Source organism: Staurois parvus, unplaced genomic scaffold (genome assembly GCF_062004578.1).
Source record: "Staurois parvus isolate SC_StPar_1 unplaced genomic scaffold, SC_StPar_1.0 ptg000575l, whole genome shotgun sequence".
Classification (NCBI taxonomy): domain Eukaryota; kingdom Metazoa; phylum Chordata; class Amphibia; order Anura; family Ranidae; genus Staurois; species Staurois parvus.
Genome location: NW_028318371.1, coordinates 7,752,276 through 7,861,345, shown reverse-complemented (window position 1 = coordinate 7,861,345; position 109,070 = coordinate 7,752,276). Strand labels below are relative to the sequence as shown.

Below are 109,070 nucleotides of genomic sequence, written 5' to 3'. Positions count from 1 at the left end.
TGGCGGCATTGGGGTTGTTGGTTCGAATTCCAGCCACAGCACCCCCTCCCTGCCTGGAGTTTGCATGTTCTCCCTGTGCCTGCGTGGGTTTCCTCCGGGTACTCCGGTTGCCTCCCACACTCCAAAGACATGCTGGTAGGTTAATTGGCTCCTGTCTAAATTGTCCCTAGTATTTGTATGTATGGATGTGAGTTAGGGACCTTAGATTGTACTCCCCTTGAGGGTTAGGGACTGATGTGAATGTACAATATATATGTAAAGCGCAGCATAAATTGACAGCGATATAGAAGTACCTGAAATAAATAATAAATCTCCGCTGCAGAGGAGGACTGTTTTGTTTACTAACAGTTCTCCCTGTCAGCTCGGGCACACTGCACAGCACAGCCATCCAAAGCAGTGTGCTTACAGTGAAGCACACAGACACCGCCCCCTAGTAAAACACTCCCTGCACACAGTTAACCCTCTGATCATCCCTCATGTTAACTCCTTCCTGCCCAGCGCCATTAGTACAGTGTTAGTGCTTTGACACCAAGTCAGTTCCCCCCCAGTGTCAGAATGCCAGCCGCAGTCCCGCTATAAGTAGCTGATTGCCGCCATTACTAGTAAAAAATTTAAAAAAACAAAATAAAAACCCAGTATATAAACCGCCATTTGTAAACGCTATAACTTCCACATAAACCAATTAACTTACACGTATTGGGATTTTATTTTAGCAAAGACATGGAGCAAAAAACATTTTGGCCTAAATTTTTGATGAAATTTGTTTTTTTTTAATTTTTTTTACTGGACATGTTTAACCACTTGCCATGAGGCACTTATACCCCCTTCCTGCCCAGGCCAATTTTCAGCTTTCAGCTCTGCCGCACTTTGAATGACAATTGCGCGGTCATGCAACATATGTACTTATGTGAAATGTTTATAATTTTTTTCACACAAATAGAGCTTTCTTTTGATGGTATTTACTCGCCGCTGGGGGTTTTATTTTTTGTGATATGAAGAAAAAAAGAGCAAACATTTTTTAAAAAATAGTTTTTCTTTGTTTCTATTATAAAATTTTGCAAACAGGTTATTTTTCTCGTTCACTGATGTGATCTGAACTGATAGGCGGCACTGATGGTGCTGCACTGATATGCAACAATGATGGGCACTGATAGGCAGCACTGATGGGTGGCACTGACTGGCAGCACTGCTGGGCACTGACGGCGGCACTGCTGAGCATTGACTGGTGGCACTGCTGGGCACTATTGGGTGGCAATACTAGGCACTGATGGGCACAGGTGGGTGGCACTGCTGGGCACTTGTGGATGGCACTGATAGGCACAGGTGGGTGGCACTGCTGGGCACTGATCATTAGGGCACTGATCATCAGTTCCCTGATCATCTGTGCTGATCCGTCCTCTGACAATTTCCGGTTATCGGCAGTACTTTCCTCACGCTGTGACATCATCCAATCATGTGCAAGCGAAAATATCGTTTTTTTTCCCCCTTTCCTTTTCGTTATTAGGAATTCCTTGCAAAGTGAATTTTCACCACATTCACTTTGAAAGTGAAAAGCCTATTTGCCTTTAGTAAATCGACCACTATATATGATCTACTGCCCTCATATCTGTATGTAATCCCCGCTGTTTTCTTCTTCTTTTCTTCTAAAGAATTTACACAAGCAAGCTGCGCTGCTACCTGGCAGTTTGGGAAACATCACCTGTTAGCGGCAGGCTGGCAGGGGACTCATTGAGAATGGTGAGACATATGTCTGTGTTTGATCACAGCTCCTCACCACCAAAACCTGGGGTCACCAGCCAACAAACCTGTATGCTGAGCACAAGATGATGGGGGTGGCCTTTTGCACAATTCCTGTCCGAGAACCCCTGGAAATTGAGACAGGGACTGCAAGAACAATGGAAGGGTGCAGGTGCCAGAAATTGGAACTGCAGACTTGAACAAGGGAGCACTGGTGTCAGGTGGGCAGAAGTGCAGCACTGAGGACACACCGACTTCACCCATACCAGTAGAGAGCACATCCGGGTCACACGGCAAGTTCAGTAACAGGCAGGCAGAAAGGCACCAAATCACCAGCAAGATCAAGGCCATGGTGCAGAGGTTGGCAATGAGGTACAGAATCGATGGTCAAGAATCCAGGCCAAGGTCGGTAACAAAGATAGGCAGCATACCTAAATGGCAGGGGTAATCCAGAGGAAGGTCAGATGGAAACCGGGTCAGTAACAGAGTCAAGTAGGATTCAGGATCAAGGATAATAGAGATACAGGCCGAAAGACCATCCAGCAATGATGCCATGCAGGACCCAGGTTTAAATAGTCCAGTAGGAGCCAGTATCTATGGTGGACGTGTCGGGATACACTGAAGACTACACCGCGGCTGATAAAGCGATACACTTTTTGGCAGTATTCTGTTGGTGTGTCTCCATGTGTTAGGGTATATATACTCTGTATTGTACTTTTGATTGTATGCAATATTACCTACTAACAATGTACATGTGGTTCTGTGGACCTTAGTGGGTACTTTGCTTTTACCAATATAGGTCTACTAATAAAGACGGATATTGCTTTTAAGAAAGTTTGAATTTGTATTCACTTGTCTGCCTGTAAAGTCCCAGGGGGATTCTTTCTACCCACTTTGGGGTCTGTTTTTGCAATTGGTGGACGTGCCTGTGCATCCATGTAACTGAACGGAAACCATTCAGCACTACTAGGTATCAACAAACAGGTATATTATAAAAAGGTATTGTAAAAGACAATAAAGTCCATGAAATTGTAAAGTCTCTAAAGTCCACTATGAGGCAGCTTGTTGTAGGAGCAGGAGATGACTCTGTCAGAAATTCAGCCCTCCAGGCTGTTCTGGAGGGTCCCAAGGCTTCCTTGTCAGCGTGGAACCCAGCCGAAGGCAGAAGTGACATCAATGACCGGAAATGACAACCAAAGATGGCGACGCGTTGCGGAGCATGCGCTCCTTCTTCAGACCAGGAAGCCCTGGGAGCCTCCAGAACAGCCTGCAAGCCAGTTCACAGCCACCACCATTGCGGTCCGGGACCCTTACTGATGGCCATCCTCTTGCTACCCATGCTAAAAGATTACTCTACCGTTGTGAGTGATATTGTTTTTATTCATTAAACAAAATTTGATCCAGGGAATATCCGATTGCCTCTCGGGGGATCAGCAAGAATTTTTTTCCCCTGCAGGAACAAATTGGATCATGCTTTGCTGGGTTTTTTTTTGCCTTCCTCTGGATCAACTGTGGGTGTAGGATTATAACTTTTTTTTTTAATAATTGAACTGGATGGACTTTTGTATTTTTTCAACCAGACTAACTATGTAACGTGTTTTTCACTACTACACCCAGATGGTGCTTGTTTTTCTTTCCTCTTTGAAAATCTCTGCATCCATGTGCATGCTGTCGATTGCACGTGTGCCGCTCAGACCCATTGTCAGGGCTCCAGGTATGACCAGAGATGTGTGGACTGACACAGGGAAACGCAGGCTTCAGGTATAGTATAAAACAATACAATTTATTAAAGACTAAACAATACATAAACGCAGTGCAAGGCTAAACATAAACACAGAGCAAACAAACCAAACCTCCAACAGATAACAAAATGTACAACACAAAACATAGTTGGGCAGGCCAGGGCGGTAACAAACGGGCAGATAAGGTACAAGGAGCAGGCACGAGAGTGGTCAGGAATATCCGAGGTCGGTACAGGCAGAGTTCGTGCAGAGTCAGAATCAAAGCAGGCAGGCTCAGGATACAGGGGCCAAGGGTAACAATACACCAAGGCACTGACTGCAGGTCTGGCCACTCCTTAAATACACCTCCTGCAATCAGCCTCAGGTGATGGCTTGATTGCAGGAGTGAGCTTCTGGCTGCTGAGAGCACCCGCTGGCCAGCCCTGGTACTGCAGCCCACACGGCAGGTGAGTCCCACCACCAGTGGTGAGTCCATTCCTGACATCCATGCAGTGGAGGTCCCTTTTTTATTCCATTGAATACGGCATTGTTGGGATCTGCTCACACAGCCATGTTGGATCGTGTTGGTTGGAGATGCTCATTACTGGACAATTTGTTGGAATATTTTCCTGCAAGCTGGGTCAATTTTCTATAGAGATGAATTAAAGAAGAAAGTATTGCACATGGGCCGCTGTCAGTGCCAGGTGGGAACTTCATCAACTTTGCAAACTGTAGTGACTTCGGTCTTGGAGAATTATCTGCCCATCAATGGTCTGCCTTGGTGCTAGTACAGGAAAGGTCTCTTCATGTTGATTTCAGTTTCAGTGAAGTCTGACTGCCATCCAGAACCTGTGGATAGATAAGGTGATACCTTTACACCAACACAACCAGATGCAGCAATGGGCACAGAGTGTTTACAAGCATTTCAGGTTTAATCATTAGCAGGATCTGCAGAAAGGATTCTCAGTGAGCAGTTCACAAGCTCAGCCAGGAACTCCAGTACCGGAGATAGAGGGGAGCATACTGACTACGATCAGGTAAAAACAAGGAGGACTCTTAATGTACGACAGGATCACAATTTTGAGGAGCACCCTGTTCCATAAAGTAAAGCTCTTTTTTTTTTTTGGAGGGGGGGGAGGTAGTATTTTGGATGGAGTAGGGAAGGTTGAGAGCCCCTGTCAGGTTTGTAGTGCTGTCTGTGTCCTCACCAGGGAGGTTCTTCTTATCTTCATGTCCAGATGAACCTTGCCAGGCGCTGTGAAATTTGCTCAGTGGGTGGCCCTGCGTGACCTACTCCACAAAAATTAGATCATTCGATCAACGTTTGGAGAAGAAGCCTGACGGAAATGTTTGGGCAGATCAGAAACTTCATGTAATCAGATGCAGCCACCGTTGGGGTTTTTTTTTGGACAGTCAGCAGGGTCAGCTGTCAAACTATAATAGCCACTTCAGGAGATTTGTTCATCCGCTCTGTACAGGAATCAGATTTTTTTTTTTCAGAATTTTTTTTCTCTGAAAACTCAGTATATGGTCAGCTGAAAAGTGTTGGGATAATCTGGTTTGTACAGGAATAGAATGGAAATCTTCTGATTGTGACTTTTGTTCCGAAGATGTTGGAGAGATACAGTATGGAAATTAATTATTTGATCCCCTGCAAATTTTGTAAGTTATCCACTTATAAAGAAATAAAGGGTCTATAATTTTTATTATAGGTGTATTTTAAGATTCTAGCTGATGGTCTTGTAGCCCACTCCAGCCTTGTGCAGGTCTACAATCTTGTCCCTGACGTCCTTTGACAGCTCTTTGGTCTTGCCCATGGTGGTGAGGTTTGAATGGAAGAAAGAGATTCTGTGGACAGGTGTCTTTTATACACATAACGAGTTGTCATCAGGAGCACATTCTTACATTGACAGGACTAATCTGCGTACCACACAGGGGCAGACTGACCATTTGAGCACTCGGACACTGCCTGAGGGTCAGTAGGGGGCCCCATGAAATGCCCCTGGTACCTTTTATAGGCTTTTTTTTGAGTGTGGGCGAGGACATGGGGTCCCATGATCCTCTATTGCCCGGGGGCCCCATGAGTTGTCACTCCGCCCCTGGTACCACATGAGCACATAGCCAGTCTGTGGGAGCCAGAATCATTGTTGGTTGGTAGGGGATCAAATACTGATTTTACTCACTGAACTGCAACTCAAATTATAACATTTGTATTGTGTTTTTTCTGGATTGATATTCTGTTTTCTATCATTTAAAGTTATGGAAAGAGCTATATGGACTGGGCTCATTTGATGGGTGGGTTGGGATATTGGGGGGGGGGGGGGGCGAAAGGGAGGGATAATTCAGATGAATTGTTTGTATTTTTGATAAATATGATATAATGTTGATATAAGTATTGAAATAATGTAATAAAAGATGTAAAAACTCAAAACAAAAAATGTAATCTATTGCAGTTTACCAATCGTGGTGGCTGCATTCATTTTCTTTTTTAGGTTATTTCCCCTCTGTTTTCCTCTGGTGATCTGGTCAGTAACACACCTCCTGTATTAGAGAACCCCCACTTTTGGATGAAGGTGCACAGGGGACACCTTTGGACAGCAGTATTGTCAGTCTAGGGGAAAGGCAGTGTTAGGGTCCTTTCACACGGGACGGACCTGTTCAGCGGATCCGCTTGCTCAGCGGAGGACCTCTCTACTGATCCCCGCTGAGCAAGCGGATGACCGTTCTGTGTCCACTCCGCTGTTGCAGAGCAGACACAGAGCTGCTCGCTCTCCTCAATGGGCAGTTGGATGAAAATGGACCGCCTGTCCGTTTTCATCCGACCTAATCTGACGGACGGAAAGGGAATTGGTTCCCCATCCGTGCCTTTTTGGCAGATCGGATGTCGATGGGTGTAAATAGACACGTTTGTTTATACCCGCCGCTCCATAGAGGAGAATGCAGGTTCCTGTCGGGTCCACCTTAAAAACGGGCAGATGGACCCGATCAGAACATTCATGCGAAAGAGCCCTTAGATATACTAACAGATTACATACACTAACAAAATGAAGCCAAACTCCAGCTCACACCTTTTAGGAAATAACAGAAAACAGTTTTGTTCTTTTTCAGATAAAGGTTTTCAATAAAAAAAAATAAAAGCTGATCTTTGTCAGCACCCCGTCAGTGGTAAGTCTCATCCCTGTGTGACCGGGTAATAGATCTGTAAATATCGATTTTTTTTTTTGTTTTTTTACAGGTACTTAGTGCCATCAATTTACACAGCGCTTTACATATATATTGTACATTCACATCAGTCCCTAACACCCAAGGGGTGTACAATCTAAGGTCCCTAACTCACATTTATACATACACATACTAGGGACAATTTAGACAGGATCCAATTAACCTACCAGCATGTCTTTGGAGTGTGGGAGGAAACCAGAGTACCCGGAGGAAACACACACAGGCACAGGGAGAACATGCAAACTCCAGGCAGGTGGTGTCATGGTTGGGAATCGAACCAACGATCCCAGTACTGCCAGGCGGAAGTGCTAACCATTTAGCCACTATATATATACAGTGGGGCAAAAAAGTATTTAGTCAGCCACCAATTGTCCAAGTTCTCCCACTTAAAAAGATGAGAGAGGCCTGTAATTGGCATCATAGGGAGACCTCAACTATGAGAGACAAAATGAGAAAAAAAATCCAGACAATCACATTGGCTGATTTGGAAAGAATTTATTTGCAAATTATGGTGGAAAATAAGTATTTGGTCAATATGAAAAGTTCATGTCAATACTTTGTTATATATCCTTTGTTGGCAATGACAGAGGTCCAACGTTTCCTGTAAGTTTTCACAAGGTTGGCACACACTGTTGCTGGTATGTTGGCCCATCCTCCATGCAGATCTCCTCCTCCATGCAGATCTCCTCTAGAGCAGTGATGTTTTGGGGCTGTCGCTGGGCAACACGGACTTTCAACTCCCTCCAAAGGTTTTCTATTGGGTTGATATCTGGAGACTGGCTAGGCCACTCCAGGACCTTGAAATGCTTCTTAGGAAGCCACTCCTTTGTTGCCCAGGCAGTATGTTTGGGATCATTGTCATGTTGGAAGACCCAGCCACGTTTCATCTTCAATGCCCTTGCTGATGGAAAGAGGTTTGCACTCAAAATCTCACGATACATGGCCCCATTCATTCTGTCCTGTACATGGATCAGTCTTCCTGGTCCCTTTGCGGAAAAACAGCCCCAAAGCATGATGTTGCCACCCCCATGCTTCACAGTAGGTATGGTGTTCTTTGGATGCAACTCAGCATTCTCTCTGCTCCAAACACGATGAGTTGTGTTTCTACCAAACAGTTCTATTTTGGTTTCATCTGACCATATGACATTCTCCCAATCCTCTTCTGGATCATCCAAATGCTCTCTAGCAAACTTCAGACGGGCCCGGACATGTACTGGCCTAAGCAGGGGGACACGTCTGGCACTGCAGGATCTGAGTCCCTGGCGGCGTAGTGTGTTACTGATGGTAGCCTTTGTTACGTTGGTCCCAGCTCTCTACAGGTCATTCACTAGGTCCCCCCGTGTGGTCCTGGGATTTTTGCTCACCGTTCTTGTGATCATTTTGAACCCACGGGGTGAGATCTTGCGTGGAGCCCCAGATCAAGGGAGATTATCAGTGGTCTTGTATGTCTTTCATTTTCTAATTATTGCTCCCACAGTTGATTTGCTCACACCAAGCTGCTTGCCTATTGCAGATTCAGTCTTCCCAGCCTGGTGCAGGTCTACAATTTTGTTTCTGGTGTCCTTCGACAGCTCTTTGGTCTTCACCATAGTGGAGTTTGGAGTGTGACTGTTTGAGGTTGTGGACAGGTGTCTTTTATACTGATAACAAGTTCAAACAGGTGCCATTGATACAGGTAATGAGTGCAGGACAGAGGAGCCTCTTAAAGAAGAAGGTACAGGTCTGTGAGAGCCAGAAATCCTGCTTGTTTGTAGGTGACCAAATACTTATTTTCCACCATAATTTGCAAATAAATTCTTTCCAGATCAGCCAATGTGATTGTCTGGATTTGTTTTTCTCATTTTGTCTCTCATAGTTGAGGTCTACCTATGATGCCAATTACAGGCCTCTCTCATCTCTGTAAGTGGGAGAACTTGCACAATTGGTGGCTGACTAAATACTTTTTTGCCCCACTGTACATATATACATAAGAATTAATTACATAGCACCATCAATTTACACAGCACTTTACATATATATTGTACATTCACATCAGTCCCTAACCCTCAAGGGGTGTACAATCTAAGGTCCCTAACTCACATTCATACATACACATACTAGGGACAATCTAGACAGGAGACAATTCACCTCCCAGCATGTCTTTGGAGTGTATTCCAGGAGGTCTGGAATAGAACACTGCAGTATGTCAGGGATTGCTTATTATCTCCATGTCTGTTAACAATAGATGTCTACAAAGGTTATCAGAGAAATACACAGCAGCATGTTTCCCAAGTAAACCACACACAGCACACAGTTAACACTTTGATTCCCCCAGATGTTAAAACCGAACACGTGTTATTTTTCTTCCGTCAAAAAACCCGGCACGGACAAAAAAACGGATGTAAACAAATGCAAAATGGATGCAAAAAAGATGAAAAATTGATGTAAACGGACAAAAACGCGTGAAAAGACCACTTAATATATTCATGAAAATTCAGTCCTACCTCTGAACATCATTTACAATTCATTAAGGAAAATTGTTTGTTGTGCTCATCTCACTCATCCCCTTTCACCTCTCACATTCCTCACCCTCTCCTCCTCGGTCTTCACTTCTTTTTTTTCTATTTGTTCCTTTTCTTCATGTTGTCTTTCTATGTCTTTCCGAATCCTTCACTCATTGGCTCCTGCATGTCTTGGAGGCCCTTTGTAAGGGAATCTCTATATTCATCTTCAAAACAGGATCATGAATACAGTGCAGATTATGTTCCCACGGTCATCTCTGACCTCTCTACAAGATGTTGTATAGTATCTTTTTTTTATTGCATAATAATGTTTATTGAGCAGAGCCTGTAAATGACTAAAAAACTAAATCCAGCACAGAATAAAGTGCAATGGCTTTCAGAATAACCAAGAAAACAAAAGATAAATGGTATCTTCAAGTACAAAGGAACAGCATGTAGTGGCACATTGGGCACTTTAGAAAGGACAATAAATAGCCTGTAGGGAACCCTGCTTATATACCTAGTGAGGGCTACAGTAGGGTGAGAAAATAGGTTCCCTATGCCCAAAAAGGCTATGACAATGATCAAATTATCATGTACCAATAAAAGTGGGAAGAAGAAAACAGAAAAAGAGAGGAGCAAAGAGAAAGATAAAAGCAAAGAAGAAGAGAGGAAAAATAAATAAAAGAATTTAAAATAAATCAAATGGGGGAGGAGTGGAAATAATGTAGGGAATTGTGCATGTTGAGAAGCCAATTGAGGAAGAGATGAAGGTGGGGGGGGGGGGGGGCAAGACATGGCTGTCCACCTAAACTGACAGGCCGGGCAAGGAGAGTATTCATCAGAGAAGCAACCAAGAGGCCCATTGGAACTCTGGAGGAGCTGCAGAGATCCACAGCTCAGGTGGGAGAATCTGTCCTCAGGACAACTATTAGTCGTGAACTCCCCAAATCTGGCCTTTTTGGAAGAGTGGCAGAAGAAAGCCATTGTTGGAAGAAAGCCATAAGAAGTCCCGTTTGCAGTTTGCGAGAAGCCATGTGGGGGACACAGCAAACATGGGGAAGAAGGGGCTCTGGTCAGATGAGACCAAATTTAAACTTTTTGGCCCAAAAGCAAAACACTATTTGTGGCGGAAAACTTTCACTGCACATCACCCTGAACACACCATCCCCACTGTGAAACATGGTGATGACAGCATCATGTTGTGGGGATTCTTTTCTTCAGGAGGGATAGGGAAGCTGGGCAGAGTTGATGGGAAGATGGATGGAGCCAAATACAGGGCAATCTTAGAAGAAAACCTGTTAGAGTCTACAAAAGACCTGAGATTGGGGTGGAGGTTCACCTTCCAGCAGGACAACGACACGAAACATCCAGCCAGAGCTACAATGGAATGGTTCAGATCAAAGCATATTCATGTGTTAGAATGGCCCAGTCACAGTCCAGACCAAAATCCAATAGAGAATCTGTGGCGAGACTTGAAAATTACTGTTCCCAGACGCTCTCCATCTATTCTGACAGAGATGAGCGATTCTGCAAAGAAGAATGGGCAGAAATGTCCCTCTCTAGATTTGCAAAGCTGGTAGAGACGTCCCCAAAAAGACTTGCAACTGGAATTGCAGCCAAAGGGCGTGTCCTACAAAGTATTGACTCCGGGGGGCTGAATACAAATGCCGCCACACTTTTCACAGATTTATTTGTAAAACTTGTTGAAAACTATTTCTCATTTTCCTTCCACTTCACAATTATGTGCCACTTTGTGTCGGTCTATCACATCAAATTCCAATAAAATACATTGACGGTTTTGGTTGTAACATGAGAAAATGTGGAAAATATCAAGGGGGAGGAAGACTTTTTTCAAGTCACTGTATATTTCCCCAACACAGTAATGCAAAGACACCGGAAAATGACACCAAACTGTTTAACTATATGCAAAGTATATTGTTTCAGATGACTGGTAAGAGAACCGTTCAATGATGGATCAACCAGGAAGAGAACTATTACATAACATTGGTTAGTAGACATTAGGCAATATTAGCCCTCAGTTGGCAGTCATACCACAGCATTGCATCAAATAAAGAATAATGGCAGCAATAAACAGCACCAGATTACCATAGGGCAATAATTGAGCAGTTGGCTTAGCTATTAAATGTTCCTAAGGTTTGCTTCTGTCTTTCATCTGATATCCCTAGTTAGGGAAAAAGCTCTGTAGGTGGTCAATAGTCAGCGTCAGACCGTTAAACGCACTAATTTGGGCATTCTGTGATTTGGGAGTTGGACTTTTATTGTAGTGTGGATTTATCTTGCATGGGATTACTGGAGGATTATTTGATTTCATTAATATGTCTGGGCGGCACAGTGGCTTAGTAGTTAGCACGTCTGCCTTGCAGTAAATGGTTCTTGGGTTCGATTCCCGACCATGGCACCTCCTGCATGGAGTTTGCATGTTCTCCCTGTGCTTGCGTGGGTTTCCTCCCACCCTCCAAAGACATGCTGGTACGTTAATTGGATCCTGTCTAAATTGGCCATAGTATGTGTATCAATGTGAGTTAGGGACCTTAGATTGTATGCCCCTTAAGGGTTAGGGACTGATGTGAATGCTCAATATATATGTGTAAATAAAATATAAAGTGCAGCGCTAAAAATTTAAATGTGACACAAAAAATTATTCATAAAAAAGTCCCAATTAAGGTGACCTAGGGTAACAATGCACACTGACCAGAAGTGCACATAAATAGTGCAGTGTAGTATAGATGGAGTTCAAAAAGAAGTCATCAGCATGGAGAGGGTAGATGGAATCCCTTGATCAATGAAGGTCCCCACGATGAAACAGAGCTAGGCAGAATAAATCCACTGGATGGTAGAAAAGTAATCACGGCTCCACCAAAGAAAGCACCGCTCCTCCACTGCACATCAACGATATCGACCGGTTCTTTCTCTGAAGATGTGCTCGGCACGTAACGCGTAAGGAGGAGCCTATGCACGCCTTGACGTCACGCCGTCGGAGCATTGTGGAGCTCCGGCGGCCACTACATCTGACAGGACGATATCGTTGATGTGCAGTGGAGGAGCGGTGCTTTCTTTGGTGGAGCCGTGATTACTTTTCTACCATCCAGTGGATTTATTCTGCCTAGCTCTGTTTCATCGTGGGGACCTTCATTGATCAAGGGATTACATCTACCCTCTCCATGCTGATGACTTCTTTTTGAACTCCATCTATACTACACTGCACTATTTATGTGCACTTCTGGTCAGTGTGCATTGTTACCCTAGGTCACCTTAATTGGGACTTTTTTATGAATAATTTTTTGTGTCACATTTAAATTTTTAGCGCTGCACTTTATATTTTATTTTCATGTGAGGATTTTTTGGTTATCCTGTGTGCTTTAGCTGCTTGTCTATTGAAAGCGTTCACTTCTTTGCTCTCTGTTTTATACGTTTATATATGTGTAAATCACTGCATAAATTGATGGCGCTATATAAGTACCTGAAATAAATATGTCTGGATGAGGAGTTAGCACCCTACACATTCTTGGCTTTTATAAATTTTAAGTGAGAGTACACTTAGTGAGTGGGTGCAGCAATCTTCCTTTGTTTATTTCTATTTAGGGTGTAGCAGCGCACGAGTGTGAGCCTTTTCACTTATAGGCGGAGGATAACTGGACCCACACAAATCCTTGAGATCCGGACTCATTGCTGGCCAGTTCAGTCCTCTCCAGTGCTTTGTCTGAAACCATTTCTGGGGGCTTTGCGACGTGTGCTTTGGGTCATTGTCCTGCTGGAAGACCCATGACCTCTGACGGAGACACAACTTTCTGACACCGGGCCCTACATTGCACCCCAGAATTCTTTGGTAGTCTTCAGATTTCATAATGCCATGCACATGGCCAAGACATGCAGTGCCTGAAGCAGCAAAGCAACCCCAAAACATCAGTGACCCCCTGACCATGTGTGACTGGAGGGACTGGATTCTTTTCTTTAAAGGCCTCATTGCTTTTTCTGAAAACAGTAGAATGATGGGCTTTATCAAAAAGCTGCCATTTTGTTTTGTCTGTCCACAGCACATTCTCCCGAAAGGATTTTGGCTTCCTCAGGTAAGTTTTGGAAAACTCCAATCTGGCTTTTTTATGTTGCTCTGTCAGCAGTGGGGTCCTACTGGGTCTTGTACTGTAGGGTCTCTTTTAATTCAGATGGCAGCATATAGTGCGAGCGGACACAGGTGTACCCTGTGCCTGAAGGTCAGCTTGAATTTGTCTGGGAGTTGGCTTTAGCCACCATTCCAACAATCCTTCATTGCAATCTTTGATACATTTTTCTCATTCATCCACGTCCAGGGAGATTAGCTACAGTGCCATGGGCTGTAAACTTCTTGACAATGTTGTTCCCAGTGGACACAGGAACATGAAGATCTCTGGAGATGGACTTGTAACCTTGAGATTGTCCATACTTTCTCACAATTTTTGTTCTCCAATCCCCAGACAATTCTTTGTTGCTCTTTCTCTTCTCCATGCTCCATGTGGCACACAGAGACACACAACAGAAAGGTGGAGGCCATTTTTTACCATTGTACCTGGTTGCCGGTGTGATTTCTATATTGTCTATTAGTAAAAAGGTCCGGTCCGAGCATGTAGGCCCTTTACAAAATAATCTAGAGTGGGTGACTGGGGACAAAGAGAAGACACATTTCTTAAGTACCTTCTTCAGCTCTGTATATACAAAGGAGCATGGGGGAGATCTTGTCCATAATGGGGGGTGGTACTGACACAGCTCCAGATGATCCACATTGGCTCACAACTGATATGATCCAAAAATATTTATACAGAATAAAGCCCCTGGACCGGTTGGCATACACCCACGGGTCCTTAAAGAATTGAGCTCTGTCATATCAAAGCCATTGTTTCTCATTTTTAGGGACTCTTTAATGACTGGCATAGTACCACTGAATTGGCGTAAGGCCAATGTGGTGCCAATATTTAAAAAGGGGTCAAAATCTTTACCAGGTAATTACAGACCTGTTAGTGTAACTTCTATAGTTGGAAAGATACTGGAGAGCAGGGGTGGACTGACAACTCATGGGGCCTCCGGGCAATAGGGGATCATGGGGCCCCTGTGTCCTTCCCAAACTCAAAAAAGCCTATGAAAAAGGTACCAGGGGCATCTTATGGGGCCCCCTACTGACCCTGAGCCCTTGGGCAGTGCCCGAGTTTCCAAATGGTCAGTCCGCCCCTGCTGGAGAGTTTAATAAAAGACCCCATAGATGAGTTCTTGGCCATGTCCTAAAGGCAGATCAGTTCAATATTGTTTATAATCAAGGAGGGAAGGTTTTATTATTTTATGTGTATCTTGTTGCTGTAATAATGTGCAATAAATCATGGAACCTAACTGATGAAAGAGTTAAGGGTGGAGGAGGAGGAGACAAAGGGCGTATTGTATACAGAGGGATTCTAGGCTGAGGTCTCATAGGCCACTCCCAAGAAAGTCATAGGGTGATCAAGTTCAATGTGTAGGCGTGGCTTGTGATGTGATTATGTGGGGGGGGGGGGGGAGATCTTGATTATGTAGGGGGGAGATCTGTTTATCGCTTGCAGAAAGTCAGGAGAGAGTGGACATAACCGGCCCCACACAGGCTGATTAGACCGTGCTGCCTGAGCACCAGCCAATGTGAGTTTTAATCCTGCTAAGTGTTGAAGGGTTTTACAAGATGCAGTTTTTCCGTACTGTCATGCCCCCCATGGGACATTTTTACAGCGGCTGTTTTTGGCATTTGTTGTTTTTTTTCTACAGCCAGCAAACCCCCCCCCCCCCCCAGCATGTTATCCTATGTGTCCATACACACATAGACTGGAATCAATGTTTTTTTAGCTGGGATGTTTTATGGCTGGAAAAAAACCCAGAACTAGTGGCTTTCTAGAGGAGTTTGTAAGCTGTAAAAACGGTCTAACGCTGAAAAACACGGCAAACCGGCCTTTTTGGATGTTTTTTTGATTAAAAATAAATTATTTTTTGTTAGGATAAAATAATATTTTTTTTGATAAGAAAAAATATTTTTTTGGTAAAAAAAATGCTAAACACCGCAAACGCCAATGCAAAAACGCTAAAAAAAAGCTGAAAAACTCAGTTTTTTAATGTGACTTTACACTGCTAACGTTACCAGCGTTATCAGAACGTCCCGCGTGCGTGAGGACTGACTGTGAGGAGGATAAAGGGAGTGTTCCCAAAGGAAAACTATTGGATGAATACCTGCACAGGCTTTTTGACCTTTCTCAGAAATAAAAGGTCATTTTTAGTTGGTGAGCGTACCTGGAAGGGGGAGGGTGGCCCAGAGATTGAGCATGGAGGTGGAGGGCAGGAAATTGGCACACATTTATTAACATGAGTCAGAACAGATTCTTGCTGCCTGAACCCTAGAAGAAATAAAAATAGAAAAACAAACAATACATTGAAGGTACAAATAGTATCCAAACAGTTGCACTTTCAATGTAGATTACATTGCAATGGTTTGGATACTGCTTGTACCTTCAACGTATTGTTTTTTTATTTACCTTTTCCACTTTTCTGGCATGTTTTGTTTACTAGGTTAAAGGATAAGTTCACCTTTGGAACATGTTACATGTTGCACCCATTTTTAGGCTGGAACATGTAACATGTTCCTATAGCTGCAGCCGCCGTCCTCAGCCCCCTCCTCCCTCTAACAGATAGTACAGGGAGAAGTTTCTCCATACCATCTGTCAGATTTGAAAACAGCGCGGCTGTGCTGGGCTCCTCCCACATGGATGCGCCATTCACAGAGTTCTGTGAATGAGTGCCTACAAGTCCCAGCAGCATTAGCAGCTGTCGGCTTATGGTTTTCAATGAACTATGACAGTGTACACCCCATACATCCCGTACACCCCGTGCATCCCGTACACCTCATATCCCATACATCCTGTACACCTCGTACATCCTGTACATCCCCGTACATCCCGTACATTCCCGTACACCTCATATCCCATACATCCTGTACACCTCGTACATCCTGTACATCCCCGTACACCCCGTGCATCCCGTACACCTCATATCCCATACATCCTGTACACCTCGTACATCCTGTACATCCCCGTACATCCCGTACATTCCCGTACACCTCGTACATCCCTGTACATCCCGTACATCCCCGTACACCTCGTACATCCCCGTACATCCCGTACACCTCGTACATCCCGTACACCTCGTACATCCCGTACACCTCGTACATCCCGTACATCCCCGTACATCCCGTACATCCCCGTACACCTCGTACATCCCCATACATCCCGTACATCCCCGTACACCTCGTACATCCCCGTACATCCCGTACACCTCGTACATCCCGTACACCTCGTACATCCCGTACACCTCGTACATCCCGTACATCCCCGTACACCTCGTACATCCCCGTACACCCCGTACATCCCGTACATCCCCGTACACCTCGTACATCCCCGTACACCTCGTACATCCCCGTACACCTCGTACATCCCCGTACACCTCGTACATCCCCGTACACCTCGTACATCCTGTACACCTCGTACATCCCCGTACACCTCGTACATCCTATACACCTCGTACATCCCCGTACACCTCGTACATCCCCGTACACCTCGTACATCCCCGTACACCTCGTACATCCTATACACCTCGTACATCCCCGTACACCTCGTACATCCCCGTACACCCCGTACATCCCGTACATCCCCGTACACCTCGTACATCCCCGTACATCCCGTACACCTCGTACATCCCCGTACACCTCGTACATCCCCGTACATCCCATACACCTCGTACATCCCCATACACCTCGTACATCCCGTACACCTCGTACATCCCCATACACCTTGTACATCCTGTACATCCCGTACACCTCGTACATCCCCGTACACCTCGTACATCCCGTACACCTCATACATCCCGTACACCTCGTACATCCCGTACACCTCGTACATCCCGTACACCTCGTACATCCCGTACACCTCATACATCCCGTACACCTCATACATCCCCATACACCTCATACATCCTGTACACCTCGTACATCCCCATACACCTCGTACATCCCCATACACCCCGTACATTCCGTACACCTCGTACACCCCATACATATGTATATCCCGCACATCCCGTACACCCCATACATCCCATAAACCCAGAACACCTCATACACCCAGTATACCTCGTACATCCTGTACTTCCTCGTACATCTCAAACACCCCATACACCGTGTACATCACCGTACATCCCCTACACCCCATACATCCTGTACACCCCGTACACCTCGTACATCCCACACATCCCATACACCCCATAAATCCCGTACATCCCATAAACCCCGTACACCTCATACACCCAGTATACCTCGTACATCTCATACACCCCTTACATCCCCTACATCTCATACACTTCGTACATCCCTGTACACCCCATACATCCCTGCACACCCTGTACATCCCCATACATCTCATACATTCCGTACATCCCCGTACATCCCGGACATCCCATACACCCTGTACATCCCATACATCCCCTACACCTCGTACATCCCCTACACCTCATATATCCCCTACACCTCGTACACCCCGTACACCTCGTACACCCCGCACATCCCGTACACCCCGTAAATCCCGTACATCCCGTAAACCCCGTAAACCTCATACACCCAGTACACCTCGTACTTCCTTGTACATATCATACACCCCGTACATCCCCTACATCTCGTACACCCCATACACTTTGTACATCCTGTACACCCTGTACATCCCCATACATCTCGTACATTCCGTACATCCCTGTACAACCCCATATATCCCCTACACCTCGTACATCCCAGACATCCCGTACACCCCGTACATCCCATACACCCCATACATCCCCTACACCCCATACATCCCTGTACACCGCCTACATCCAGCACATTTCTGTACACCCTGTACATCCCCATACATCTCGTACATTTTGTACATCCCTGTACACCCCGTACAACCCCATACATTCTGTACATCCCCTACACCTCGTACATCCCGTACACCCCGTACATCCCCTACACCTTGTATATCCTGTACATCCCCTACACCCCATACATCCCATACACCTCGTATATCCCGTACATCCCCTACACCCTGTACATCCCTGTACACCGCCTACATCCCGTACATTCCTGTACACCCTGTACATCCCGTACACCCTGTACATCCCCATACATCTCGTACACCCCGTACATCCCATACACCCCATACATTCCTGTACATCCTGTACATCCCCTACACCTTATATATCCCCTACACCTCGTACACCCCGTACGGCAAGCAGATATTCTAACAGGTCCTCAGGAGACCTGCATGGCATTAGCGATCTATTGATCCCCAGTGCAATGCTTTCCAGACTCCAGCAGACAAAAATAATAAATACACGTTTTTTTACCTGCAAAAAATTGTGCATATATTATTTTTGCCAAAAAGGTGACCTTATCCTTTAAGGGCCGGTTCACACCATAGAAACGCAGTCCAGATGCGTTCCCGATGCGCATTTTTCTTTTACCAAAGATTTTATTAAGCATGTTAAAAGAAACATACAAACCATGACAAATCGTATGATACAAAGCGATAACAAACAATAAAGGACAGGGAAACATCACACAACAGACACAAAGATATACATACAAGACCCAGGCTGGGGTCCAGATAACACTATGGAAGGCATAGGCCTGCAATCACTTTCAGAAATATAAAAGCTACATACAAGAAGGCAGCAAAAAGAAAACACACCGAGAGCCACGCCCTCACCAGGGAATCACAGACCTGTGAGGTGACAATAATAAATGAGAGATAATCGGTTTAATATAAACAAACCATACGGAAGAGGAGACCAAGAAGAAAAAAGAATCAAGTAGATCCAGAGAGGGCCAAGAAAACCAAGAGAATCCATAGAAAACAGGAAAACAAAATGAAAAAAAAGCAGAGAGAAGAAAGAGGCAGGCCAGCAAAAAAGAGCAGTTCACCTGGGGGGGGGGGGGGGGGGAGAGTCGGGAGTTACGATCCCCACATAAGGGGAGTGGAGAGGCAAAACCCAACACATCATAGATTAGTAAATTTCGTGGTAAAACGAGAAACTGGCTGGTAATCCACACACGGCTGCCAAACAGAGAGAAACGTATCGTGTTTATCCTCCAACACCGCCGTCAATTTTTTGTTGATAAAGAAACCTGCATCTCCAATGAGGAAAGTGGCAGGGTCTGCATCTCTGAGGAAAGTGGCAGGGTCTGCATTTCTAATGAGGAAAGTGGCAGGGTCTGCTTCTCTAATGAGGAAAGTGGCAGGGTCTGCTTCTCTAATGAGGAAAGTGGCAGGGTCTGCATCTCTAATGAGGAAAGTGGCAGGGTCTGTGAGGAAAGTGGCAGGGTCTGCATCTCTAATGAGGAAAGTGGCAGGGTCTGCATTTCTAATGAGGAAAGTGGCAGGGTTGGCTTCTCTAATAAGAAAAGTGGCAGGGTCTGCATCTCTAATGAGGAAAGTGGCAGGGTCTGCATCTCTATTGAGGAAAGTGGCAGGGTCTGCATCTCTATTGAGGAAAGTGGCAGGGTCTGCATCTCTAATGAGGAAAGAGGCAGGGTCTGCATTTCTATTGAGGAAAGTGGCAGGGTCTGCATCTCTAATGAGGAAAGTGGCAGGGTCTGCTTCTCTAATGAGGAAAGTGGCAGGGTCTGCATCTCTAATGAGGAAAGTGGCAGGGTCTGCTTCTCTAATGAGGAAAGTGGCAGGGTCTGAATCTCTAATGAGGAACGTGGCAGGGTCTGCATCTATAATGAGGAAAGTGGCAGGGTCTGCATCTCTAATGAGGAAAGTGGCAGGGTCTGTGAGGAAAGTGGCAGGGTCTGCATCTCTAATGAGGAAAGTGGCAGGGTCTGAATTTCTAATGAGGAAAGTGGCAGGGTTGGCCTCTCTAATAAGAAAAGTGTCAGGGTCTGCATCTCTAAAGAGGAAAGTGGCAGGGTCTGTATCTCTATTGAGGAAAGTGGCAGGGTCTGCATCTCTAATGAGGAAAGTGGCAGGGTCTGCATCTCTAATGAGGAAAGTGGCAGGGTCTGCATCTCTATTGAGGAAAGTGGCAGGGTCTGCATCTCTATTGAGGAAAGTGGCAGGGTCTGCATCTCTAATGAGGAAAGTGGCAGGGTCTGCATCTCTATTGAGGAAAGTGGAAGGGTCTGCTTCTCTAATGAGGAAAGTGGCAGGGTCTGCATCTCTATTGAGGAAAGTGGCAGGGTCTGCATCTCTATTGAGGAAAGTGGTGGGGTCTGCGTCTCTAATAAGAAAAGTGGCAGGGTCTGCATCTCTAATGAGGAAAGTGGCAGTCTGTAAGGAAAGTGGCAGGGTCTGCATCTATAATGAGGAAAGTGGCGGGGTCTGCATCTCTAATGAGGAAAGTGGCATGGTCTGCATCTCTAATGAGGAAAGTGGCAGGGTCTGCATCTCTATTGAGGAAAGTGGCAGGGTCTGCATCTCTATTGAGGAAAGTGGTGGGGTCTGCGTCTCTAATAAGAAAAGTGGCAGGGTCTGCATCTCTAATGAGGAAAGTGGCAGTCTGTGAGGAAAGTGGCAGGGTCTGCATCTATAATGAGGAAAGTGGCGGGGTCTGCATCTCTAATGAGGAAAGTGGCATGGTCTGCATCTCTAATGAGGAAAGTGGCAGGGTCTGCATCTCTAATGAGGAAAGAGGCAGGGTCTGCATCTCTAATGAGGAAAGTGGCAGAGTCTGCATCTCTTTTGACATGATCTCCTTTTGGGAGTATCTGAACAAAAATTACTTTTTTTGTTTTAGGGGTCCAGAGGGATAAGAGCTGCACAGCCAGCTGCTGATACAGGTGAAGGGATAGGAAGTCCAGGAGTCCAATGTTAAGGAACACCATGATTAAAGGCACTGAAGTTCCTTTTTAACAATTAATAAATTGGTTTTAAAACAAACCTTCACCATCGGGAGAGCAGGGGTATAGACCACTTGGCTCTCTCCCTTGCTCTTGGGATGACTAGAGATGGTCAATACCTAACAACTTTTATCAATGCATTGATGATGGCTCATTATCATATGTTATGGTACCTCTTTTCTTTATGAGACTCTATAGGGTCCCACAAATGGTGTTTTTTCCTTCTATACCTTTGGAACAATTTGATAAACAGATTGACATATAAAACAAACCTTCACTGATCTCTACAGCTGCAGAGAATTCCAGCAGTGACTCAGCTCCTCCTGCTCCTCCTACCAGCAGTGACTCAGCTCCTCCTGCTCCTCCTACCAGCAGTGACTCAGCTCCTCCTGCTCCTCCTACCAGCAGTGACTCAGCTCCTCCTGCTCCCCCTCCAAGCAATGGCTCAGCAGCTCTTCTTACCCCTCTACTGCTCCCAGGAGAAATCCCACAGATCAGCTCCCCCTGCACCTCACTCCCAGCACTGATCTGATTTATCAGCACAACTGCCCCTTCTCTCCCTCTCAGGAGCAGCTCAACTCCCTCTGTTGCCCTCTCCCAGCATAGAACCTCCAAAACCTTCCACCAAGCAGCAACTCAGCAGCTCAGCTACCTCTGGTCCCCTCTCCCAGCATAGAACCTTCTACACTTTCCACCAAGCAGCAACTCAGCAACCTCTGTTCTACTTTCTCAGTATAGAACCTCCTACCCCTTCCACCAAGCAGCAACCCAGGAGCCCTGAGGAAGTCACATGATACTGTGACGCAACGCGTCGGCTCGAGGTGGTGACGTATTTCCGGCGTAGCGGCCATCTTGGTACACCTGTGCATCCAGCTGTACACCCAAACAGATATATCCTCATCTGAAAGCATGAGGTTTTTCTTGGACTGGCTGCTACGTAAGTCTTAATGCTAAAATGTTATCTGTCCCTATGGTATAATTAAATATACTGCACTATGGGAGGATTCCTTTGTCTCATTTGAGAGATTGATACTACAACTTTTCCTGGAGAAGAGCCAGAGTGGGAATACTAAATTCTGAGAAAACTGCCTTTGGAGTGATTTGGTGCTTGGAGGATCCGTGAGGGGGATCCACTGCTGCTCTTTGATCCGCAAGGGTCGAAGGGATGAGGTGAGAGGCTAATCCAGATGGTGGTTGGATTCTCAGATTTGTACACACTCAGAAATCTGCACGAGTTTCACCTATGGTCACTAACAGTATTATTTGGAAGCACCGTTTACTGTTTTGTCACCAATAATATTTTTTGGACTTTGAGATACATTTTCGTTTGTACCATTATTATGGTTATTTCACTTCACAATAGGCACGTGTGATTACATCATATATATGTGTAATTTTGTTTCATGCATATATATATGGATATGGTTTTTTTTATATGTTTTTTCACATTTTTTGAGCTATTTATTATATTTGTGTTGATGGTATTATTGATGAGCACCTATTAATATTTATTGTTAACACCGTCACATTTATTTAATTTAATTTATATGATATTTTGGGATCCCACATTCACATATTTTTATGATTTGAATGTAGCGCTGAATTCCTTATTACTTTTATCTATCATAATCACTGGTATATGATTTAATGTTAGCAGCTCCCTTTGGGATTTATACACATATTTATTTTATTTTTTAGTTTAAAACACTTGGGAGCGCAGGAGGTTCACACCATTACAGCTACCTATGTTCTCCTTTCCCAGCATAGAACCTCCTACCCCTTCCACCAAGCAGCAACTCAGCAGCTCAGCTACCTCTGTTCCCCTCTCCCTGCATAGAACCTCCTACACCTTCCACCAAGCTGCAACTCAGCATCTCCTGCCCCCTCCCTGCATAGAACCTTCAACATCTTCCACCAAGCTGCAACTCCGCATCTCCTCCCCCCTCCCAGCATAGAACCTCCAACACCTTCCACCAAGCAGCAACTCAGCAGCTCAGCTACCTCTGTTCTACTTTCTCAGTATAGAACCTCCTACCCCTTCCACCAAGCAGCAACCCAGTAGCTCAGCTACCTATGTTCTCCTTTCCCAGCATAGAACCTCCTACCCCTTCCACCAAGCAGCAACTCAGCAGCTCAGCTACCTCTGTTCTACTTTCTCAGTATAGAACCTCCTACCCCTTCCACCAAGCAGCAACTCGGCTACCTCTGTTCTCCTCTCCCAGCATAGAACCTCCTACACCTTCCACCAAGCTGCAACTCAGCATCTCCTCCCCCCTCCCAGCATAGAACCTCCAACACCTTCCACCAAGCAGCAACTCAGCAGCTCAGCTACCTCTGTTCTCCTCTCCCAGCATAGAACCTCCTACCCCTTCCACCAAGCAGCAACTCGGCTACCTCTGTTCTCCTCTCCCAGCATAGAACCTCCTACACCTTCCACCAAGCTGCAACTCCGCATCTCCTCCCCCCTCCCAGCATAGAACCTCCAACACCTACCACCAAGCAGCAACTCAGAAGCTCAGCTACCTCTGTTCCACTCTCCCAGCATAGAACCTCCAACACCTTCCACCAAGCAGCAGCTCAGCTACCTCTGTTCCCCCCTCCCAGCAGCTCAGCTTCCCTCTGCTTTACTGTCCCAGCAGTAACTCAGCAGTTCAGCTCCTCTTCCAAGGATTGACTTGTCATTCACTGCATCCTGCTTCCCCCACACACAAATAAATCGGCAGCTCAGCTTCCCACTCCCAGCAATGGCTCAGGTGCTTAGCTTACCCTCGTTCCCCTCCCAGCATAGAGCCCCCTATACCTTCTTCCCAGGGTGACTCAGCAGCTCAGCTCCTCCTGCTTCCCCTCCCAGCAGTGAATTAGCAGCTCAGTTCTCTCTACTTCTCCTTCCAAGCAGTGACTTAGCCTCCCCTGATTGACCTCCCTCCCATCCCCCAGTAGGAACAAAGCAAAGCAAAATATTATCTAATGTATCTGAGCCACAGTCCCAGTTATGTCTTATTTAGATAATGTGAAGAGATGAATGTGGACTGTAAGGTGGGAGGAACATCGGGCCCTGTCATAGTTCATGTCCGCACCTGTATATCTCTTTCAGGAAGATGGAATTCTCTGTGTTCCTCGCTCTGTTGGTCACCTTCCTCATCACTTTCCACATTGTCATGTCGTTGTGGAGACAGCACAGACGGTACAGATCACTGCCCCCGGGACCCACCCCGCTGCCTTTCCTGGGCACCCCGAAGTATATAAATCAGCATACGGCCGTTACAAACTACACCCTGGTAAGTGATCTCTGTTGGGGGCCAGAGCATGCGGGGCAATGAATATCAACTACCTTTTCGGAGGGGAGGGTGCCAAGTGAGGTTCTTTTGTCCAATTCAGACATTTATAGTTGACCTATTCCTAAGGAGTTCCCCTTTTTTCCTGTTTCTTGCAATTGTTGAACCTTCCCCCTAGTTACAGAAGAGAGCAGGCAGTGGAGGTGGTCTGTTGGATTAGAGAGTAGAGGGAGAAAACCTGCTGTGTGAGGGGTTGTCCTCTTTAATTAGATTGTGAATAAAAAAAACTTCCATAGATTTTAGAGAAGTAGGACTTCCTCCTGGAGGTCTTCAAGAGTTTTCAGAAGGAGGTGGAAACAGAGGCGTCAGCAGCCTAAGCGTGAAATACTAATAATGGATATTTCTTATAACATTCCAGATATTGTTTTGTTGAATTCAGGTCCACTAAAATCTTCTGTAATGATCTGCTCTTGGCTATGTTTGGGTCACAGACTGCATATGGATAGAATGTGTAGATTTTGATTTGCTAGAATTCTTCATCACTATGGCTATTGCAAAACTCCCCCACTTTGTAGTCTACACACCTGACCCTCATTAACCACCTATAAATAAAGCCCAGTACTTCTGCCCACTGCCTGATTAACTTCCCTGTGTTGCACATGAGAGCAGCCATTTTTGCTTCTATATAAAATGGGTAAAACGAGCGCTGGATAGAATAGTTATAAATGATAAAAAGCCTCTGGCATAAAAGGCAAAACCTCAAAGACCTCCTTATAAAATGCTTAAACATAAAATATGCAGCGCTAAAAGTTAGATAAAAAATTCTAAAATACAGTAAACATGATATACAGTTGTGTTCAAAATAATAGCAGTCAGACATCACTAACCGGATCAATCTCTGTTTTTGGTAGAAATTATACTTCTACATGGCAAATAATTTCCTAGCAGGTGTAGTAGAGTAATAGAAATCCAACAGACCCAACAGTCATGACATGCATGCTGCTGATTCTGTGTCACTGAATCACTCATTGAAAGGGGCGTGTTCAATATAATAGCAGTGTGGAGTTCTATTAGTGAGGTCATTCATTCTTTGAAAAACAGGTGGCAATTATTGCCCTTATTTAAAGAAGGAAGGCAGCAAATGTTGTACATGCTGGTTACAGTGCATTTCTCTCTGAAATTCTGAGGAAAATGGGTCGTTTCAGACATTGTTCAGAAGAACAGCGTACCTTGACTAAAAAGTTGATTGGAGAGGGGAAAACATATAAAGAAGCGCAGAAAATGATCGGCTGCTCAGCTAAAATGATCGCAAATGCTTTAAAATGGCAACCAAAACCTGAAAGATGTGGAAGAAAGCGAAAAACTACCATTGGAATGGATAGAAGAATAGCCAAAATGGCGCGGACTCAGCCAACAATCAGCTCCAGGAAGATGAAAGAAGGTGTGACGTTCCCTGTGAGGACTGTTACAATTAGAAGACGCCGATGTGAAGCCAAGCTATCTGCAAGAAGTCCCCGCAAAGTCCCACTGTTGGAAAAAAGACATGTGCTGAAGAGGTTACAATCTGCCAAAGAGCACATTGACTGGCCTAAAGAGAAATGGCGCAACATTTTGTGGACTGATGAAAGTAAGATTGTTCTTTTTGGGTCTAGTGGGCGGAGACAGTTTGTCAGACGACCCCCAAACACTGAATTCAAGCCACAGTACACTGTGAAGACAGTGAAGCATGGTGGTGCAAGCATCATGATATGGGGATGTTTCTCATACTACGGTGTTGGGCCTATTTATCGCATACCAGGGATCATGGATCAGTTTGAATACATCAGAATACTTGAAGAGGTCATGCTGCCTTATGCTGAAGAGGAAATGCCCTTGAAATGGGGGTTCCAACAAGACAACGACCCCAAACACACCAGTAAACGTGCAACATCTTGGTTCCAGACCAACAAGATGGACGTTATGGAGTGGCCAGCCCAATCCCCGGATCTTAATCCAATAGAAAACTTGTGGGGTGACATCAAAAATGCCGTTTCTGAGGCAAAACCAAGAAATAGAAGAACTGTGGAATGTCGTCCAATCATCCTGGGCTGGAATACCTGATCACAGGGGCCAGAAGTTGGGTGACTCCATGCAACACAGATGTACAGCAGTTCTCAGAAACAGTGCGACTACAACCAAATATTCATGAAGTCATTCAAAGGAAAGCAAAATCTTCAAACATTTATCAGTTTATATAGTGAATGTTTGAGTTTGTAAAGAAGAATACAAACACTGCGATTTTTTGGAACCGTCTAATATTCACTTTTCTTCAATTTTTTTTAGAGGAACAACACAAATTTGATGTATTTTTCTTCATGTTGTGATTTGGAATAGAATGTGTCATGTTCCCAATGCATTTGTGTGGATGGAAATAAAAGCTATTAGAAGGATTTTCAGCTTTATTCACTTTTTTCAACACACTGCTATTATTTTGAACACAACTGTACATATGCAGATGAGCGATAAGAGGCTTGGTGCGGAAACCAATGATGCTAGATATCCTGAAGACAAAGCAAAGTGTATATGGTGACAATGGTGCCAAAGTCAATCTATCTGTAGGTGTTCCAAAATGATAAGAGAAATCCGTGACATCTGTAAATAAGACCTACTCCTGGTCATAGGATCTGAGACACTGAAATATGAATGGTCATCAGGTCAGCAACCTCCAGGTACTCTGTGTCATCTCCAGGTATTCCGCCATCAGCCACCAGAGGGACGTTACACGCTCTCTTAAATCAGGAACCACCTCCCGTCATCAGCCACCAGGGGGATGTTGCACACTCTCATGTGTCAGGAATCACCTTGGGGGGCTCGTAGAATAAACAAGCCCAGGAGAGAGGTATCTGATAGTGTAGTATTTTTATTTCAGTCAGGAATGGACTCGCCAATGGTGGTGGGACTCACCTGCCTTGTGGGCTGCAGTACCAAGGCTGGCCAGCAGGTGCTCTCAGCAGCCAGAATCTCATTCCTGCAATCAAGCCATCACCTGAGGCTGATTGCAGGAGGTGTATTTAAGCAGGACCAGGCCTGTGATCAGTACGTTGGTGTTTGTTTCCCATGAGCCCCTGTACCTGTATCCTGTTCTTCTGCCTATCTGACTTGTTGCCGACCCTGCCTGATCCTGACCTCTGCTGACTTCTCCTGCTCTGACCCCTGGCTCATTTGACTGCTCTTCTGGACATCCCTATTCTGATCTGAACCCCCGTTACCGAACCCGGCGAGTGACCTGACTACCCTTTGCCTGCTACCTTGCACATATTAGTATTAGTTAAGGTTTGGTTTTGTTTGCACTGCGTTTGTTTATTTTGTGCAGCTAATAATAAATCTTGTTATTATCTCACCATACTTGAAGCCTGCTGTTTCCCTGTGTCAGTCCACACATCTCTGGTCATACCTGGATCCCTGACACAAAGGGTGTAATAAAAACAAGTATTCTACTTACATAAAATTCCAAAGATGGCCGCCGGTCAGACATAGGGACCATGTGGGCTAAGGTCACTGTGTGGGGGGGGCACCCCTCTAACGCGTTTCGCGTGAATACACTTTGTCAAAGGGCTTTGGAATTTTATGTAAGTTGAATACTTGTTTTTATTACACCCTTTGAAATAAAAATGCTACACTATTGGATACCTCTCTCCTGGGCTTGTTTATTCTACGAGCCCCCCAAGGTGATTCCTGACACATGAGAGTGTGCAACATCCCCCTGGTGGCTGATGACGGGAGGTGGTTCCTGATTTAACTACCTGCCGACCGCAGATAGCCGAATGACGGCTTCACTGCGGCCGGCCAGTTCTGGGTGGATGTCATATGACGTCCCCCCAGAACGCGCTCTCCTGCGCGCCCCAGGGGGCGCGCACCCGGCGATCTCCATGATTGCTGTGTCCTACGGACACAGCTGATCACGTGATGTGGTAAAAGGCCAATCACAGCCGCCTTTTACCACCTGATCAGTGGTGTCCAATGACACGCTGATCAGAGGGAAATGCAAGTGCCGGTTCTCGGCTGCACTTTCCTCACGCTGTCAGATCGTGAGGAAAGTACTGCCGAGAACCGGCAGTTGTCAGAGCGGGGATCGGCACCGATCATCAGGGCACTGAGGATCAGTGCCCTGATGATCGGTGCCCAGCAGTGCCACCCGCAAATTACGCCCACCTGTGCCCAGCAGTGCGCCCACTAGCTCCGCCCACCTGTGCCCAGCAGATCACCCACCTGTGCCCAGCAGTGCACCCACCTGTGCCCAGCAGTGCACCCACCTGTGCCACTCTGCAGTGCCACCTACCTGTGCCCAGAAGTGCCACCTACATGTGCCCAGCAGTGCCACCCACCTGTGCCCACCCACCTGTGCCCACCAGTGCCACCCACCTGTGCCACCCACCTGTGCCCACCCACCAGTGCTGCCCATTAGTGCCACCCACCAGTGCAGCCCAGCAGTGCTGCCAGTCAGTGCCACCAGTCAGTGCCCAGGGGTTGTGCCAGTCAGTGCCGCCAGTCAGTGCCCAGCAGTGATGCCAGTCAGTGCCGTCTATCAGTACCCATCATCAGTGTCACCTATCAGTGCTGCATATTAGTGCCGCCTATCCGTGACACCTCATTAGTGCTGTCTATCAGTGCCGCCTATCCGTGCCACCCCATTAGTACTGCCCTTTAGTGCTGCCTATCAGTGCCCATCAGTGCCGCCTATCAGTGCCCATCAGTGCTGCCTCATCAACGCACATCAGTGAAGGAGAAAAAATGCCTGTTTGAAAAATTTTATAATAGAAAGAAAGAAACTTTTTTTTTTTCAAATTTTTTGCACTTTTTTATTTATAGCGCAAAAAGTAAAGTGCCCAGTGGTGATTAAATACCACCAAAAGAAAGCTCTATTTGTGAGAAAAAAATGATCAAAATTTCATATGGGTACAATGTTGCATGACCGCTCAATTGTTAATCAAAGTGCGGCAGCGCTGAAAGCTGAAAATTGGCCTGGTAAGGAAGGGGGTATAAGTGCCTGGTAGGCAAGTGGTTAAGAGAGCGTGTAACATCCCTCTGGTGGCTGATGACAGAATACCTGGAGATGACAGAGTACCTCGAGGTTGCTGACCTGATGATCATTCATGTTGCAGTGTCTTGGATCCTATGACCAGGAGTAGGTCTTATTTACTCCAACCGCTATCTGGTTAGTGCAATCAACATTCATTCTCTATACCACAGATGTCACGGATTTCTCTTATCATTTTGGAACACCTATGGATAGATTGACTTTGGCACCATTGTCACCATATACACTTTGCTTTGTCTTCAGGATATCTAGCATATTTTCACATCATTGGTCTCTGCACCAAGCATCTGCATATGTATATCATGTTTACTGTATTTTAGAATTTATTATCTAACTTTTAGCGCAGCATATTTTATGTTTACAGCATTTTTGCTTCTATACCTTGTGACAGTGTGGTGATCAGTCACCCAGGATTCTCAACAAGGCAGGTTGAGGGGCTCCAGGGTAAATGTTTGATATGGAGGAAAGTAGCTTTTCACTCTCCTTTGTTTGTAAGGTCTGTTTGGGGATCTGGAGCTTGGAGATTTCAAAGAGATCTGGGAGGGATGAAATCTCCAATCCTGGGACCAGGTTTTGGAAATGGCCAGGAGACTGATTGCACAGGTGTGTGCAAGCCTCTTCAGAGAGTCAGGACCAGGGTTCTGGGCTCCACCCCGGCAGCTAGGAGTCAGCAGGGCTCCACCCCGGCAAACGGAGTCAGGAGGGCTCCACCCCGGCAGACGGGAGGTCTCTGCCTTGGAGTCAGGTGGAAGCCAGACTAGCTGTGTGCTAGTGACATATTATGGTGACGAGTCATGCAGGTTTGATATCCAAAGGTACCAGAAATAAGACGGGTGGTCCCGGTACAATTACAGTAGAATTAGGTCATCTACAGTCTTGGGACAATAATATTGAGAGAGGTATTAGGAAACCTTGGAACCTGAAGCAAAGGGGCAGAAAGGTCGATAGATTGGCCAGGGGGACCCCATTAGGATTTCAAGAGAGGAAGTGTTTATGGAAGTGCACCCGGAAAAAGAGTAGGCAAGGTCTGATTAGAGCTCATAGCAGAGTGACAATGGGGCTTGGGGAGAGACACCAAAGGAATCATTGGGTAGAGTTCCCCTTTAGGAAAAGTATGGTTAGACCAGATTGGACCCCTGTAAATGAGAGCTGGCAAAGAAGTGCCAGAAGGTATAAGTTGTGTGTTCTGCCCCCTACGGGATCAAAACAAAGGGGGGGGATATGTGACAGTGTGGTGATCAGTCACCCAGGATTCTCAACAAGGCAGGTTGAGGGGCTCCAGGGTAAATGTTTGATATGGAGGAAAGTGGCTTTTCACTCTCCTTTGTTTGTAAGGTCTGTTTGGGGATCTGGAGCTTGGAGATTTCAAAGAGATCTGGGAGGGATGAAATCTCCAATCCTGGGACCAGGTTTTGGAAATGGCCAGGAGACTGATTGCACAGGTGTGTGCAAGCCTTTTTTAGAGAGTCAGGACCAGGGTTCTGGGCTCCACCCCGGCAGCTAGGAGTCAGCAGGGCTCCACCCCGGCAAACGGAGTCAGGAGGGCTCCACCCCAGCAGACGGGAGGTCTCTGCCTTGGAGTCAGGTGGAAGCCAGACTAGCTGTGTGCTAGTGACATATTTTGGGAAGAGTCTGCAGGAGGCAGACAGTGAACTGTGTACAAGCCAGGAGGCTGAATCTTTGGTTGGTATTGCTTGATGGTGGATACCCCTGCGTGGGAAGCATTTTTGTTGAACTTTCTTGTAAATAAAATTGGGCAAAAAGGCCCTTAAAAAGAAGCGAGTTGCTGTGTGCTTGGAAGAAGCTCTACCATTTGAAGCGAGTTCCCACAACCTATAGAGGTTCTGCTCCCTGCCTATGGCCACACAGGGACTTTTTTGCATTGTTCCTCTGATTCAGTGCATATCTCCCAGTACAGAGTATAGACTAAAGCTGGGTACACATGGGCCGATAATCAGCCTGAAGTGGTTGGATCAGCAGGAACCGTCTGACATTCGGCCTCTCTGTACAGCTCTTTACTGCAGTTGCAGGCATTACCCCAGTATAAGCACCTAAATTCCAGCATCTAGCGACGTATGGGTATGTCGCTGAATGGTAAGTAGATAAACCAATAAACGTTTTTTTCAGCCTCTTGGGGATCCTACACCGCAAATGTTTTACTGAGAAAGAGAAAAATTTCCAGAAATTGATAAAATTCCTGGGTGATTCTTGCCATTTCAAAATGTAGTGAAAACAAGCAAAAAGATCAGCGAGTTTATTTGTGAAGATGTGAGGCTGCCAGCTAGGAACATTGGGCTGAAATATTCAATCTGATCTTTGTATACTGATGTTTACCAAGGTATCTATAGCTCACCCATGTGAGGATGTTTGTATTTAGACATTAAATTCTGAACTTTACAAATTCTTTACATCACGTTGATACCACATCTCACAAGTAGAGTTGATCCTGAATTTTAGGTGATGTTGGATTTGGAGCACATTTCACAGATTTCCAAATCCAAACTCAAATTTCATTGTTAATTTCATCTGTTCAGTTTCCCAAAAGGCTTCTGTTAGAACATGAACAGTGTCTGCTCCAACATCTGTCTTGCGGCTGCTTTCACTGTTGCCGGGGCCCCTGAGCTTGACTGCCGATGCCATCGGGTTCCACTGTTCTAGCTTAGTATTCCTGGTAGAATTTTGAATGGAAGTAACTCATTCTGCCCTTTGGTCCCATCATCTCATCAGACAGGGCTTCCAGGAGCTTCCCAAACCATTCTGCACAACCCCAAAGCATTTGTTGCTCTTTTATTCAAAAAGGACGGACACCACTGTAAGGGACCACCTGACAGCACCTCTAGCAACCCACTGGTCGGGCTTCCCCAGAGCGCGGAGTCTAAGTTCCGGAGCACTTGTTCACCAGAGCCCCTGATGGTGGGGATGGACTTGGAGCGCTCCGAGACCAGGTCGCGACTACTGGATATACCCACCAGTGGTAGAGGAGTCCGCCAGGGGCTCCCGCAGGGTGAGAGTCTGATGTGAGGGGACCAGGGGGTCCTGGAGGGATGGATGGATGGAGGAGCGAAAGCTAAGTCAAACAAGCCGAGTCGGTAGCCCGGGGGTCGGTGCGGTACAAAACAGTAGGCAAAGAATGGTCGGGTCACATGCCAGGTCAATAACAGGAGATCACATCTAAAGGGGAACATCCAGGAGCGAAGTCAGGCAAGCCAGGGGGTCAGGATAGGAGAAGGCAGCAAGGTCAGACAATCCGGATCAATAGTACTCACAACACAGGTATCAGATAACAGGAATCGCAGAAAGACCATTCGGCAACAAGTGTCTGTGCAGGGCTGGTTTAAGTAGCCCGCCCTGCACCTGACAGGCGCAGCCTAGGTCCTAGTGCCTGCCCAGCACTGTCATAGACGACGGGTGCGCCTGGGTCCTAGTGCCCTGCTGCCTGCATGTCTTGACAGACACCTACGCATGTGCAGACCCATGCGTCGCGATGGTCCCTGACAGCCACTCATACCAACCCAAAGAGTCAGATATGTAGAGGATGGCCTCAGCTGCTGCTCCAGCCACACCCTCTGACACATTTTGCCCCACCCACTGGGGCTTGATCACAGAGGGCATAATCAGAGCGGCGGCTGAGGCCATCCTCTACACATCTGACTCTTTGGGTTGGTATGAGCCACGTCCATCCTTTCTGAATACTGTAGTCACTGGTACTCCTTTAAGATGCTTCTCCCTCCTTCCTATGCCGGTGGGGTGACCCTTTCTTTCCCTACCAGCTTGGAATGGTTCCGAAAGCTTCTCTCCATGGTCTCCTCATTCGTTGCTCTGTAATACACACTTTTTGAAACCTGATTTGACTTCCAGTTGACTTACATGGAACTTTGAAGTTCAAAGGTTCTTGAGTTTTTCAAAAGGTTCTTGGTAGAACTACAACTGATCAAATTTTTCATACGTTTGTTTATCTCTGCTTACAAGATCCAAACTTTTGGGTCACCCAAGAAAACCTCGAAGAGCTCTTCTGTTTTGCCTCTCTGGTTTTCAGGTTCCTTCTCTCACAACAGCAGGAAAATTCCTATCAGTGAATTGACTTTCTGCTTCTCTTTACCTACAGCTCAGCAAAAAATATGGCTCAATCTTCACTATCTGGAAATTGACGGAGCCGGTGGTGGTCCTCTGCGGTTATGAGGCGGTGAGGGACGCCCTGCTGAACCATGCTGAGGAATTTAGTGCTCGTCCATTTATCCCCACACTGCACATCCCCAGCAAAGGATATGGTAAGATTGTCGGAACACTTCAGTAACCACTATCTAATAACCACTGATCTTATTAGCTATCTGGGAGGAGATCTTCCTAATGACCACAAATGTAAGGAGAACTCAGTAATGTACTGTGAACGTTTTATATAGAAACTATTAACTTTCTAGGCTCAGGGAACCCCTGCTATTTCAAGGGCCCCCCGTGCTAAAAAGGTTGAGAGAGGCTGCATTATAGGGTTATATACAACTCATGGTCTGCTTGAAACCGGTCGCTCCTGAAAATGGACTGTCCAGTCATTACTTATGGAATTAGTATTTTTATTATTTACATGGCCTGTCATCTCTGATGCTGCTGTAAAAAAGTGTTACAAATAAAATAGAATTAAAGGGGACCTGTCCATAACAGTACAAGTTTGCACAATTAAATTCCTGACATGTTACCATATACAGCCATAGTATCATTTTTCAGGAAAGCTCCACCCTTTATCAATAATAAGTCATCCTTGAGCTCCAGTCTGTTGACTTTGCCTAGGCTGAGATGATGTCATCAGTCTGCTGCAGGTAGGAGGAAGCATTTCCTCAGTTTTCCCTCAGCAAGTCACATGGTGAGAGGTTGTAGCAGTGTATGATCTCTGTTGAACATCTGTGATGAAGAAGCCAAGAAGGATTTACATCTGGGAACTGCTGAGCTTTCAGGATGAGGAGGTAAGAGGAAACAGGAAAAAAACAACAAGCGAACAGGCAGGAGAGCTCTATTTGTGTAGACCAGGGGTCTCCAAACATTTGAAACAAAGGGCCACTTTGCTGCCCTGCAAACTTTAGGGGGCTGAACTGTGTCCAGTGGGATTGGAAAATGCTCCAGCATCAGTAAGACTACACAATGCCATAGGCTTGGTGGTCGAGGGAGGGGGGGTAATAAAATTACATCATGGATGTCAGTGGGAGAATCAGTTCCCCATCTCTAGTGTCAGTGGGAGGAATAGTGTCCCATTGTTGGTATCAGTGGAAGGAATTGTGCTCCATCATTGGTGTCAGTGGAAGGAATAGTCCCTCGTATCAGTGGAAGGAATAGTGCCCAAAGGACCGGATAAAGGTAGGCAAAGGGCCACGTCTGGCCAGTGGGCTGCAGTTTGGAGACCACTGTTGTAGACATTAAGCTGAAACCCAGCGTCTGGTGATGTCTATGCGTTCCAGACTTCAGGCTGTAATTGACTGCAAAGGATTTGCAACCAAGTATTAAAAAGTGAAAGTTTGATTTATGATTATTATTCTGTCCCATTACTTTTGGTCCCTTAACAAGTGGGAGGCACATATGCAAACTGTTGTAATTCCTACACCGTTCACCTGATTTGGATGTAAATACCCTCAAATTAAAGCTGACAGTCTGCAGTTAAAGCACATCTTGTTCGTTTCATTTCAAATCCATTGTGGTGGTGAATAGAGCCAAAAATGTTAGAATTGTGTCCATGTCCTAATATTTATGGACCTGACTGTATGTGTATGTGTATATATATATAATATTTTATTTTTTTTTTTAGCAAAAAAACTATTTTCAGTCTTTTGCTTTTAAAGGTAAAGGGGACATTTGGGGTCTTTTTGTAATAGAAATAAAGGTGATAAATAAAAATAAAGAGATAGTGTAAAATAAAAAAAAACTAATAAAAAGAAATTTGAAAGCCCCATCCCTCTGTGCTCATGTGCAGAAGTGAATGCATACATAAGTTGCACACGCATAAGTAAACAGTGTTTGCACACATATGACATGATGCCATGAACATTAGAGGGAGAGCTATAATTTTAGCACTAGACCTCTTCTGTAACTCTAAACTTTTCAAGGTGTTGCTTATGGAGATTTTTAAGTACCACAATTTGTCACCATTCCATGTGCATGCACAATTTTAAAGCGTGACATGTTAGGTATCTATTTACTCGCTGTAACATCATCTTTCATATGTTACAACAAATTGGGTGTATATATTGTGTATTGTTTTTTTCAATTCATTAAAATTTATTTTTTCCACAAAATTAATTCTGCGCAAATACCATGTGACATAAAAAAATTGCAATGATCGCCATTTCATTCTCAAGGTTCTTTGCTAAAAAAAAAGTTTACCAACAGCAAAATTCATCCACTCATCAAAGCTTAGAGCAGCGACAGGTGGCAAGGCCAGTCGATGCTGAAAAAGACTGGAGAGCTACTGGGGACTGTATGATGTAACATTAAAGCCAACACCCACAAACTACTACCGGGGGGGTATTTACCACAAGGCAAACAAGGCATTTGCCTCGGGCGGAATTTTTCAGGGGGGCAGCACTGCCCCTTGGAAGAAGAGCCAGAAGAAGGGACACATGTGGCATGGGGACCTGGTGGGTTCCTAGAGATGCTGTGGGTTTCATGATGGTGTATGCACAGCCCGACTCTCGTTTCTGGGGATGTCCGGAGCTGTGAAGGTGAGTGTCTTTCTCTCGCCAGGGGGGATGGTGGCTGGTGTATGGGGGGGCAGTGGTAGTGGAAGGTTCGGCTGGAGGGCAGGGGTGTTCTTGGTCAATGTCAGGCTTTTTCTGTGGGAGGGGGCGCCAATTTTTTTGTTGCCCAGGGCAGCACAAAACCTAAATACACCACCGACAACTACTGTTAATGGGCTGCCACAGACATCATATATGCCACATAGGATGGAAAGTATATTTTATTTATAAAAAAACAAACCAAATAATCTCCTTGCGCTAGCAAAAACAGAGAATAAAGACTGCTGCATCCACTACACAATCTTGATACTAGATGTAAAACAGCTACTTGAAAAAATGGGGGTGCGCTGTCTCTATTTTATTTTTTTTTTAATGTATGGTGTTTTGGCACCACCTTATTTGTGATATTGTCTTTATATTTATTTAGGTTATTGCATATATTGAGCTCACATCATCTTTTTTCTCTATAATAATATGGTTTGATATAGTTATAGTGAATGCACAATTGCACTTTAAAATTTTTAAGGGACGGCGCACCCCCTTTTTTTTTTCAAGTATATAACCTTTGGTAAATCAACCACACAATATTCAAGATTAGGGGGCGTGTCACAATGAGATTTTACTATGGCTCCCCACACTCTACTTAGTCATGTAAGGGCCTTATGGTTGGTGTGTTCATTATAGCCAATTCACCAATAATTTTCTTCCTCAGATATTAATGGACCCCGATGGCGTCCTCTTCGCCGCTTCACCATCTCCTCACTGAGGAACTTTGGGATGGGGAAGAAGACCATGGAATCCCGCGTACTGGAGGAAGCAACTTATCTCATCCAGGTGGTGGCTGAGACAGAAGGTGGGAAGGAATTAACTTAATTTTCATCTAGGCCCAGACGCCGTGAGGCCACACATTTGTGTGCAAAGGGGTTAAAAAAAGTCCCTGAAACTTTAAAAAAAATGCAGCACGAGAAAATACAGAGATGTGAACGTGTCCCATAGAAAATCATGTTCAATGGACTGCTGTGCATTTCTGCAAAATGCAACGGAAAACAAATAGGTGTGAACCTAGACTTAATTAAAGTGTTACTAAACCCTGGACTCTGCATTCACTATATCGGCTCTCCCTGGACCCTGCATTCACTATATCCGCTCTCCCTGGACCCTGCATTCACTATATCCGCTCTCCTTGGACCCTGCATTCACTATATCTGGTCTCCCCGTACCCTGCATTCACTATATCCGCACTCCCTGGACCCTGCATTCACTATATCTGGTCTACCTGGACCCCGCATTCACTATATCTGGTCTCCTCGGACCCTGCATTCACTATATCCGGGCTTCCCGGACCCTGCATTCACTCTATCCGCTCTCCCTGAACCCTGAATTCACTATATCCGGTCTCTCCGGGCCCTGCATTCATGATATCTGGTCTCCCCGGACCCTGTATTCACTATATCCGGTCTCCCTGGACCCTGCATTCACTATATCCACTCTCCCCAGACCCCGAATTCACTATATCCGCTCTCCCCGGACCCTGCATTCACTATATCCGCTCTCCCTGGACCCCGCATTCACTATATCCGCTCTCCCCAGACCCTGCATTCACTATTTCCGATCTCCCCGGACCCTGCATTCACTATATCTGGCCTCCCCGGCATTCGCTATATCTGCTCTTTCCGGGTCTGCATTCACTATATCCGCGCTCCCTGGACCCTACATTCACTATATCTGCTCTCCCTGGACCCTGCATTCACTATATCTTCTCTTCCCAGGACCCTGCATTCACTATATCCGCTCTCCCCAGACCCTGCATTCACTATATCCGCTCTCCCTGGACCCTGCAGTCACTATATCTGCTCTCCCCAGACCCTGCATTCACTATATCCGCTCTCTCCAGACCCTGTATTCTCTATATCTGGTCTCCCAGGACCCTGCATTCACTATATCCACTCTCCCCAGACCCTACATTCACAATATCTGGTCTCCCCATGGACCCTGCATTCACTATATCTGCTCCCCCCAGACTCTTCATTCACTATATCTGGTCTCCCAGGACCCTGCATTCACTATATCTGGTCTCCCCTGACCCTGCATTCACAATATCTGGTCTCCCAGGACCCTGCATTCACTATATCCGCTCTCCCCTGACTCTGCATTCACAATATCTGGTCTCCCAGGACCCTGCATTCACTATATCTGGTCTCCCCGGATCTTGCATTCACTATATCTGGTCTCCCGGACTCTGCATTCACTATATCCGCTCTCCCCGGACCCCGCATTCACTATATCTGCTCTCCCCGGACCCTGCATTCACTATATCTGCTCTCCCCGGACCCTGCATTCACTATATCTGGTCTCCCCGGACCCTGCATTCACGATATCCACTCTCCCAGGACCCTGCATTCACTATATCCGCTCTCCCAGGACCCTGCATTCACTATATCCGCTCTCCCCGGACCCTGCATTCACCATATCCGGTCTCCTCGGACCCTGCATTCACCATATCTGGTTTCCTAGGACCTTGCATTCACTATATCTGCTGTCCCCGGACCCTGCATTCACTATATCTGCTGTCCCCGGACCCTGCATTCACTATATCCGGTCTCCCCGGACCCTGCATTCACTATATCCGGTCTCCCCGGACCCTGCACTCACTATATCCGCTCTCCCCGGACCCTGCATTCACTATATCCGCTCTCCCCGGACCCTGCATTCACTATATCTGGTCTCCCCGGACCCTGCATTCACTATATCTGGTCTCCCCGGACCCTGCATTCATTATCATATTATGAAGTGAAAAAAAAATGCTGTGCTACATGAAACAATTGCACAATTCCTATATATCAAAAAGCAATGTGAAAAATTAAATAATGAAATAAAAATTATTGAATAAAAATATTAATTAAATAAAACTATATATATATATAAACAAGGACCACAAAAAAAAATCAAAAAGTATTTTTTAGGTATGAATCAAACAAAAGTCATTCAAAAACTCAAGTTCAATGAATAAAGTGTTCTTCTGTGAACCCTCCTTTGGATAATGAAAAATATGTGCATCTGTCATCAATTTCCGTGCAAAGACATCCTCCTCCTCCTCCTCTTCCTGGTAGTATGTGTGCGTATGCAACTCACATGCGCCACCTACTAAGAAATGCAATATCACGTATATATACGTGATTTTTTGCCTCCCCGTAGCAGTATTTCTGCTATAGGGGTGGCAGGAAAGTGGTTAAAGTGTCACCTATGGATAACTTTGGGTTCTCTAGTTTTTCCTCCAAGTCACAAGTGTACTCAGTCTTAAGACTAAGGCATGTTTGGTATCTATTTACTTGATACAACCTGATCTTTTTATTTCATCAAGCAGTCATGTATTATGTGTGCATTACAAAAGGAACTTGACCCTATTTTTTACTGAAAATAGAGCTTTGATAAACAGCGGTTCGTATATCACATGACATAAAAACATCATTTTGTATTCAATCACTTTTATTGAGTTTATTGAGAAAAATCAACATTGAGTCAACATGAAAATCCAGAGTACTAACATTCGCCAACATTCCATTTATGGTTAGTAGCAAAAAGGGAATTGATGTGCGTTCACCAAAAATTTTGCACATCTGTGCTACTACCACTATTTTATATTACTTTCAGAAAATATACAATTTGGGGGTTTTACGTAATCTTCGGACTTAAAAAAATGTGCATTTTGCTGTGTGCATTTAGAAAAAGGATCTGGCAGTGGCAGGGTTTTGGTCAAGGTTCAATAAGTGGCAGTAACTACTTTTGGGAGTCAAATATATAAACACATACAAAATATTTCACTTCCTGTAAATTTGGGTGCTGGACATTCAGGCAACAAAACTGCATCAGAAGCAACCAAGCCAATTTTCAAATGCCAAAATTTTTGTAAAAAAAATCAGTATTTTTTTGCTAGAAAATTACTTAAAACCCCCAAACATTTATATATTTAGGCACAGAGGCCCTGGAGAATAAAAAGGTGGGTGTTGCAATTTTTTTCGTCACATGGTCACGCGGTTTTTCAAATGCAATTTTTTTCAGAAAATGTATAATTTAATGAATTGTAATGCACAAAAAGACAATATAATACCCAATTGTTTGGTAAAATAAAAAAAGATGATGTTATGCCGAGTAAATAGATACCAAACGTGTCACGCTTTAATATTTATTATTAATTATTATTAATATTCCACATAACAGTGCAATGGTGGCAAATTACATACAGTTTATTATATATATATAGGTGATGCTTTAAATGCCTTTACAGATTACCACTTTGATTTACACAGAAGGTCTGGGGCTAGAATTATTGCTCTCGAACTGATATTCATGGTGGTACCTCACATGTGTGGTGCAATCGACGCAGGATCGATGTGCGCGTTCCCCTTTGCCTGCGAGCATGTGGGGGAGCTTAACATTTTTTTTTTTTTTTTACAATGTCCGTTTACATTTTTTGATCACTTTTGTTGTTATCACATGGAATAAAAATATCCCTTGTGATAATAATAGGAAGTGACAGGTCCTCTTTATTGGGAGATCTCTCCTCTGCCCTTAAAATCTTTGGCTCAAACCAAGATTGGTATGACCCGATGCTTTTTTCAAACCTCCAGTGGTTTGTTGATGTCCAGTGAAACTGGAGGTGATGAAATACTCGTCACTTCTGCTTTCTCAGACCATCAAGATGATCGGGGCCATTCTGGTCACCGATTAACTCTATGGTCAACCAGTAGAACCGCTGGCTGTGCACTAGGGTCTCCCAGTGGGATGGGAGAGCCTGGGACAGCCGTGGAAGGTGGTGGTAGGGAACATCCCCCCCACCCCGGTTAGCCACATGAATTTCACTTACTGAAAGCCAACCGCTGGCTAAAAAACAATACCGGGATGGTGCCTGAAGCTGATCTCTCCTCTGTCCTTAAAAGCTTCGGATCAGACCAATATCGATATGATCCAATGCTTGCTTCAAACCTCCAGTAGTTTTTTGACATCCAGTGAAATCCGGATGTAACAAAATACTCATTGTTTCCAGTTTCTCAGACCATAGAGATAATCGGGGCCATTCCGGTCCCTGATTAGCTCTATGGTCAGCCAATGGAATTGTCAGGTGCGCCCTTGGGTCTCCTGGTGGGACAGGAGAGCATAGGATGACTGTGGAAGGTGGAGGGAGGGGACATCCCCCCACCCCAGTTAGCCGCATGAATTTAATTTACAAGAAAGCCGACCACTGGCTAAAAACAACAATAACGGGATAGTACCTGCAACTGATCTCTCCTCTGCCCTTAAAAGCTTCGGATCAAACCAATATTGGTATGATCCAATGCTTTTTTCAAACCTCCAGTAGTTTGTTGACATCCAGTGAAATCGGATGTAACAAAATACTCATTGTTTACAGTTTCTCAGACCATAGAGATAATCGGGGGCCATTCCGGTCCCCGATTAGCTCTATGGTCAGCCAATGGAACTGCCAGGTGCGCCCTTGGGTCTCCTGGTGGGAGAGCATAGGACAGCTGTGGAAGGTGGCGGGAGGGGACATCCCCTTCAAGTTAGCCACTACGATTGCATTTCCAAGAAATCCGACCACTGCCTGAAAAAAAAAAACAATTCCAGGATGAGGACTGCATCTGCAGGCATCATCCCGGTATAACCACTTAAAGCTGAGTGACGCACCCGTATGTTGTTTAGCGTTTTACAGTATCCTTTTCATCAAGCATCAAAATTATTCCCATGGAATTAAAATTGTTGTTTACTGCTAGTTAAAAATATGTATTTTTGTAAACTCATACTTTTAAAATATATCAAGAATTTATATATTTTGTTTGTTTGCAATATTTTTGTTGACATTTTTTTCCCCACAATAAATGGTGTAAAAAAGGGTTACAAAGAGCATTATAACATAACACTTCACACGCCACATAAAATAGACAGTTGGCATAATGGCAAATAAACTTTTTTGCTTATCTGAGCAAAACAAAGGGCATGTTCCACTGGTTATGTGGATATCAGTAATACTTGTTGGGCATGAAGGGAGCCCCCATAACATGGTCATTACTCATCACTATCATGATCCTGGTAAATACCAGGCTACCTATACCTTAGGGCAGGGGTCTCCCAACTATGGCCCTCCAGCTGTTGAAGTACTACATCATGCCCTTGCCTCTGGGAGTCTTGCCTGTGGCTGTCAGTCTTGCAAGGCCTCATGGGACTTGCAGTTCCTCAACACCATAGTTTGGAGACCCCTGCCTTAGGGCAATTACCCAACAATGAGGTAAATAACTCCATAAAATTTAATATAGATAACCTTATAAACAAAATAGGAATTAACCAAGTAGGTGAAATATAGGCCAAACAGCCCAATCACGTCGGGCTACCTTTCCCCAAATTTAGGGAACATACCATAAATTGTACTGTAGTAAACATTATCCGTGAGTTTGTTGTAATACAGCTTTATGAATGAAGAAAAGGCCAGAGTGCCTAGAAGGAAGAAGTAATGAGAGATAAAGGAGGAGGGGATAGATAAGGGACTCCACGCTCTGGCACAATCCTTCTTCAGGATTTCTTTATCGGGCAAAACCTGAGGGTCTATAAATATATATCCTGCGCCACAGAACAAACCCCTCCCACTAAAAATTATAAGACGCTGCTGTGCACTAGTGTAAACACTAAATAATCAAATTATTCAAACAGCGCAATACCCAACAAATGATACATAAAAGGAAAAATATTAGTATAAAAATTTAAAAGTGTCCAAAATAAATGTGTCCAACAAACAAAAAAAATTATATAATAGATTTCACATAATATCCAAATAAAATAAAAAACTCATAATGTGATTTAAAGTGTCCAAAATTAATGTGTCCATCAAAATATCAAAAATCATTAAAATATATATATATAACATTATGAAACTTTAACCTTTTTCTTCAACTTCAAAGTGCTTCACCAAAAACGAATAAATTTATAATGTGATTATCCTTCTGTAATAAGTGCTTCCACCATCCACCAGTGAGAAACCAACATTAATCGCACTCACCAGATGTTGGCGAATAGTAAGCCTTTTAGGACTTTTAGAGATCCTACACCCCCTCTTAACTTTTCAATTTTTATACTAATATTTTTATGTATCATTTGTTGGGTATTGCGCTGTTTATTTGATTAATTTGAAAACCTGAGGACCGTTCATTAAGTATCTAACCCACGGGTCCCACACCTTTTTGAAGACTTTCATTCTATCATTCAGGATTGTTGACAACCACTCTTTTATCATTATCCAGGAAAGTTTGTGTTTGAGCTGGTCAAAAGGTATGATAGCTGACTTCCAGTTTCTGGCAGTAGTAACGTTTGCTGAGATATAAAGGCAATAAGCCTTCTTTGATGTTTGAAGGCTTCCTCCACCTTGCATCCCAGCAAGGCATGCTTTGGAGACTTGGCCAGGTTTACTTGGGTGAGGGTGTATATGAAGTTATACACTCTAATCCAAAAGCGCCTCAATTTTGGGACATCCCCACCATATGTGGTATGCTGTACCTTCCTGGCCACAACCTCTGAAGCATAAGAGAGACACACCCGGGACATGGGTGGCCAATCTAGCTGGTACCATATACCACCTAAGTAGCACTTTATAATTGGCTTCAATGATGGAAGTATTCACGATAGACCTTGAGGCCCCTTGGGCTAACGAGTGCCATTCGTCCAGCTCAAAAGTTTCCTGGAGACTTTCTTCCCATTTCTGCACGTGGCCTAATTTTACCATAGCATTAGTTAAAATAGCATAAATTGCTGAGGTACCATCACAAATGTGATAAATTATGTGACTTAAATGTTCCATGGAGGACATGGATGCAAGATCAGATCCATAAGACAAAGCTTTTAAAAAAAATTTGATATCTGAGCATATCTATAACATTTGATGCTTCTCTGTTAGAGTTTGTTTCAACAGAATTCCTCTGTGATCACAGAGATCAACTATACGTAAAAGACCATTGTTAGTCCACCAATCAAATGTATTGGGAGCAGGGGCGGACTGACCATTTGATCACTCGGGCACTGCCCAAGGGCCAGAGGTCAGTAGGGGGCCCCCTGAGATGCCCCTGGTACCTTTCATTGGCTTTTTTGGGTGTGGGCGAGGACACAGGGGCCCCATGATCCCCTATTGCCCGGGGGCCCCATGAGTTGTCAGTCCACCCCTGATTGGGAGTTAGACCCGGGGGTGAACTTTATTACAGAGTATAGGGTCTAGTGGGCTGTGGGGGGTATTTTTTTCTTTTATGAATTCTAAACGTTACCCAAATATTTTTTTTTCAGGAAAACCATTTAACCCCTTACAGTTCCTGGCCTGCGCAGTTGGGAATATTATCAGTTCTGTGCTGTTTGGGGAACATTTTGATTACAAAGACCCAAAGTTACATGAGCTGATGGCCTCCACCAGCCGACACATTCGAAGCAGTTTGAGCCCATCTCATATGGTAGGTTATTATTGACAGGATTTATCTTCCTTATCTGGGGAAAATTGTTGGGTGAAATAATGACTGAATTAGGTACTGTCAGGAATGGACCTGCCAGTAATGGTGGGACTCACCTGCCTTGTGGGCTGCAGTACCAGGGCTGGCCAGTGGGTGCTCTCAGCAATCAGAGACTCAACCCTGTAGTCAGCCAAACACCTGAAGCTGATTACGGAGGTGTATTTAAGGGATGGCCAGACCTGCAGTCTGTTCCTTGGTGTGTGTTTTTTCTGGGCCCCTGTATCTTGTTACCTGCATTCCTGTTAATGTTTCTGTTCCTGCCTGACTGACTCGTTGCCAACCCTGCCTGATCCTGACCTCTGCTGACTTCTCCTGTTTGATTCCTGGCTTGTGACCCCAACCATTCTCTGCCTGACCCCCTGTACCTACCTGCCCGTTAGTTGCTGTACCTGGCTCGTGACCTGACTACTCTCTGCCTGCTCCTCCTGTTCCTACCTGCCCGATTGTTATTGACCCGGCCTGCCTGACTACGCTTGCATTGTATGTATTGTTATCTGTGGGTGGTTTGGTTTGGTTCGTTTGCACTGTGTTATGTTTTAGTATTGCACTGCGTTTTGTATTGTTAGTATTAATAAATTATATTGTTTATAACATATCTGAAGCCTGTGTTTCCCTGCGTCAGTTCACATACCTCTGGTCATACCCGGAGCCCTGACAGGTACACTGGTTGCTCACCTCAGGATCTTTAATAATAATAATTAAATATAGGAGTTAGGGTATGTAGACCCTGAGAACTTCTCTTATTTGCTGCCTTTTGATCTGTAAAATATACCAGTTATGAGTATGTTGTTATATCTGTTCAATAAGTGCCAAAAATACCTGTTGATCCTTCCAGAATTCCAGTAACCTGATAACTTCCTGTGCTCCTTGCTTCTGCTGTCTGTTATCTATTAGCACAGATCCCAGTCTTCTCTATAGACTGCCTAAGACTTCCCTCTATAGTATGAAGAGCGGATGAGGTAGATGATCCTTAGTCCTGACACACTACCTGTCCTAGGGTGACAACACTGTTCCCCCATAGATAGGGTCAGGGGCATATTTACCACAAGGCAAACAAAGCATTTGCCTAGGGTGGCCTTTTTCAAGGGAAGAAGGGACGGAAGAGGGGACAAATATGCCTTGGGGACCAGGTGGGATCTGAGAGACGCTGTGGGCTGCTGGACTCTTGTTCCCAGGGGTGTCCAGAGCTGTGAAGGTGAGTGTCTTTCTTTCTCTCGCTGGGAGTGAAGTGGTCGGTGTATGGGGTTGATGGTAGTGGAAGGCTCGCTCTCTCGGATGGAGGGGGGCAGGGGTGTTGTTGGTCAATATCAGGCTCTCTCCTGGGGGGGGGGGCAAATCTTGTGTTGCCTAGGGCAGCACAAAACCTAAATCTACCACTGGATAGGGTGCCGTTTGTGAACAACAGGAAATTTTTAGTGGCTAGGTCACCAGTTGAAAATAGAAGGAAAAAAGATTCACTCTCTTCTTTGCCCTGTGGACACCAGAACAGAAATAGAGGGGGAATCTTGTTGTGGTGACACTGGTCTAGGGATGTTCCTGCTTTGGAGAGATTTCCTTTCACTTCCTATTGTGACTAAAAGACTACAGGAAGGGAAATATCTGCAATGAGAACTTGACATTTTGGCCTCAGATACTATTGTAGTTCATTTTTGGAATTAGACAAAAGTTAAAAATTAGATTTAGGGATTAGCCTGAGGCTACTGGCTAGGTTTAGGGATTAATTTGAGGTTAATGGTTAGATTTAGGGATTACGTGAGGGTAATGGTTAGGTTTAGGGATTAATGTGAGGGTAATGGTTAGATTTAGGGATTTACGTGAGGGTAATGGTTAGGTTTAGGGATTAACGTGAGGGTAATGGTTAGGTTTAGGGATTACGTGAGGGTAATGGTTAGGTTTAGGGTTTAATTTGAGGTTAACGGTTAGATTTAGGGATTACGTGAGGGTAATGGTTAGGTTTAGGGATTACATGAGGGTAATGGTTAGATTTAGGGATTTAAGTGAGGGTAATGATTAGGTTTAAGGATTAATGTGAGGGTAATGGTTAGGTTTAGGGATTACGTGAGGGTAATGGTTAGGTTTAGGGTTTAATTTGAGGTTAACGGTTAGATTTAGGGATTACGTGAGGGTAATGGTTAGGTTTAGGGATTACATGAGGGTAATGGTTAGATTTAGGGATTTAAGTGAGGGTAATGATTAGGTTTAAGGATTAATGTGAGGGTAATGGTTAGATTTAGGGATTTACGTGAGGGTAATGATTAGGTTTAGGGATTAACGTGAGGGTAATGGTTAGATTTAGGGATTTACGTGAGGGTAATGGTTAGGTTTAGGGATTAACGTGAGGGTAATGGTTAGGTTTAGGGATTAACGTGAGGGTAATGGTTAGGTTTAGGGATTACGTGAGGGTAATGGTTAGGTTTAGGGATTACGTGAGGGTAATGGTTAGGTTTAGGGCCTGAAGTGAGATTAAGGGTTACATTTAGGGTCTAAAATTAAGGTAAGGTTTAGATTTTTAAGGTTTGGACTGCAAGTTAGGGATTAGGGTTTGGAATAAGTGTTAGGTTTAGGGTTTGAAGTGAGGCTAAGGGTTAGTTTTAGGGTTTGGAGTGAAGGTAAGGGTTGGGTTTAAAGTAAGGGTAAGGGATCAATTCATGGTGTGAAGTGGTTAAGTGAGGGTGAGGGATAAAGTTAGGTTTAGAGTTTGAAGCGAGGGTAAGGGTTAGCTTTTGTGTTTTGGACTGAAGGTTAGCTTTAGTGTTTGGAGTGAGGGTAAGGGTTAGGTTTAGGGTTTGAAGTGACTTTAATAGTTAGGTTTAGGGTTTGAGGCGAGGGTAATGGTTAGGTTTAGGGTTTGAAGTTTAGGGTTTGAAGTGATGGTAATGGTTAGGTTTAGGGCTTGAATTGACAGTAATGATTAAGTTTAGGGTTTGAGGTGAGGGTAATGGTTAGGTTTAGAGTTTGAAGTGACAGTAAGGGTTAGGTTTAGGGTTTTAGGTCAGGGTAATGGCTAGTTTTAGGGTTTGAAGTGACGGTAGTGGTTAGGTTTAGGGTTTGAACCGATGGTAATGGTTAGATTTAGGGTTTGAAGTGACGGTAATGGTTAGGTTTAGGGCTTGAATTGACAGTAATGATTAGGTTTAGGATTTGAGGTGAGGGTAAGAGTGAGGGTAAGGGTTTGTAGGCAGGTTGGACACTGCTTAGTAAGTTACCAGTTGGCCTAGGCTGGGGGAGGAAGGGGTTAAACTGCCCATTCTTGGTTCTTGGGCTGTTGGGTCTCAGCCAGCCCACCTGTGGTATAAAAAGGGGGAAGACTGAGGTTCAGAGAGCTCTTTCCTGCCTAGATCTGAGTTGGAGGAGGGACTGCTGTGCCTTGCAGTCAGCTACAGACACAGGGAGTTCTGGAGGATCACCAGAAATGGACTTTACCTGCAGGGACTAATCACTTCACAGAGGTATGCCTGGGCAGCCACTCCCTTTTAGTTGTGTGTAGACATGTGCAGTCTGTTTAGTTCCAAATCGAAATTTGAAAGAATTTTCTGTTATTTGGAGATTCGGATGTATCCAAATTCCAAATTACAATAGTAACGAATTTGAACGAATCTGAAATAACGAACTGAAATTTGGCCGAAATTCAGATCGATTCGAATTCTAAAACATTCCAATAAACTAATTAAAATTTGAAAACAAATTTGAAATTTTACATTCGAAAAAACGAAACAAATTCTAAATTAATTCAACCAATTGAACAAAACAAAATTAGTCAAATAACGAATTGAAACAAACAAAACAAATGCCCAGAGCAAAAAAGGTATTTGTTTTATTATTTTTTGAGCTCAGTTGGGTGATTTAAAAACATTTATTTTTTTTGGTGGTGGTTCTAACATAGTGTGGACATTAATTAAAAATCTTTTTTGGACATTATTTATGGACACTTTTTTTGCATAATTTTTTGCATAATTTTTTATTTTTATTTTTAAAAAAAAATTATTTTATATTTTATAGTTTTTCTCATATTCACTTTGTATTATTTACTTAATTAGTGCATTCCTTTTATTTATTTGTTTAAGCAAAAAAGTTTTTTGATTTTTTGAGTTAGGAATTTGCTGCTTTGGAGTTAGAGGGTGTGGCGCCTTTTTTAAAACACTTTAAAACAAATGTTTTCATTTTGCACATGTCTAGTGTGCCAGGGATTTATAATGTTCACATTGCACTGTATGACTGAAGTTTTGGCAGTGAAAGTTACATTAACGGTTTGGAGCTTGGTTTGAAGTTATTCAAAGGGGTGCATGATGGTTCTGGCATATCCAGAGGAACCAGCACAAGGGGGTATGAAGTTACACAATGCAAACAGGGTTAATTCAGCCAGTCAATGAGAGTGATGCAGTTGCAATGTACAAGTTCAAGTCATAAAGCAACCAGTCGTTAGGTGTGGTACCTTGGAGGGTGGAAGGTCCTCCAGTAGCAAGGGGGTGGTTGCCTTGGCTCCCTCCTGAGCAGCCCACCTCCCATAGCAACCGGGAGCAGGCCAGTGTTCTGGAGATCCATGATCTAGCCCCGAAGTATGGAAATTAAGGCGATAACATGGAACATGTACAGTATAAGGTCCGTGCTATGTGCCCAGAGGGACCTGATTCTGTTTCCGGGAGGAGATAATAGAGGTATGCTGTACTGGTGGAGTGGGAACAGGCTCCACGTGTCCCTCTTAATGAAACAACTACTAAAGTTATAGTGGGTAATGTTATGGGACACCGTGTTTCAGAGGAACTCTGTATTTTTACTTCCCACAGTGCTCACCTCTGAGTCGGGGAACTGCCTTGATATTAGACTTTTCATATGACTGCAGTCTCCGCCTTGTCCCAGTCGTTGATGAGAATGCATAACAGTACCCCCACGTGCACAGGCAAAGTGAGGCCCCGCCCATAGGTTAGCTTTTGTGTCTGGAGTAAGGATAAGGGATAGCTTTAGTGTTTGGAGTGAGGGTAAGGGCTAGGTTTAGGGTTTGTATTGATGGTCAGGGATAGGGTTAGGTTTAGGGTTTGGATTGATGGTCAGGGATAGGGTTAGCTTTAGTGTTTGGAGTGAGGGTAAGGACTAGCTTTAGGGTTTGGACTGATGGTTTGGGATAGGGTTACGTTTAGTGTTTGGAGTGAGGGTAAGGGCCAAGTTTAAGGTTTGGAGTGAAGGTCAGGGATAGGGTTAGGTTTAGGGTTTGGATTGATGGTCAGGGATAGGGTTAGGTTTAGGGTTTGGATTGATGGTCAGGGATAGGGTTAGGTTTAGTGTTTGGAGTGATAGTCAGGGATAGGGTTAGGTTTAGGGTTTGGAGTGAGTGTTGGGGGTAGGGTTGGTTTATGGTTTTGAATGATGATTAGATATAGGATTAGGTTTAGTGTTTGAAGTGATCATTAGGGATAGGGTTACGTTTAGTGTTTGGAGTGATGGTTAAGGATAGGGTTAGGTTTAGGGTTTGGAGTGAGGGCTATGGATAGGGTTAGGTTTAGAGTTTGGAGTGATGGTTAAGGATAGGGTTAGGTTTAGGGTTTGGAGTGAGGGCTATGGATAGGGTTAGGTTTAGAGTTTGGAGTGATGGTTAGGGATAGGGTTAGGTTTAGTGTTTGGAGTGAGGGTAAGGGCTAGGTTTAGGGTTTGGAATGATGGTTAGGGATAGGGTTAGATTTAGTATTTGGAGTGAGGGTGACGGCTAGGTTTAGGGTTTGGAGTGATGGTTAGGGATAGGGTTAGCTTTAGTGTTTGGAGTGAGGGTAAGAGCTAGGCAGGGGCGGACTGACCATTTGGAAACTCGGTCACTGCCCAAGGGCCCGGGGTCAGTAGGGGGCCCCATGAGATGCCCCTGGTACCTTTTTCATAGGCTTTTTTGAGTTTGGGCAAGGACACAGGAGCCCCATGATCCCCTATTGCCCGGGGGCCCCATGAGTTGTCAGTCCCCCTGGGGCTAGGTTTAGGGTTTGGAGTGATGGTTAGGGATAGGGTTAGCGTTAGTGTTTGGAGTGAGGGTAAGGGTTAGGTTTAGGGTTTGGATTGATGGTCAGGGATAGGGTCAGGTTTAGGGTTTGGATTGATGGTCAGGGATAGGGTTAGGTTTAGGGTTTGGACTGATGGTTAGGGATAGGGTTAGGCTTAGGGTTTGGAGTGATGGTTAGGGATAGGGTTACGTTTAGTGTTTGGAGTGATGGTTAGGGATAGGGTTAGGCTTAGGGTTTGGAGTGATGGTTAGGGATAGGGTTAGGTTTAATGTTTGGCGTGAGGGTAAGAGCTAGGTTTAGGGCTTGGAGTGATGGTTAGGGATAGGGTTAGGTTTAGTGTTTGGAGTGAGGGTAAGAGCTAGGTTTAGGGCTTGGAGTGATGGTTAGGAATAGGATTAGGTTTAGGGTTTGGAGTGATGATTAGGGATAGGATTAGGTTTAGTGTTTGCAGTGATGGTTAGGGATAGGGTTAGGTTTAATATTTGGAGTGAGGGTAAGAGCTAGGTTTAGGGTTTGGAATGATGGTTAGGGTTATAGTTAAGTTTAGGGTTTAGAGTGATGGTTAGGAATAGGGTTAGGTTTAGGGTTTGGAGTGACGGTTAGGGATAGGGTTAGGTTTAGTGTTTGGAGTGAGGGTAAGGACTAGCTTTAGGGTTTGGACTGATGGTTTGGGATAGGGTTACGTTTAGTGTTTGGAGTGAGGGTAAGGGCCAAGTTTAAGGTTTGGAGTGAAGGTCAGGGATAGGGTTAGGTTTAGGGTTTGGATTGATGGTCAGGGATAGGGTTAGGTTTAGGGTTTGGATTGATGGTCAGGGATAGGGTTAGGTTTAGTGTTTGGAGTGATAGTCAGGGATAGGGTTAGGTTTAGGGTTTGGAGTGAGTGTTGGGGGTAGGGTTGGTTTATGGTTTTGAATGATGATTAGATATAGGATTAGGTTTAGTGTTTGAAGTGATCATTAGGGATAGGGTTACGTTTAGTGTTTGGAGTGATGGTTAAGGATAGGGTTAGGTTTAGGGTTTGGAGTGAGGGCTATGGATAGGGTTAGGTTTAGAGTTTGGAGTGATGGTTAAGGATAGGGTTAGGTTTAGGGTTTGGAGTGAGGGCTATGGATAGGGTTAGGTTTAGAGTTTGGAGTGATGGTTAGGGATAGGGTTAGGTTTAGTGTTTGGAGTGAGGGTAAGGGCTAGGTTTAGGGTTTGGAATGATGGTTAGGGATAGGGTTAGATTTAGTATTTGGAGTGAGGGTGACGGCTAGGTTTAGGGTTTGGAGTGATGGTTAGGGATAGGGTTAGCTTTAGTGTTTGGAGTGAGGGTAAGAGCTAGGCAGGGGCGGACTGACCATTTGGAAACTCGGTCACTGCCCAAGGGCCCGGGGTCAGTAGGGGGCCCCATGAGATGCCCCTGGTACCTTTTTCATAGGCTTTTTTGAGTTTGGGCAAGGACACAGGAGCCCCATGATCCCCTATTGCCCGGGGGCCCCATGAGTTGTCAGTCCCCCTGGGGCTAGGTTTAGGGTTTGGAGTGATGGTTAGGGATAGGGTTAGCGTTAGTGTTTGGAGTGAGGGTAAGGGTTAGGTTTAGGGTTTGGATTGATGGTCAGGGATAGGGTCAGGTTTAGGGTTTGGATTGATGGTCAGGGATAGGGTTAGGTTTAGGGTTTGGACTGATGGTTAGGGATAGGGTTAGGCTTAGGGTTTGGAGTGATGGTTAGGGATAGGGTTACGTTTAGTGTTTGGAGTGATGGTTAGGGATAGGGTTAGGCTTAGGGTTTGGAGTGATGGTTAGGGATAGGGTTAGGTTTAATGTTTGGCGTGAGGGTAAGAGCTAGGTTTAGGGCTTGGAGTGATGGTTAGGGATAGGGTTAGGTTTAGTGTTTGGAGTGAGGGTAAGAGCTAGGTTTAGGGCTTGGAGTGATGGTTAGGAATAGGATTAGGTTTAGGGTTTGGAGTGATGATTAGGGATAGGATTAGGTTTAGTGTTTGCAGTGATGGTTAGGGATAGGGTTAGGTTTAATATTTGGAGTGAGGGTAAGAGCTAGGTTTAGGGTTTGGAATGATGGTTAGGGTTATAGTTAAGTTTAGGGTTTAGAGTGATGGTTAGGAATAGGGTTAGGTTTAGGGTTTGGAGTGACGGTTAGGGATAGGGTTAGGTTTAGTGTTTGGAGTGAGGGTAAGGACTAGCTTTAGGGTTTGGACTGATGGTTTGGGATAGGGTTACGTTTAGTGTTTGGAGTGAGGGTAAGGGCCAAGTTTAAGGTTTGGAGTGAAGGTCAGGGATAGGGTTAGGTTTAGGGTTTGGATTGATGGTCAGGGATAGGGTTAGGTTTAGGGTTTGGATTGATGGTCAGGGATAGGGTTAGGTTTAGTGTTTGGAGTGATAGTCAGGGATAGGGTTAGGTTTAGGGTTTGGAGTGAGTGTTGGGGGTAGGGTTGGTTTATGGTTTTGAATGATGATTAGATATAGGATTAGGTTTAGTGTTTGAAGTGATCATTAGGGATAGGGTTACGTTTAGTGTTTGGAGTGATGGTTAAGGATAGGGTTAGGTTTAGGGTTTGGAGTGAGGGCTATGGATAGGGTTAGGTTTAGAGTTTGGAGTGATGGTTAGGGATAGGGTTAGGTTTAGTGTTTGGAGTGAGGGTAAGGGCTAGGTTTAGGGTTTGGAATGATGGTTAGGGATAGGGTTAGATTTAGTATTTGGAGTGAGGGTGACGGCTAGGTTTAGGGTTTGGAGTGATGGTTAGGGATAGGGTTAGCTTTAGTGTTTGGAGTGAGGGTAAGAGCTAGGCAGGGGCGGACTGACCATTTGGAAACTCGGTCACTGCCCAAGGGCCCGGGGTCAGTAGGGGGCCCCATGAGATGCCCCTGGTACCTTTTTCATAGGCTTTTTTGAGTTTGGGCAAGGACACAGGAGCCCCATGATCCCCTATTGCCCGGGGGCCCCATGAGTTGTCAGTCCCCCTGGGGCTAGGTTTAGGGTTTGGAGTGATGGTTAGGGATAGGGTTAGCGTTAGTGTTTGGAGTGAGGGTAAGGGTTAGGTTTAGGGTTTGGATTGATGGTCAGGGATAGGGTCAGGTTTAGGGTTTGGATTGATGGTCAGGGATAGGGTTAGGTTTAGGGTTTGGACTGATGGTTAGGGATAGGGTTAGGCTTAGGGTTTGGAGTGATGGTTAGGGATAGGGTTACGTTTAGTGTTTGGAGTGATGGTTAGGGATAGGGTTAGGCTTAGGGTTTGGAGTGATGGTTAGGGATAGGGTTAGGTTTAATGTTTGGCGTGAGGGTAAGAGCTAGGTTTAGGGCTTGGAGTGATGGTTAGGGATAGGGTTAGGTTTAGTGTTTGGAGTGAGGGTAAGAGCTAGGTTTAGGGCTTGGAGTGATGGTTAGGAATAGGATTAGGTTTAGGGTTTGGAGTGATGATTAGGGATAGGATTAGGTTTAGTGTTTGCAGTGATGGTTAGGGATAGGGTTAGGTTTAATATTTGGAGTGAGGGTAAGAGCTAGGTTTAGGGTTTGGAATGATGGTTAGGGTTATAGTTAAGTTTAGGGTTTAGAGTGATGGTTAGGAATAGGGTTAGGTTTAGGGTTTGGAGTGACGGTTAGGGATAGGGTTAGGTTTAGTGTTTGGAGTGAGGGTAAGAGCTAGGTTTAGGGTTTGGAGTGATGATTAGGGATAGGGTTAGGTTTAGAGTGATGGTTAGGGATAGGATTAGGTTTAGGGTTTGGAGTGATGATTAGGGATAGGGTTAGGTTTAGGGTTTGGAGTGATGGGTAGGGATAGGGTTAGGTTTAGTGTTTGGAGTGAGGGTAAGAGCTAGGTTTAGGGTTAAGAGTGATGGTTAGGAATAGGATTAGGTTTAGGGTTTGGAGTGATGGGTAGGGATAGGGTTAGGTTTAGTGTTTGGAGTGATGATTAGGGTTATAGTTAAGTTTAGGGTTTAGAGTGATGGTTAGGAATAGGGTTACGTTTAGGGTTTGGAGTGATGATTAGGGATAGGGTTAGGTTTAGGGTTTGGAGTGATGATTAGGGATAGGGTTAGGTTTAGGATTTGGAGTGATGGTTAGGAATAGGGTTACGTTTAGGGTTTGGAGTGATGATTAGGGATAGGGTTACGTTTAGGGTTTGGAGTGATGATTAGGGATAGGGTTAAGTTTAGGGTTTAGAGTGAGGGTAACAGTTTTGGTATAGGGTTTGAAGTGGGGTTATTGGTTAAGTTAAGGGATAGTTGTGAGGTTAAATGTTGGGTAAAGGGTTTACTGTAAGGTAAATGAGCAAACCTTGAAATTAATTTAAGGTTAATGGTTAGCTTTAGGGATTTTTGTGAAACTGATAGTTACAAACCCAACAGTGGGCTGCAAACCCCTCACCCTTCCAGAGTTAGTAACGATTTTACATAAAAAAACAAAAGGAGAAAATACCATTGCTAGACTCAAAGGAACAGTTGTCATATGAAGTAACAGGGTTTGGAAGTAATAATAAATATCAAATAACAACACTACTTGTCTTTTAGCGGGAATATTGGACACAATCTCCCCATCTTAATGCCATTCTAAAAGGAGTTATTTTTCAGATTTGTAGAGCATCAGTGAGAGTATGTGTTTTTCTCTTGTTTCATGGTATTTTTATGCATGTACACTTTTGACTGTATTGGCTCACTTTTCATAGGAATTTATACTTTTATGTCCCCCTTTGTTTAGTATAGTGACTTGAGCTGTGCTGGTAAATTTGAATCACAATATCATCAAAATTGTACGTAGGAGAGCTCTCCTTCAAGCGGAGAATTTTGTGGGTGGGCTTTTAAATGAGAGTTGTTGTGCCTTGTGAAAGGGTTAATAGTTAACTAACTTTTGCTTTGTGCCTACTAACTGGTTTATTTTATTCAAGATTTTACCTTGGGAAAAATGATTTTTATAATTTTGTACAAAAAATGGTTTTAAGATGAACAAGAGTAGTGTTGTTGTTTGACATTTGTTATTTTATATGGCAACTGTCCATTGGACTCTAAGAATGGTGTTTCTCTGTTTGTTTTTTTTGTTTTTTGGGTGGAGTAAGCGTAAGGGTTAATGCTTAGGTATTGGGATTAATATGAGGTCATAGGATATATAAATCTACAACTTTTAAATTTTGTTTTGGATGGAGCCAAGAAGGGTTAAAACACCTGTCAGGTTTATATTTCCATCTGTGTCCCCGCTGGGGAGAATCACAATCTGCATTCCTCAGTGACACTGTCATCAGAACAGAGCGTAATGGGAAGTCTAAAATTTCACAGTTTATGGGAAACAGATGAGAGGAATTCTTTCAGTTTGGGCGCCTGTTCTAGTGACAGTGGAAAACGTCCTCTCCCTTTGGAGAGATTTTCAGTCACATAAGGAAGTGTGGAGAAATCTCACCAATGAGGGTCAGACAACAAAACCTGACAGGAATATTAATCCTTCCCTTCAGCAAAAGCAAAAAAAAAATATTTTTGTCTTTAAATACTGTATACTCTAATGTGTAACTGCACATGTAGTCCAGTACATTCTATTTCACTCTTCACCCTGTCCCAAGATTTACTGCCATTGATTCAGAGAGTTAGGTAGGCCATAGATGGTGCAAATTTCTCTCCTGTAACCACGGGTTCCAAGAAAGAAATTTGCACAAGTCCCCTATCAACACAGACAGTGCTGACAGGGGAATTCCGCCTGCCGAGCTATGTCCTTCTCCCAGCAGGGGGGCAGAGGAAGCCGGCCCTGTCGGGAGAAGACAGTGAATATTGCTAGTGGCTATAGCAGCCACTAGCAATAATCGCAAATGAATCCAGCAGGCTGGTTGTTCCCAAGCTGATTAATCAGTCAACTTTATACATTCAGCCTACCTACACATGGTTCGAATCTCGGCCTATTCCTACTGAACCAGCCAAGATTTGAACTGTCTATGGCAGGCTTTAGGCACTATGCAGGGATTTAATATGTTGTGCTCTTTGTCAGGTTGTTGGATAGCTTTACAGAATTGCCTCAACCATTGATAACACTCCAGAGTTCCACATTCAGACATTAATTGTTTTCTCTCTCTCTTTGTGTCTCCTCCGGTCAGTTCTGCAATGTCTTCCCGTTCCTCCTCAAACTGCCAGTGTTGCCAAAGATCCTCTTTAAAGAAAGGGCCTACCTGCAGAATTTTTTGCTAAAATACATCGAGGAGCACAAGCGCACCTTGAAGCCCGAGGCCCCTCGAGATTTTACCGATCATTTTCTGCTCAAGATAAAGGAGGTGCTTACATGAAACGTAACATTTTAAAGTGTCTTCCCTCTTCTACCATCTCTTTCCTATTCACTTCCTCTCCTCTCCCCTTTATCTCATTTTCCTCTATTCTCCTCTTGCTCTCATTTCCTATCCACCCACTCTACCTTTCTTTTCCTCTGCCTCTCTTCTGCTCCTTTCCTCTCCCTCTTCTCCTCTCCTTTTTCTTCTCCTCTATTCTGTTTCGTTTTTTTTCTTCCTCTCCTCATCTTCTCTTTTCTCCTCTCCCTCTCTCTGTCCTTCTGCTCTCCTCTGCTTCTCCTCTCCCTCTCTCTGGCCTTCTCCTCTCTCTCTCTCCTTCTGCTCTCCTCTCCTTCTCCTCTCTCTCTCTCCTTCTGCTCTCCTCTCCTTCTCCTCTCTCTCTCCTTCTCTCCCTCTCCTTCTCCTCTCCCTTTCTCTGTCCTTCTCCTCTCTCTCTCCCCCCTCTCCTCTCTCTCTCCCTCTCTCTGTCCTTCTTCTCCTCTCCCTCCCTCTCTCTGCCCTTCTCCTCTCCCTCTCTCTGTCCTTCTGCTTCTTCTCTCCCTCTCTCTCCTTCTGCTTCTCCTCTCTCTCTCCTTCTCCTCTCCCTCTACTCTCCCTCTCTGTCCTTCTGCTCTCTCTCTCCTTCTGCTTCTCCTCTCTCTCTTCTTCTCCTCTCCCTCTCTCTCTTCTTCTCCTCTCCCTCTCTCTCTCCTTCTGCTCTCCTCTGCTTCTCATCTCTTTCTCCTTCTCTCCCTCTCCTTCTCCTCTCCCTCTCTCTGTCCTTCTCCTCCCTCTATCCTTCTGCTTCTCCTCTCTCCTTCTCCCTCTCTCTGCTTCTCATTTCTCTCTCCTTCCTCTCCCTCTCGCTATCTTTCTCCTCTCTCTCCTTCTCTGTTTCTCCTCTCTCTCTCTCCTTCCTCTCCTTCTCATTGTCCTTCTCCTCTCTCTCCTTCTGCTCTCCTCTCTCTCTCCTCCTCTCCCTCTTTCTCTTCTCTCTTCCTCTCCTCCTCCTTTTCCTTTTTCTCCTCTGACATCTTCTCCCCTCCTCTTGTTCTCTTGTCATCTTTCCTCCTCTGCTGCTCTTCTACCCTCTCATCTCCTCCCTACAACAAATGAACTAAAAAATTGAACATCCAAAGCACAAAATTATGTGTAAACTTGAAAAAAAGTGCTTAAGCTCATGTGTGTAAAAAAACATGTTACTGCATAGGCATGGTATGAAAGGGCCCTTAATTGCCTTGCAGTAGTAGTATTTAGTTTGTGCATTTTGCTCGCTCCAGTTATCTGACAATGGTTCTCTCTGTGCCTGCTCAGGAGGAGCACGAAGAGGACCCGAATTTCTGTGATTTGAGTCTCCTGAATGTCCTGGTGGGGCTGTTGGCAGCGGGTTCTGAGACCACGGCTTCTACCCTGAAATTCTGCCTGGCCTTCATGGCCCACTATCCTGATGTCCAGGGTAAGATCAATAATAGGCTGTGGAAGAGTGATTATTCTTGTTATTTCCTGAAGCAATAGTGATAAGAAATATACCCAAAATGAACACAAACATAAACAAACACCTGGCAGAACCCATTAAATACTAATTAAGAAATTTTGACAAAAGTAAAAAAAATGACCTGTGCATCATGGACTGGCCTTCCATCTGTGTGCCTCAGCAGGAATTGAGATTCATTAGACCAGGATACATTTCTCCAGTCTTCTTATGTCCAGTTTTGGTGGGCCTGTGCAATGGGCACAGTATTGGATGGATTCTTCTTCTTCACTAACAGGAGTGGAACCCAATGTGATCTTCTGTTGTTGTAGCCCATCGACTTCGAACTTAATGTGTTGACCATTCTGAGATGCTTTTCTGTTCTCCAAAGTTGAAAAAGTCCAAAGATGAAAGTGATTATCTGAGTTACTGTAGCCTTAATCAGCGTTAACCAGTCTGACCGTTCTTCTCCAACCTCTGTCATCGGCAAGGAGTTTCTGTCTGCAGAACTGCCTCTGCTGGATGTTTTTTGCGTTTCATTACATTATGAGTAAACTCTAGTCTAGAGCAACCATTCTCAGCCAAGGTTCTGTGGAACAGTTGGGTTCCTCCAGACGTTGATAGAGGTTCTTTGAGCTGTAGCTGATTAATCCCTCATTTCTTGATCCCTGCATTTTCCCGTAGCCAATGCTACTTGGCAAAACTAGCAACTTGGCATAGTTATCTTGTAACCTGGCTGTAAAGGTGACATTTTAACCATCAATGTAAAGCTGACCATAGACAGTTCAAATCTCGGCCAGTTCAGCAGGAGATTTGAACCATGTATAGGTAGGCGGATGCACCCAATCGATCGATCAACTTGGGTACAACCAGCCTGCCGGATTTTACATTCAAATAGCCATAATCACTGTCTTCTCCTGGCAGGGGCAGCCCAGCCCCCCCCCCCCCCAACCAGAAGAGCACAGGAGGGATATCCACCATCAACACTGACTCTGTTGATGGGGTAATTGAGCGTTTTTTTTTTTCCAGCAACCTGTTGTTGCAGGAAACAATATTTTTGACTTTTTGCTATTAAACATATCCTGTAAAAAAAATGAAAATCAAATTTCATCATAAATTTAGGCCAAAATGTATTCTGCTCCATGTCTTTGCTAAAAAAAAAATTCCAATACGTGTAAATTAATTGGTTTACGTGAAAGTTATAGCGTTTACAAATGGCGATATAGATAATGGATTTCTTTTTTCTACTAGTAATGGCGGCGATCAGTGACTTTTAGCAGGACTGCGGCAGACATTCTGACACTGGGGGGGAATTAACTTGGTGTCACTGACATCCCCAGTGACACCAATACAGTGATCAGTGCTAAACAAAAGCACTGACACTGTACTAATGGCGCTGGGCAGGAAGGGGTTAACATGAGGGGCGATCAAAGGGTTAACTGTGTGCAGGGAGTGTTTTACTTGGGGGCGGTGTCTGTGTGCTTCACTGTAATCACACTGCTGTGGATGGCTGTGCTGTGCAGTGTGCCCGAGCTGACAGGGAGGAGGACTATTGGTAAACAAAACAGTCTTCCTCCCCATCGGTGCTTGTCCGTAATCACTGGGTGCCAGCGAGTAATTACTGAGTGGGACCCGGTGATTGACATCAGCAGCCGCGAATGGCTGCGTGGGTAGGGGGCGCGTGACTCGAGCGCGTGACTCAAGCGCGCCCCCTACCCAAAAATGCAAAATCACGCATACATACGTGATTTTGCACACAGGTGCCGCCCTGTAGCAGTATATCTGCTATAGGGCAGTCCTTAAGCGGTTAATCATTGTTTATATTTTCTCTTTTGTTGGCTTTGCTCACTACTTGGGTGCCCTCCTACAGTCCACAATGTTTTGTTTTATATACTGTATATTGGTGGGATGTGGGCATAACAACATGGAATGTTCTTCCTTTATCCAGTTATTTTGAATAGAGTAGTGGGATTTTATGGCACCCAAAGGCCATTGAATCAGGTAATCAGGTAATGCGACCCCCAAATGCTTCTCTTTTGCATTCCTCGTTTGAAAGTCTTGGGACCATCTCTGGTCAACGACCGCCTGCGCTTTCAGTAAGATTCAGTATTGGTTTTCAGGTCCAGCAGCATTTTTGAAAATAAGGATGTCTTCTTAAAGGTTATGTTTGCTCATTGAACTTCAGCACGTGCAACATTCACACACCTAATTCTATCATTTCCTTTCAGTGAAGGTCCAGCAGGAGATTGATGACTTGTTGCCGTCACAGCGCCTAGTTGGGATCGAAGACAGGCTACAACTGCCATACACTAATGCAGTGATCCATGAAATACAGAGAGTCTTAGACTTGGCCCCAACTGCTCTCTTCCACGCCGTGACCAAAGACATCCAATTCCGTGGATACACCTTCCCAAAGGTGCCTGACTACAGTGACAAAGAAAGGTGGTGGAAAGCAAGCAGACATTACAGTCTGTTAGGAGAGGTCACATAGAGACAATAATACACTGAGCAACCATACCATTATGACCCTCCACCTGATATTGAGTAGGTCCCACTGTTTGCCATTAAAACAGCCCTAACCCATTGAGGCATGAACTCCACACTGCCTCTGCTGGCCATAGTGCATCCTGGGGCCGTCTCTTCCCCAGGTAAGTGATACACACAACCAACCTTCCACAGGATGTAAAAGAAAATGTGATTCATCAGACCAGACCACCTTCTTCCATTGCTCCCTGCTCCAGTTCTGATGCTCATGTGCCCATTGTAGGCACTTTTGGCTATGGACACAAGTCAGAATGGGAAGGGCCATCTTAATGCATGGGGCTCCATGTCCATTGGGGCCCCATGACATAGCTACCAACTGTCCCTTTTTTTTTAACCAGCTGTCCTGCAGTGGCTTTGTCCTGACCTATATCCCAGGGCTGGAGACCTGGGGACAGCTGCAATATTGTATGGTGCCCAACACACAGAGTGGTATTAGGGTGCCATGTTCTGGAACTCCGTGTTCCAGCACCCGGCACAGGAAGGAAGACTGCACTATGGGTGGAGTTATCTCCGCCCCAGTACAAGGAATGTTCTAGCCAGGAGAGAGTGGCGAGGGAACCTGTGATCATGTACTGTAGGTGATTAGAATTGGGGAGAAGGCTACGACTAAGTAAAGGGTTAACATTCATTGCCATTGTAATTGATGCAGGAGCGGTGGGTGGGGGGTTAATTTTCACTGTCACTCCCACTAATGCAGGAGTGGGGGATGGGGGGGGGGTTACATTTCATTGCCAGAACCACTAATGCAGGTGGAGGATGGGGGGGGTTATCTTTCACTTCCATTGTAGATACCCCCCATTCCACCTGCAATGGTAGTCATGGTAGTGAAATTTCAACTCAGCATCCCCCCTTCTGCATTTGTGGTCATGACAGTGAAAGTTAACCTGTAGCACACTTTGCCATATTCCTGGTAGGGTCCCCAGTGCATTACTTTGCTCAGGGGCCCATGATGCTAATAAGACAGCCCTAAGCATGGGCACCCTGACCAGTCTGCAGCTCTGCAGCCCCATACACAACATTCAGAGATGTACTGTGTGTTCTGACACCTTTCTACAGTAGCTTTTCTATTGGATGAGACTACACAGGCCAGCCTTTGGTTCCCATGGGCATCCATGAGCGTTGGTTGGCCATGACCCATTTGTTGGTTCACCAGTTTTCCTGCCTTGGACCCCTTTTGGTTGGTCCTGACCACTGCAGACCAGGAACATCCCAAGAGCTGTAGTTTTGGAGTTGCTCTGACCCAGTCGTCCCGCCATTACAATTTGGCCCGTGTCAAAGTCACACAAATCCTTACGCTTGACCATTTTTTTTTTACTTTCTACACATCAACTTGCTGCTATGTTCACTTGCTGCCTAATGTATCCCACCCACTTTCAGATGTAACAAGATAATCAATGGTATGCACGTTACCTGTCAGTGGTCATAATGTTATGGCTAATCGGTGTGTATTATTATTATACAGTTTACAAGCGCCTGGGCAGACGGGCGGCTGCTGTAGACAAAGCGGTGTACGGGTAGGTTGTTGCCGACTTCCAGGTTTTGGGTGCACACATACGCACTCCCCTGCTGTGATTGTACACAGTGGGAGCCCGTCAGCATACCCCAACTAATGATCCATGGCTGGGGCCTGCTGATCGGCTGTGTCCAATCACAGCCCAGAGCCCTGTGTTGGTAAACAACACAGAGCTTTGTACAGAGGAAGCGATCTGTAAGTTTCTTTAGAATATATTTTAAAACATTTTTTAAAATATATTCTAAAAATATTCTTCCCAAACATAATGACATATATTTGAAATGCTACAATTTTGGCCGTATTCAATATATTTCAAAATACATTTCAATACACATATATACTGTATGTGTGTGTATATTTATATATATATATATATATATATATATATATATATACATACATACACACTGCATGTTGAAATGCATTTTTTATATATTACAAAATATATGAAAAATATTTTGAAAAATATTTTTTTAAATATATTCTTCAGATTTTTTTTAACATATAAAAAAGTCATTTTAACATATATTTTTACATGTATTTGTATATGCATTCTGAAAATGTAGATTAAATGTATAAAGACATACAGTATATTTGAAAATGTATTTTTAAAAATATTTTTCATATATTTTGTACTAAAAATGCATTTCAACATACAGTGTATGTGTGTGTGTGTGTATATATATATATATATATATATATAATCACCCTAGATGTTAACTCCTTTCCAGCCAGTGTCATTAATACAGTGACAGTGTATAGTATTATAAACTGTCCATTGACTAACTGTCTGTGGCAGTCAGTTCTCCCCAGCATCAGTTCTAATGCCTTCTGCATTATCACAGTCCTGTTATAAGCCGCCATTAGTACTATAAAAAATAAAAAACTCCAGTATATATACCATAGTTTGTAGGTGCTATAATGTTCACAGAAATCAATCAATATACTCTTATTGTGTTTTTTTTTATCAAATACATGCAGCAGATTAAATTTTGGCCAAAATGTATGAAGAAATTGTATTTTTAATTTTTTTATTGAATGATTTATAGCAGAATGTAAAAAATATTTTTTTTTCTGAAAATCTTTGGTCTTTTTTCATTTATATTGGAAAAAAAACAGTGATGATCAAATACCACCAAACGAAAGCTCAATCTGTGTGAAAAAATTTTGAATTTAGTTTGTAACATTGTTGCATGACTGTGCAATTACCAGTTAAAATAGCACAGTGCGGTATAGCAAAATATGGCCTGATCATCAAATATGAGGGCAGAAAGTACAAACAAAATCAAATTTCATTTTGGTTGCTCATTCTGAGTTTTCCTCTGTTGATATGCACCAAAATGTAATATACTACTACACTACTAGTATGTAGAAAAGGGAGTTAGAAATAGTTCTCTGTTTCTGCTCAGGCACCTGTTTATTTCCTAGTTACTCTTTACATTATGCTTACATTACTCACTTACACAGCAATATGCAAATGATCTGCGTATTCAACTCATCACAGTCTCTGACATGATGAAAACGATGCTGAGCCTGTATGATGAGATTGTACTCATGTATAACAGTGACCCTGTCTCTCTCCTTTTCCAGGGTACCATCATTACCCCATTCCTGACATCGGTGCTTAATGACCCCTCACAGTGGGAGACGCCAGAAAAATTCAACCCCGGGCACTTCCTAGATCAAGAAGGGCAGTTCCGCAATCGGGCAGCCTTCATGCCATTCTCAGCTGGTGAGATATTCACAACCTTCACGACAACCATTATACCTAAAATCCCCAGAATTCATAGATAGGGTACAAACTTCTTGCCCAGATCTCCTCTTCCTCATCCAGGAGTAATGCGCCACCGACACCAAGAAGTCCCCCTGCCACCAGTAAAGTGTTTTAGGGACACGTCTCCTATTTGAATGCGCAGTAGGATATTCCTACCTCCTCTCATGGTCTTCTGTAATCCATGGGGGTCAGGAGATGGCTCCATGACACCAGCTTCTGAGCTGTTCTCACATCCCAGCCTTGTTCCACTCATCCTTCTCAAAGTGCCCCCCACTACTACTCTCTGCACTTTTCTGAACTCCCCAATCTCCCGTGTATCCTCCTAAGCCCATCAGGAAGTGGAGAGAGATGAGGAGACACCCGTCTTGGTGCTAATCTAATGGACTGACTTTTGCAGTGATTGGTTTTATATCCATAGAGCCAGTTAGGATAAAATTGCAATGTAATCATTCAAATTGTAGAACATATTGGAGGGGATTTACTAAAATTGGAGCATTCAGAGTCTGGTGCAGCTGTGCATGATAGCCAATCAGCTTCTAACTTCAGCTTGTTCAATGAAGCTTTGGCAATGAAACCTGGGAGCTGATTGGTTTCACTGCAGAGCTGCACCAGAATTTGCACTCTCCAGTTTTAGACAATCAACCCCCATTGTATGTTTACTGAATTCTGGGAGACCTGGCAGTACATAGGCTGCTTTAAGTCAAGTACAATTAAATTCCTTGATATTCAAAGCTCTGACATCCACTCCTCCCAAAAAAATATACTACAATATTGTCCCATCATTTTTTTTTACATGTGACTATTGAAAGGATGCCTTTTGTCTTTCTGGAGAGGATGGAACAATCCCTAAACTCCATCTGTTGTAATGCCCATACTGCCATGAAGGGAGAGGATAGGCAAACACCTGTGGCAAGTAATCACCCCCCCAATTCCCATCCCCAGCATCCATCAAAGTGATTTGAAGTGGTATGGATCCTTTGAAGTCCCCTGGAGTATGTTGAATGTTTACCAAACTTCCAATAAAAATCTTCTGTGGACTTTGTACAGCAGGCTTGGCACTTTCCTCCTTGTACATAATGTTGATCTGAGATATGACCTGGTCTATGGCCCTGGTTCTCTAGAGCAGCCTTTCTCAACCAGGGTGTCCAGGCGCCCTGGGGTGCCTTGAGGTTTCTTCAGGGGTGCCCTGGCAAAATGTGTAGAGATTGCCCAAAACATGTATACAAGCCAGCGGATGGAACAAGCCTGCCTTTTAGTTACAGAGTCACGGGTTTTCATTGTGCACCATTACGACCTTCTAGCCATCGGCGACCTGACAACCAATGACATCATCAGTTGATAAGGAGGATGTCATCTGCCTCCACAGCATCCTAGTTTTACCCTCCCCTGCTCCTCTCATTCAATGCTAGGGTTAAATTAGCTCAGTGATGGAGAAAAACTGAAGGAGAAGAGAAACACTGGAATACTAGTCAGTACCAGCATACAAAAGTGTATTTGCTTCGGATAATAAATCACCTCTAATGTTGGGTGTTCTACATGTGTGGATGTTGCTGCATTATATAAAATTATTAGAATAGTTTTTCACATTTTAGAATGGGGCGCCCTTTTAAAATTATGGACAGTCTAGAGCAGGGGTGTCAAACTGTTGGCTCTCCAGCTGTTGCGAAACTACAAGTCCATCATGCCTCTACCTTTGGGAGTCATGCTTGTAACTGTCAATCTTGCAATGCCTCGTGGGACTTGTAGTTTGGCAACAGCTGGAGGGCCGCTAGTTTGACACCTGTGGTCTAGAGGCCCCTATTTTAGAATGGGGTGCCTCAAGACTGTCCATAAATTTAAAGGGTGCCTCGAGACTGTCCATAATTTTAAAGGGTGCCTCGAGACTGTCCATAATTTTAAAGGGTGCCTCGAGACTGTCCATAATGTTAAAGGGTGCCTCGAGACTGTCCATCATTTTAAAGGGTGCCTCGAGACTGTCCATAATTTTAAAGGGTGCCTCGGGACTGTCCATAATTTTAAAGGGTGCCTCGAGACTGTCCATAATTTTAAAGGGTGCCTCAAGACTGTCCATAATTTTAAAGGGTGTCTCGAGACTGTCCATAATTTTAAAGGGTGCCTCGAGACTGTCCATAATTTTAAAGGGTGCCTCGAGACTGTCCATAATTTTAAAGGGTGCCTCGAGACTGTCCATAATTTTAAAGGGTGCCTCGAGACTGTCCATAATTTTAAAGGGTGCCTCGAGAGTGTCCATAATTTTAAAGGGTGCCTCGAGACTGTCCATAATTCTAAAGCGTGCCTCGAGACTGTCCATAATTTTAAAGGGTGTCTCGAGACTGTCCATAATTTTAAAGGGTGCCTCGAGACTGTCCATAATTCTAAAGGGGTGCATTGACTGAAATAAGGATGAGAAACACTGCTGTAGAGAGCCTCCTAAGGGAATATTCTCCTCTACCTTCCTTCCCCACCAATGTAAGGGAGCATTGTTCTGCCCGCTAAATCTCACCTTAAGGCCACTTCTTGGATTGGATGGTAAGCAGGAAAAAAATGCAGAGGCCTAAAAATTATTGGTGTCAATGGCACCCCAGTTATGCCTGCATTCACAGAGCCACCTCTCCCCCTTCCAAGATGAAAGTAGCTTCTCTAACCCTCAGAAATCATTTAAAGCCAACTGCACTCTTTAAATGACTAACTTTAAAAATCATCTTAACATGGCTTTTCACATTGACTCCAGTGGCCAATGGTCCAAATCTTACATCATGTGGGCTTACCAAACCTACTGCCAGCACTGTCTTTGGTTGTGTACACCTAAACACCACATCCTTTCTGTGTTCACGTAGAGCTTGGTATTTTGTAATAATTGTTAATTTACTTGATTGCAAAATTTACCCAATAATAACAGCCATGTTGCTGGAATGTATCTGCCATATCTGGAACTCTTCCTTGTCTTTTCCGCAGGAAAGCGTGTTTGTGCTGGGGAGAATTTAGCTCGAATGGAACTCTTCCTTCTCTTCTCTGCTGTGCTCCAGAAATTTACCATCAAGCTGCCCCCAGGAGCCGAGTGTCAGGATGCCAAATGGCTGCATGCTAATAAAACTTCAGTAGTTGCATGTGACCAGCTGTGTGCTGTCCCCCGAGCATCACCCACCATGTAGTCTGCAACATTCTTAGACAAATGTATGGAGAGCAGACCTATAGAGGAACTCCCCGACATATTTCTAAACCAGGGGTGGTGGAGGTTATCTGTAAAGTTCACCAATCAACGCAGATACACAGAGAGAACAAGGACATTATTGTTAAACATGTTTTTATCTATTAAACTTGGAGAAATACCATTTAAGGAGGATAAACGATGTCAAGTATTTCTGTTTTTGCATAAAAAAAAAAAATGTGTTTAATATACAAAACAAATTATTAGACACATGATATATGCAAGACAAATTCTAAACTAATAATTATGAAATGTTCTTGTGAAAAAGGTTGTGTGTGGATGGGTGGTAGACCTGCTCTCCCTTGTGTTTGGGAACAGAACACAACATTGGTGGTCACAAGGTTTTATTGGGCCTAAAGCTTAAAGTTACAACCACCACAACTCACTTGAACAGAATTCACCAAGCGTTGGATTGTTCACCCACTAATAGTGAGCTGGGTTTAGGCCATCGTGAGATTTTATTTTTAATGGTTGAACTGGATGGACTTTTTCAGCCAGACTAACTATGAACACTGGTTTCAGGCAGTCGAGGTGAGATTCTTCCCTCTAAGCAACCTCTGCAATCCATAAGTTGGTCTTCCAATGGTTCCCTCTACAAATGTTTTTGGGATCCCATGTCCCATATCCTCAGACCTATAAGTGAAGTCTTCCACACTTTGTCCCCTTCTAGATTAGAACGGTTACTAGACCTTCAAGCTGCACAAACAGTTCTCACACCAGTGTTGAAGACCCTTTTGACTCTCTTCTTTTTCCCGGCACAAAGGAAAGAATGTCAAGTTGGGTTCAGATATATATAATATAATATAATATTATAATATATATTTAGTCTTTACATCAACAGATGGCATTGAAAAGACAGATCATTAAAATGGACATACTTCTTCTCTTCCCAGATTAAACATTCCCTTTTAGGGTGGCAAAAGACTTCATTCTTTCAAAGTACTTTGAGAATTAAACTTCACATGACTATTCCAAAAAAGGTGTAGTGCTTACCCCCGAAGGAGCTGCTTGATGTGTCCGGTTCTCTGTTAATGTGCTCAAGAATCTTGCTAACAGCTCTGTACTCTCTGATACACCTGACTGGGATGGGTAGGTGGTTGCAAATACCTGTGTGTGAACATATATATACTGTATTTGAACTACTATGCAAACATTTTTAGGCATGTGTGGAAAAATTCTGTAAATGAAGAATGTTTTCAGAATAGTTTCTTATTATCATTTAACAAAATTAAAGTAAATGAACAGAAGAGAAATCCAAATCAAATCAATATTTGGTGTGACCACCCTTTTCCTTGAAAACAGCATCAATTCTTCTCGGTATGGTTGGTTCAAACATCCTGGAGAACTAAGCACAGATCTTCTGTGGATGTCGGCTGCCTCAAATCCTTCTGTCTCTTCATGTAATCCCAGACAGACTCCATGATGTTGGGATCAGGGCTCTGTGGGGGCCAAAGCATCATTTCCAAGACTCCTTGTTCTTCTTTAGGTTGAAGATAGTTCTTAATGACATTGGCTGTGTGTTTGGGGTTGTTGTCCTCAGGGGCATATTTACCACAAGGCAAACGCCTAGGGCTGCATTTTTTAGGTGGGCAACACTGCCCCCCCAGAAGAAGGGATATACAGTTGCAAGAAAAAGTATGTGAACCCCTTGGGATTCCGTGGAGTTTTGCATGAATTGGGCATAAAATGTGCTCTGAACGTCATCTAAGTCACAACAATAGAAGAACACAGTCTGCTGAACATAATACTACACAAACATTAGATGTTGCCATGGTTTAATTGCACATAACATGTAAACATTCACAGTGCAGGGAGGAAAAAGTATGTGAACCTTTGGACTTAATAACTGGTTGACCCTCCTTTGGCAGCAATAACCTCAACCAAACGTTTCCTGTAGTTGTAGATCAGACCTGCACAACGATCTGGAGTCATTTTGGACCACTCCTCTTCACAAAACTGTTTCAGTGTAGCAATATTCTTGGGATGTCTGGTGTGAATCGCTCTCTTAAGCTCATGCCACAGCATTTCAATGGGGTTGAGGTCAGGACTCTGACTGGGCCACTCCAGAAGGCGTATTCTGTGCTGTTGCAGCCATTGTTTTGTTGAATGACTTGTATGCTTTGGGTCATTGTCCTGTTGCATCACCCATCCTCTGCGGAGCTTCAGTTGGCGGACAGATGGTCGTACGTTTTCCTGCAAAATGTCTTGATAAACTCTGGAATTCATTTTCCCATCAATGACAACAATCCGTCCAGCCCTGAGGCAGCAAAGCAGCCCCAAACCATGATGCTCCCTCCGCCATGTTTCACAGTGGGGATGAGGTTTTGATGTTGGTGTGCTGGGCCTTTTTTTCTCCACACATAGTGTTGTGTGTTCTTCCCAAACAACTCAATCTTGGTGTCATCTGTCCGCAGTATATTCTGCCAGTAGTGCTGTGGAACATCCAGGTGCTCTTTTGCAAACTTCAAACGTGCTGCAATCTTCTTTTTGGACAGCAATGGCTTCCTCCGTGGTGTCCTCCCATGTACTCCATTCTTGTTTCATGTTTTCCTTATTGTAGATGTGTCAACAAAAATGTTAGCATGTGCCAGAGATTTCTGTAGGTCTTTAGCTGACACTCTGGGATTCTTCTTTACCTCATGCAGCATTCTGCGCTGTGCTCTTGCAGTCATTTTTACAGGACGACCATGCCTAGGGAGAGTAGCAACAGTGCTAAACTTTCTCCATTTGTAGACAGTCTGTCTTACCGTGGACACAGGAACATCAAGGCTCAAGGAGATACTTTTGTAACCCTTTCCAGCTTCATGCAAGTCAACAATTCTTGATCGTAGGTCTTCTGAGAGCTCTTTTCTGCGAGGCATGGTTCACATCAGACAGTGCTTCTTGAAACCAGCAAACCCAAAACAGGTGTCAGCAACACATCCAATATCATCACACGGATTGGAGTCAAGGTTGGCTCACTTCTGGCTCCAATCAGCTCTGGGAGAAGTCATTAAGCTAGGGACTCACATACTTTTTCCTCCCTGCGCTGTGAATGTTTACATGTTATGTGCAATTAAACCATGGCAACATCTAATGTTTGTGTAGTATTATGTTCAGCAGACTGTGTTCTTCTATTGTTGTGACTTAGATGACGTTCAGAGCACATTTTATGCCCAATTCATGCAAAACTCCACGGAATCCCAAGGGGTTCACATACTTTTTCTTGCAACTGTATGCAGCAAGGGGACCAGGTGGGATCCAAGAGGGGCTGCTTGATGGTGTATGCAGAGCCCGACTGTTGTTCCCGGGGATGTCCAGAGCTGTGAAGGTGAGTGTCCTTTTCTTTTGAAACACCAGTCTGCTTTGAAATCATTGTCTGGAAGAGACCTTGCTGATGCAATATGATTACCTTGTGTCTTATTGCTGTGCTGAGCCTTGCCATGATGTATGACCTGTGACATGAAACTTCCACAACCTCACCTTAGCAGCACAGTTTGGCTGTTCCTCACCCAGTTTTAAGCCTCCTACACAACTGTTTCTGCTTCAATTAATGGCTGTGTTTCAACCTACATCCCTATTCCTAGTCACACCAAATATTGATGTCATTTAGATTTTTCTTCTGTTTTCTCACTTTGCATTTTGTAAATTGAAAAACAAACAATCTAAATATGCTTACGTTATAGTATTTCTACACACCTGCCTAAAACTTCAGCACAATGCTTTATTTATATATATATATATATATATATATATATATATTGTCAGCCCCTGTGGTAGTGAGCTCTATTGATGCACAACTTGGGGTTCCCCAGGGCGCGGAGTCTAAGCCCCAGCCTGCTTGTTCACCAGGGCCCCTGGTGGTGGGGATGGACTTACAGCAGGCTGGGACCAGCTCGCGGCCCCCAGGTACACCCAGCTGAGGTAGAGGAGACCGCTAGCGGGAGCAAGGTACATCGGGAGAAGACACAGGGAATCCAGTAGGCAAGCCAAGGTCAGGACAGGCGGAAAACAAGCAAGGTCAGGAACAAAGCCGGGGTCGGTACACAGATAGACAATATAGGATTCACAGTAGAAACACAAGGGAGCTCCAACAACTAAGACGTTGCTCAGGCAAAGTGGGACAGACTAAGCATGTCTTATGAAGACAAGCAAACTTGGAGGCGGGCCAGGAAGTGATGGAAGGGAAGGAAATAAAACCCAGAGGATAGCAGATGACACCCACAGGTGAGCACAGACAAACACATGTGAAGCAATCAGGAGCAGCAAGGAGGTAGTTATAAACAAACAGGAGGCTGCAGGCTAACTTGAGACAAATATATATTCATACACTACATTGGGACACCCCTACAAATCATGTGATTCAGGTGTTCCAATCCCCTCCATATCATGTGATTCAGGTGTTCCAATCCCCTCCATGGACACAGGTGTATACAGTCAAGCCCCTAGGCATGCAGACTGCTTCTACAAACATTGGTGAAAGAATGGGTTGCTCTCAGGAGCTCAGTGACTCCAAGCGTGGTCCCGTGATAGGTGGTCACCTGTGCAATAAGTCCATCCGTGACATTTCCTGGCTACTAAATATTCCACGCTCAACTGTTAGTGGGATTATAACAAACTGGAAGCAACTGGGAACAACAGCCACCAAGTGGTAGGCCATGTCACATGACGGGGCGGGGTCAGCACATGCTGAAGCTCACAGTGCGCAGAAGTCGCCAACTGTCTGCAGAGTCAATAGCTAAAGACCTCCAAACTTGGTGTGGCCTTCAGATGATCCCAACAACAGTGCGTAGAGAGCTTCATGGAATGGGTTTCCATGGCCGAGCAGCTGCATCCAAGCCTTCCATCACCAAGTGCAATGCAAAGTGTCGGATGTTGTGGGGTAAACCCGTATTGCTACAGATGAATGTAAAAACAACTGGGCAGTGTTAAGTCAATCAGAAAAATATTGTACTGTATAGGTCAACAGTTGTAAGATATCCCAGAGCAGTTTAATGCATTAAGAGTAACCTGCAGAATCAAATAGCATCAAATAGTGATAATGCAACAGCTGAACAGCTCACTACACAGGCAGCAAACAGTAAATGTCCAAGTGTGTACCTTACTCTTTCACCAGCTATGGGTAACCTTAACTAGTTTGAATACCTATGGGAGATTCCATTTCCACAGCAACAGTCAGCAAAAGAAAAAGACACTTGGGCTAATGTCACATACACATTCATCCCCATGGGTGCCATGCTGGTAAGTCAACAAGCCTTTTCTTCCCCCTTATGCTGCTGGTGTTGCGATGAATTAGTTGGAGCTTACTACTCATGACTGTATAACCTGGTAAATGTTGCTAATTGATTATTCCTATTTACTGGTGTTCTGCTTTTATGCTTTAATCCGGGTTGTATATCCTAAACCTTTTACTCCTGTAGCCTACTCTTTTGAAGTCTAATGTAGAGGTGTTACTAAAGAGTTGTGTTTTCTTGCATTATAATTGCATATTGTTAAAATGTGTTTGAACCCAGAGTGTCAGAGGTATTGGGAGGCTTGCAAGGTCAGGGCAACCACTGGGGACATCATTCCCCTTGCACTTTTATATCCAACACACATTTTCCTCTTACGTTCGTGTCTGTTGCACCTCCTAGCTCCTGCTCTGCTGTTACACAAGCATGATATACGTGGAAGGGACAGTGGGTGGTGCTGCTGCACTGAACACATCATTGGTTGCTAGGACGCAGGAGTTCCTAGCAACCAACTTAATGCTATGGCGCAGGGGTTGGACTTTGTCGAAGGGTTGCAGGGACTTGCCCTGCATACAGCCAGAGTGTGATGGGATAGCGATACATCAGTGGCAAGCAGAAACTAGCAGTGCAGTGAGTCTGAGGACTCTAGATGTAGGATGGATAAAATGTACTAGCGGGCAGGGGCGGACTGACCATTTGGAAACTCGGGCACTGCCTGAGGGCCTGGGGTCAGTAGGGGGCCCCATGAGATGCCCCTGGTACCTTTTTCATAGGCTTTTTTGAGTTTGGGCAAGGACACAGGGATCCCAGGATCCCCTATTGCCCAGGGGCCCCATGATTGTCAATCCACCCCTGCTAGCGGGTCATAATTTGGAGACCCCTGATCTAGGGTCTCAGTATAGAAAGGACCATACCTCTGTTTCATTTAGCAATCCTCTTTCTTTGGCATTTACTGAGGGTCTCTTACCCTTTATTCCCTTACTTAACATAATACCCATAATAACTGGCCAGTCCTTTCTACTCTACTTGTGCCTATACCCTCTTGTCTCCAAACAAATATTACAGCATATGTGTGTGTCAGGGTCCGCCGCGGCGTCCGTCCAGGCACATGCGCAGTTTCGCCGGCTCGCGCTGGGACACAGGCACTAGGTCCCAGCCGACCGCGGAAGGGGGAAACTCGCGCATGCGCACTAGGCGCCGCGGGTACACGCCGAGCACCAATGACAGCGCAGGGCGCCATCTTTAAAGATGCCCTGTGCTGTCACCAATTGCTGTTAGGTCTCTCTGTGTTCCCCTGCGTTCCTGTGCTCTGTACCTGTGCTATTCTGCTGTTTGCTGACCCGGATTGCCCTGACTACGCTGCCTTCTCCTGTCCTGACCCCTGGCTTGTCTGACCTCTCTCTTGGATCTCCCTTCGGTATGACTACCTTGGTATTGACCCTGCGTGTGCCCCGACTATCCTCTGCCTGCCGATTCTGTACCTCGCTGCTCCCACGGTAACTATCTGGCCTGTCTGACCACGAGTGATCCATCCTGCCGGTCTCTTCACATCAGGCTCTCCCCTGTAGTCGTCCCCGGTGGACCCCTCTGCCACAGGTAGGAGTGCTCGGAGGTCGTGACCTGGTCCTGGTCTGCTTCAAGTCCATCCCCACCATCAGGAGCCCTGGTGAAAACGCAGTCCAGGGCTTAGACTCCACGCTCTGTGTATTCCTGCCAGAGGTTCCACCAGGTGGATCGTAACAGTGTGCTTCATATAACCTGTTAGCAGCACTGCTCCTCCTTATCTTATCTATAACAATCAGATACACAGAAGAGAGTGACAACATAACAGATGACCACCAAGTAATCCAGTTCGATTAAAGGGGGTAAAATAGGTACCCTTTGTCCCGAAAATGCATTACTAGGAAGTCTGATAACTGATAAATGAAATCAAACAAGGGGCTTACCTTGCTGGTTGAGTATCAGTAGTTCCCCGATCATCCTAAGCCCCTGGTTTCTGATTCTCAGAGTCTCCGGTACATCCCCTCTTGGCTGGCGGGCCAAACTGTCTTGGAGGTTTTAAACGTCGGCAACATCTATCCTAATATTTATCAGTGGTTCCAGATTCAGAATAGCTATTGCAGTAGGGAACAGACACAATAAGGTACACTCAACATATTTCCAAATAACTGTTTATTCGGAGCATTTCAAAATTTTTTTATAACCATGCTTACGTAGGTATCTTCTTAATATTACAATTGTACTTTTAAGGTGTAACATGTATGCAAAAGTATAATCATTTATCAGTAGCTGACCTAAGTAGTAACCTGTAAAAGTAGTTTGATTGTAGATATAGTTTGATTCTGTAGTATTAACCGCTTTCCGTCCGTAATACTGCTACAGGGCGGCACGGGTGTGCAAAATCATGTATATATACGTGATTTTGCATGTCCGGATAGGGGGCGCACGTGAGCCGTGAGCGCGCCCTGCCCGTGCTGCTATTCGCAGCCTCAGCTGTCAATCACTGGGTCCCGGCCAGTGATTACTGGCTGGCGCCCGGTGATCTCTGAGCATTACCGACAGAGGGAGAGAACTGTATGTAAACAATACAGTTCTCTCCCCTGTCAGCTTCTGCACACTGCTTTGCATGGCTCTGCATAGCAGAGCCATGCAAAGCAGTGTGCTTACAGTTAAAAGAACAGACACCGCACACATAATAAAACAGCACACAGTTAATCCTTTGATTGCCCCCACACGTTAACCCCTTCCTTCCCAGTGCCATAAGTACAGTGTCAGTGCTTTTTATTAGCACTGATCACTGTATTGGTGTCATTGGGGATGTCAGTGTCACCAAATCAGTTCCCCCAGTGTCCCCCAATAAGTCACTGATCACCACAATTACTAGTAAAAATTAGAAAAAAAAAATCCCAGTATATATACCGCCGTTTATCATTAGTAGTAAAAAAAAAAAAACCCAGTATATATACCGCCGTTTGTAAACTTTCACGTAAACCAATGAATTTACATGTATTGGGATTTTATTTTTAGCAAAGAAATGTCACTACATTTTGGCCTAAATTTATGACGAAATTAGATTTTTTACATTTTTTATTGGACATGTTTAATAGCAAAAAGTCAAAAATATTGTTTTTTTCTCAAAATTGTCGGTCTTTTTTTTTTGTATAGCACAAAAATAAAAAATGCAGAGGCGATCAAATACCACCGAAAGAAAGCTCTATTCGTGGGAAAAAAAAGAACGCAAATTTCATTTGGGTGCAGTGTTGCATGACCACGCAATTGTCAGTTAAAGTAACGCAGCGCCGTAACGCAAAAAATGGCCTGATCAGGAAGGGTGGTAAATCCTCTGGAGGGCACGGGGTTAAAGATACAGTATTCCTCTTAATCAGTAATCAATCATAGACATATGTTCCTCAATTAGAATTTGAAAAGAGCAAGTCTCTAGGCCAGAGTCGACATCTAGATGCCAATAAAATGATCCCATCCATGTAGTCCCCTCTCTGCAGCCACAAAAGGAAGATCTAGCCAACTCACCCAGCATGGGATGGAGGCTTCCAAATGTTTACCAGCAATGAGTCAAAACATCAGAGGAATTTATTTTATCTCTCACAAAAACTAAAATAATGGCTGCAGAGATGAAAATAATTCCTTCTGATAGTACACATTTCTGGGTTTGTGTGCATGCAATGTAAAAAGGCATTTATAGTGTATATAGAATCCCGGAGAAATCCACAAAACATGTATATGGTGCCTGATCACGACAGCCAGGAGGTGATTGGTCTTGTTGCGATCGGATTGGCACGCTGGGGTCGAAAATCCTATCCTCCAGCCAGCCATCAGAACCATTCATGGCCCATTTAACTATTCATCTTGAAACACAGAATTGTCCTGTGGACTGGGAAGGGACCCCCCCCCCCCCAAGGGTTGATTGGCCAAGGGCTACGGTCCAGCCCACACCCATATCCTAATAAATTGAGAAGCATGGAATATGGATGGCGTGATTCACACCCAGCTGGTTTAAAACGGGTGAATCGTGTCTTTCCGATGTGCTCCTGTCACAGGATAGTAGACTTTTTTTCTGTTTTTTATCCCTTTAATTTTCGTAGCTAACTTCTTATCAGTATTACAAATAACAGCACTATCCTTCCTTACTTAAAACACCCCACCAAGTCACTTTAGCAATCCTTCCCCTGAAGTAAATACATAAATAAATCAAAATTAAGCAGACTTGATTTCAATAAACCTAAATATAGTGTTTAAAGTCCCAAATAAAGTCCCAAATGAAAGTCCCAAAAAGATAATCTTTGCTGGTGATTTCACAATTCTTTGTGTCTCCAAACAATATTAGTGGTATAGTCCAAAAAAAAAGTCAAAGAAAAAATACTGAACATAGTGTGTTATCCCAAATATTATCATAAAGTGCCACACGTGTTACATGTAAGCAGACTAAAGTGCCACAGCAACCGTGAAATAACAAAAACTTCTATGCCTTAATTATCAATCCACTGCACACAAATATCAGGAGTGCATAGTTACCCTAAGGATAGTATCATAGGATCCATCATATAAATGAGATTATTTCCAGCCTTTTTTCATCAACCTTTCCAGCCACTTCCCACAGACCTCATAAACAAACCAGGGATCAGTGTATATAATAGATAATAATTACACTTTATTGTAGCAACTTACATTAAAATATGATGAGATCGGCTTCCATACAGTGAAAATGGTTCCACAATAGTGCCCCTCCTCAGTGGCACCTAGGTATCATCAACATACCACTCTGGAGGAGAGACAAATCATCGGTGGAGGATTGCAAGACAAACACAACCGCATGTAGAGGATTCCAGGACAAACACAACCGCGTGTTCCAGGATCTAAGATGGCCGCCACGGCACTTCCGGAAGAGCGTCACTACGTCACCACGTCACGTGCCCCGGACGCGTTTCGTCACATCCAGACTTTTTCAACAGGGTACCCTGTTGAAAAAGTCCGGATGTGACGAAATGCGTCCGGGGCACGTGACGTGGTGACGCTCTTCCAGAAGTGCCGTGGCGGCCATCTTAGATCCTGGAACACTCGGTTGTGTTTGTCCTGGAGGAGAGACAAATCATGAGATCAGCTTCCATACAGTGAAAATGGTTCCACAATAGTGCCCCTCCTCAGTGGCACCTAGGTATCATCACCATACCACTCTGGAGGAGAGACAAATCATCGGTGGAGGATTCCAAGACAAACACAACCGCATGTAGAGGATTCCAGGACAAACACAACCGCGTGTTCCAGGATCTAATATGGGCACCACGGCACTTCCGGAAGAGCGTCACTACGTCACCACGTCACGTGCCCCGGATGCGTTTCGTCACTTCCGGACTTTTTCAACAGGGTTCCCTGTTGAAAAAATCTGGATGTGACGAAACGCGTCTGGGCACGTGACGTGGTGACGCTCTTCCGGAAGTGCCGTGGCGGCCATCTTAGATCCTGGAACACGCGGTTGTGTTTGTCCTGGAATCCTCTACATGCGGTTGTGTTTGTCTTGAAATCCTCCACCAATGATTTGTCTCTCCTCCGGAGTGGTATGGTGATGATACCTAGGTGCCACTGAGGAGGGGCGCTATTGTGGAACCATTTTCACTGTATGGAAGCTGATCTCATCATATTTTAATGCAAGTTGCTACAATAAAGTGTAATTATTATCTATTATATACACTGATCCCTGGTTTGTTTATGAGGTCTGTGGGAAGTGGCTGGAAAGGTTGATGAAAAAAGGCTGGAAATAATCTCATCTATATGATGGATCCTATGATACTATCTTGAGGGTAATTATGCACTCCTGATATTTGTGTGCAGTGGATTGATAATTAAGGCATAGAAGTTTTTGTTATTTCACGGTTGCTGTGGCACTTTAGTCTGCTTACATGTAACACGTGTGGCACTTTATGATAATATTTGGGATAACACACTATGTTCAGTATTTTTTCTTTGAGGTATATGAAGATTTTTTTTGGACTATACCACTAATATTGTTTGGAGACACGAAGAATTGTGAAATCACCGGCAAAGATTATCTTTTTGGGACTTTCATTTGGGACTTTATTTGGGACTTTAAACACTATATTTAACTTCTTATCAGGGTCTAAAGAACGTGAATATGTAATCAGAACATTTTAGTGTCCTGTGCAATGCGTAATACATAAGCAAAGCATACAAAACGTCATACAGTTTTATATAAAATCTAACATTTCTATTACAACGCCCAGCCTTAATCTGACCACTAACACTTAGCGAACCCCTAAAAACCCCTAACCCTTATTATTGTCACTGGAAGTGAATGAATCACGATTTCACGTGTTGACATTTTCCAGTGCTGTGATTGCATGTGTCGGGAACCTCAGATTTATGAAATATGATCGCTGAATCTTCTGCATCATTCTATTGATTAAAAATAATCAATATTCAGATTTCGATGACGTCAGCAGATTTGGCAGATTTCCCATAATATTAATATTTCTCACGTCTCCTGACCCCCCCAGATATAGTTATAGAACCTTTTGCTACAGCTAATACAGCATGGAGGGGCTCAGTGAAGGTGGTGGTGAAGGTGTGGAGGTGTCTGATGGGGTCACACAGATCATAAAAGGACAGCTGCCCGGCCTCATAATCCACATAGATCCTGACTCTGTTACTGGAGATATTGTCAGCTAACTGGATCTCTCTATTGTCATGTGTCATGGAATACTGATCATTAAATCTGTACAAACACCAGGACTTCTTATTATTTACAATAACTGAGTGTTCTCCTCTCCTCTCCATACTGGGATAACACATCCCGACAAACCACCACTTTGATTTACTGACATCCACTTCCCAGCAATGCCGCCCCGAGGAAAATTGCCTGCTGCCTAATACCTGAGTATAATCCTGAAATCTCTCTGGTGTTTCTGGGCGTTTCTTCTCTACACATGAAGAGGATAAAGTTTTCATGTCATCTGATATCTGTAGATTATTATGAGCTGTGTTCACATCCAGTAATAAGTCTGAAGCTTCCTGTATATTGAAGCATACATTTCCCCCTTTTATCATATCAGATATCCCTGTGTGTAATGTGTGTGAGATTCCAGCCACATCCAGATCCCCTCCATCATGGAGGAGTCTATCATGTCTCTCTCTGTCCTCATCATCTCCCTCCTCAGTATCACACAAGTCCCCTGTGTCTGATTCCTGGAGGACAGTCAGGGGGTCGGTCATGTTACACAGCTCCTCAATGTCCCCCATCTTCCTGGACAGATCCTTCTTCTTTATCTCCAGTTGATGGATCATCTCAGACAATGGACATGAAAGCCGCTCTTCCTGGCTGGCGATCTCCCTCAGGACTCTCTTCTTCAGGTCTTTCAGCTGTCTCATGTAGTCTCCGAACAGGGCAGTGACTCTCTCTGTTAGTCCAGCTGATTTTTTCTGTATTTTTCCCTTACGTTCCTTTAGGCTCTGGAGTCTTTGCTCAATATCCTTTTTATCGGCTATCAGTTTTTGCTGAATATTTTTGAGGTTTTGTTTTATGTTCTCAGATTTCTCATCCAGAGTCTCCACCTTGTGTCCCTGGTGTTCTCCATCCATCCTGCAGGACACACAGATACAGGCGGCATCTACAGCACAGTAATATTTAAGAAGCTCCCTATGGATGGCGCATTTTCTGTTCTCCATGGAAGTGGTGGGGTCAGTTAGGACATGTTCTGGTGACTTGCTGTGGATTCTCAGGTGATTATCACACAGAGAAGCTTCACAATGCAGACAGGATCTAACAGCGTGTACAGGAGAGTAAATGCAGTAAGTACAGAAGATTCCAGTCTTCTTCTCATCTGGCTGAGTAGACCGGAAGGTCTCCACTATGTTATGTAGTGTGATGTTCCTGTGCAGTGCAGGCCGATCCTGGAACTCTTCTCTGCACTGAGGACAGGAATAGCCTCCAGGTTCCTCCTGTGTATCGAACGATTGATCAATACAGACCCGGCAGTAGTTGTGGCCACATCTCAGGTTTACAGGATCTGTAAAGATTTCCAGACAGATGGAACAGTGCAGCTCCTGTGTCAAATCAACAGACGCCATCGCTGACAGCAGAAGAGAGAAATGAAAGTGAAGGTCTCCGACACGGAAAATCTAAAGGTCGTCTCACATTACTGCACAGGGCGGGGCTCAGCTGGTTTTGCAGCTTTTATCTTGAGTTAGTTTGTGGCTAAAGCAAATGTTTATAAATTAAAGGGATATATTCCTTGATTTGTGAGTTGATCTCCACCTTATTTTAAACATCATATTGATTAAAAACATGAAATTGTATCTGCAGACAAGGCACACAATTGGGCTGTACAATGCAGTGTGAATAGCTATTTGCACTTTTATGCTTTATGTATTTTAAACAATTTCAAAGTTAAAAGAAACCTGTCCTGAGAGATATATGGGCGATGTTACTGGTGACCTTCTTTTAAAGTTTGGACATTTCTGGCTTCTTGGTTTTAGAAAGATGAAATAAAGTCACAGATAAGTGAGAACTTTCAATCAAAGTACTGGTTTTAAAAAGTGCTTGACTCTGAAAACTGCATGATAACCAGGCAACTAATCATTTTAATGATAGAAGTCCTCAATGGCAGCTTTCATAAATCTCTTTAGAGAGCACCTACAGTTCTGGAGGATACTATATGGAGTGAAGAAAAGGGTGGTAAAAGTAGTTGATAAAATTATGGTAAACATGGAAAAATACCAGCCAAATAAATTTGTTCAAATAAAGCCCAACTCTGAGCTTTGCTTTTATTCATAATTTTCCCTATCTTGTGTTAAAAGAAAAAAAAGCAGATCAGTCTACAATACTTCAATTCTATTTTGGAGATTGTTGGTGTGCTGGCAACATATCTCCAAAGGAGTGACAATAGCTCTCGACTTTATTCTGCATACACGGCCAGCAGAAACAATTTCTAACTAACTTGAACGTTCTGTCAGGTTCCAAATGTCCTTGTTCCTCATGTAACACATTAATTACTGTCCCTATATGTTTCTCAGGGAAGAACTGTTGCTATCTTTCTTCGGGCTTATGCATGGGACCCCTTCGGTAGACCACCCCATCCGGCTACTGTAAACAATCCCACTCTTTGTGGACTTGTTGAGCCTCCTTAGAAGAATCTGTGACTAGTAGAAGTTCTGTGCAACCACTCTAAAAGGCTTTCAAAGACAAACAGAAGAGATGATGTTCTGCTTGGTGTTTCCTAATGTCTTCTTTGGAGAGAGTAGGCAGAGCCTCATTCCTCACCTGGGTCAGGATGCAGTAGAGCTTTGGGATGACAGTTGTGACTCCAGTGCCTGCTGCTTCTCTGGCTCTGTACTTGATACCTTGAAGCAAAGCTTGAACTACTTCCAAATTCATTTGAGTACACTCTTCCTTAGGAGTCTCTGAATCATAGGGTCTTCTTAACAGAGTATTGGAAACAGGCTATCTTTGTGAACCCTTCCATTAACCTCCTGTAGTAAGAACAGCACCCCAGAAATGATCTCAGCTCATTCACTTTCAGGGCCTGGGCCAGGTGGTGATGGCTTCCAACTTCTTCAATTAGCCAATCCCTCAGCACAGACAACATGCCCAAGGTACAACATGACCACTGACTGATAGAACTGGCACTTTTCAAGAGACAACTTCAATCCTTCTTCAAAGAGTCGCTTCAAAACTTTCTCCAAAAGCTTCTCTTGCTCTTCTAAAGTCTGTCTAAAGGTAAGCCAACACTTTAATAAAGTGCATGTCACCAACAATTCGCTCTATCAAATGTTGGAATGTTGCAGGGGCTTCTGTTAGACTTTGTGGAATCTGATTAAACTCAAAAAGCCCAACCGGTCAAATAAAAGCAGTTTTCTTCTGATTGTCAGGCTGCATGGGGATCTAATAGTACAAAATTCTGAACCACATGGCCATCGATAGACATTGCAGAATGTCTTCTATACAAGGAGTGATGTACTGGTCTGGGATAGTTCTTTTGTAGAATGTGCGATAGTCAGTACACATTCTCAGTGATCCATTTTTCTTCCTCACCGCCTCAATGGAAGAAGCATAGGGACTTCTGGATTCCCAATAACTCCCATCCTCTTCAACTCTGTAATCTGTTCTCTGGGGTCATTCATTGAGACCTTTCTCAGAATGGTTTACCCTCTTGCAAACAAATGCAATGATGAGTGCTCTTTGCACAACCCACATCAAACTTATTTTTAGAGCACATTTTCTGCCACTTTGGATGTTGTGCTATGGCCTGTTCTTTCCATTCAGGCATCATAGGGGATTTCTTTGGATAGAACAGGTTCTCTTCTGTGGCTGCCCCCACCAAGTCATGGGGTGTGAGGGGTGTAGCTGGGTTCACTTGTCCTATCATCAATTCAACCTGAAGCTTTACTAGAGAATCCATAATACTGAGTACGCTAACAGGAACTTCCCCCAGCACAGTCCTCTCTTTTTCCTGTTCCCTGTAGCACTCATTTCCTTAGCTTTTTCCCAGCTCCAGGCTTTCTCTCTCCTCCCAGCAGAGTGCATGCTGGGAGCTGTAGTCTGCTCTCTGTGGACAATAATGGGGCTGCCAATCTTCTAGAACTACATGTCCCATGATGCTTCCCTAGTGTCTTCCGTTATAGCTCTTATTCTATTGAGCTTTAGGAGTGTATTGTGTTGAGTAGTGTTGGGCTGAATGTTCGAGTCGAACCTAAGTTTGCTTAACACATGAACGATAGTGGCATTCAGCGGGCTGTTCGCCCGCTGTGCCCCACGATGCACTGTGCCCTGACCATGTATTGTGATTGGTCAAAGCAATGCAGCAGACCAAAGGTCCAGTGCAATGCTTTGGCCAATCACAGCACAGGATGATGTCACAAGGGGTGGGGTGAACCCATCCCCTTTATGACATCATGACAGTACTTAAGAACTGTCATCATGGCACAGCTGTCAGATGGCGGGGGCCAGCATCATGAGCGGAACAGGTTTTTTAATTTTCTTTCTAGTGGGTAGCGGCGAGCATCGTGATTGACGTTGGATCTACTTCGAGAGACATTTTTTTACATTTTTCTTTTGAATAAAAGACTTGTCAAAGACTGTCTCCTGTCTTTCTTACACTACACTTTTTTTTGGAACTGTGTAGCGGTGCCATGTACCACATACTCATTCATATGGGGGGGGGCAGGGATCTGGGGGTCCCCTTGTTAAGTGGGGTTCTAGATTCCAATAAGCCCCCTGCCCACAGACCCCCACAACCACAGCCCAAGGTTGTGGGGAAGAGGTCCTTGTCCCCATCAACATGGGGACAAGGTGCTTTGGGGGAGCCCCCCTGCCTCAAAGCACCCCCCCATGTTGAGGGCATGTGGCCTGGTATGGTTCAGGAGTGGGGGGGCTTTTGCTTGTCCCCCCCCTTTCCTAAACTGCCAGGCTACAAGCTCGGATAAGGGTTTAGTATGTATTTTGGGGGGGGAACCCACGCCATCTAAGAAAAAAAAATTGGCATAGGGGTTCCCCTCAAAATCCATACCAGACCTGAAGGGCTTTGTATGGATGGGAGGGGGGGACCCCACAGCGTTTTAAAAAAAATGTTTTTAATTGTCGGGCAATCCCGATAATTCTTTTTACATTCAGCTGTCAGTGGAGAATCCCGTTGACAGCTGAAACATGAGTGAATGTTTCACTACTAAAATGCCACATGACTTCATAATATAACTCATGCGGTATTTTAGCACCTGTGGTAGTGAGCCCTTGTAGATAGTCAACTTGGGGTTCCCCAGGGCGTGGAATCTAAGCCCCAGCCTGCTTCTTCACCAGAGTCCCTGATGGTGTGGATGGACTTGCAGCAAGCTGGGACCAGGTCGTGGCCCCCGGGTACGCCCAGCTGAGGATGAGGAGTCCGCTCGCGGGAGCAGAGTACAATGGGAGGAGACAAATGGAAATCCGATAGACTAGCCGAGGTTAGGACGGGCAGAATCAAGCACAGTCAGAGAACGAAGCCGTGGTCAGTACACGAGTAGTCAATGCAGGATACAGGCGCCAACAACACACAGGAGCTCAGACAACTAGGAAGTTGCTCAAGCAAAGTGGCCTAGACTGAGCATGTCTTATATAGACAAGCAAACTAGGAGGTGGGCCAGGAAGTGATGAAAGTGAAGGAAATAAAACCCAGAGGATAGCAGACGACGCCCATAGGTGAGCCAAACCACACATGTGAAAGGAATCAGGAGCAGCAAGGAGGTAAGAATAACCACTTCCAGTCTGGACACTTTCACCCCTTCCTGTCCAGGGCAATTTTCTGCTTTCAGCGCTATCACACTTTGAATGACAATTGCGCGGTCATGCAATACTGTACCCATATGAATTTTTTACCATTTTTTTGAGACAGATAAAGCTTTATTTTGGTGGTATTTATTCACCGCTGGAATTTTTATTTTTCTTACTATGTAAATGAAAATGTCCAAAAATTTTGAAAAAAAGTGTTTTTTTTTCATAAAATTTTGCAAATAAATAATATTTCATCATAAATCTTGGCCAAAATTTATTCCGTTATTTTTTTAGTAAAAAAATTTTTTTTTACATTTTTATTTTATTTTTTTATATTATTATTTTTTTTATTTTTTTTTTAAATACTGTCACCCTACCAGTACAGTGTCACCATGGTGACACTGTACTACTTGTGGGGGGTGATGGAAGATTTTTTTTTTTTTTTTTACACTGATTGCTTTTACACCCATATAGGATGTAAAAGCAATCATTTCTCTTTCTCTCTGTCTGCATTCTTGCAGTCATTGAGAAATACTGAGTGAGCTGTGATTGGTCACAGCTTGTCACATGGTACAAGGCTGTTGTGAATAGCCCTGTACCATGTGACCTCTGTGATCATTCACAGATTTCACACGTAGTAAGCAATGATGTCACAAGTGACATTTTGCTTACTACTTTGCATGTGATCACTGATTGGCCAATCAGTGATCACATGATCGGGACCTCGTACAGAGGTCCCGTCCGACGATCGGTGTTTCACTGTGTCCGGAGGACACAGCGGGCACCGGATCGCGGTGGTGCGCGCTCCCAGGGAGCGCGCACAGCTAGAAAAGGCGGGTGCCGTTTAGGAACGGCAACCCGCCCCTGGACTGCCACTGCCCTGCCGTTTATAAACAGCAGGCGGACGGCAAGAGGATTAACAAACAAGAGGCTAACTTGTGACAATACTGCTCATTAAATTGTTCGTATTCGAAGTTTGCAGTCAAACATTCTGTAGGTTTGAATCTTCGAACTAAACAGAGGGGTGTTCGGCCCATCACTAGTGTTGAGAGTGGAATTCCTACTCACACACAATTACTTCTTATTTGATGGCAATTTTTATGTCCAGCACTGTGGTGCGTCAATGGGGGCCAGATTTTCCCCCTCCATGTTGAACCTTTATATGGGATGGTGGGAGGAGTTGTTTCTCCTTTCTTCAGACAACCAGTTTGCTCCCATGTTATGTGGTATGGTCGCTACATAGGTGATCTCCTGATGGTGTGGGATGGTGACATTTCTGGATTAACCGTTTCAATACTGTGCAATTTTACACCTTCCTGCCCCGGCCATTTTTCAGGTTTCAGCGCTCTCACACTTTGAATGACAATTGCGCGGTCATACAACACTGTACTCAAACTAAAATTTTATCATTTTCTTCACACAACTAGAGCTTTCTTTTGGTGGTATTTAATCACCGCTGGGGTTTTTATTTTTTGCTAAATTAACAAAAAAAGACCAAAAAGTTTGAAAAAAAAACACATTTTCTTTGTTTCTGTTATAAAAGTTTACAAATAAATAATTGTTCTTTATAAATTTAGGCCGAAATGTATTCTGCTACATGTCTTTGGTGAAAATAACCCAAATTAGGATGTATTTTTTAGTTTGTAGGAAAGTTATAGAGTTCACAAACTATGGTATAGATCTGAATATTGATCAATCCTGAAGTACTGACAGCCAATCTAATTTCTTGAGGTCCAAGAATGTCAGAATAGTACAGATATCCCCCAAATGACCCCTTTTTGCAGAGTAGACAGTCCAGCGTACTTCATAAGAGGCATGGCGAGTTTTTTGAAGTTGTATTTTTTTGTCATAATTTTTCGGAAAATGAAAAAATTAAAAAAATTATTTTCACTATTTTTTTTTTTTACATACTGTCACCAGTGCAGTACAGTGTCATCATATAACTGGCATGGCGGTGAACAGGGACACTGACTGGTGACAGTATGAAAAAAAAAATATATATATTTTTTTATTTTTTTTTATTATATTTAATTTTTTATTACATTTTTTTTTATTTTTTTTAAGATTTTTTTTTCATATTTTACTATGTCCAAAGTAGTACAATGTTACCATAGTAACATTGTACTACTATGGGGAAGTGATCAGTATTTTTTTTTCTTTTACACAATTTGTTTATAGCAAAGAATTACTTTGCTATAAGCAAGCATTTACCTGAATGAAATCGATTCATTCAGCTTTTTTTTTTTTTTTTTTTTGTGCTTAGCTGTGATTTGGTCACAGCTAATCACATGACTTGTGCATGTGATTAGCTGTGACCATTCACAGCTAGACACTAGTATACAATGGATGGCATCATGAATGAAGCCATCCATTGTATACAACTGTCATGTGACCTGCTGTGATTGGTCACAGCAGGTCACATGGTACCAGCAACGGGAGCCGATACTCGGATCTGTCATCGGCCGTGTCCGAGGTGCACGGCCGGTGACAGATCGCACTGCTGCGCTGCTCTGCATTAGCGCAAACTGCGCATGTGCGGGAGCACGCCAAATGGCGTGCACCCGGAGTGCAGAGACACATTTGAAGCCACCAAACGGCCATTGGCCGGGCGGCTAATGGTTAAATACGTTTGTCGAGTACATTAATACTAACCATTTGAATTTATATTTTTCTGTGCAATCTGGTGATACTAGCATAGACTTTTTGGATGTTGCCTTGTGTGGGGATTCATTTTCAGGTATAGTTACTATCCACACTTACAGGAAATCTTGTTCAGGTAACAGCACCTTATATGCTACCAGCTGTCATCCAACCCACAGTATCAGTGCCATACCCTATGGAGAATATATCCGAGCTAGACGCAACACTCTACAGAACAGGCTTTTGAGAGGGAATGTATTAACATCTTATATTTATCTAATAGAGGTAATGATAGGAATGTTACATCACAAGGCTTAAATAGAGGCAGATCTAGGAACAGAAAGGACCTTTTGATTGATACGGTGAAACAGAAGCGACACCGTGGTGACAATGGTCCGGTCACTTTTGTCACCACCTATTCAAAAGAATATAATCAATTAATAGTTACATAGTTAGTCTGGCTGAAAAAAGACAAAAGTCCATCCAGTTCAACCATTAAAAAAAAAAAAAGTTATAATCCTACACCCACAGTTGATCCAGAGGAAGGCAAAAAAACCCCAGCAAAGCACGATCCAATTTGCTCCTGCAGGGAAAAAAATTCCTTCCTGATCCCCCGAGAGGCAATCGGACATTCCCTGGATCAACTTTATCTATAAATGTTATATCCAGTTATATTCTGTGTATCTAAGAAAGAATCCAGGACTTTCCTACAGCAATCCACTGAACTGGCCACAACCAACTCTTGAGGGAGTCTATTCCACATTCTCACAGCTCTCACTGCGAAGAAACGTTTCCATGTTTGGAGATTAAATTTCTTTTTCTCCAGACGTAAAAATATAAAGAATAAAAATTATTAAAAAGAACTTTTCCGTTCTATATGCAGATACTAGTTTGCGCACAGTATTACAAAAAGGTTGTCGTTTTTCTAGCCGATGGGCACCTACCCTAGGCACTTATTTGTCACCCAGTCTTTTTCTTTCTTCCTCTAAGAGTCATCAACCTGCCTGGTTAACTGACACAGGAAATTATCCTTGTAATAAGAAAACTTGCAGATATTGCCATTTAGGTGTAATAGGGAAATCCTTCTCTTCTTTGACATCTGGGGAAGAGTTTCCCATACAACAATATATAAATTGTGGCACTAGTTTTGTGATTTATCTGATCACGTGTATCTCTTGTAAATTACAGTATGTAGAATGTACCACACTTTTTTTTTGCGGACCACAATTGGAGAGCACTTCTGTGACACTAACAACCTCAATACCAAGCATATTTCGAATGTATCCCGCCATTTTAGGGATTGTCACAGAGGTGATCTCCCAGAATTTAGGTTCAGAGGCATAGAGAGGCTGTCTCATTCATTTAATTTAACTCATTTAATGGTTGAACTGGATGGACTTTTGTCTTTTTTGCAGCCAGACTAACTATGTAACTATTTAGAGGGGGCAATAAGGAGAGGAAGCTTCTCAATAGAGAGGCTTGGTGGATTTCTAAGTTACAGACTAGATCCCCTCAAGGGTTAAATGTGTAATGGGATCTGCATTTGTACTAAAGTTTCCTTTGGCATTTTCAGACACCCTTTTTTATTTCTCTCTCCCTCTCTGCCCTCTGACTCACATACTGTATGATTGTAAGCTCCCAGGATCAGGACCCCCTAACCCTCTTGTATTGAACTGTATTGTTGCTGTATTGTTTCCCTTTATATTGAAAAGTGCTGAGCAAACTGTTGGTGCTATATAAACCCTGCATAATAATAATAATAATAATAATAATGATAAATTTTTCTTTTTTCTTTAAATGTATTGCTATGTATGAGCTTGATTGGCCAATTAATGGGTCCTACCCAGCATATATATGCAATTTCTATGTTCCATGTCACTGTATGAGTTATGACTAAGGCTTGTTAACCCGAAACGCATCAACCTTTCTAGCTGTGATGTTCTGGTCAATTTAATAAAATGAATATTTTAGAACAATGGCGGTAGTGTGGATCGATTTCATTTAATTTGTTTTCTCTTCTGATTGGCCCTTTGCTATGACCAATGGGGAGGGAAAAAGAGCTGGTAGAAAGCTGAGCTCCCTCATCTCCCAAGCTGCAGACAGGAGACAGAGGGCTGAGTGGGGAAAACACTCTGGCAGCCCGTACCTAACCTCTCCCGTCACAGCGCTGCTGCCTGAGTTCTCTGGTGAACTGAGTGGGGTGGGGGGTTCGGGGAAAATCCAGAGCCCACAGTCACAGCTTCACTAGTGGGAGAGGGGGCTCAACAGCACAGCAACAACTGCTTACTACTTGATGGTGTCAACCATCTGGCGGGTATCACCAGGGTGTAGTCCGGACCCCCATAGCAATGCCACTGATCATCCTGTCTTCAGGTGGATTTGACCGGTTATTAGTAACGTATGAATATCTGTATACAGACCTCTACAGAGACAACCGAGGCCTTAAATGCATGGTTCAGATGTATGGGTTATATGCATGTAATTCGTGCACCATCATCCAAATTCCAGAAGGATTTACGTTGACAATGGTAATAAACAGATGTCACATGCGAACTTCTACAGGGACCACTGAGACCTTATATGCATGGCTTAAATGCCCCCCCCCCCAGTAATTGGGAGCTCCTTAAGTAGATGACCAAAACAGGGGCAAATGTAAGATAGTCCACTCACTCCAGCAGAAATGTAAAAGATAAAGGCTTCATAACAAATGTAAAGGAATCCACAGTAGAGGAATATGGAGAGCACCGCCCCTGAATTAAAAGGGGGCTCTAATAATAATAATAATAAATGAGGTGCCATGGCACACTTTACAGATTATATTTTCTTTAACCCACAGACATCTAGCCCTGTAATGAACGTTCCATTTGGTGGTGTTGATGCCTTCCCCCTTCCTAGTCCTTCCATGAACATACTGAAATCTCGGTACAGAACCGTGTCATATAGTGACGTGGCAGTACTCTCTCACAGACCAGTATGAGTATGGAAGGTAACTCCTAATTAATTTGCATGAGGGCTGTACTAAGTCATTATATTGTGTTTATGGAACAGTCTGATGTCACTCATATCTGTTGCTCCCTGTAGGGTGTCCTTGGCTCTGCTGCTTGCTATTTACTGTACATCTGTGTAGCGCTACCCTCTTCTAGGGCCTCTGGATTTGGTTGGGTTCCCCTTAGCTCTGCACATCCAGGCAACACACATTTTCCACATTTTCTCTCTGGGGTGGTAAAACAGTGCTTGATCTTGTTTTTGATATTTTTATTAAAGAGTTAAAAACTTGGATAACGTCTAGGGCAGGGGTAGGCAATCCCCGGCACTAATGCCAGAGGTGGTGTGTGACAGCATCAAGGATTGCACCCAAAGGGAGTCCTGGGAGACCCACCTCCCAAGCAATAGAGCTGGCCATTGTCTGCATACAGAAGAAGCAGCGCGGCTGTTGCCCACCTGCCTCTCTTCCCGCTGATGTCGGTTCCTGTGTTGCTCTCTCCACACTGAAGCTGTGTTGAGTCAGATTCCCCAGGCTGCTTGTTTTCACTTTGAAAGGGTAATAATATTCCGTATTTTTCCCCCTCTGTTGTACAGCACTCCTTTAGCCTGATCCGGCTCGTGGCCAGGCTTTTACTATCGGTGTACCTGCCTTCCTTCTGAACATTTCTCTCCCTCAACATCCATGTACCTGGCTCAGCTTGGAGGGGATATAACCAGAGAGTTTTATCTTCAAATGGCTATTAACCCCTTCCACAGCAATCTTTTATGAGTAACTCAATGCAAAAAAAGATTTAATGTGGAGGGAGAAGGGTTTTAAAGTCTTTTCTGACCTAACAGCTATTGGGAGTGACTAATTGAGGTTCCATTCACATGAGCATTTAGCTACGGTGCGAATGGCAGTGGCAGGAATCTGCTGTTTTTGACATCATTGAGCAGTTAGCTGCAGCCTCCAAGCCTGTGCAGTACATTACAATGACAGGTTACTGGGGAATGCAGCTATTCCTGACTGTTCACACAGTCAGTGATTACCCAAGGCGATGGCTGCTGAACACACACTTTGTGTGCATTCAGCAATGATGACCACAGGTGTCAAAAACAGCAGATTCCTGCCACTGCCATTCACCGTGGTGTCCAAATAGAAGGAACTACGGCTGTAAAACAAGGTTTAGTAAATACTACTTTAGAACTTCTATTGGGAACTACAACTTCAGAACAGATATTGGGAACTAAAACCTTAGAAAAAGCAATTAGGAACTGCAGGAGCTAACACTCAATTCTCCAATTCTACTGCATGGTATAGGCGGTGCTGTCATGACTGGAGCATTGGCTGGTGTTCATTTCTGGAGCATTTAGGGGGAAACGGTTTTGACCATTTATGCCAGAAGGTGCAGGAATTGGGGCTGATCTGAGGCCTGAAGGAGCAGATATTGGGGCTGATCTGAGGTTTGAAGGAGCAGATATTGGGGCTGATCTGTGGTCTGAAGGAGCAGATATTGGGGCTGATCTGAGGTCTGAAGGAGCAGATATTGGGGCTGATCTGGGGTGTGAAAGTGCAGGAACAGGTGTGGGCTGAGGTATGAAAGTGCATTAATTAGGTAATCATAGGTGTGAAGGTTTTGGGGAGATATCACCCCTAAGGGTGCAGGAATTGGAGATTATGAGAGGTGTAAAGGTGCAGGTATTTGGGTGATCTGAATTGGGAAAGTGCAAAAACTGGAACTGATCTGAGGTTTGTAGAAGCAGGAATTGGACCTGATCTGGGGTGCAAAACTGCAGGATTTGGGGGGATTGGAGGTGTGAAAGTGCAGGAATAGGGTTAATATGAGGTGTGAAGGTACAGGAATCAGGGCTGATCTGGGGTGTGAAAGTGCAGGTATTGGGGTAATCTGATGGGTAAAGCTGCAATAATTGGGGTGATCTGAGGTATGAAGATGCAGGAATTGGGGTGATCTGAGGTGTGAAGGTGTAGGAATTGGGGTGATCTGAGGTGTGAAGGTGCAGGAATTGGAGTGATCTGAGGTGTGAAGGTGCAGGAACTGGGGTGATCTGAGGTGTGAAGGTGCAGGAATTGGAGTGATCTGAGGTGTGAAGGTGCAGGAATTGGGGTGATCTGAGGTGTGAAGGTGCAGGAATTGGAGTGATCTGAGGTGTGAAGGTACAGGAATTGGAGTGATCTGAGGTGTGAAGGTACAGGAATTGGGGTGATCTGAGGTGTGAAGGTGCAGGAATTGGAGTGATCTGAGGTGTGAAGGTGCAGGAATTGGGGTGATCTGAGGTGTGAAGGTGCAGGAATTGGAGTGATCTGAGGTGTGAAGGTACAGGAATTGGAGTGATCTGAGGTGTGAAGGTACAGGAATTGGGGTGATCTGAGGTGTGAAGGTGCAGGAATTGGAGTGATCTGAGGTGTGAAGGTGCAGGAATTGGAGTGATCTGAGGTGTGAAGGTGCAGGAATTGGAGTGATCTGAGGTGTGAAGGTACAGGAATTGGGGTGATCTGAGGTGTGAAGGTGCAGGAATTGGAGTGATCTGAGGTGTGAAGGTGCAGGAATTGGGGTGATCTGAGGTGTGAAGGTACAGGAATTGGGGTAATCTGAGGTGTGAAGGTGCAGGAATTGGGGTGATCTGAGGTGTGAAGGTGCAGGAATTGGGGTAATCTGAGGTATGAAGGTACAGGAATTGGGGTGATCTGAGGTGTGAAGGTGCAGGAATGAATGATTTACGGTCTGAAGGTGCACAGGTTTGATCTGAGAGAACTTTATTAGGGTGACCACTATCACCTCACACTTCATTTTCAACTGTATATTTTCCTCGGTTGACATATTCATTTCATCCTTACCATACTTGCCTCACAGCACATGTGTTCTGGAAAAGAGGTAAGTTACCATTTACTGTACCATCCTTGAAAGCTAAATGTTTTCTTACTGTTATTCAAATAGTTTACAGTATTTACTGTATAAAAAATCCTTTCCAAGATTAGGCGTGTAAAGTTGACTTTTTTTTATATAACTGGCACTCTTAATTTCTTTGAAAACATTTTTCTGCACACCGTTCTTTAAAGGTTGCCTACCCCTGCTCTAGTGTTCAATAAAATTGTTACATGGCATCTCTTGCTACAAAGACGCAGTATACTCAGAGAACAAGGTGGCGGCTGTAGCTGTCAATAAAAGCAGTCTGACAGTGTTTATAAATAATACAGCTCCAGGCCCTGATTATACAAACATACAGAGTAACAGATTGTTACATTTGTATCTTTCTGTTCATTCATCTGCAGATCAAAGGGATGAACATAAATCTGCAGATGATGATAATTAAAGCAACCTGACAATTAAAAAAAAAAAGTTTTTTTTAAATAAAATATTCCTCTGTTTAACCCCTTATTAACCCCTAGTTTACTCTAATCAGCCCTAATTAGCTCCATAGTCTCCTTCGCTCGTCAACTATTATTTTCCTGCTGATTTTTTTGTTTCTATTTTATTAACTTAATACTGTAGCTTTTTTTTGTTTCCTTTGATACTTTTGTTTTCACATTTAACATACATTTACACATTTCCCATTTATAAATAGCACAAAATTTAAAAAACAAACACTTTATTTCATTTGTAAATATCTTTGCAATGCTATTACCAGAATCATAGTTTTAGCGTAATTGTAAATATAACAAATTAAATAATAAAATACACACATTTTATGTGCAGTAACACTACCCATCTAAGAGTTTTATAAAACGATCTATACTTCCCACTGACCCCACCAATTGTGGAAGGGAGTTCCTCATCCTCACCGCTATACCAGTAAAGAACCCCCTTCACAGTTTAAGACAGTCTTTCTCAACCAAGATGCCCAGGCATCCTGGGGTGCCTTGAGGTTTCTTCAGGAGTGCCCTGGCAAAATGTGTAGAGATTGCCCAAAACACATATACAAGCCAGTAGATGGAACAAGCCTGCCTTTTAGTTACACAAAGTCACAGGTTTTCATTGCGCACCATCACAACCTTCTAGCCATTGGCGAACCTGACAACCAATGACATCAACAGCTGATAAGGAGGATGTCATCTGCCTCCACAGCATGCTAGTTTTACCCTCCCCTGCCCCTCTCCATCAATATTAGGGTCACATTAGGTCAGTGATGGAGAAAAACTGAGGGAGAAGAGAAACATTGGAATACTAGTCAGTACCAGTGTGCAAAAGTGTATTTGCTTTGGAAGAATAAATCACCTTGGTAGACTTACCACACCAGAAATCTCAAACGACACAGTCGCGCGCTGGAGCGATCATGGCGTAAAACTAAATCCCACCAAGCGTTCTGTCAGGGCTCCCGGGTGTGACCAGAGGTGTGTGACTGACGCAGGGAAATGCAGACTTCAGATATGTTATAAACAATATAATTTATTAACACTAACAATACAAACATAAACGCAGTGCAATACTAAAACATAACACAGTGCAAACAAACCAAACCAACCACCCACAGATGACAGTACATACAATGCAAGCGTCGTCAGGCAGGCCGGGTCAATATCAATCGGGCAGGTAGGTACAGGGGGAGCAAGCGGAGAATGGTCGGGGTCACAAGCCAGGTTCAGCAGGTAGCGGGCAGCGTGGTACAGAGGGTCAGGCAGAGGAGAATGGTCAGACAAGCCAGGGATCAGGAGCAGGAGAATGGTCAGACAAAGCCAGGGATCAGAGCAGGGTCAGCAACGAATCAGACAGGAACAGGAACAGGAACAGGGAGCAGGAACAGGATACAGGGCCCAGGAGAAACACACACCAAGGCAGAGTCTGCAGGTCTGGCCATCCCTTAAATACACCAGTATAATCAGTTCCAGGTGTTTGACTGGCTGCAAGGTTGAGTCTCTGATTGCTGGGAGCACCCGCTGGCCAGCCCTGGTACTGCAGCTTATAAGGCAGGTGAGTCCCACCATTGCTGGCCAGTCCATTCCTGACAGTACCCCCCCCCTCAAGGAGCGGCCTCAGGACGCTCCAAACAGTCCTAGCTGGGCAAAATGTTCCACCGCCCGGGTCTGGTAACTGGCGGGATATCAAAGACTGGCACACCGGGCAGGACTCCGGGCAGCGGCACACCGGGCAGGACTCCGGGCAGAGGCACATCGGGCAGAGGCACATCGGGCTGGACTCCGGGCAGGGGCACATCGGGCTGGACTCCGGGCAGGGGCACACCGGGCAGGGGCACACCGGGCAGAGGCACATCGGGCAGAGGCACACCGGGCAGAGGCACATCGGGCTGGACTCCGGGCAGAGGCACATCGGGCTGGACTCCGGGCAGAGGCACATCGGGCTGGACTCCGGGCAGAGGCACATCGGGCTGGACTCCGGGCAGAGGCACATCGGGCTGGACTCCGGGCAGAGGCACATCGGATTACCAGGCGAAGCAGCAGGCAGCGGGCCACCAGGCGGAGCAGCAGGCACCGGGCCACCAGGCGGAGCAGCAGGCACCGGGCCACCAGGCGGAGCAGCAGGCACCAGGCGGAGCAGCAGGCACCGAGCCACCAGGCGGAGCAGCAGGCACCGGGCCACCAGGCGGAGCAGCAGGCACCGGGCGGAGCAGCAGGCACCGGGCCCCCGGGCGGGGCGACAGGCACCGGGCCCCCGGGCGGGGCGACAGGCATCGGGCCCCCAGGCGGAGCGGCGGGTGCCGGGCCCCCAGGAGGGGCGACAGGCATCAGGCCCCCAGGAGGGGCGACAGGCATCGGGCCCCCAGGCGGGGCGACAGGCATCGGGCCCCCAGGCGGGGCGACAGGCATCGGGCCCCCAGGCGGGGCGACAGGCATCGGGCCTCCAGGCGGAGCGGCGGGCGCCGGACCCCCAGGCAGAGCGACAGGTCTCGGGCCCCCAGGCGGAGCGGCGGGCGCCGGACCCCCAGGCGGAGCGACAGGTCTCGGGCCCCCAGGCGGAGCGGCGGGCGCCGGACCCCCAGGCGGAGCGACAGGTCTCGGGCCCCCAGGCGGAGCGGCGGGCGCCGGACCCCCAGACGGAGCGACAGGTCTCGGGCCCCCAGGCGGAGCGGCGGGCGCCGGACCCCCAGGCGGAGCGATAGGTCTCGGGCCCCCAGGCGGAGCAGTGGGCGCCGGACCCCCAGGCGGAGCGACAGGTCTCGGGCCCCCAGGCGGAGCGGCGGGCGCCGGACCCCCAGGCGGAGCGACAGGTTTCGGGCCCCCAGGCGGAGCGGCGGGCGCCGGGCCCCCAGGCGGAGCGACAGGTCTCAGGCCCCCAGGCGGAGCGACAGGTCTCAGGCCCCCAGGCGGAGAGACAGGTCTCAGGCCCCCAGGCGGAGAGACAGGTCTCAGGCCCCCAGGCGGAGCGACAGGTCTCAGGCCCCCAGGCGGAGCGACAGGTCTCAGGCCCCCAGGCGGAGCGACAGGTCTCAGGCCCCCAGGCGGAGCGACAGATCTCAGGCCCCCAGGCGGAGCGACAGGTCTCAGGCCCCCAGGCGGAGCGACAGGTCTCAGGCCCCCAGGCGGAGCGACAGGTCTCAGGCCCCCAGGTGGAGCGGCGGGCACCGAGTCACCAGGCACGACAGTGGGCTCCAAGTCAACTGGCATGACCGCTGGCACTGGGTCAGACATTGGATCGTCTGGCTGGACAGCGGGCATCGGGTCACCAGGCATCAGGTCATTTGGCTCGACAGCGGGCACCGCGTCATCTGGCAAGGCAGTGGGCTCCGAGTCAACTGGTATGACCGCGGGCACTGGGTCAGACATTGGATCGTCTGGCTGGACAGCGGGCATCAGGTCACCAGGCATCAGGTCATTTGGCTTGCCAGCGGGCACCGCGTCATCTGGCAAGGCAGTGGGCACCAGGTCACCAGGCATTGGATCGTCTGGCTCGACAGCGGGCATCGGGTCACCAGGTATGACAGCGGGCACGGGGTCACCAGGCATCAGGTCATTTGGCTCGCCAGCGGGCACCGCGTCATCTGGCAAGGCAGTGGGCACCGAGTCACCAGGTACGACAGCGGACTCTGAGTCAATTGGCATGACCGCTGGCACTGGGTCAGACATTGGATCGTCTGGCTGGACAGCGGGCATCGGGTCACCAGGCATCAGGTCATTTGGCTCGACAGCAAGCACCGCGTCATCTGGCAAGGCAGTGGGCTCCGAGTCAACTAGTATGACCGCGGGCACTGGGTCAGACATTGGATCGTCTGGCTGGACAGCGGGCATCGGGTCACCAGGCATCAGGTCATTTGGCTCAACAGCGGGCACCGCGTCATCTGGCAAGACAGTGGGCACCAATTCACCAGGCACGACAGTGGGCTCTGAGTCAATTGGCACGACAGCGGGCACCGGGTCATCAGGTACCGGATTGTCTGGCTCGACAGCGGGCATCGGGTCACCAGGTATGACAGCATGCACTGGGTCACCAGGCATCAGGTCATTTGGCTTGCCAGCGGGCACCGCGTCATCTGGCAAGGTAGTGGGCACCGGGTCACCAGGCATTGGATCGTCTGGCTTGACAGCGGGCATCAGGTCACCAGGTATGACAGCGGGCACTGGGTCACCAGGCATCAGGTCATTTGGCTCGCCAGCGGGCACCGCGTCATCTGGCAAGGCAGTGGGAACCGAGTCACCAGGTACGACAGCGGGCTCTGAGTCAATGGGCACGACAGCGGGCACCGGATCAGGTACCGGATCATCTGGATCAACAGCGGGCATCGAGTCAACTGGCCTAATAGGATCATCAGGCTGGATCAGTTCATCATGCTGGGTAGAGGCATCAGGCTGAGTGGAGGCATCAGGCTGAGTAGAGGCATCAGGCTGAGTAGAGGCATCAGGCTGAGTGGAGGCATCAGGCTGAGTAGAGGCATCAGGCTGAGTAGAGGCATCAGGCTGAAGAGAGGCATCAGGCTGAAGAGAGGCATCAGGCTGAAGAGAGGCATCAGGCTGGGTACAGGCATCAGGCTGGGTACAGACCTCAGGCTGGGTACAGGCATCAGGCTGGGTACAGGCATCAGGCTGGGTACAGGCATCAGGCTGGGTACAGGCATCAGGCTGAAGTGCGGGTGCCAAGGCACCAGGCTGAACCACGGGAGGCAGGTTCTCAGACGGCAGGCTCACCGGTTTGGATACTGGCAGGATGGTATTGGTTGGAAAGAATTTTCGCTTTTTTCTGGTTTTAACTACTGGAGCACTGCAAGTAAACGCAGGTCTGCAAACGAATGGAGCAACTGGAGACAGAGAAGAGCTGGAGGATGGAACAGAGGAGGGAGCAGTTGCTACAGAGGGCTTCTTTACAGGGTTAAAGGCAGGATAGGTGCAGTGAGTGGGAACAGGGGACTGACATGCGGTAGATAGCAGGGCAGGAGGAGCTGTTGGGAATGCAGGAATAGAGCTTTGAGGAAATAGACTGGGTTTTTGTAGGCTGACTGAGGCTGGGTGCAACAAGTCTGTCCATGTCTGCAGTATGGGTTGAACAAAGCTGAGCTTACACAAAGCCTGTCTGACCAAAAACTGCACTGCGTTTATACAATCTCTTAGTATCTGTGGTGAACATGCAGCATAATGCTCCAAGAAGCAATCCACATCATCCTCGAATACCCACACCAGGGACTCTACCTGGTCGGCACTAAATGGCGGCAAAAATTCATCCCTGCATTCGGGGGTACCAGATGAAACCAACTCCGCACAAATCTGAATCAATGGCTGCACCTCAGAGAATTATGTGCCCTGATCTACTAGAACAGCAATGGGCAAACTACGGCCCGCGGGCCGTATACGGCCCGGCGGACCTTTTAATCCGGCCCGCGGAGCTAGGCTCCCGCAAGGCCAGTGGTCGGCAAGCCGCGGCTCTTTACAATAGATGCGGCTCTCCTGTGTGCCGGGCGCCCGCTCCCCTCCCTCCTCTCGGGCGGGCGGGCGACCTCCTCTCCTCCTCTCCCCTCCCCTCCTCTCGGATGGCCGCCCCCCCTCTAGGATGGCCGCCCCCTCCCTCCTCTCGGGCGTCAGGACTCTGCAGCTGTCAGGATGTAGGCGGGGCAGCCAGGATGTAGGCGGGGCAGCGTGACGAACTCTTCTCTCACAGTCCTCCCTGAAGACCAGAACGGCGCGGGAATACGAGAGGAACGCGCGGAGGAGCAAAGGTAAGTGAATTGACACAGGGGGGGCTTACTATATGGGGAATGAATTACTATATGGAGGACTTACTATATGGGGGATGAATTACTATATGGGGGACTTACTATATGGGGAATGAATTACTATATGGGGGACTTACTATATGGGGGATGAATTACTATATGGGGGACTTACTATATGGGGAATGAATTACTATATGGGGGACTTACTATATGGGGAATGAATTACTATATGGGGGACTTACTATATGGGGGATGAATTACTATATGGGGGACTTACTATATGGGGAATGAATTACTATATGGGGGACTTACTATATGGGGAATGAATTACTATATGGGGGATGAATTACTATATGGGGGACTTACTATATGGGGAATGAATTACTATATGGGGGACTTACTATATGGGGAATGAATTACTATATGGGGGACTTACTATATGGGGAATGAATTACTATATGGGGGACTTACTATATGGGGAATGAATTACTATATGGGGGACTTACTATATGGGGGACTTACTATATGGGGGATGAATTACTATATGGGGGATGAATTAATATGGGGGATGAATTAATATGGGGGATGAATTAATATGGGGGATGAATTACTATGTGGGGGATGAATTACTATGTGGGGGATGAATTACTATGGGGGATGAATTACTATATGGGGGATGAATTACTATGTGGGGGATGAATTACTATGGGGGATGAATTACTATGGGGGATGAATTACTATATGGGGGATGAATTACTATATGGGGGATGAATTACTATATGGGGGATGAATTGCTATAAGGGGGATGAATTGCTATATGGGGGACGAATTACTATATGGGGGACGAATTACTATATGGGGGATGAATTACTATGGGAGATGAATTACTATATGGGGGATTAATTACTATGCTTACTATGGGGGAATATTACTATACTTACTATGGATGACACATACACATCATTCATCTACTCTTGGTCCGGCCCCCGGGTCCAATATATGAACCCATTGCGGCCCTCAAGTCAAAAAGTTTGCCCACCCCTGTACTAGAACATGAGCGAGCCGTATACATTCTAGCAGTTCATCCCGGGGATACTCCTTCAGAGTTTGATAAGCATACTCCCTGTCATCAAACACTAGCAGATATAAATACTCAACCTCATCAAGATCCATCCTTCCCATCAACAAACCAAGATGGCTTCCCTGTGCAGCCACTTCTGGTCAGGATTGGCCTTGGTGTAATGTCAGGGCTCCCGGGTATGACCAGAGGTGTGTGACCGACGCAGGGAAACGCAGACTTCAGATATGTTATAAACAATATAATTTATTAACACTAACAATACAAACATAAACGCAGTGCAATACTAAAACATAATACAGTGCAAACAACCAAACCAACCACCCACAGATGACAGTACATACAATGCAAGCGTCGTCAGGCAGGCCGGGTCAATATCAATCGGGCAGGTAGGTACAGGGGGAGCAAGCGGAGAATGGTCGGGGTCACAAGCCAGGTTCAGCAGGTAGCGGGCAGCGTGGTACAGAGGGTCAGGCAGAGGAGAATGGTCAGACAAAGCCAGGGATCAGAGCAGGGTCAGCAACGAATCAGACAGGAACAGGAACAGGGAGCAGGAACAGGATACAGGGCCCAGGAGAAACACACACCAAGGCAGAGTCTGCAGGTCTGGCCATCCCTTAAATACACCAGTATAATCAGTTCCAGGTGTTTGACTGGCTGCAAGGTTGAGTCTCTGATTGCTGGGAGCACCCGCTGGCCAGCCCTGGTACTGCAGCTCATAAGGCAGGTGAGTCCCACCATTGCTGGCAGTCCATTCCTGACACGTTCACCTGATATAAATCTGCCTTCTTAACATACACTTCCTCCCTCCACGCTGCTAAACAAGCCTACTTTGTCACTCTCATTAATACCTTCTCTTCCAGTCCTCGTCGGCTCTTCTCTACTTTTAACTCTCTACTTTCTCCGCCTCCACCTTCACCTAGTACCTCACTCACTGCCCACGAGATTGCAAACCACTTAAAAAACAAGATCGACGCAATACATAGGGACATCGCCACTGCACAGACATCCACCCCACTTAGCATTCCTCATACTAAACCTCCCTCAACACTTTCCTCTTTTGACCTCGCTACTACCAATGAGGTCACTAAGGTTTTCTCAGAAGCCCGCCTCACCACCTGCCCCCTGGACCCAGTCCCTTCACAACTACTTCGGTCACCCTCCTCTTCCATCCTTTACTCCCTCACTCACATCTTCAATCTTTCCCTCTCTACTGGTGCCTTTCCCTCCACTCTAAAGCATGCGCACATCACTCCCATAATTAAAAAGTCCTCCCTGGACCCCACCGACCTGAACAACTTAAGACCCATCTCCCTGCTGCCATTTACCTCTAAACTCCTAAAACGCTTAGTCTACAATCACCTGAGCTCCCACCTCAACGACAACAACCTTCTCGACCCTATACAGTCTGGCTTTTGCCCTCTACACTCCACTGAAACTGCCCTACTAAAACTCACTAATGATTTACTAACTGCTAAAACCTACAACCACTATTTAATACTCCTACTACTCGACCTCTCTGCGGCTTTTGATACGGTTGACCATCCCCTCCTCCTCAAAAAACGACACTCTCTTGGCCTCAGAGACTCCGCTCTCTCCTGGTTCTCCTCCTATCTATCGCAGCACTCCTTCAGTGTTTCCTACAATGCTGCCACTTCCTCTTCACTCCCTCTCTCTGTAGGGGTCCCTCAAGGTTCTGTCCTTGGACCCCTTCTCTTCTCCATCTACACCTCCTCCCTTGGTCACTTGATAAACCCCCATGGCTTCTATTACCATCTCTATGCTGATGACACGCAACTCTATCTGTCTACCCCTCACCTCACCCCTTCAGTCTCCTCTCGCATCGCTAGCCTACTAAGTGACATATCGGCTTGGATGTCACTCCACTTCCTCAAACTCAATCTTTCCAAAACTGATCTCTTAGTATTCCCTCCAGCCCGTGCCCCCTCCACTGACTTCACCATCAAGATTGATAACACAACCATCAGTCCATCCCCTCATGTCAGGGTACTAGGTGTAATCCTAGACTCCCATCTATCCTTCCAGCCCCAGGACAAAAGCTGACAAAATCATGTAGACTTCAACTCCGCAACATCTCCAAGATACGACCATTCCTAACCTCAGAAACCACTAAGAAACGTATTCACTCCCTTGTCATATCACGCCTCGACTATTATAACTCCCTCCTCATTGGCTGACCTCATTGAAGGCTATCCCCAATTCAGTCTATCATGAATGCTGCTGCCAGTCTCATCCACCTTACCAACCGTTCTGTATCTGCCACCCCTCTCTGCCAATCCCTCCACTGGCCTCCACTCAGTGTCCTCCACCCCTCTCTGCTAATCCCTCCACTGGCCTCCACTCAGTGTCCTCCACCCCTCTCTGCTAATCCCTCCACTGACCTCCATTCAGCATCCTCCACCCCTCTCTGCCAATCCCTCCACTGGCTTCCAGTTGCCCAACAAATAAAATTCAAAACACTAACACTGACATATAAAGCCGTGCATAACACTGCCCCAAATTACATCACCGATCTTGTCTCAAAATATCACCCAAACTGTACTCTCTGCTCCTCGCAAGACCTACTCTCTAGCTCCCTTGTCTCCTCCTCCCATGCTCATCTCCAGGACTTCTCCAGGGCTTCCCCCATCCTCTGGAACTCCCTACCCTAATCTATCAGACTATCGCCTACTCTGCTGACTTTTAGGTGATCACTGAAAACCTCTCTTCAGGGAAGCCTATCGCCATCTGCTAATACTGGAATCCTCTACTCTTCCAACCAGTCCATCCCCCACAGTTATTACCTATTGTACCACTAGCCCCTCCCTCCTAGATTGTAAGCTTGAAGGAGCAGGGCCCTCAAATCCCTCTTGTTTTGAACTGTATTGTTACTGTATTGTCTCCCACTATAATGTAAAGCGCTGAGCAAACTGTTGGCGCTATATAAATCCTGTATAATAATAATAATAATAATGTTGCTGCGTTATATTTAAGTATTAGAATAGTTTTTCACATTTTAGAATGGGGCGCCCTTTTAAAATTATGGACAGTCCAGAGCAGGGGTGTCAGACTGGTGGCTCTCCAGCTGTTGCAAAACTACAAGTCCCATCATGCCTCTTACCTATGGGAGTCATGCTTATGACTGTCAATCTTGCAATGCCTCCTGGGACTTGTAGTTTGGCAACAGCTGGAGGGCTGCCAGTTTGACATCTGTGGTCTAGAGGTCCCAATTTTAGAATGGGGTGCCTCAAGACTGTCCATCATTTTAAAGGGTGCCTTGGAGCTGTCCATCATTTTAAAGGGTGCCTTGGAGCTGTCCATCATTTTAAAGGGTGCCTTGGCTGAAATAAGGTTGAGAAACACTGGTTTAAGGAATAACCACTTCTCCACTTTCATGGAGTGACCTCTTAAGTTCTCAGAAACTGAATAGTTTTCTCCCTATGCTGGAATCACCGTTGAGGTATTTGTACTGTATATCGCTCTCATATCTCCTCTCAAGTGTCTCTTCTTCAGGGAGAATACATTTAGTGTTTATAGTCTTTCCTCATAATTGAGGTCCTCCAGTCCCCTTATTAGTTTTGCTTCCCTTCTCTGGACTCTCTCCAGTTCCAGCACATCCTTCCTGAGGACTGGTGACCAGAACTGGACGGCACACTCCAGATGTGGCCAAACCAGAGTTTTATAAAGTGGTAGAATTATAGTCCTATCTCTGGAGGAGATTCCATGTTTAATGCATGCTAATATTCTGCTGGCTTTGCTTGCTGCAGCTTGGCATTGCATGCCATTGCTGAGCCTGTGATCTACTAAGACCCCCAGATTCTTTTCCATCCTGGAATCCCCCAATGGCTCTTCCCCCAGTGAGTAACTTTCTTTTTTTAGCCCCCAAGTGCATTAGTTTACATTTCTCAACATTAAACCTCATTTGCTGTGTAGTTGGCCACCCCTTTATTTTATGGAGGTCTTCATGTAAGGTTTCTACATCCTGCTGGGAGGGTATTGCCTGCTTAGCTTTGTATCATCAGAAAACACTGAGATTGAGCTTTTTATACCAACCTCTGGATTATGTTGTCCTTTATTTTCACCTCTGCAATCAGATCTGTGTTATTTGTACTGAGTAGAGCTAGCAGAGCATTATTTCTAGTTGGGGCATCCACCAATTGACACATGAAATTGTCCTACATGACATTTAAGAAATGGCAAGCCTTAAAAGAGTGAGCAGTGCCTTCTGCCCAGTCCATCTGTGGAAAGTTGAAGTCCCCAATTATGATAACATTGCCCTTCCTCTCCGCCATCCCTGTGATATGGGGTGAAACTCCATTCCATCCTTCAAGTTAGGGGTCCTGTAGCATACACCCACTATTAATTTCCAGTTTTGTTGTGTTTTATTGTCTAAGGACTGGGGAAAAATCATTGTTACTAGACAATATCATGAAAAGAAAGCCTTGTTTGTCCTTCAAAACAATATGTATTACCTTGTTATTGGCAAAGGTATTGCTGAATAAACAGGCCCATAGCAGAAACGTAAAAATTGCTCTGGTCCATAGGGGGTGAACAGGTGTGAGAGGTGATGTGGTTAAAGAACATTTGAACACAGAACAAATATACATGGAGATCCACTGGACCAATGGCTATGCAAATTGTTTCATAAATAGACCCCTAAGTGTTGGGTAACACTCATTTCACTTTGTGTCCAATGCTGCAATCAGTAGAAGGAAGGCGATGAAGGATTTGCAGTTGGTCGTTCACGTTGACCATCACCCGGCCCACATGGGGCATTTTATTCTATTAATTTACATCTTCAAGGAATGTTTTTTCATCCACCAATAGGAGACGTTATGAACGTCTCATTCAGAAATGACAGATCCCACAATACATCATTTTCTGACCTTTTAATGGGGATTCTGGATCTTACTGAAGTTTTTATATATACAATCACATATTATCATCTTAAATAAAAGACAGCAATGCCGTGACGTCACAAACAGTGATAACTACAAATATTATCTCTGATCTTCCATGAGATGGGATCTGTACATCTCTATGGCCTCCTCATTGCTCAGTGGTCTGATGATGAACTGGGTGTAAGAAACATTATAAAAAAATAATTTAAAAAAAAAAAACCTAGATGGAGGTTTGTCAAACCTAGGTCAGTGCCAGGGTTAGTGTTTGGGTCAAGGTCAGGGTCAGTATTTTTTTGATCAGGATTTTTTTTTCCTAAATCAGTGTCAGTGTCAGTTAGTGTCGGTGTGTTTTTAGGTATTTAAAAAAAAATCAGAATGCGCACTGTTGATTCTAGGATGTACTACGGGTACAAACAACAACTAACATACACACATGTGGTATCGCTGCGATCGTCAGGGGCATAATTTATTTTGGGTTGTTCTTTGGTGATGGGTTATGGTAGTAGCAAGAAATATACAGCCACATTAAAAAAAGAAATGATTTATTTTACTATTTTGGGACAGTTTTCCATCGATAATAATAAAAAAATTCAGGATATATCCATTACCATTTACCATCAAGTGAAAGCACAATTTCTCCTGAAAAAAACTGCGGTATAACCCACCTGGATGCACACAGTAGTAGTGATGATATGTACAGTTTCACTAACACATGTCAAAGTTGCAAAATTGTGCTTAGGCATTAACATTTGTTTTACCCTTAGGTGCAAAGGGGTTAATTGAGCAAGCAGAAGCTAGAAGCTGATTGGCTCCCATGCACAGCTGCACCAGATTCTGAGTGCTCCAGTTTTCATAAATCTCCCCCCCCCCCAAATTGTTCCAGTGACACCTACACTAAGAGGGTGATTCCTTTGACCTTGAAGAGATTTCCTTGTGTCACTGTGAGCAGGAAATGAAAATATGTAAGAAAAAAACAAAAAAAAAACTGAGCGAGCTTCTAAGCCTTAACTCAAAACTAAAACAAAGGAAGGCTTTAGATACATTGTAACCAAAGCCTGAAAATGAACGCTTCAAAATACTAAACCGAACACTTCAAGGTTTCAACAAAACTTTATTGAACCATGAAAGATGAAAGTTGGACAATAAAATGTACAATAAAATGTCGGCACACAATAATCAAATCCCAGAACATAAAATGGCACAAAAATAGAGACAAGATAAAATGCATAAAAGTGGAATCTAAAACCTTAAAATGCATGGAATATATAAAACAACACATATAAAAGGGTAAAATGACTTCTCAGTAGAATTCCACAGAGACAACCAACAGGTGGATTTTGCTATTTTACCACCCGATGTGTTTTTTCTCTTGGCTGCATTAGATTTCTTTTTTTAGGCTTTTTTTCCTCTGTTTTCACCTGATGATCTGGTCAGCAGGGCTGGGACAAGGGGTGGGTAGGGGGGCGGTTGCCCTGGGCACTGTGATATCATGGGAGAAGGGGGGCACCAAGAAAAGGTTGGGGGTGGGATTTGTGTAAGTAGGGGAATTGTTTTTGTGGGGGGATTTGTGCTAGGAGGGGAAATTTGGGAGGATTTGTGGGATTGGAGAGAATTTTTGCTCGGAGGGGGATTTAGAGTGGGGGGAGAAGATTTGTGCTCAGAACTGAAATTTGAGACGTAGAAGATTTGTACTAGGCGGGTGGGATTTTCTTTCGCAAAGGGGTGGATTTGTGCTGGGGGCATATGAGGAATGAGTGGATTTGAGCTGGGGGGTTGGGGGGGGGCAAATATTTGTTCTGGGAAGGAGAATTCAGGAAGGAGCAGATTTGTACTTGAAGGAGGGGGAATTTTTGCTTAGGGGGTAGACATGCAGATTAGTTCTCGATTTTTTTTGTGGGGGGGAGGGGATTTTTGCTAACACATAATGCTCATACATCTTGGGGGGGGGGCACAATTCAGCATGTTCACCCTGGGCTCTAGATGATCTTGTCCCGGCACTGCTGGTCAGTAACACTCCTCCTGTATTAGATTGCCCCCACTCTGGAGGAAGGAGCACATGGGGCAGCTTTGGACAGCAGAATTATCTGTCTAGGGGGAGGGGAGTGTTAAATGGACTAGCAGATTTAAATACACTAACAAATTGAAGCCAAACTCCAAGCAGTTACACCAAACATGCTTTCTCTTTTAGGATACATTTTTTAAATAACTAAATAAAAGCTGAGTATTGTAATCACCCCTGTAATTGGCAGATGGTTTGTCTCATCCATGTAACCGCTATATCTGGAAGAGAGCTTGTTCCTTTGAAAAACAACAGACATACTGGCAGGATCACCAGATAAAAATAGAGGAAAGAGAGCCTAAAACATTAAACCAAAGCAGCCGTCACATCTAAGAATTGGTAAGCTGCAATATAACAAATGTCTCCCTTTGGGTTTAATACGGCTTTGAGGTACAGAATGTCCTTCCCTTATAACCACTTTACAGAATAAAATATTTTCACCTTTCTAGATGACTTATTTATAACAGTGAATAACCATCCAGCATAATCTCTGCTGTTCAGCAGTCAGACGGGTAAAAGGGCCATAAAACCGACTCATGATTAAATCTTCAAAGGGGTTGTCAACCCTTACCTATACCCAGTGCAGTGACTGGCCTCAGGAGATACACAGAGAGGAAACAAATCCTCCTACAAAAGTTGTACCTGTGTATCTGCAGTCTTCTCTTCTCTACATCTGTTCAAAGTGCAGAATTTATACAGCTTGTGCAAAAGTTCAGAAAACAGGGGGCGGGAGCTAAAGTTACTTAACCCCCAACCATAGCAAAACCTCTAACCATAGCATAACCCCCAACCTTGACATAACCCCCAACCTGAACATAACCCCCAACCTGAACCCCTAAAGCTGACCATACACTATACAATCTGTTTCGGATCTGCCAGCAACTACTGTATGTAATGCGAGGGTCTGCCTGGATACAATATGAGTGGATTGCTCATGTCCGGCTTTATATGACATACTTTTGGTAAATCTAAGGCTGACCACACTCTACACCACCAAATCTCCTTTAGCTTTACCAAAACTATCTCCTATGAAGACAAACTTAAACAATCCTCTGAGTGCCGGTTCACACATATGTGGATTGGATTGGTTTGAACCGCATCCAATCGGCATGACATGTGACATAACATTGCTTCCTATGGTGCCTGTCCACATAGGTCCGGTGCACTGGCGGTGAGAAGGAGTCATGTGCGATTTCTGAGCAGTGCGGTCCGGTTCAGGTGCGGATTACAGGCTACTGACTTCTATGGGAACCGTTACTTAACCGCACGTGTGTGAACGGGATAAAATCCTGACCTGAACCCGATGTAAACCTGATCTGAACCGCTGAACAACTACTGTGCCAATTAGCTGTGAATCCTGAGCTTCAATCCGCACCGCACATGTGTGAATCAGCTCTTTATTGGGTCACATCAGGCA

General features: G+C 44.9%; 2 protein-coding genes and 1 long non-coding RNA gene across 5 annotated transcripts; 1 reads left to right on the top strand and 2 right to left on the bottom strand.

Moving 5' to 3' along the window:
• Nucleotides 1-3,501: 3,501 nt before the first annotated feature.
• On the bottom strand, nucleotides 3,502-9,208 carry LOC149450414 (uncharacterized). Its single transcript, XR_016315265.1, has 2 exons — nucleotides 9,164-9,208; nucleotides 3,502-4,307 (listed from the first exon to the last, which is right to left on the bottom strand). It is a non-coding gene; the product is annotated as an uncharacterized LOC149450414 (long non-coding RNA).
• LOC149450413 (cytochrome P450 2C29-like) lies at nucleotides 4,426-67,552 on the top strand. Of its 3 annotated transcripts, none has more exons than XM_089692092.1 (10): nucleotides 4,426-4,495; nucleotides 24,181-24,364; nucleotides 33,544-33,706; nucleotides 36,867-37,007; nucleotides 44,471-44,631; nucleotides 56,739-56,912; nucleotides 58,218-58,359; nucleotides 60,603-60,790; nucleotides 64,022-64,163; nucleotides 67,161-67,552. In XM_089692092.1, the coding sequence occupies exons 2-10, from the start codon at nucleotides 24,185-24,187 to the stop codon at nucleotides 67,355-67,357; spliced, it is 1,488 nt and encodes a 495-aa protein (XP_089548218.1). In that variant the 5' UTR covers nucleotides 4,426-4,495; nucleotides 24,181-24,184; the 3' UTR covers nucleotides 67,358-67,552. The 3 variants fall into 3 exon arrangements, with proteins under 3 accessions (XP_089548218.1, XP_089548219.1, XP_089548217.1); XM_089692093.1 differs by lacking the exon at nucleotides 4,426-4,495 and adding an exon at nucleotides 5,103-5,120; XM_089692091.1 differs by lacking the exon at nucleotides 4,426-4,495 and adding an exon at nucleotides 14,700-14,818.
• An 11,147-nt stretch (nucleotides 67,553-78,699) lies between these two features.
• On the bottom strand, nucleotides 78,700-80,744 carry LOC149450412 (E3 ubiquitin/ISG15 ligase TRIM25-like). Its single transcript, XM_089691987.1, has one exon. It carries the CDS (start codon nucleotides 80,721-80,723, stop codon nucleotides 79,122-79,124), a length of 1,602 nt encoding a protein of 533 aa, XP_089548113.1. The 5' UTR covers nucleotides 80,724-80,744; the 3' UTR covers nucleotides 78,700-79,121.
• Between the last annotated feature and the right edge of the window lie 28,326 nt (nucleotides 80,745-109,070).

Bases quoted from the DNA above. Each gene is read 5' to 3' on its own strand.
- LOC149450412 (XM_089691987.1), bottom strand. From the start codon at position 80,723: ATGGCGTCTGTTGATTTGACACAGGAGCTGCACTGTTCCATCTGTCTG.
- LOC149450413 (XM_089692091.1), top strand. The intron at 58,360-60,602 runs GTAAGATCAATA...ATTTCCTTTCAG, and splicing joins CCACTATCCTGATGTCCAGG to TGAAGGTCCAGCAGGAGATT. The intron at 60,791-64,021 runs GTGCCTGACTAC...CTCCTTTTCCAG, and splicing joins GTGGATACACCTTCCCAAAG to GGTACCATCATTACCCCATT.